Below are 109320 nucleotides of genomic sequence, written 5' to 3'. Positions count from 1 at the left end.
GGTGGAGAGAATCCCAAGCTGAGCATGGAGCCTGACACAGGGCTTGGCTCGATCCCACAACAGTGAGATCATAACTTGAGCCTAAATGAAGAGTTGGATGCTTAACCTGACTGAGCCATGCAACCGCCACTCTGCTTTCATTTCTTAAGAGATCCTCCATCTCCTTTAGGGTAGAGTGGTCTTTGTCTTTGTTAGTTGATATGTTTTTCCTTCTTTATCTCACATTGGTGTGCTTGGGAGTGGGATGAGATAAATTCATGTATTTCTTCTACCATATTTAAGCTCAATTTTTCACTCTTTGTTTTCCCTTCTGCTCACAGTACATATGTATTCCTTATCCAGTCATGCTAAGTAGGCTCTTCCAGTTTTATGTTCCAGCTCTCTGATCCAATTTTAACCTGCCCTTTTTTTTCTCACTTTATTACTGCAGTATTCAGAACAACTTTATTTACTTTTTAAAATACATAATATGTGCTTATAGTACAAAAGGACACATTGAAAAGTAGTTATTCTCTTATACATTTCCTAAGGTGACAACCGCTATCTTCATTTTCCTTTGAGCTGTTACTTACCTGTATTTTCAAACATTTTTATTGAAATTAGGTTAGCTTGTGAGTAAGTGTTATTTTCGGTATTGAATGTTCTTTTCCAGCAATGTGATAATGCCTTTATTCTTAGCTTCCTAGAGCTGCCATAACAAAGTACAACAAATTGGGTGGCTTAGAATAACAGGAATTTAGGGGCATCTTGGTGACTCAGGTTAAGCATCTGACTTCTGCTCAGGTCAGGATCTTGTGGTTCACGAGTTCGAGCCCCACATTGGGCTCTGTGTTGACAGCTCAGACCCTGGAGACTGCTTCAGATTCTGTGTCTCTCTCTCTGCCCCTCTCCCACTCACACTGTCTCTCAAGAATGAATAAACATTAAAAAAAATAATTAAAAAAAAAGAATAAGAGGAATTTATTCTCACAGTTCTGGAGGCTTAAAAATACTAAATCGAGGTGTTGGCAGGCCATGCACCATCTGAAGCCTGTAGTGGAAGGACCCTTCCTTCGTGTCTTTCAGCTTCTAGTAGCCCCAGACATTCCTTGGCTTGTGATACCATAACTCCAGTCTGTGTCTTTATTTTCACATGGTGTTCTGTGTTTCTGTCTCTTCACATTGAATCCTTTTTTGCAAGAACACCAGTCATAGTAGATTGAGTCACCCTAACTCCAGAATGACCTCATTTTAACTAATTGCATCTGCAGTGATCCTCTTTCCAAATAACTTCACATTCTGAGGTATGGCCATTAGGAGTTCAACATATCTTTTTTGTGGTACATTCAGTTCAGCCCATAACACCTTTCCATTTGGTCACATCTGTGTGTGCATTTTAGTTTTCTGTAATTTTGCAACATTTCTTATTAAATTTGTTCACATATTTTTCATATTTTTTGTTGTGATTATGATTCTTATGTTTCTAAATAGTTGTGTATATATGAATGTTATTGAAACTAAATATTAATTTCCTATATATAGTGAATATAATGAAGTTTTTATATTTTATAATGATTTTTCACTCTTGATTTTGTAGGTAAATTGTTTTGTTGTTGACCAAAATGTTAATCTTATACTTTCCAAGTTTTTATACCTCTGATTTCTTCTTCTGTTAATGCACTATCCAGTACTGTAGTAGTGGTAGTACTAACTTTAATGTACCACCCCCCCCCCCCCCCCCCCCCCCCCCCCCCCCCACTTTTCTTATTAAAAATTGTGATTTAAGTGTACTGTGTTTAAGCTGTACTGTACTTTTTCTGAAGTTAAATAAGTAGTCCCATTTTTTGAAGGTTTCTTTATGGAAAATAGATATTTAGTTTTATAACTTTTAAATATACCTGTGGAAATGATTACTTGATTTTTTACTTTTGACCTATTAATGTATTTGCTGATTAGAAACAGATTTTTCTAGTAGCAAAACATATATATGTACTTGGAAAAAAACCTACTCAGTTATGATGTATCTTATATTTAATGTGCTCTAGGTCACTTTTTTTTCCTTCTGGGTCATTTTGATATTTTAGGTAGAATTTTTACATTGATATTCATAAGTAAAATTGGTATATAGTTTGCTTTTTTGGTTGTCATCTTTGTCAGATTTTGGTGTTAATGTTATGTTTGTTTCACATGCACAAAAATGGGAATTCTCATTTTTTTTTCTTTTACAACATTCTGCAGAGCATGAAAGCAAATGTCCCCTAAATGTTTGTTCAAATGCCCATGTGAACCTCTCTGGACCTTTTGATTTGTTTTGTTTTTGAGGGATTGCTTTTTTGTATTTTTCTGTTCATTTTGTGGAAGTTGGTTTATATAGGTTTCTACCTCTTACAGGTACAGTTTTGGTAATTTGCATTTTCCAGAAAATTACTTATGTCAAGCAGTTTATAAAGTTATCTTTTTAATAGAGTCCTGCAAAATAGTTTTATGATTTTTAACTTCCTATTTTTGTTTTTTCCTGTGTCATTTCTAACTTTATTTGTACATCTGCATTCTTCCTTTTATTTATGCAACGGTTTATCTGTTTTGTTTCAGATCCCATTTTTAAACACAATCAAAGCTATTTGTATTCCTAACTATCTTCCTCCACTCGTATTTTTCCTGGAATTTCCTAAAGCTAAGGAAATAGGAGATACATGCACTTGGAATTTGCTTTATAATGGGAAACTACGTCTTAAACCAAGAATCAATCCCATAATAGCATATTTTCTGAAATTTTCTTCACGTTACAATACTGGAAAATATTTCAAGTGATATTTATTTGCAATCTGTTTTAGGAGAAGTATGGGGAATTGATGAGCGTCAGAAAATCCAGGACAGACTTTTGACACAATTTGAAGATAAATTCACAAAAACACTGACTGAAGAAAAAGTCATTGAATGTCATAAGAAATTTGCCAGTGCATTTCCTCTTAACTTGGACTTTTTTCCTTCCAGTCACAATCTCTATGAATATGACTTATTTGGAAAGTGTTTAGAACATAATAATTTTGACTGTCATAATAGTGATAGAATCTTTATAAGAAAGGAACATTCTGAATATAATGAACCTATGAAATCATTTGTCATTAATCCATCCCATCTTGTAGTAACCCCCTTTAAATGTAATCACTGTGGGAAAGGATTCAGTCAAACTTTGGACCTCATCAGACACCTCAGAATTCATACTGGAGAGAAACCCTATGAATGTAAAAACTGTAGAAAAGCCTTCAGCCACAAGGAAAAACTCATTAAACATCATAAAACTCATAGTAGGGAGCAGTCTTATGAATGTAATGAATGTGGGAAAGCTTTCATTAAAATGTCAAATCTCATTAGGCATCAAAGAATTCATACTGGGGAGAAACCCTATGCATGTAAGGAATGTGGGAAATCCTTCAGCCAGAAATCCAATCTCATTGATCATGAAAAAATTCATACTGGAGAGAAACCTTATGAATGTAATGAGTGTGGGAAAGCATTCAGTCAGAAGCAAAGCCTCACTGCACATCAGAAAGTTCATACTGGGGAGAAACCTTATGCATGTAATGAATGTGGTAAAGCCTTCCCTCGAATTGCATCCCTTGCTCTTCACATGAGAAGTCATACAGGAGAAAAACCTTATAAATGTGATAAATGTGGAAAAGCTTTCTCTCAATTTTCCATGCTTATTATACATGTAAGAATTCATACGGGTGAGAAACCCTATGAATGTAATGAATGTGGAAAATCCTTCTCTCAAAGTTCAGCCCTTACTGTACATATGAGAAGTCATACTGGTGAAAAACCTTATGAGTGTAAGGAATGTAGAAAAGCCTTCAGCCACAAGAAAAACTTCATTACACACCAGAAGATTCATACTAGAGAGAAACCTTATGAATGTAATGAATGTGGGAAAGCTTTCATTCAAATGTCAAATCTCGTTAGACACCAGAGAATTCACACTGGAGAAAAACCGTATATATGTAAGGAATGTGGCAAAGCCTTTAGCCAGAAATCAAATCTCATTGCACATGAAAAAATTCATTCTGGAGAGAAACCCTATGAATGTAATGAATGTGGTAAAGCCTTCAGCCAAAAGCAAAACTTTATTACACATCAGAAAGTTCACACTGGAGAGAAACCTTATGATTGTAATGAATGTGGTAAAGCCTTTTCTCAAATTGCATCCCTTACTCTTCATCTGAGAAGTCACACAGGAGAAAAGCCTTATGAATGTGATAAGTGTGGGAAAGCCTTCTCTCAGTGCTCATTGCTCAACTTACATATGAGGAGTCATACTGGTGAGAAGCCCTATGTATGTAATGAATGTGGAAAAGCTTTCTCTCAAAGAACTTCTCTTATTGTGCACATGAGAGGCCATACAGGTGAGAAACCCTATGAATGTAATAAATGTGGAAAAGCCTTCTCCCAAAGCTCATCCCTTACTATACATATACGAGGTCATACAGGTGAGAAGCCCTTTGACTGTAGTAAATGTGGAAAAGCCTTCTCTCAAATCTCATCTCTTACACTTCATATGAGAAAACATACAGGTGAGAAGCCTTATCATTGTTATGAGTGTGGTAAGGCTTTCAGCCAAAAGTCACACCTTGTTAGACACCAGAGAATTCATACTCAGTAGAACACTATGAATATTGTGAATATGGAAAAGCCTTTAGAAAGAATTAGCATCTCCTTTCACATAATCAGTTCTAGAACAGAAAACTATGACTGTGGAAAGCCTTTTTGAAGAAGTCACACATTTATGAAACGAGTATTTTTACCAAGGTGACAAATTGTGAAACAAAAAAGCTGAACATCAAAAACCTTCACAGATATCTGAAGATATTTATTATTCAGCATTCTTATTAAAATGTGAAACAAGATATCTACTATCAGCATATCAATATTACAATTGAGCTCCTAGCCAACGTGTTAAGTAAGAAGATTGGCGGAAAAGAGAAGCTATAAAAATAACCTCTTACACAAGAAATATTTGATTCAAAAATATGTTGATATAAAATGTCTAAGGATAAACACAACAGTGAATTACCAGGCACACATATATACATATAAAGTTATAAAACATTTTCAAGGGCACAAAATAACACCTGAAATTTTGAGAAAAATAACATTGTCTGAAAAAGGTGACATTTTTAAAAACAAAAATTCTCTCATCTCTAAGGTATTTCCACTCAAAGTTTTCGCTAATTATGTTTTAAGAATTTCGCAAACTGATTTAAAGTTTTACATAGGAATACGAAGGACCACAAATAGCAGAGACAACAGTGAAAAAAGAGAAGGCACAGTCTACTAGATAGCATCACGTACTTTTATTTAAAGCTGGTGTCTAAATGTGTTGTTAAGTAAATTAGCAGATACAAGGATTGGAGAAAGGAGATATGGAAATTTTGTGTATGATAGTGCTACTGAAGTCACTGGAGAAAGAATGGCCTATTCAATAAATGGAAGATTCATATGAACAAAAAATGATAGCTCTCTATACCATATACAAAAATAAACTCCAGATAGATTGAAGACCAGAATATAAAAAGCAAAATTCTAAAACTATGATGAAAGTAAAATAGATTTATTATTTTAGAGTAGAAGGATTACTCTAAGAACACATAAATATGAAGCTGTCATTTCTCTTTTGGTGTATTGGCTTCAGAGGCACACATACAGAGGCACGAGATACACATCTCTGTTCACTGCATTGTGGTTTGTATTACACTAAATTGGACATAAATTCTCAGTAGAATGATAAATTAATACCACGTAATTATTGCTATGATAGAATACAATATTTAGAAGGTATAAATGTGACATATAGTTACGTAGATCACAATATATAATATTGAGAGGAAAAAGCAAAATGTACAATGAGAAGATGTAACATTTGTATAAGTTTAATAAAATAATGCAAAGAACAGTACTGTGTATTGGTCATAAATCCACATATGACATTGGTTGCCTTTCAGGAAATGGGAGGGGTTTAGATGGAATTGTTATATTTACCTGTAACGTTTCTTTAATAAAAAGGAAAGCAAATATAATGGTGGTAACAAATCAGGTTGTCAAGATTATGTTGCTATTTTTGTATTCTTTTTTGCCTTTCCTTATTTTCCTAATTTCTCTAAAATAAGAACCAAAATGGCACACGACCTATAGAAACAACTTGAAAATGGATTCTTTATGGTCAAAACTAAAATTTGTAGGAAATTCTCTTTACTGATACACAAACAAAACCTGGATTAAGATGACACTTTGCTTACCCTCTCCTCACAATGTTGATTCAATGTGTGTGTGTGTGTGTGTGTGTGTGTGTGTGTGTGTGTGTGTGTATTGATGCCAATTTTAAAATTGTTTATTTCAAACACAAATTCTTCCTTAGCTGAAGGCAGTGAAGAAACTAAAGAAATAGTTAATTGTTGGAATAACTAGCTTTCCACTTGGGGAAAAAAAACCAAAACCTATATTTGGCTTGGTTTCAGATTGAGTAGGGGCCATTCATACCTACTGTAAAATGTGAATAATGTTCTGACATGTCAAGCAAGCCAAGGATAGATGCCTGCATCAGACCAGAGGGAATTTTCGCATATCTCAACAAAGCTTTATTTGGTTTCTGAATCCTTAAATGGTCATGCACATGCTGGTGATTTTATACGTGTGACGTACGTGCCCAGTGGGTGTGAAAGCTCTTCTTGTACCACATCTAAAATGTTATATATTCAGACCTTTCAAATATATGTGGAACTCAAATTAACTTTTCTGTGAATAGCTCATTCATATATTTTGTCTATTTGTTTTCTACTGGGACTTTCAAAAGATGTTTTTATTTAGAAATACAGGTTTATAGGAAGTTGCAGAAACAATACCCTATAGTACTGTTTAGCTTGTGTGCCCTATGTCCGATTTTCCCTAGTGTTAAATCTTGCATAACTACAGTGCAATATCAAATTTAACAGTGGCACAATCTGTACGTTAGTAGATTTCACTAGTTTTGCATGCGCTTGTGTGTGTTAATGTAGTTCTATACAATTTTATCTCCTAATTACCACTCCAATTTTTTCTCTGCCACCACAATCAACATACAGAACTTCTGACACCACAAATATTCCTTGTTCTGTCCCTTTGTAGTCACACCCATAACCCTTTTCCCCTCTGTGCTTCCCACTCCTTACCTTTGGCAAGCACTAATATATAATCTCAAGATTATTATATTCTATAATATACTGTTTAATATCAAGAGTGTTTTATAAATGGAACCTACACTATATAACCTTTTGAGATTGGTGTTTTTTATTCAACCTGATGCCCTGAGATAAATCCCAGTTATTACAGGTAAAATTTTTCTGGTTTTAAAATTTCTCAAGTAGTTTTCCATGGTATCAATATACCATGGTTTCTCTAACCATCGAGCCTTTGAAAGACATTTGCATTTCCAGCTTTGGGTAATTACAAAAACCTGCTATGAACATTCATCTGTCATTTGGTTGTTTTGTTCTATTTTGTTCCTCTGTCACTTTTCATGCCTTACTGTGGGTTACTTCAGCATATTTTTTTAGAATTCTACTTTAGAGTTCTTGAGTGTATCTCTATGGATTTTTTAGTAGTTGTTCTAGGTATTAACATCATACATATATAACTTCCACAATCTACTGTCATTCAACCAGTTCAAAACCTTAACTAAGATTCTTTGTTTTCCCCCTTTATTATTATATAATTGTACCAGGTATTTCCGCTATATACCATAAGAACTATATGAGACAGTGTTAACCATTTTTTGCTTTAACCATCTAGCATAATTTAGGAAACCACAGGAGAAAGGTATTCTATTAAATGTACCCATATCTTTACTGTTTCTGTTCTATCCTCATTCCAGATGTTCTATACTCCTTCATCATTTCTGCTGAAAGAATTTCCGTCAGCCACTCTTTTAGTATAGGTCTCCTGGCAACAAAAAGACTATCTTAGTTATCCTTTGTCTGAGTATGTTTTCATTTCACCTTCATTCCTAAAGGATGTTTTTTTGCTGGTAGAGAATTCTGGTTGACAGATGTTTCAGTACTTGAAAAAGGGGCCACTTCACTTTGACCTTTTTTTTTCTGATAAGAAATCTCTTATCTGAACCATTCCTCTATAGGAGGAATGTGTCATTTCTATCTGCTTTCAAAAATTGTTTCTAGTCTTCAGTATTCTTAAGTTTGATTATCATGTATCTCAGCATGAATTTCTTTGGGTTTATACTGTTTAGGGTTTGCTCAGTTTCTTGAATCTGAAGACTTAGGTTTGTTGCCACAGTTGAGGAATTTTCTGCTGTTACTTCTTTTACTGCTTTTCCAGCCTCATACTTTTTATCCTTCCCTTGTAAGACAACATGTTTTTCCTCTTGTTGTTCATATTAGGTAATTTATTTTGTTCTATCTTCAAGTTCAGTGATACTTTCCTCTGTACTCTCCATTCTACTCCTGAACACATCCATTGAGTCTTTTGGTTACTGTGATTTTCATTTCAAATTATTTCATGTTCTTTATATTTTTCTTTGTTGAGCTTTTTTTTCATTTGTTTCAAGTGTGTACATGATTTGTTCACCTGAAGCACTTTTATGATGGTTGCTTTAAATTCCTTGCCAAATAACTCTAGTTACCTTAGTATTGATGTCTCTTGATTGTCTTCTCATTAAGCTTGAGATTTTCCTATTCCTTGATATGATGTATGAATGATTTTCATTTTTATCCTGGACATTTTGTGTGTTGTGTTCTGAGACTCTAGCTCCTACTTAACCTCCTTTCTGCAGGTAAGTTTAGGCATAGCTTTAGTGTACAGGTGGGTGTGGATGTTCCTGCTGAGCCCCACTGACTCAACCCAAGCAAAAGTGGAGCACTGATACCCACTTCATTTTCAGTGGGTAGGGATAGAAGTTCACCTCCCCATTCAGCCCAGCTAAAACAGAGGTGTGGAGGATGGAGAGGAAACAGTGATAACACCACACCTTGTTGCTAGAGCTTGTTGGGTAGGAATAGAAACTGAATTCTGCACTGGGCTCTGATAAAGGGGAGGGTGAAACGCTGATTGCATTTTTTTTTTTTTTTCTTAATTGAAATGGCCAGAGCTACAACCGAGCTGAGTTGTTAGGATTTGAATCCCTTGTGCAGAAGATACATGAATGTCCCAACAGGTACATGAAAAGATGCTCAACATCACTAGTAATTAAGGAAATGGAAATCAAAACCACAATGAGATAATACTTCACTCCTGTTAGAATGGCTATCATCAAAAAGACGAGATAAATGCTGGCAAGGATGTGGAGAAAGGGGAACACTTGTGTGCTGTTGGTGGTATCATAATTGGTATGGCCACTATGCAAAACACTATGCAGTTTTTTAAAAAACAACAACTGTATAATCCAGCAATTCTATTTCTGGGAATATATCCAACGGAAACAAAAACCCTATGTTGAAGAGGTATGTGCACTACCATGTTCATACCAAGATAAGGGAACAAGCTAAGTGTATGGATTGGATGGATGAACTGGATAATGAACTTGTGGTGCGTGCACACATACGCACAGTGGAATACTGAACTATAAGAAAGGAAATCCAAAAGAAGGAAATCCTGCCATTTGTGACAACATGGATGGACCTTGAGAGCATTTTGCTAAGTGAAGTCAAATGAGAAAGACAAATACCATACGATCACACTTATCTGTGGGATCTAAAAAATAAAAACAAAAAAACTCCTAGAAAAGGAGGTCAGTTTTGTGGTTACCAGAGGCGAACAGGGCAAAGAGGAATTGAATAAAGGTGGCCAAAAAATACAAACTTCCAGTTGTAAGATAAGTACTAGGGATGTAATATACATGAAGACTACAGTTAACACTGCTATATGGTTTTATTTTTAAGTCTGAGAGAGTGGCAGAGGGGCAGAAAGAGATGGGGTGAGAGAGAATCCCAAGCAAGCTCTGCACTGTCAGTGCAGAGCCTGATGTGAGGCTCAAATTCATGAACTGTGAGATGAGATGAGGACCTGAGCTGAAGTCAGACAGTTAACCAACAGAGCCACCCAGGCTCTCCTGCTATATATTTTAAAGTTAAGAGAGTAGATCCTAAGAGTTCTCATCGCAGTTTTTTTTTTTTTCTTACCTATAGAAGTGTTGTTTCACAACATAGGTAAGTTCATTATGCTTTATATCTTAAACTTATACGTGCAGTGTGCTGACTGTATCGCAATAAAATGGAGGGGGAAGAATTTCCATTTTCTAGTTAATAATCTGGGTAAGTAGATATTTTCAGTAGATACTTTTAATTCAGCTTCATTTCCCTGTTCTTTATCAAAATCAAATAAAAAGCCAACCAGAAGACAAACAAAATGTATGATTTGCAAACATTTTCTCCTATTCTGTATGTTTTCATTTTGACAAAGTCCTTTCATAGACAAAAGTTTGTAGTTTTTATGAACTCCAATTTGTCTTTTTTTGCTTTTGGTGTCAGATCTAAAAATCAATGGACAGATCCAACATAAGGAAGATTTACTTCTGTTTTCTAAGAGTTTTATACTTTCATTCTTTTTTCCCCTTCTGATTAAATTGAAGAATAATTGACATACAATGTTAGTTTCAGATGTACAACATAGTGATTCAATATTTATATACATGACAAAATGGTCACCCCTGTAATCTAGTTATTATCTGTCACAATACAAAATTCTTATGCTATTATTGACTATGTTCCCTATGCTGTACATTACATCCCATCTTATTTTATAACTGAAAGATTGTACTTAAGACCCTTCACTATTTTGTCCAAACTACATTCTGCCCACTAACCATCAGTTCTCCATATCTATGAGTGTTTATTTCTATTTTTTGTTTTTTTTATATTTCACCTAGAAGTGAAATAATACAGTATTTTTTTCTGTCTGACTTATCTCTCTTAGCATGATATCATCTAGGTTTGTCCATGTTGTCACAGTTGGCAATTTTGTTCTTTTTTATGGCCAAGTAACATTCTGTTGTATACAAACCATGATCTTTATCCATTCCTCCATCAATAGACATTTAGGTTATTTCCATATTATGGCTATTATAAATAATTCTGTGATGAGCGTAAGGGTACAAATATCTTTTTGGGTTGATACATTCATTTTCTTCAAGTACTTACCTACTACTAGATTTTATGGTAGTTCTATTTTTAAATTTTAGAGGACCTACACAGTATTTCCCATAGTGACTACGCCAATTTACATTCCCACCAACAGTGCATAAGGGCCCCCTTTTCTCCATATCTTTACCAACACTTGTCTTTATATATATATACACACATGTGTATATACACACACACACACACACACACATATATGTGTGTATATATATGTGTGTGTGTGTATATATATATATATATATATATATATATATATATGCGCCATTCTGATAGGTAGATACAAAGTAATATCACATTGTGGTTTTTATTTGCATTTCCCTGATGGTTAAGTGATGTTGAGCATGTTTTCATGTGTCATCTTCTTTGGGAAAATGCCTATTCAGATTTTCTGCCCTCTTTTAATTAGATTATTTTTATACTGAGTTGTATGAGATTTTTAGATATTTTGAATGTTAACTGTTTAATGGATATAATACTGACAAATAACTTCTTCCATTCAGTAGGTTGCTTTTTCTTTTTATTGATGGTTTCCTATGCTATGCAATAGCTTTTTGGGTTGATGTAGTCCATTTTTATATTTTTGTTGTCCTTGCCTAAAGAGATCCAGAAAGGGATTGCTAAGACTGGTGTCAGAGTTTACTGCCTGTGTTTTCTTCTAGGAATTTTATGGTATCAGGTCTCAAATTTAAGTCTTTAATCCATTTTGATTTTATTTCTGTATATGGTATAAGAAAACTGGTGCAGTTTTCCCCACATCATTTATAAAATAGACTTTTTGCCATTGTATATTCTTGCCTCCTGTATCATAGATTAATCGACAGTATTAACCTGGGTATATTTCTATCTATCTGTATTGTTCCACTGATATATATGTCTGTTTTTGTGCCAGTATCATTCTATTTTGATTACTATAGCTTGGTAGTATAGCTAGAAATCAGTATACCTCCAGCTTTCTCAAGATTGCTTTGGATGTTTTGGGGTGTTTTGTGGTTCTTCTCAAATGTTAGAATCATTTGTTCTAGTTTTGTGCAAACCACCATTGACATTTGGGTATAGATTCTTCCAATCCACAAGCATAGTATTTTCCCCTTGTTTGTGTCATCTTCAGTTTCTTTTATTTTTTTAATGTTTTTTATTTATTTTTGAGAGAGAGAGGGAGACAGTGTGCAAGCAGGGGAGGGGCAGAGAGAGAGTGAGACAGAGAATCTGAAGCAGGCTCCAGGCTCTGAACTGTCAGCACAGAGCTTGACACTCAGGAGCCGTGAGATCGTGACCTGGGCCGAAGTCAGACGTTTAATTGACTGAGCCACCCAGGCGCCCCATCTTCAGTTTCTTTCATCAGTGTCTTACAGTTTTCAGAGTACAGGTCTTTCATCTCCTTGGATAAATTTATTCCTAGGTACTTTATTCTTTTTCATGCAATTGTAAATGAGACTGTTAATTTTTTTCTGATAATTAGCATATAGATAGCCAACAGATTTTTGTATACTCATCTTTTTTTTTTTTTTAGATTTTTGTATATTCATTTGTATCCTGTAACTTCACTGAATTCATTTATTAGTTTTTTGGTGGAGTTTTAGGATTTTCCATATATAGCATAATGTCATCTGCAAGTAGTGATGGTTTAACTTCTTCCTTTCTGATTTAGATGCCTTTTAGTTTTCTTGCCTAATTACTGTGGCTAGGATTTCCAATATTATCATGAATAAAAGTGGTGAGAGTGGGCATCCTTGTCTTCTTCCTGATCTCAGAGGAAAGCTTTTAGCTTTTCACCACTGAATATGATGTTAGTTGTGGTCTGTCATATATAGCCTTTATTATGTTGATGTCCATTCCCTGTATAATGAACACTTCGTTGAGAGTTTGTATCATAAATGTATAATGAATTTTGTCAGATGCTTTTTCTGGATCTGTTGACAATCTCATGATTTTTATCCTTTGTTTTCTTAATATGGTATATCACATTGATTTGCACATATGGAACCATCTACTTGATCATGGTGTATGAGTCTTTTAATGTATTTTTGAATTCAGTTTGCCAGTATTTTATTGAGGATTTTAGCATCCTTGCTCATCAGGGATAATTGCTGCTAACTTCCATCCTTTCTTACTTCCTTCCTTCCCCCCACCCCTTTCCCTCCTGACTGGTTTAGGTATCAGTATAATGCTGGTTTCATAGAATGAGTTTGGAATCTTTCCTTCCTTTTGTTTCTTGAGGTGGGCCTGTATTGATATAAACTTTTCTTACAACAGTTTTTGCTGCATTCCACAGATTTTGAGTACTGTGTTTTCATTTCTATTTGCCTTAACGTATTTTTAAATTTCCTCTTTGATTTCTTTGTTGATCCATTTGTTTAATAGCCATGTTGTTTTGTCTCCACATATTGTTTCTTCAGTTTTCCTCTTCTACTTAATTTCTAGTTTCATACCATTGTGGTTGGTAAAGATGCTTCATTTGTCTTCAATCTTTTAAATGTACTGAGCCTTGTTTTCTGCCCTAAAATGTGATTTATCCTGGAGAATGTTCCATGTGCACTTGAGAAGAATGTGTATTCTGGAGTGGCATATCCTGTATGTATCTGTTAAATCCATCTGTTCTAATGTGTTTAAGGCTAATGCTTGTTTTTTTGTTTGTTTGTTGTGTTTTTTTTTTGTAATATGTGAAATTTATTGTGAAACTGCTTTCCATACAACACCCAGTGCTCATCCCAAAAGATGCCCTCTTCAATACCCATCACCCACCCCCCACCCACCCCCCATCAACCCTCAGTTTGTTCTCAGTTTTTAAGAGTCTCTTATGCTTTGGATCTCTCCCACTCTAACCTCTTTTTTTTTTTTTTTCCTTCCCCTCCCCCATGGGTTCCTGTTAAGTTTCTCAGGATCCACATAAGAGTGAACACATATGGTATCTGTCTTTCTCTGTATGGCTTATTTCACTTAGCATCACATTCTCCAGTTCCATCCACGTTGCTACAAAGGGCCATATTTCATTCTTTCTCATTGCCACGTAGTACTCCATCGTGTATATAAACCACAATTTCTTTATCCATTCATCAGTTGATGGACATTTAGGCTTTTTCCACAATTTGGCTATTGTTGAGAGTGCTGCTATAAACATTGGGGTACAAGTGCCCCTATGCATCAGTACTCCTGTATCCCTTGGGTAAATTCCTAGCAGTGCTACTGCTGGGTCATAGGGTAGGTCTATTTTTAATTTTTTGAGGAACCTCCACACTGTTTCCCAGAGTGGCTGCACCAGTTTGCATTCCCACCAACACTGCGAGAGGATTCCCGTTACTCCACATCCTCTCCTGCATCTATAGCCTCCTGATTTGTTCATTTTGGCCACTCTGACTGGCGTGAAGTGATATCTGAGTGTGGTTTTGATTTGTATTTCCCTGATGAGGAGCGACGTTGAGCATCTTCTCATGTGCCTGTTGGCCATCTGGCTGTCTTCTTTAGAGAAGTGTCTATTCATGTTTTCTGCCCATTTCTTCACTGGATTATTTGTTTTTCGGGTGTGGAGTTTGGTGAGCTCTTTATAGATTTTGGATACTAGCCCTTTGTCCGATATGTCATTTGCAAATATCTTTTCCCATTCCGTTGGTTGCCTTTTAGTTTTGTTGATTTTTTCCTTTGCTGCGTAGAAGCTTTTTATCTTCATGAGGTCCCAATAGTTCATTTTTGCTTTTGATTCCCTTGCCTTTGGAGATGTGTCAAGTAAGAAATTGCTACGGCTGAGGTCAGAGAGGTCTTTTCCTGCTTTCTCCTAGAGGGTTTTGATGGTTTCCTGTCTCACATTCAGGTCCTTTATCCATTTTGAGTTTATTTTTGTGAATGGTGTGAGAAAGTGGTCTAGTTCCAACCTTCTGCATGTTGCTGTCCAGTTCTCCCAGCACCATTTGTTAAGGAGACTGTCTTTTTTCCATTGGATATTCTTTCCTGCTTTGTCAAAGATGAGTTGGCCATACGTTTGTGGGTCTAGTTCTGGGGTTTCTATTCTATTCCATTGGTCTATGTGTCTGTTTTTGTGCCAATACCATGCTGTCTTGATGATGACAGCTTTGTAGTAGAGGCTAAAGTCTGGGATTGTGATGCCTCCAGCTTTGGTCTTCTTCAAAATTACTCTGGCTATTCGGGGCCTTTTGTGGTTCCATATGAATTTTAGGATTGCTTGTTCTAGCTTCGAGAAGAATGCTGGTGCAATTTTGATTGGGATTGCATTGAATGTGTAGACAGCTTTGGGTAGTATTGACATTTTGACAATATTTATTCTTCCAACCCATGAGCACGGAATGTTTTTCCATTTCTTTATATCTTCTTCAGTTTCCTTCATAAGCTTTCTATAGTTTTCAGCATACAGATCTTGTACATCTTTGGTTAGATTTATTCCCAGGTATTTTATGCTTCTTGGTGCAATTGTGAATGGGATCCATTTCTTTATTTGTCTTTTTGTTGCTTCATTATTAGTGTATAAGAATGCAGCTGATTTTTGTACATTGATTTTGTATCCTGCAACTTTGCTGAATTCATGTATCAGTTCTAGCAGACTTTTGGTGGAGTCTATTGGATTTCCCATGTATAATATCATGTCATCTGCAAAAAGTGAAAGCTTGACTTCATCTTTGCCAATTTTGATGCCTTTGGTTACCTTTTGTTGTCTGATTGCTGATGCTAGAACTTCCAACACTATGTTAAACAACAGTGGTAAGAGTGGACATCCCTGTTGTGTTCCTGATCTCAGGGGGAAAGCTTTTAGTTTTTCCCCATTGTAGATGATGTTAGCTGTGGGCTTTTCATAAATGGCTTTTATGATGTTTAAGTATGTTCCTTCTCTCACGACTTTTTTGAGGGTTTTTATTAAGATGCTGAATTTTGTCAAATGCTATTTCTGCATTGATTGACAGGTTCATATGGTTCTTATATTTTCTTTTATTAATGTGATGTATCACGTTGATTGATTTGTGAATGTTGAACTAGCCGTGCATCCCAGGAATGAATCCCACTTGATCATGGTGAATAATTCTTTTTATATGCCGTTGAATTCGATTTGCTAGTATCATATTGAGAATGTTTGCATCCATATTCATCAGGGATATTGGCCTGTAGTTCTCTTTTTTTTACTGGGTCTCTGTCTGGTTTAGGAATCAAAGTAATACTGACTTCATAGAATGAGTCTGGAAGTTTTCCTTCCCTTTCTATTTTTTCGAATAGCTTGAGAAGGATAGGTATTATCTCTGCTTTAAATGTCTGGTAGAATTCCCCAGGGAAGCCATCTGGTCCTGGACTCTTATTTGTTGGGAGATTTTTGATAACTGATTCAATTTCTTCGCTGGTTATGGGTCCGTTCAAGCTTTCTATTTCCTCCTGTTTGAGTTTTGGAAGTGTGTGGGTGTTTAGGAATTTGTCCATTTCTTCCAGGTTGTCCAGTTTGTTGGCATATAATTTTTCATAGTATTCCCTGATAACTGCTTGTATTTCTGAGGGATTGGTTGTAATAATTCCATTTTCATTCATGACTTTATCTATTTGGGTCATCTCCCTTTTCTTTTTGAGAAGCCTGGCTAGAGGTTTATCAATTTTGTTTATTTTTTCAAAAAACCAACTCTTGGTTTCATTGATCTGCTCTACAGTTTTTTTAGATTCTATATTGTTTATTTCTGCTCTGATCTTTATTATTTCTCTTATTCTGCTGGGTTTAGGGTGTCTTTGCTGCTCTGCTTCTATTTCCTTTAGGTGTGCTATTAGATTTTGTATTTGGGATTTTTCTTGTTTCTTGAGATAGGCCTGGGTTGCAGTGTATTCTCCTCTCAGGACTGCCTTCGCTGCATCCCAAAGCATTTGGATTATTGTATTTTCATTTTCGTTTGTTTCCATATATTTTTTAATTTCTTCTCTAATGCCTGGTTGACCCATTCATTCTTTAGTAGGGTATTCTTTAACCTCCATGCTTTTGGAGGTTTTCCAGACTTTTTCCTGTGGTTGATTTCAAGCCTCATAGCATTGTGGTCTGAAAGTATGCATGGTATCTCAATTCTTGTATACTTATGAAAGGCCGTTTTGTGACCCAGCATGTGATCTATCTTGGAGAATGCTCCATGTGCACTCGAGAAGAAAGTATATTCTATTGTTTTGGGATGTAGAGTTCTCAATATATCTGTCAAGTCCATCTGATCCAATGTATCATTCAGGGTCCTTGTTTCTTTATTGACCATGTGTCTAGATGATCTATCCATTGCTGTGAGTGGGGTATTAAAGTCCCCTGCAATTACCACATTCTTGTCAATAAGGTTGCTTATGTTTGTGAGTAATTGTTTTATATATTTGGGGGTTCCCGTATTCGGCACATAGACATTTATAATTGTTAGTTCTTCTTAATGGATAGACCCTGTAATTATTATATAATGCCCTTCTTCATCTCTTGTTACAACCTTTAATTTAAGGTCTAGTTTGTCTGATATAAGTATGGCTACTCCAGCTTTCTTTTGACTTCCAGTAGCATGATAAATAGTTCTCCATCCCCTCACTTTCAGTCTGAAAGTGTCCTCAGGTCTAAAATGAGTCTCTTGTAGACAGCAAATAGATGGGTCTTGTTTTTTTATCCATTCTGATACCCTATGCCTTTTGGTTGGCACATTTAGTCCATTTACATTCAATGTTGTTATAGAAAGATATGGGTTTAGAGTCATTGTGATGTCTGTAGGTTTCATGCTTGTAGCAATGTCTCTGGTACTTTGTCTCACAGGATCCCCCTTAGGATCTCTTGTAGGGCTGGTTTGGTGGTGACGAATTCCTTCAGTTTTTGTTTGTTTGGGAAGACCTTTATCTCTCCTTCTATTCTAAATGACAGATTTGCTGGATAGAGGATTCTCGGCTGCATATTTTTTCTGTTCATCACATTTAAGATTTCCTGCCATTCCTTTCTGGCCTGCCAGGTTTTAGTAGACAGATCCATCACGAGTCTTATCGGTTTCCCTTTATATGTTAGAGCACGTTTATCCCTAGCTGCTTTCAGAATTTTCTCTTTATCCTTGTATTTTGCCAGTTTCACTATGATATGTCGTGCAGATGATCGATTCAAGTTACGTCTGAAGGGAGTTCTCTGTGCCTCTTGGATTTCAATGCCTTTTTCCTTCCCCAGATCAGGGACGTTCTCAGCTATTATTTCTTCAAGTACACCTTCAGCACCTTTCCCTCTCTCTTCCTCCTCTGGAATACCAATTATGCGTAGATTATTTCTCTTTAGTGCATCACTTCTCTAATTTTCCCCTCATTCTCCTGGATTTTTTTATCTTTTTCTCAGCTTCTTCTTTTTCCATAATTTTATCTTCTAGTTCATCTATTCTCTCGTCTGCGTCTTCAATCCGAGCTGTGGTCGACTCCATTTTATTTGCAGCTCATTGATAGCATTTTTTAGCTCCTCCTGGCTGTTCCTTAGTCCCTTGATCTCTGTAGCAATAGATTCTCTGCTGTCCTTTATACTGTTTTCAAGCCCAGCAATTAATTTTATGACTATTGTTCTAAATTCACTTTCTGTTATGTTGTTTAAATCGTTTTTGATCAGTTTGTTAGCTGTCATTTCCTGGAGGTTTTTTTGAGGGGAATTCTTCCGTTTGGTCATTTTGGATAGTCCCTGGAATGGTGCCGAACTGCGGGGCACTTCCCCTGTGCTGTCTTGAATAACTTGCGTTGGTGGGCGGGGCCACAATCAGACCTGTCCCCTGCCCCCAGCCCACCACCGGGGCCACAGTCAGACTGGTGTGTACCTTCTCTTCCCCTCTCCTAGGTGCCGGATTCACTGTGGGGTGGCATGGCCCATCTGGGCAACTTGCACATTGCCAGGCTTGTGGTGCTGGGGATCTGGCATGTTAGCTGGGGTGGATCAGCAAGGTGCATAGGGGCGGGAGGGGCAGGCCCAGCTCGCTTTTCCTTCAGAGGTCCGCTTCGGGAGGGGCCCTGCGGCACCAGGAGGATGTCAGACCTGCCACCGGAGGGATGGATCCGCAGAAGCACAGCGTTGGGTGTTTGCACGGTGCAAGCAAGTTCCCTGACAGGAACTGGTTCCCTTTGGGATTTTGGCTGGGGGATGGGCGAGGGAGATGGCGCTGGTGAGCGTCTTTGTTTCCACCAAGCTGCACTCTGTCATCCGGGGCTCAACAACCCTCCCTCCCATTGTCCTCCAGCCCTCCCACTCTCCAAGTAGAGCTGTTAGCTTATAACCTTCCAGATGTTAAGTCCTGCTTGCTGTCAGAACATACTCCATCCGGCCCCTCCACTTTTGCAAGCCAGACTTGGGGGCTCTGCTTTGCCAGTGGGCTGTCCCTCCACCCCAGCTCCCTCCCGCCAGTCCGTGTAGTGCGCACCGCCTCTCTGCCCTTCCTACCCTCTTCGCTGGGCCTCTCGTCTACGCTTGGCTCCAGAGAATCAGTTCTGCTAGTCTTCTGGAGGTTTTCTGGGTTATTTAGGCAGGTGTGGGTGGAATCTAAGTGATTTGCAGGACCGCGGTGAGCCCAGCGTCCTACTACGCCGCCATCTTCAAGCCATTTGAGACCTTGCTTGTTTTTTTTTAATTATTTTCTATATGGATGATCTATTCACTGATGTAAGTAGGGTGTTAAAGACCCCTACTATTAGTGTATGGCTGTCCGTTTCTCTCATTGTGTCTGTTTAATATTAGCTTTATAGATTTACATACTCCAATGCCGAACACATAAATATATACAAGTGTAATACCTTGTTGGATTGATCCATTTGTTACATGATGCCCTTCTTTGTGTCTTGTCACACCTTGGTTTTAAAGACTATTTTGTTCAATGAATATTGCTACCCCAGTATTATTTTCATTTCCATTTGGTAGAATCTTTTCCCAACCATTTTGCTTTAGTCTGTAACTTTTATAACTGAAGTAAGTCTCTTGTAGGCAGAATGTAGGTTGGTCTTGATTTTTAATCCATTCAGCCACCTTATCTCTTGATTGGAGCATTTATTCCATTTACATTTCAAGTAATTATTGACAAGTATATATTTATTGCCATTTTGTTGGGGGTTTTTTGTCGTTGTTTTAGTAGTTCATTTCTTCTTCTCTCCCTTCCCTTCTGATTTAATGACTTTATTTTTTGTTGTTTGCTTATTTATTTATTTTGAGAGAGAGAGAGAGAGCGAGCACGAGTAGGGAAGAGGGGCAGAGGGAGAGGGAGAGAGAGAATCCCAAGCAGACTCCAGTGTGTAACCCAATGTGGGGCTCACTCCCATGACTGTGAGATCATGACCTGAGCCGAAATCAAGAGTCAGATGCTTAGCCGACTAAGCCACCCAGGCACCTCTTTTAATGCCTTTAGTGTTATGTTTGAATTCCTTTCTCTTTAGTTTTGTATACCTTTAGTTTTGGTTTGTGATTACCATGAGGTTCATATATAACAACCTATTATATTTTAGGTTGGTGGTCACTTAAGTTCAAAAACATTCTAAAAGTACTACATTTTTTCACACACAACCCCATATATTGTTTATGTCATATTTGTTTGTGTGTGTGTATACATTAAATACTTTTGCCAATGAGATTTTCTCTTTCATATATTTTATTTCTAGATATGGCCTTTCCTTTCCTGATTAAAGAAGTCCCTTTAATATTTCTTAAGCTCATTTAGTGGTAAATAATTCCTTTAGGTTTTGCATAGCTAGGAAACTCATTATTGCTTCTACAATTGTTTTTATACTTTTCTTATTTAACTGTAGTTGACACACAATGTTACATTGTGTTCAGGTGTACAACATAGTGATTCAACTTCTCTGTTAGGCTATACTCACCAGAAATGGAGCTACCATCTGTCACCATAAAATAGTATTACATGATCACTGACTATATTCCCTGTACTATGCTTTTTATTCCCATGGCTTATTCATTCCATAACTGAAAGCCTGTATCTCCCACCACTCCCTTTCACCTATTTTTTCCCATACCCCCAACCCACCTCCCCTCTGGCAACCATCACTATGTTCTCTGTATTCATGCGTATGATTCTATTTTTGTTTCTTTATTTGTTTTTTAGATTCCACATATAAGTGAAATCTTATGGTACTTCTGTTTCTCAGTGTGACTTACTTCACAGCATAATATCTTCTAGTTCCACCCATGTTGTTGCAAATGGTGAGGTCTCATCTTTTTGTGGCTACATAATATTCCATTGTATATATGTACCACATCTCCCATATTTTAGCAGTTGTAAATAATGCTGCCATAACATAGGATACATATATCTTTTTGAATTACTGTTTTTATTTTCTTTCAGTAAATAATAGTGGAAATATTGGATCATATGGTATTTCTATTTTTAATTTTTTTTAATTTTTTTTTTCCAACAATTATTTATTTTGGGGACAGAGACAGAACATGAACGGGGGAGGGGCAGAGAGAGAGGGAGACACAGAATCGGAAACAGGCTCCAGGCTCTGAGCCATCAGCCCAGAGCCCGACGCGGGGCTCGAACTCACGGACCGCGAGATCGTGACCTGGCTGAAGTCGGACGCTTAACCGACTGCGCCACCCAGGCGCCCCAACTATTTTTAATTTTTTTATGAACCACCATACTCTTTTCCACAGTGGCTGTACAAATTTACATTCCCAACAGCAGTGCATGAGGGTTCCCTTTTCTCTACATCCTTACCAACACTTGTTTTTGTCTTTTATTTCAGCCATTCTGACAGGTGTAAGATGATTGCTTATTGTGGTTTTGATTTGCATTTCCCTGATTGTGTATTCTTTTGAAAACTATTCAGGTCATCTGCCTATTTTTTCATATTATTTGTTTTTAGGTTTTTGAGTTGTATAAGTCCTTTATATATTTTGGATATAAACCCCTTATCAGATATATCATTTGTAAGTATCATCTCCAATTCATTAGGCTGCCTTTTTGTTTTGTTAATGGTTTCCTTCACTGCACAAAACTTTTATTTGGTACTCCCAGTTGTTTATTTGTGCTTTTGTTTCCCTTGCCTTAACAGATATATATAGAAAAATGTTACAATGCCTGATGTCAGAGAAATTACTGTCTGTGTGCTTTTCTATAATTTTTATGGTTATAAGTCTTACATCTATTTTAACTTTCTTTTTGAGAGATACTGAGACAACGCAAGTGGAGGATAACCAGAGACAGAGAGAAAGAGAGAGAATCCCAAGCAGGCTCGACACCATCAGCACAGAGCCCAACACAGGTTCAAACCCACAAAGCCGTGAGATCATGACCTGAGCCAAGACCAAGAGTTGGACACTTTTAACCAACTGAGCTATCCAGGTGCCCCAAGTCTTACATTTAAGTCTTTAACTCATTTTCAGTTTATTTTTATGTATGGTTTTAGAAAATGGTCCAAGTACAATTCTTTTGCAGGCAGCTGTCCAGTTTTCTTAGCACCATTTATTGAAGAGATTGTCTTCCCCCCCCCCCCCCCCATTCATCATAGATTAATTGACCATATAAGTGTGGGTTTATTTCTGGGCTCTCTGTTCCATTGATCTATTTTTGTGCCAATTTCATATGGTTTTGACTATCATTGCTTTGTAGTATATCGTGAAATCCAGGATTGGAATACCTTCAGCTTTGTTCTTTTTCAAGATTGCTTTGGCTTTTCTCAGTCTTTTGTGGCCCCATATAAATTTTTCTAATTCTGTGAAAAATGCTGTTGGTATTTTGATAGGGAATACATTCAATCTGTAGTTTGCTTTGTGTAGTATGGACATTTTAACAATATTCTTTCAATCCTTGAGCCTGGGATAGCTTTCCATTTGTTTGTGTCATCTTCAATTTCTTTCATCAGTGTTTTAGGGTTTTCAGAGTACAGGTCTTTCATCTTTCTAGTTATTTGTTTTACTCTTTTTGGTGCAACTATAAATGGGATTGTTTTCTTAATTTTTCATTCTGCTACTTTGTTATGAGCATTATAGACACACAACCAATTTCCAGGTATTAACGTTGTATCCTGCAACTTTACTGAATTCACTTATTCTCGTAATTTTTTTGTGGCATCTTTGGGGTTTTCATGTATACTATCATGTCATGTGCAAGTAGTGACAGTTTAATTTCTTTTATTTATTCTCTAACTGCTATGACTAGAAATTCCAGTACTATGTTGAATAAAGGTGGTGAGAGTGGGCATCCTTCTCTTGTACCTGATCCTAGAAGAAAAGCCTATTTTCACTATTGAGTATGATGTTAGCTGTGGATTTTTCATATATAGCCTTCATTATGTTGAGGCTATATATTATGTTCATTATATTCCCTCTAAATCTGGTTGTTTTTATTATGAATGCATGTTCAATTTTGTAAATTTTTTTCAGTATCTCCTGAGATGATCATATGATTTTCATACCCCATTTTCTTAAGGTGGTGCATAGCCTCTCAACTCTACCCCATTGGTCTCTATGTCTGTCCTTATAATAGTACCACACTGTTTTGATTACTGTAGTGTAGAAGTAAATACTGAAGTTGGGAAGTGTGTCTTCCAACTTGTCTTTCCTTTTCAATGTTGTTTTGGCTGTTTGGGGGCTCTTGAAATTCCATTTGATTTTGAGGATCAGCTTTTCCAATTTGCAAAAAAAAAAAAGACTGTGAATTGTGATAGGAACTGCACTGAATCTCTACATTACTTTGGGGAATGTTTCCATCTTACCAGTTGTTATAAACTGAATTGTATCCCCAAAATTCATATGTTGAAGCCTGAACCCATAGTGTGACTGTATTTGGAGATAGGGCCTTTAAGGAGTCAAAGTTAGATGAAGGCATAAGGATGGGGCCTTAATCCAATAGGAATAATGTTCTTATAAGAAGAGGAAAACACACATAAAGAGAAAAGGCCATTTGCCTTTGGTCAAGGAGAGAGACCCCAGGAAAAATCTGCCAATACCTTGATCTTGGATATCCAGCCTCTAGAACTGTTAGAAATAAATTTTTTAAGCCATCCAGTCTGTGGTATTTTGCTATGGTAGCCCTAGAACATTAATACAAGATTATGTCTTCCAATCCATGAAAATGAAATGTCTTTACATTTAATTATGTTTTCAATTGTGTTCAGAAATATTTTGAAGTTTTCATTTCTTTAAATTCATTCCTAGGTATTTTCTTTTGGACACTATTATAAATAGAATCATATTCTTAATTTCCTTTGGGGTTGTTGGTGAATAGAAACACAATTGACTTAAAAAGTTTTTTTTTAATGTTTATTATTTTTGAGAGAGAGAAGGGAGAGAGACAAGCAGGAGAGGGGCAGAGAGAGGGAGACACAGAATCTGAAGCAGGCTCCAGGGTCTGCACGGTCAGCTCAAAGCCCAATGCGAGGCTCAAACTCACAGAATGCAGATGACCTGAGCTGAAGTTGGATGCTTAACTAACTGAGCCACCCAGGCGCCCAACACAAGTGATTTTTATGCGCTGATCCCTGTACCTTATAATTTTGCTCAATTTGTTTATTAGCTCTAATAGTTTTTGTGTGTGGATATTTTAGGGTTTTCTATAATGAGAATCAGGTCATCTGTAAGTAGAGTTAGTTTTCCTTCATCCTATCCAATTGGGATAACTTTTATTTATTTTTCTTGACTAATTTCTTGGGCTAGGATTTCCAGTACCAAATTGAGTATTGGTGGTGAAAGCTAATATTCTCATTTTTATCCTCATGTTAAGGAGAAAGATTTCAATCTTTTACTATTGGGGAAGATGTTAGCTGTGCGTTTTTCATAAATACCCTTAATCATAGTAAGGAAATTCCCTTCTATTCCTAGTTTGCTGAGTGGTGCTACCTGAAAAGGTGCTGAATTTTTCAAATTCAATTGGGAGGATGATATGGGGTTTTTTTGCCCTTTATTCTATTTAGTGTATTATATAGATTTATTTTCATATATTGAACCACTTTGCATTCCTAGCAAAAATCCCACTTGATCATGTGTAGAATCCTTTTAATGTGCTATTGGATATGATTTGCTAATATTTTGTTCAGTATTTTTTTATCTATGGCCATGAGAGATATTCATCTATAGTTTTCATTTCTAGTGGTACTTTTGTCTGGCTTTGTTATTAGCATAATTCTAGCCTCATGGTTAGGAAGCATTCCTTCCTCTTCTTTTGAAAGAGTTTGAGTAGGATTGGTGTTAAATTTTCTTTAAATGTTTAATTTCACTGATGATGTCATGTAGTTCTTGACTTTTCTTTTTTGGAGCTCTTGAACTACCAACTCAGTCTTTTGTTATAGGTTTCTTTAGATTTTGTTTGTTTTGAGTCAACTTTGATAATTTCTGTGTATGTAAGAATTTTACATATTTAATCTACATTATTTAATTTGATGGTGTACAATTGTTTATATTCACCTATAATCCTTTTTAATTCTTGTAAGGATGGTAATGTTCTCATTTCTGATTTTAATTATTTGCATTATCTTTTATTTCTTAAACAGTTTATGTAAAGTTTGTCAGTTTTGTTGATCATGTCAAAGAACCAACTTTTGGTTTCATTGATTCTATTTTCTTATTCTACATATTGTTTATCAGTTTTCATCTATTTTCTTCCTTCTTCCAGCTTTGGGTTTTGTTTGCTCCTCATTTTCTTTTTTCTTTTTTTTTTTTTAACATTCAAACAATGATGCCTTTATTTTTTTTTTATTTTACTTTATTTTTTTATTTATATATGAAATTTATTGTCAAATTGGTTTCCATACAACACCCAGTGCTCATCCCAAAAGGTGCCCTCTTCAATACCCATCACCTACCCTCCCCTCCCTCCCACCCCCATCAACCCTTAATTTGTTCTCAGTTCTCAACAGGCTCTTATGCTTTGGCTCTCTCCCACTCTAACCTCTTTTTTTTTTTTTTTCCTTCCCCTCCCCATGGGTTCCTGTTAAGTTTCTCAGGATCCACATAAGAGTGAAACCATATGGTATCTGTCTTTCTCTGTATGGCTTATTTCACTTAGCATCACACTCTCCAGTTCCATCCACGTTGCTACAAAATGCCATATTTCATTTTTTCTCATTGCCACGTAGTATTCCATAGTGTATATAAACCACAATTTCTTTATCCATTCATCAGTTGATGGACATTTAGGCTCTTTCCATAATTTGGCTATTGTTGAGAGTGCTGCTATGAACACTCAACACTCAACATTTAGGCTCTTTCCATAATTTGGCTATTGTTGAGAGTGCTATGAACATTGGGATACAAGTGCCCCTATGCATCAGTACTCCTGTGTCCCTTGGATAAATTCCTAGCAGTGCTATTGCTGGGTCATAGGGTAGGTCTATTTTTAATTTTCTGAGGAACCTCCACACTGCTTTCCAGAGCGGCTGCACCAATTTGCATTCCCACCAACAGTGCAAGAGGGTTCCCGTTTCTCCACATCCTCTCCAGCATCTATAGTCTCCTGATTTGTTCATTTTGGCCACTCTGACTGGCGTGAGGTGATACCTGAGTGTGGTTTTGATTTGTATTTCCCTGATAAGGAGCGACGCTGAACATCTTTTCATGTGCCTGTTGGCCATCCGGATGTCTTCTTTAGAGAAGTGTCTATTCATGTTTTCTGCCCATTTCTTCACTGGGTTATTTGCTTTTCGGGTGTGGAGTTTGGTGAGCTCTTTATAGATTTTGGATACTAGCCCTTTGTCCGATATGTCATTTGCAAATATCTTTTCCCATTCCGTTGGTTGCCTTTTCGTTTTGTTGGTTGTTTCCTTTGCTGTGCAGAAGCTTTTTATCTTCATAAGGTCCCAGTAATTCACTTTTGCTTTTAATTCCCTTGCCTTTGGGGATGTGTCGAGTAAGAGATTGCTACGGCTGAGGTCAGAGAGGTCTTTTCCTGCTTTCTCCTAGAGGGTTTTGATGGTTTCCTGTCTCACATTCAGGTCCTTTATCCATTTTGAGTTTATTTTTGTGAATGGTGTGAGAAAGTGGTCTAGTTTCAACCTTCTGCATGTTGCTGTCCAGTTCTCCCAGCACCATTTGTTAAGGAGACTGTCTTTTTTCCATTGGATGTTCTTTCCTGCTTTGTCAAAGATTAGTTGGCCATACGTTTGTGGGTCTAGTTCTGGGGTTTCTATTCTATTCCATTGGTCTATGTGTCTGTTTTTTTGCCAATACCATGCTGTCTTGATGATGACAGCTTTGTAGTAGAGGCTAAAGTCTGGGATTGTGATGCCTCCTGCTTTGGTCTTCTTCTTCAAAATTACTTTGGCTATTCGGGGCCTTTTGTGGTTCCATATGAATTTTAGGATTGCTTGTTCTAGTTTCAAGAAGAATGCTGGTGCAATTTTGATTGGGATTGCATTGAATGTGTAGATAGCTTTGGGTAGTATTGACATTTTGACAATATTTATTCTTCCAATCCATGAGCAGGGAATGTCTTTCCATTTCTTTAAATCTTCTTCAATTACCTTCATAAGCTTTCTATAGTTTTCAGCATACAGATCCTTTACATCTTTGGTTAGATTTATTCCTAGGTATTTTATGCTTCTTGGTGCAATTGTGAATGGGATCAGTTTCTTTATTTGTCTTTCTGTTGCTTCATTGTTAGTGTATAAGAATGCAACTGATTTCTGTACATTGATTTTGTATCCTGCAACTTTGCTGAATTCATGTATCAGTTCTAGCAGACTTTTGGTGGAGTCTGTCGGATTTTCCATGTATAATATCATGTCATCTGCAAAAAGCGAAAGCTTGACTTCATCTTTGCCAATTTTGTTGCCTTTGATTTCCTTTTGTCGTCTGATTGCTGATGCTAGAACTTCCAACACTATGTTAAACAACAGCGGTGAGAGTGGGCATCCCTGTCATGTTCCTGATCTCAGGGAAAAAGCTCTCAGTTTTTCCCCGTTGAGGATGATGTTAGCTGTGGGCTTTTCATAAATGGCTTTTATGATCTTTAAGTATGTTCCTTCTATCCCGACTTTCTCAAGCGTTTTTTTAAGAAAGGGTGCTGGATTTTGTCAAAGGCCTTTTCTGCATCGATTGACAGGATCATATGGTTCTTCTCTTTTTTGTTGTTAATGTGATGTATCACGTTGATTGATTTGCGAATGTTGAACCAGCCCTGCATCCCAGGAATGAATCCCACTTGATCATGGTGAATAATTCTTTTTATATGCCATTGAATTTGATTTGCTAGTATCTTATTGAGAATTTTGGCATCCATATTCATCAGGGATATTGGCCTGTAGTTCTCTTTTTTTACTGGGTCTCTGTCTGGTTTAGGAATCAAAGTAATACTGGCTTCATAGAATGAGTCTGGAAGTTTTCCTTCCCTTTCTATTTCTTGGAATAGCTTGAGAAGGATAGGTATTATCTCTGCTTTAAACGTCTGGTAGAACTCCCCTGGGAAGCCATCTGGTCCTGGACTCTTATTTGTTGGGAGATTTTTGATAACTGGTTCAATTTCTTCGCTGGTTATGGGTCTGTTCAAGCTTTCTATTTCCTCCTGATTGAGTTTTGGAAGAGTGTGGGTGTTCAGGAATCTGTCCATTTCTTCCAGGTTGTCCAATTTGTTGGCATATAATTTTTCATAGTATTCCCTGATAATTGTTTGTATCTCTGAGGGATTGGTTGTCATAATTCCATTTTCATTCATGATTTTATCTATTTGGGTCATCTCCCTTTTCTTTTTGAGAAGCCTGGCTAGAGGTTTATCAATTTTGTTTATTTTTTTCAAAAAACCAGCTCTTGGTTTCGTTGATCTGCTCTACAGTTTTTTTAGATTCTATATTGTTTATTTCTGCTCTGATCTTTATTATTTCTCTTCTTCTGCTGGGTTTAGGCTGCCTTTGCTGTTCTGCTTCTATTTCCTTTAGGTGTGCTGTTAGATTTTGTATTTGGGATTTTTCTTGTTTCTTGAGATAGGCCTGGATTGCAATGTATTTTCCTCTCAGGACTGCCTTCGCTGCGTCCCAAAGCGTTTGGATTGTTGTATTTTCATTTTCGTTTGTTTCCATATATTTTTTAATTTCTTCTCTAATTGCCTGGTTGACCCACTCATTCGTTAGTAGGGTGTTCTTTAACCTCCATGCTTTTGGAGGTTTTCCAGACTTTTTTCTGTGGTTGATTTCCAGCTTCATAGCATTGTGGTCTGAAAGTATGCATGGTATGATTTCAATTCTTGTAAACTTATGAAGGGCTGTTTTGTGACCCAGTATATGATCTCTCTTGGAGAATGTTCCATGTGCACTCGAGAAGAAAGTATATTCTGTTGCTTTGGGATGCAGAGTTCTAAATGTATCTGTCAAGTCCATCTGATCCAATGTCTCATTCAGGGCCCTTGTTTCTTTATTGACCGTGTGTCTAGATGATCTATCCATTTCTGTAAGTGGGGTGTTAAAGTCCCCTGCAATTACCACATTCTTATCAATAAGGTTGCTTATGTTTATGAGTAATTGTTTTATATATTTGGGCGCTCCGGTATTCGGCGCATAGACATTTATAATTGTTAGCTCTTCCTGATGGATAGACCCTGTCACTATTATATAATGTCCTTCTTCATCTCTTGTTACAGCCTTTAATTTAAAGTCTAGTTTGTCTGATAGAAGTATGGCTACTCCAGCTTTCTTTTGGCTTCCAGTAGCATGATAAATAGTTCTCCATCCCCTCACTCTCAATCTAAAGGTGTCCTCAGGTCTAAAATGAGTCTCTTGTAGACAGCAAATAGATGGGTCTTGTTTTTTTATCCATTCTGATACCCTATGTCTTTTGGTTGGCGCATTTAATCCATTTACATTCAGTGTTATTATAGAAAGATATGGGTTTAGAGTCATTGTGATGTCTGTATGTTTTAGGCTTGTAGTGATGTCTCTGGTACTTTGTCTCACAGGGTCCCCCTTAGGATCTCTTGTAGGGCTGGTTTAGTGGTGACAAATTCCTTCAGTTTTTGTTTGTTTGGGAAGACCTTTATCTCTCCTTCTATTCTAAATGACAGGCTTGCTGGATAAAGGATTCTCGGCTGCATATTTTTTCTGTCTAGCACACTGAAAATCTCGTGCCAATTCTTTCTGGCCTGCCAAGTTTCAAAAGAGAGATCAGTCACGAGTCTTATAGGTATCCCTTTATATGTGAGGGCACGTTTACCCCTTGCTGCTTTCAGAATTTTCTCTTTATCCTTGTATTTTGCCAGTTTCACTATGATATGTCGTGCAGAAGGTCGATTCAAGTTACGTCTGAAGGGAGTTCTCTGTGCCTCTTGGATTTCAATGCCTTTTTCCTTCCCCAGTTCAGGGAAGTTCTCAGCTATTATTTCTTCAAGTACCCCTTCAGCACCTTTCCCTCTCTCTTCCTCCTCTGGGATACCAATGATGCGTATATTATTTCTTTTTAGTGTATCACTTAGTTCTCTAATTTTCCCCTCATACTCCTGGATTTTTTTATCTCTCTTTTTCTCAGCCCTCTCTTTTTCCATAACTTTATCTTCTAGTTCACCTATTCTCTCCTCTGCCTCTTCAATCCGAGCCGTGGTGGTTTCCATTTTGTTATGCATTTCGTTTAAAGCGTTTTTCAGCTCCTCGTGACTGTTCCTTAGTCCCTTGATCTCTGTAGCAAGAGATTCTCTGCTGTCAGCTATACTGTTTTCAAGCCCAGCGATTAATTTTATGACTATTATTCTAAATTCACTTTGTGTTAGATTATTTAAATCCTTTTTGATCAGCTCATTAGCTGTTGTTATTTCCTGGAGATTCTTCTGAGGGGAATTCTTCCGCTTGGTCATTTTGGATAGTCCCTGGCGTGGTGAGGACCTGCAGGGCACTTCCCCTGTGCTGTGGTGTATAACTGGAGTTGGTGGGCGGAGCCGCAGTCAGACCTGATGTCTGCCCCCAGCCCACCGCCGTGTCCACAGTCAGACTGGTGTGTGCCTTCTCTTCCCCTCTCCTAGGGGCGGGATTCACTGTGGGGTGGGGTGGCCTGTCTGGGCTACTTGCACACTGCCAGGCTTGTGATGCTGGGGATCTGGCGTCTTAGCTGGGGTGGGTAGGCAAGGTGCACAAGGGCAGGAGGGTCAGGCTTAGCTTGCTTCTCCTTAGGTGATCCACTTCAGGAGGGGCCCTGTGGCAGCAGGAGGGAGTCAGATCCGCTGCCGGAGGTTTGGCTCCGCAGAAGCGCAGAGTTGGGTGTTTGCGCGGAGCGAGCAAGTTCCCTGGCAGGAACTGGTTCTCTTTGGGATTTTGGCTGGGGGATGGGCGGGGGAGATGGCGCTGGCGAGCGCCTTTGTTCCCCACCAAACTGAGCTCTGTCGTCCGGGGGCTCAGCAGCTCTCCTTCCCTTTGTCCTCCAGCCTTCCCGCTTTCTGAGCAGAGCTGCCAACTTATGACCTCCCAGACGCCAAGTCGCGTTTGCTGTCGGAACACAGTCCGTCAGGCCCCTCCGCTTTTTGCAAGCCAGACTCGGGGGCTCTGCTTGGCCGGCGAGCCGCCCCTCCGCCCCGGCTCCCTCCCGCCGGTCCGTGGAACGCACACCGCCTCGCCGCCCCTCCTACCCTCTTCCGTGGGCCTCTCGTCTGCGCTTGGCTCCGGCGACTCCGTTCTGCTAATCCTCTGGTGGTTTTCTGGGTTATTTAGGCAGGTGTAGGTGGAATGTAAGTGATCAGCAGGTCGCGCGGTGAGCCCAGCGTCCTCCTACGCCACCATCTTCCCTCTGCTCCTCATTTTCTAGTTCATTAAGATGTAAAGTCAGGTTGAGACTTTCTTTTTTAAGTAGGCATTTACAGCTGTAAATTCCCTTCTGAGCACTGCCTTCATTGCCTCTCATAAATTTTGATGTTTTTGTTGTACTTCATTTCAAAGTATTTTCCAGTTTACACAGTGATTTCTTTGACTAACTGGTTAAGACTATAAGTCCCATACGTCTGTGAATTTTACAGTTTTGCTTCTATTGATGCCTACCCTCATTCTTTTTTTTTTTTTTTTTAAATAAACGTTTATTTATTTGTGAGACAGAGACAGAGCATGAATGGGGGAGGGTCAGAGAGAGGGATACACAGAATCCGAAACAGGCTCCAGGCTCTGAGCCGTCAGCACAGAGCCCGACGTGGGGCTCGAACTCACAGACCGCGAGATCATGACCTGAGCCAAAGTCAGCCGCTTAACCGACTGAGCCACCCAGGCGCCCCAACCTACCCTCATTCTATTGTTCAGAGAAGATACTTTGTATTCTTTTAGTTGTTTTAAATGAGAATTGCTTTATGGCCTAACACACAGGCTATACTGGATAATGTTCATGTGCATATGAGAAGAATGTATAGCTGCTGTTGATGGAGTGTCCAAATGTGTCTGTTGGGGCTAGCTGGGTTTTAGTGTTCAAGTCCTCCAGTTACTTACTGATCTGCTGTCTATATGTTTTATCCATTATTGAAAGCGAAGTGTTTAAGTCTCCACCTGTTGTTGTTGTGGAACTACTTCTCCCTTCAATTCTGTCCAGGTTTACTTCATATATTTTGAGTGTCTGGTGCATATATCTTCTTGATGAATTGACCCTTATATAATTTTCTTTGTTTCGTGTAAAAATTTAAGCCTAAAACCCATTTGTATACTAATAGAGCTACCCCAGATCTCTTTTGGTTGTTATTTGCATGGAGTTTCTTTTTCCATAACTTAATGTTGTATCTACTAGTGTCTTTGGGTCTAAAATGAGTCTCTTGTGTGCAGCATACAGTTGCATTGTTGGGTTTTTTTTTTTTTTGTTGTTGTTTTTTTAACCCACTATGATTCCTGTTTTTTAATTCGTAAGTTTAGTTCATTTACATTTAAAGTGATTACTGATAATGCAGGATTCATTCTGCTGTTTGTTCCTCAACTCTCCTAATACTTTTTTTTTTCTAGTGTACCATTTTTATTCCTCTTTATTTCTTTTTAGTATATTCTTTATTTTCTTAGGGGTTACTATGGGTATTACAGTTAACACTCTTAACTTATACCAATCTACATTGAATTGATACCAAATTAGTTCAATAACACAGTACCTCTGTTCCTGTCCAACTCCATCCCAAATTTTTGTTGAACTTTCACAAATTACATCGTTATATATTATGTGCCCATTGACACAGGTTTCAAATTATTGTTTTATGCATTTGTCTTCTTAATCATGTAGGAAACAAAATGAGATAAATTAGAAATACAGTAACACTAGCTTTCATATATACACCTGTGCAGTTACCTTTGTTGGTAATCTGTTTCTTTGTATGACTTGGAATTACTGTCTCATGTCCTTTTATTTCAGCCTTTAGAACTCCCTTTAGCATTTCTTGCAGGGAGGTCTAGTAGAGGCCAATTCTTGCCTTTTGTTTATCTTAGTTTTTCCTTCATTTTTGAAGGGCAGTTTTGCCAACAGAGACTTGGTTGAAAGTGCTTTTTCCCCCCAGCACTTTAATTTTTTATCCCATTGCCTTCTGGGCCAGATGGGTTTCTCATGAGAAATCAGCTATTAATTTTATTGGCGATCCTTTGTCTGTGACAAGTCTCTCCTCTCGCTGCTTTCAAGATATTCTCTTTGTATTCCAACAATTATACTGTGTCTCAGCATGGACCTCTGAGATTATCTACCTTAGAAGTTCATTGAGCTTCTTCAATGTGTAGTTTCATATAATCTGGGACACTCACTATGGCTCACTTATATGGATGGCAGTTAATGCCAGTGGTTGATTACCTCAACTGGTGCATTTGACAACACTCACATACGACCCCAGGGGGGTTTTGGCTTTTTTTTTTTTAATGGTGGTTCGGTTCCCATGTGGAGCATCCCAAGATTGAGTGTTCCAAGACAACTAGGCAGAAGCTATAGGCTTCTTATAACCTAGCTTCAGAAATCACAGAGTATTACTTTTGCCATAATCTACTGGTCAAGCAAACCATTAAGAACATCCCAGATTCAAGAGGCAGAATTGGAGATCTCTTCACAATGAGAAAAATGTCAAATGATTCCTGGCTCATTTTTAATCCATCATTATACCTTGTTGATTCTAAGAGAGTTGCTTCCAGAGCAAGCAAATGACAAAGAAATGTCAAGGGTAGGTTTGACATTTTGTGTGTGGGAAGGGCAGGATGTGGAGTGTCCTATATCTGTACCAGTGGAAGGACAAGCCCTGTATTAAAGACAGAGATACAGGAAAGTTAGGGGTGAAAAAAATAATATCCTGTCTCCCCAGGATAAGAGAAAAAAGTGCTACCTCAGTGATGCTCCTTGGAGTGTGAAGGGGAAAGGAAAAGTAAGGATAGCCTCTAGGAAGTCAGAATATTTGAGCCTCTGATATGGCTAAAGCCTCCATCATCAAGGCTTACCTTCACCTTCCAGGTACCCTGTAAGCAACCATGTGTTGAAGGCTCAGGGGAGAGAACACTGCCTGCCACTCTTGTAGGTCAGTAAGTCTGAAAATGTTCTGGATGAGGCAATTGAGGCTGCATGCCATCTGGAATACACATAACCACATTATTAAATATAACTTATTAAATAACCTCCTAATTTAGTCAAATGATTTTACTCTGAAGAATAACTCACTTTTCACCAAGAATCCCTACTCACCCCCTATACTCAAATACTGTGCATCCTGTCTTTAATAATAATTGCTACCAATTCTTGGTACAGTTTGCTTAGGTCTTTTTCCAGTTTGATTCTCACAGCTACCCCATTTTACAGATAAGGAAATTGAGGCTTAGAGATATAAGTTTTTCCCAAGGACATGGAGAAAATGGCATAGCAAGGAATCAATTTCATATCTAGTTGGCACCACAGTATAGTTACTATACAATGTTTTGTCCTTAAGACTCAATAAAACTCCTATTTGTCATAAGGATGGTCTATATGATTAATTCGGCAATTTTTTGGTAATTATCCCTGCCTGGGAATATATCTTCTGCCACTGTTGATGTAAATAGGTACTTAAACATATTTAATGCATGAAACTCCAATCCAAGATGGTGATGTAGGAAGACATTGAACTCACTCCCCAGACAGACCAGAATCAATACCTATTTAGAGATCATTTCCTCCTGAAAAACTGATGGATAACTGAATAGCTTCTGCAAAACAAAAGCTAAAACAACAGAGAATAGCATGAGAGATTGCGACATGGTAATGTCCAAACAAGTAAACTGCAGTGCGGAGGGATAGTACAGGGGGCCAGAAGCAAATTCATCTGCCCTGGGGCACAAATAAAAAGCCATGGCTTAAAAGAGCAATTAATACATAAAAGATCCAGCCCTAGAACCCAATGAACAGTAGAAGAGTGACTTTAACTCTCTCCAGGTTAGAGGGGTTGGTGAGCACTATGGTTTATACTACTCTTCCACCTTGAGAATGCAGACTGCAGCAGGGTCCAGATATGTAGCTGGCCTGTCACCTCACTGAGCCCCACGTTCCTAGCTTACACCAACCCCAGATACGCTGGGGCATGGGAAAAAAGCCAAAATTTATTTTTATTTTTTTAAAGTTTAATTAATTGAGAGAGAGAAGAGAGAATCCCAAGCAGACTCCACACTGTTAATGTGCATAGCATGATGCAGGGTTCAAACTCACAAACTGTGAGATCATGACCCTGAGTTGAAATCAAGAGTTGGATTCTTAACTGACTGAGCCACCCAGGTGCCCCAAGAAAGCCACAATTTAAAAGAGCAACTAAGGGGAGCATCTGGATGGCTCACTCTCTAAATAAACAAACAAACTTAAAAAATTAAAAAAGAACTGATACAACTCAACACCCAAAACACAGATAATCCACTAAAAAATGGGCAGAAAACATGAACAGACATTTCTCCAAATAAGATATACAGATGGCCAACAGACACACGAAAAAATAACATCACTTACCATCAGGGCAATGCAAATCAAAACTACAATAAAATATCCCCCTCGAACCTGTCAGAATGACTAAAATCAATAATACAAGAAACAACAAGGTGTTGGAGAGGATGTAGAGAAAAAGGAACATTCATACATTATTGATGGGAATGCAAATTGGTGGAGCCACTGTGGAAGACAGTATGGAGGTTCCTCAAAAAATTAAATATAGAACTACCCTACAATCCAGTAATCACACTACTGGGTATTTACCCAAAAAAAAGTACAAAAACACTAATTCAATGAGATACATGCACCCATGTTTAGAGCAGTATTTACAATAGCCAAATTATGAAAGCAGCCCAAGTGTCCATCAATAGGTGAATGGATAAAGAAAATGTGATATATCTACAATAGAATACCATTAAGCCATAAAAAAGAATGAAATCTTGCCATTTGCAATAACACAGATGGAGCTAGAGAATATAATGCTAAGTGAAATAAAGACAAATACCGTATGATTTCACTCATGTGGAATTTAAGAAACGAAGCAATGAAAAAAAAGACAAACCAATAAATAGACTCAACTATAGAGAACAAACTGATGGTTACCAGAGAGGGGGTGGGTGGGATGATGGGTGAAATAGTTGATGGGGATTAAAGAGTTCACTTATAATGATGAAAAAAATTTTTTTAATGTGCTGGGAAAACTAGACAGCTACCTGCAAAAAAATCAGACAAGTTTTATATACCATACATAAACGGATCAAAATGGATTAAAGACCTAAATACGAGAACTGAAACCACAAAACTCCTGGAAGAGAACACAGGCAATAATTTCTCTGACATCGACCATAGCAACATTTTTCTAGATATGTCTCGTAAGGCAAGGTAAACAGAAAAACTATTGGGAGCATATCAAAATAAAAAGCTTTTGCACAGTGAAGAAAACCAACAAAACAAAAAGGCAACTTACTGAATGGGAGAAGATATTTGTAATGATATATATGATATGGGGTTAATATCCAAAATATATAAAGAACTTAATCCAAACTGAAAATACAAATAATCCAATTACAATGGGCAGAGGACCTGAATAGACATTTTTCCAAAGAAGGTAATACAGATGGCCAACAGACACATGAAAAGATGTTCAGTATTACTAATCATCAGGGAAATGCAAATCAAAACCACAATAAGATATCACCTTACACCTTTCAGAATGGCTAAAATAAAAAGGACAAGAACTAACAATTGTTGGCAAGCATTTGAAGAACAAGGAACCCTTGGGCCCTGTTGGTGGGAATGTAAATTAGTACAGCCACTCTGGAAAACAGTATGGAGAGTCCTCAAAAAATTGAAAATAGAAATGCCTTACAATCCTGTAATTCCACTACTGGGTATTTACCCAACAAAAACAAAACACTAATTCAAGAAAATATATGTACCCTTATGTTTACTGCAGCATTATTTATAATAGCCAAGATATGGAAGCAACCCAAGTATCCATCAAAGATAAATGGATAAAGATACATACACCTGCACACATGGAATATTCCCCAGCCATAAAAAGAATGAAATCATGCCATCTGCAATAACATGCACAGAACTAAGTGATATTATTCTAAGTAAAATCAGTCAGACAAGGGAAAGACAAATAGCATATTATTTCACTCATACATAGAATCTAAAAAACAAATGGGGTGCCTGGGTGGCTCAGTTGGTTAAGTGTCCAACTTTGGCTCAGATCATGATCTCACTGATCATGAATTTGAGCCTCACAAGGGGATCTCTGCTGTCAGCACCAAGCCCACTTCAGATCCTGTGTCTCCCTTTCTTTCTGTCCCTCCCTCACTCACACATGTACTCTCTCAAAAATAAACATTAAAAATTTTCAAACAAAACAAACAAAAAGCAGGATCAGATCTATAAATACTGAGGACAAAATGATGGTTGCCAGAAGGGAAAAGGGAGGGAGGATGGGCAAAATGTTGAGAGGAGGAGATAACAGGCTTCCAATTATGGAATCAATCAGTCATGGGAATAAAAGAGCATTGGGAAGGAATACAGTCAATGGTATTGTAATATCGTTGGGTGGTGGCAGATGGTAGCTACACTCGTAGTAAGCATAACATAACATATAGTTGTTGAAGCACTATATTGTACACCTTAAACTAATATACCATGTGTCAACTACACTTAAATTAAAAATTTTTTAATTTATTTATTTTGAGAGAGAGAGAGGAAGCATCCAAGTGGGAAAGGGGGTGAGAGAGAGTGAGACAATCCCAAGCAGAGCCTGGCACAGGGTTCGATCCCATGAACTGTGAGATCATGAGCTGAAATCAAAAGTCAGACAGTGAGCCACTGAGGTGCCCCTATACTTAAAATTTTTTAATGTATATACAAAAAAAGGCAAAACATTTAGATATGATCAAAGAATATATACAGATTTCAAATAGACATCAACATGTTCAACATTCTAACATCATCAGTTATTAGGGAAATGCAAATTAAAACCACATGAGATACTTTATGTACCTATTATAATGTGTATAAAAAGACTGACCATACCATGTGTTGGCAAGGATGTGGAGGAACTAGTTCTCATATAATACTTTTGGGAATATAAAATGGTAAACCACCTTGGAAAACAGTTTAGAAAACTTTTTAAATATTTTTAAAGTTAATAAACTCCTAATTGTGAAATATAAAATTAATGGGAGAAAGTCTTATAGAATATTTTTGTGACCTAATTTGGGGAGACCTTAAACAAGAGCCAAGAACAGCAGAAATTGTAAGTAAAAAAAAAAAAAAAAAAAAAAAGGAATTAATGGCTTTTACTACATAATTAATAGTTAATAACAAAAAATAATTAATAATTAATTTACTAATAAATTAATGTTTATTAAGCAAAGCACCCCAAAGTTACCAGGAAAAAAATGACAGTCTAAGAGAAGATATTTGTAACATCTAACACTAACATAAATATCAACTAGTCTATGAAGTAGAATACACAGCTAAGCTATACAAACCAAAAAGAAAAAGATAAATATCCCAGTTAAAAAAAAAAAAAAAAGATATGAGAAGTCGATTTATAGAATGGGAAAACCAAATAGTTAACAAGTCAAATAAACAATATTTGAACTTTTCAATAGTCAGATAAATAAAACTTAAACAAGATACCAATTATACTTAACTGATTGTGAAGAATTAGAAAGCTAGATAAATGCCAGATGTTGATTAGTAGTGTGGTAAAGAAGAACTCCTGTATGCTACTGGCAGGAATTGCCAGCCCTTCTCTTCTGGAAAGTGGCCTGGCAGTTTTTAGTCAAACGAAGCACAAGTGAGCCCTATGATACAGCAATTCCATTCCCAGGTATATAACCCAAAGAAATTTTTACATTTCCGTAAGAGAGATATAGAAGAATTTTAATCAGTCTTGTTTGTTGTGTTGTTGAAGGGGTGGTGTTTGATGGTGGGAGAGAAGCAATCTAGTATCCATCACTCAGGCAGTGGGCAAATAAAGTTGCAATGTTATGGAGCAGTTAAATAAAGAACTAGACATAGTTTTGCTGGGTAAAAGAAGTTTAACACCAAAAAAAAAAATCTGATTAAAAAATGGGCAAAAGACTTAAATAGACATTTTTCCAAAAAATGACATACAGATGGCCAACAAACACATGAAAACATGCTCAGCATCATTAGTCATCATGAAAATGCAAATCAAAACCACAATTAGATATCAACTCATACCAGTCAGAGTGGCTAATATCAAAAAGACAAGAAATTTAACAAGTGCTGGTGAGAATGTAGAGACAAAGGAGCCATTGTACACTGCTGGTAGGAATGGAAACTGGTGTAGTCACTATGGAAAACAGTTCTTCAAAAAACTTGAAAAGAAAAATACCATACAACCTAGTAATTCCATTTCTGGATATTTACTGAAGAAAACAAAAACACTAATTTGAAAAGATATATGCACCACTATGTATATTGCAGCATTATTTACAATAGCCAGGATATGGAGGCAACCTAGATGTCCATAGATAAATGGATGAATAAAGAAGATGTGATATACAAAGAATACAAAAATACTAGTTCAAAGGGATACATGCACCCCAATGTTTATAGCAATGTTATCAACAACAGCCAAATAATGGAAAGAGCCTGAATGTCCATCGACTGATGAATGGATAAAGAAGATGTGGTGTGTGTGTGTATATATATAATGGGATACTACTCTGCCATAAAAAAAGAATGAAATCTTGCCATTTGCAACAACATAGATGGAGCTATAGAGTATCACGCTAAGTGAAATACATCAGAGAAAGACAAATACCATACGATTTCACTCATATATGGAATTTAAGAAATAAAACAAATGAGCAAAGGGGGGGGTGAAAAGAAGCAAAACAGGAAACAGACTATAGAGAACTGATGTTTACCAGAATGGAGGTGGGTGGGGGGGATGGGTTTAAATAGGTGATGGGGATTAACGAGGGAAATTGTTGTATGAAAGTGTTGAATCAGTAAATTGTACACCTGAAACTAATATTACACCATATGTTAACTAACTGGAATTTAAATAAAAACTTAAAAAAAAAAAGATGTGGTATATATACACAAAGGAATGTTAGCCATAAAAAAAGAAACCATTTGCAACAACATGGATGGACCTTGGCAACATCATGCTAAGTGAAATAAGTCAGAGACAAATACCATATTATTTCACTGATCTGTGGAATCTAAAAAACAAAACAAAAAATAGAAGCAGACTCATAAATACAGAGAACAACTGGTGGTTGCCAGAGGAGAAAGGGAAAAGGGCTAGGCAAAATAGGTGAAGGAGATTAAGAGATACAAAAACTTCCAGGGTGCCTGTCTGGCTCAGTTGGAAGAGCATATAACTCTTGATCTTGGGGTCATGAGTTCAAGTCCCACATTGGGGGTAGAGATTACTTGGATAAATAAATAAAACTTAAAAAATATTTTTAAAAAAGAGGTATAAACTTCCAGTTATAAGTCACAAAAATGAAAAGTATAGAGAATATAGTCAATAATACTGTAATAGCTTTGTATGGTGACAGATGGTAACCACTTATTGTGGTATTTCATAATGCACATTATTGCCAAATCGCTATGTTGTACACCTGAAACTAATATGTCAGCTACACTTCAATTTAAAATAATAATAATAATAAGGGAGGCTGGGTGTCTCAGTCGGTTAAGCATCCGACTTTGGCTCAGGTCATTATCTCATGGCTCATGGGTTCAAGTCCCTCATTGGGCTCTGTGCTGACAGCTTGGAGCCTGGAGCCTACTTCATATTGTGTCTCCCTTGCTCTCTCTACCCCTCCCCTGCTCATTCTCTGTCTCTCTCTGTCTCTCAAAAATAAATAAACATTAAAAATTTTTTAAAATTTTTTTTACTACAAATATTATTTAAATACAATTTAATTTCTGGAGTATTCTGGTTCATTGTGGTGAGTATTAGCTAATATTTTTCCTAGTGACATTTTTTGTTTAATTTTTCTGTGATTTATTTCAAAAAGTAGGAATTTTTTAAATATCTACCTACGTCGGGGCGCCTGGGTGGCGCAGTCGGTTAAGCGTCCGACTTCAGCCGGGTCACGATCTCGCGGTCCGTGAGTTCGAGCCCCGCGTCAGGCTCTGGGCTGATGGCTCAGAGCCTGGAGCCTGTTTCCGATTCTGTGTCTCCCTCTCTCTCTGCCCCTCCCCCGTTCATGCTCTGTCTCTCTCTGTCCCAAAAATAAATAAACGTTGAAAAAAAAAAAATATCTACCTACGTCAAGAGAATGAGAAAAAAAGCAACAGATTGCAAGAAAATTTTTGCAGAAGATATATCTGATAAAGGAGTTAAACAAAATATATAAAGACCTCTTAAAACACAACAATAAGAAAACAAATAACCTGATTTAAAAATGGGCAAAAGACCGGGACACCTCACCAAAAAAGACATACAGATGATAAATAAGCATATGAAAAGATGCTCCATATCATGTCATCAGGGAAATGAAATTAAAACAAGATACCACCACACACCTATTAAAATGGCCAAAATCCAGAACACTGACAACAAATGCTAAAAGGATGTGGAATAGGAACTCTCATACATTAATGGTGGGAATGCAAAATGGTACAGCCATTTGGAAGTTTGGCAGTTTCTTACAAAACAAAACATACTCTTTTTTCATTTCTTAATGTTTATATATTTAAGAGAGAGAGAAAGAGTGTGAACATGGAAGAGGCAGATAGAGAAGGAGACACAGAATCCAAAGCAGGCTCCAGGCTCTGAGTGGTCAGCACAGAGCCTGATGCGGGGCTCGAACTCATGAACCATGAGGTCATGACCTGAGCTGAAGTCAAATGCTTAACCAACTGAGCCACCCAGGTGCCCTAAAACTAAACTTACTCTTAACGATCTGATCAAGCAGTCACACTCCTTGGTATTTACCCAATGAGCTAAAAACTTATGTCCACCCAAAAATCTGTACACAGATGTTTATAGCAGCTTCATTCACAACTGCCAAAACTTGGAAATAACCAGGATATCCTTGAGTAGGTAAATGGATAAATAAATTGTGGTACATGCAGACAACAGAATATCATTCAGCACTAAAAAAACGTATTAAGAAGCCATGAAAAGACATGCAAGAAGCTTAAATGCATATTACTAACTGAAAGAAGTCAATCTTAAAAGTTTATATACAATATGATTCCAACCATATGATATTATGGAGAAAACAAAACTACAGTAAAAAGATCAGTAGTTGCCAGAGATTGGGGGGGGGGGGGGGGGGGGTGAGGGATGCACAGAGTATTTTTAGGGCTGTGAAAATACTCTGTATGATACTATAATAATGGATACATGTCACTATACACTTGTCCAAACCCAACGACTGTACAACACAAAGAGTGAACCCTAATGTAAACCAGGGACTTGGGTGACATGATGTGGTAGTGTAAGTTCATCAACTGTGTACCACTCTGGTGGGTGATGTTAGTAATAGGGAAAGCTATGCACGTGTTGGGACAAGATAAATATGGGAAATCTCTGTACCTTCTTCTTAACTTTGGATTGTACCTAAAACCATTCTAAAAAATAAAGTCTTGGAGAAGCCAAGATGGTGGAACAGCACAGAAGGTTTTGTTGCATCTTGCATCCATGAAATACAGTCAGATCAACACTAAACCATCCTGCACACCTAGAAAATTGATTTGAGGATTAACACAACAATTTGCACAACCTGAGCCACAGATCTCAGCAGGTACGTGGCATGGAGAGGTAAACTGGGGGAGAGAGTAGCCGCAGAGGGCAGAGAGTTGTTTTTGCTTGCAGCGAGAGGACAGAGACTGGAGGAGTGTATGGGAAAAGCACTCCCCCAAAAAGCAGCTGGAGAGAAAGTGGAAAAGTGGAAACAGCCACAGGGACTTAACTAAAAAGGGAGAAAGGAGAAAGGAGAGGGTTTAAATTCCACTAAGACTCTATAAACAGGGGGAGCAGAGAGTCTGAAACTCCGCAGCTCAATACCTGGAGGTGTGCTGGTAGGAAGGGTGAATCCCCAAGAGCAGAGTGAAGTCCAGGCAGTCCTCAGGCAACATGGGGAGAGGCGGTTTCCCTGCTGGGAGGACATTTGGTAGAAACTGTGTGGCCCCCCTACAGGCAAAGGTGCCAGCAGACCCCAGAGGAAAACCACATTAGCTGGTGCTGGAACAAGGTCACTAAGGGTGAAGCCTGGTGCCAGATGTGTGTTATGATTTTCCATAATCCTGAAATGCTGCTGCTACACAGTTGCGTGAATGTTTTCTGGGGCGGGCTGGCACCCAGCTGCAGTCTCTGGGCATTGGCAGCAGCACAGTCCCTCAAACGTTCCTGGGTGTGGTCGGCACCCAGCCATTGCTCAGTGAGACCCTCCCCCAGAAGGTCTGAGTGGGACAAAGCCGCAGTCTCTCAGAAGTGAGGGGTTGGGAAACACAGCCACATCTGAGATAAAACTCAGGAGGGAGGTGCCGCCTGGCAACCTGATGGCTCAGTGACAGTGTAAAAGCAGGGAGTGACAGAAGCCGGAGACCAAGGACGGGTGCGCAATTGCTGATCAGGGAGAACAGAGTTCTGATACTAAAGACTGGGTAGCTGGGTGATGCCATTTTCACCCCTCCCACGCATACACATACACACCTACAAGCAACACAACCATCCACCCCAGTAAGCTCAGCAGTGCTATCTAGTGGAGAATGGAGCCATTACACTAAGCCCCGCCCAACTGGGCCAACCTCACTCTTCAGGAACACTGCACGTTTCTCTGCCTGCTTAGTTTACGGACTATAAGTTGCTTCATAGTTTGACTTGTAGGGGAAAATGATATAATTTCAATTGTATTTCAGTCTGTTTGCTGGTCCACCTATTCAATATTCTTTTTTTGTTTTTTTTCTCTTTTTCATTTCTTTTTTATTGAATACAGAAAGAAAAAATTTATTTTTATGTTCAATTTTTATTAAAAATGTTTTCCCTTAATTCTACTATATATTTTTTATTTTTTTGTAAATTTTTCAAATTCTATTTTACTTCCATCATTTCATTTTATTCTATTTCATTGTGTTCATTTTTTCAAATTTTCAAACTTTTTTTTTCTTTTTTCCCCTTTTTCTCTAATCTGTCAAGCTCCTTTCAACAACCAGACCAAAACACACCTAGGATCTAGCATCATTTATTTTATTTGTGTGTGTGTGTGTGTGTGTGTGTGTGTGTGTGTGTGTGTTGTTTTTAATTTTTTAATTTTAATTTTTTTACCTTATTAACTTCTTTCTCCCTTCAAAATGACAAAATGAAGGAATTCACCCCAAAAGAAAGAGTAGGAAGAAACTACAGCCAGGGACTTAATGAACACAGATACAAGCAAGGTGTCTGAACCAGAATTTGGAATCATGATAATAAGAATACTAGCTGGGATTGAAAACAGATTAGAATCCCTCTCTGTGGAGATAAAAAGTAAAAGCTAGTCAAGATGAAATAAAAATGTTGTAGCTGAGCTGCCATCTCAGATGGATGCCACAGCGGCAAGGATGGATGAGACAGAACAGCAAATCAGCGATATAGAGGACAAATTTATGGAGAATAATGAAGCAGAAAAAAAGAGGGAGACTAAGGCAAAAAAGCACGATTTAAGAATTAGAGAAATCAGTGACTCATTAAAAAGTTACAACATCAGAATCATAGGGGTCCCAGAAGATGAAGAGAGAGAAAAAGGGGTAGAAGGGTTATGTGAGCAAATCAGAGCGGAAAACTTTCCTAACCTGGGGAAAGACACAGACATCAAAATCCAGGAAACACAGAAGACTCCCATTAGATTCAACAAAAACCGGCCATCAACAAGGCATATCATAGTCAAATTCCCAAAATACTCAGGCAAGGAGAGAATCATGAAAGCAGCAAGGGAAAAACAGTCCTTAATCTACAAGGGAAGACAGATCGGGTTTGCAGCAGACCTATCCACAAAAACTTGGCAGGCCAGAAAGGAGTGGCAGGATATATTCAATGTGCTAAATAGGAAAAATATGCAGCCAAGAATTCTTTATCCAGCAAGGCGATCATTCAAAACAGAAGGAGAGATAAAAAGTTTCCCAAACAAAAATTAAAGGAGTTTGTGACCACTGACCCAGCCCTGCAAGAAATTTTAAGGGGGGATTCTCTGAGGGGAGAAAAGATGGTGGGGGGGGGGGAGACCAAAAGCAACAAAGACTAGAAAGGACCAGAGAACACCACCAGAAACTCCAACTCTACAAGAAACACAATGGCAATAAACTCATACCTTTCAGTACTCACTCTAAACGTCAATGGACTAAATGCCCCAATCAAAAGACATAGCATAACAGAATGGGTAAGAAACCAAGATCCATCTATATGCTGTTTACAAGAAACCCACTTTAGACCTAAAGACACCTTCAGATTGAAAGTAAGGGGATGGAGAACCATCTATCATGCTAATGGTCGACATAAGAAAGCTGGAGTAGCCATACTTACATCAATCTAGAGTTTAAAATAAAGACTGTAACAAGAGATGAAGAAGGGCATTATATCATAATTAAGGGCTCTATCCACCAAGAGGACCTAACAATTGTAAACATTTATGCTCCAAATGTGAAACACCCAAATATATAAATCAATTAATTACAAAAATAAAGAAACTCATTGATAATACCATAATATTAAGGGATTTTAACACCCCACTTACAGCAATGGACAGATAATCTAAACAGAAAAATCAATAAGGAAACAACAGCTTTGAATGACACACTGGACCAGATGGACTTATCAGATATATTCAGATCATTTCATCCTAAAGCAGCAGAATATATATTCTTCTCCAGTGCACATGGAACATTCTCCAGAATACATCACATACTGGGATACAAATCAGCCCTCAACAAGTACAAAAAGATCGAGATCATACCTTGCATACTTTCAGACCACAGTGCTGTGAAACTCGAAATCAACCACAAGAAAAAATTTAGAAGGATAACAAATACTTGGAGACTGAAGAACATCCTACTAAAGAATGAATGGGCTAACCAAGAAGTTAAAGAAGAAATTTAAAAATACATGGAAGCCAATGAAAATGATAACACCACAGCCCACAACCTCTGGGATGCAGCAAAGGCAGTCATAAGAGGGAAGTATATAGCAATCCAGGCCTTCCTAAAGAAGGAAAAAAGGTTTCAGATACACAACCTAAGCTTACACCTTAAAGAGCTGGGAAAAGAACAGCAAATAAAACCCCAAACTAGCAGAACAGGAAATAATGAAGATTAAAGCAGAAATCAATGCTATCGAAGTCAAGAAAACAGTAAAACACATCAATGAAACCAGAAGCTGGTTCTTTGAAAAAGTTAACAAAATTGGTAAACTGCTAGCCAGTTTGATCAAAAAGAAAAAAGGAAAGGACCCAAATGAATAAAATCAAGAACGAGAGACGATCACAACAACACTGAAGAAATAAAAACACCAATAAAATGGGCAATCTGGAAGAAATGAACAAATTCCTAGAAACATATAAACTACCAAAACTGAAACAGGAAGAAATAGAACTTTTGAACAGACACATAACCAGTAAAGAAATCGAATTAGTCATCAAAAATCTCCCAAAAAACAAGAGTCAAGGGCCAGATGGCTTTCCAGGGGAATTCTACCAAACATTTAAGGAAGAGTTAACACCTATTCTCTTGAAGCTGTTCCAAAAAATAGAAATGGAAGGAAAACTTCCAAACTCTTTCTATGAAGCCAGCATTACCTTGATTCCAAAACCAGACAAAGACCCCACTAAAAAGGAAAACCAGTTTCCCTGATGAACATGGATGCAAAAATCCTCAACAAGACATTAGTGAACCGGATCCAACAATACATTAAAAAAATTATTCACCACAACCAAGTGGGATTTATACCTGGGATGCAGGGCTGGTTCAATATCCACAAAACAATCAATGTGATTCATCACATCAATAAAAGAAAAGAAAAGAACCACATGATCGTCTCAATAGATGCAGAGAAAGCATTTGACAAAATACGGCATCCTTTCTTGATAAAAACCCTCAAGAAAGTAGGGATAGAGGGATCACACCTCAAGAGCATAAAAGCCATATATGAAAGACCCAACGCTAATATCATCCTCAATGGAGAAAAACTGAGAGCTTTCCCCCTAAGGTCAGGAACAAGACAGCAATGTTCACTGTTGCCACAGTTATTCAACATAGTATTGGAAGTCTTAGCCTCAGCAATTAGACAACACAAAGAAATAAAAGGCATCCAAATCAGCCAGGAGGAGGTCAAACTTTCACTCTTTGCAGATGACATGATACTCTATATGGGAAACCCAAAAGATTCCACAAAAAACCTGCTAGAACTGATCCATGAATTCAGCAAAGTGGCAGGATATAAAATCAATGCACAGAAATCAGTTGCATTCCTATACACCAATAATGAAGCAACAGAAAGAGAAATCAATGAATTTATCCCATTTGCAATTGCACCAAAACCATAAAATACCTAGGAATAAATCTAACCAAAGAGGTGAAAAATCTATATGCTGAAAACTGTAGAAAGCTTATGAAAGAAATTGAAAAAGATACCAAAAAATGGAAAAATATTCTATGCTCCAGGATAGAAAGAACAAATATTGTCAATACTACCCAAGGCAATCTACATATTCAATATAATACCTAGCAAAATAACACCACATTCTTCAAAGAACTAGAACAAACAATCCTAAAATTTGTATGGAGCCAGAAAAGACCCTGAATAGCCAAAGCAATCTTGAAAAATAAAACCAAAGCTGGAGGCATCACAATCCCAGACTTCAAGCTGTACTACAAAGCTGTCATCATCAAGACAGTATGGTACTGGCACAAGAACAGACACTCAGATCAATGGAACAGAATAAAAAACCCAGAAATGGACCCATAAACATATGGCCAACTAATCTTTGACAAAGCAGGAAAGAATATCCAATGGAATAAAGACTATCTTTTCAGCAAGTGGTGCTAAGAAAACTGGACAGAAACACGCAGAAAAATGAACCTGGACTATTTTCTTACACCATACACAAAAATAAACTCAAAATGGATGAAAGACCTAAATGTAAAACAGGAAGCCATCAAAATCCTCGAGAAGAAAGCAGGCAAAAACCTCTTTGACCTTGGCCGCAGCAACTTCTTACTCAACACGTTTCCAGAGGCAAGGGAAACAAAAGCAAAAATGAACCATTGGGACCTCATCAAAATAAAAGACTTATGCACAGTGAAGGAAACAATCAGCAAAACTAAAAGGCAACCAATGGAATGGGAGAAGATATTCGCAAACAACATATCAGATAAAGGGTTAGTATCCAAAATCTATAAAGAACTTATCAACTCAATACCCAAGAAACAAATAATCCAGTGAAGAAATGGGCAAAAGACATGAATAGATACTTCTCCAAAGAAGACATCCAGATGGTCAACCAACACATGAAAAAATGCTCAACATCACTCATCATCAGGGAAATACAAATCAAAACTACAATGAGATACACACAGGTCAGAATGGCTAACATTAACAACTCTGACAACAACAGATGTTGGTGAGGATGCAGAAAGAGAGAATCTCTTTTGCACTGCTGGTAGGAAGGCAAACTGGTGCAGCCACTCTGGAAAACAGTATGGAGGCTCCTCAAAAAAGCTAAACATAGAACTACCCTAAGACCCAGCAATTACACTATTAGGTATTTATCCAAGGAATACAGGTATGCTGTTTCTTTTTTCAACGTTTTTTTTTTTTTGTTTTGTTTTGTTTTGTTTTGTTATTTTTGGGACAGAGAGAGACAGAGCATGAGCGGGGGAGGGGCAGAGAGAGAGGGAGACACAGAATCGGAAACAGGCTCCAGGCTCTGAGCCATCAGCCCAGAGCCTGACGCGGGGCTCGAACTCACGGACCGCGAGATCGTGACCTGGCTGAAGTCGGACGCTTAACCGACTGCGCCACCCAGGCGCCCCAGGTATGCTGTTTCAAAGGGGCATATGCACTCCAGTGTTTATAGTAGCACTATCAACAATAGCCAAAGTATGGAAAGAGCCCAAATGTCCATCGATGGATGAATGGATAAAGAAGATGTCGGGGCGCCTGGGTGGCTCAGTCGGTTAAGCGTCCGACTTCAGCTCAGGTCATGATCTCACAGCCTGTGAGTTCGAGCCCAGCGTCAGGCTCTGCGCTGACAGCTCAGAGCCTGGAGCCTGCTTCTGATTCTGTGTCTCCCCCTCTCTCTGCCCCTCCTCTGCTCATGCTCTGTCTCTGTCTCAAAAATAAATTTAAAAAAAACATTAAAAAAAAGATGTGGTATATATATACAATGGAGTATTACTCAGCAATCAAAAAGAATGAAATCTTGCCATTTGCAACTACGTGGGTGGGACTAGAGGGTATTATGCTAAGCGAAATTAGTCAGAGAAAGACAAATATATGACTTCACTCATATGAGGACTTTAAGATACAAAAGAGACGAATATAAGGGAAGGGAAGCAAAAATAATATAAAAACAGGGAGAGAGACAAAACATAGGAGACTCTTGAATGTGAAGAACAACCAGAGGGTTGCTGGAGGGGTTGTGGGAGGGTGGATGGGCTAAATGGGTGAGGGGCATTAGGGAATCTATTCCTAAAGTCATTGCTGCACTGTATGATAACTGACTTGAATGTAAATTTAATAATAAATAAATGAAACAAAATTTTAAAAAATAAAATCTTTTTAAAATAATTTTTAAAAATGGTTTTATTGTGAAATTTTTCTAATATACAAGGAAAGCAATGAACAGGCTCATAATCATCACTTATATTTAACGATTGTTCACATAGTGCCATATTTTATTTATGTATATTGCTAAACTACTTTAAATTAGATATGACTACATTTCAGCTCTAAATAGTTTAAGGTTACATCTCTAAAAAATAGCATCTCACAAAATGGCACCACACTAACAAAATTAACAATAAGTCTTCACATCACCTAATATCCAGTCTATATTCAGCTGTAATTGTGAACAATCAAATATGATTTATGGCTGTACAAAGTTCTATGGTATGTACAAATTACTTAGCTACATGTTTATGGTATGTATAAATTACTTAGCTATACATTCACTGTTATATACCAATTTAGGGCAAGATTATTGCAAACACCCTTGCCAGTTCTTACAGTATAGTCTAGGGGTACTTAACACTTTGGGGGTTGTTATGGACTGAACACATCTTCCCAAAATTCACATGTTGAAATCTAATACCCAATATGATGGTATTTGGAGGTGGGGCTTTTCGGAGGCAATTAGGCCTTGGGGATAAAGCCCTCATGAATGGGGGGGGGGGGGGGGGCTGCTTTATATAAGACAAAAAAGGGACCAGAGCGCCCAAAGGGATTCTTTGGGCGATGTGAGGATATAAGAAGTTGCCAGTCTGCAGCCTGGAATAGGGTCCCTACCAGAACCCAACCATGCTTTAACACTCTGAATCTGGCTTCTAGACTCCAGAACTGTGAGAAATGAATGTTATGTAAGTCACCCAGTTTATGGTATTCTGTTATAGGAGCCTGAACTAAGACAGGAATTATATATCTCTTTAGGAATCTAAGCCAAATTTCAGACCTGGTGCCTAGAAAAATACAGCTAGGCCCCAACATGCAATATATACAACTCACTGTGCATACATCGAGAGTTCATGGGCCTCCAGGAACTTGTCTAGGGAGTCCCCAAACTTCAGGTTAAGGAGATCATCTCCTTACTTGTGACTTGTAACTGTCCACTGGACACCACCACACCCTGACGAACTGGGGAGGCTGACCCAGAGTTGCACATACATGTTCACTGCCCAAACCTTCAACTTTAACCGGACCCTTCAGAAATAATAATGAACTCTGTGCTTCATCTCCCATCAATTCTCTGCCCAAACTTACCTGTTGACCCACATCTGTGCTAAAGGCCTCAATCACAAACCTTTTATTTTTTTTTATTTTTTTTCAACGTTTTTTATTTATTTTTGGGACAGAGAGAGACAGAGCATGAACGGGGGAGGGGCAGAGAGAGAGAGAGAGAGACACACACACACACAGAATCGGAAACAGGCTCCAGGCTCCGAGCCATCAGCCCAGAGCCTGACGCGGGGCTCGAACTCACGGACCGCGAGATCATGACCTGGCTGAAGTCGGACGCTTAACCGACTGCGCCACCCAGGCGCCCCGAATCACAAACCTTTTAAATCCCTCCTAAAGCAGGTGGTCCCTATCAGGTGTCAGGACTATCTCCTTTGTGGCTTTAAAAACTGCAATGCATGATGCTGGCAAGGTTCCTGTTATTTCATTAAACTGAATTGACTGAAAAACAAGCATCCCAACTTCAGAAATGTTAAAATGCAATGAGAATGTGTCAGTCTTAGAGCCTTACAGATTGATAAAATGGTTGGTAAACAGCTGCTGCACCAACCACCCTCCAAACTGAGCTATTCAAATCCCCTTCCCCAATGTCCCCAATCTTGAAACTAAAGGTTAACATCAGATCTAGCAGCCGGCTTCCAAGGCCTTGCTTCATCCGGGACCTGTGTCTTTCTGGCTGGGTAGTGCCTGTGCTTCATAGGCTGGTAAATACTCCAGATGACCCCACAAGTTGCAAAGCTAATTCTCTCCAGGGTATGTATTTCTGCACCATCAGAGCTGTGCAGAGCACCGAGTTCCCTGGATGTGTGGAATAATTTCCGAGTTACATGAAGACAGGGTGGGGAGGGAAGGAACAATCAGAGTGGGGAGTGGGCTCATTGCGAGCATATCTTTAGCCCTCTCACCCACTGTAGTGAGAGGACTGAGGACCAACTGCCCAGAGAAGCCTGTCAGGATAGCAACCTTTAGACAAAATATGGAGCATAAGTCATGAAAAATAAGACGGTGTTTGAAGAAAGAGGGAAGATACAACTCACCTGGCCAAAACTTTAAGGCTTTAAGTAGTGCAAACTTCTTCCCTCAGGCTCCTCTTGTTAGGACTAGAGTTCTAGAAGTCTGGAGGAAGAAAAAGGAGACAGAAGACTCCACACCTGTCTCGCTGCTTCCAAACATGCATGATTTCAAACTCATTCCGCTTCCTTCTCTGGCCCCTGATACACATTAAGATTCTTCCCGCCCCCCCCCCCCCCGCAAAAAAAAAAACCCAAAAGTCTGGTTTTGAGTCACTCCAACACCAAAGAGGGCCTGCATCCGGGTCAAAACGGCTGCATTCTTCCACAGAACTTGCCCTAGGCTCTGGGAGTTTGAGTTCACAGCTTTTTTTCCTGACGGGGAGTGGGACGGAGGAAGAGGGGCAGGAGGCCGCACCACCTTACGTGCAGCAGGAGACAAGCAGCGCCCAACGCCTTTGCGAAAATCATACGGAAACACACACACCCCGCCCCCTCCTCTCACCTTAAAGAAAGGCCAGGCACGCAGGCTGCCACGCGCTTCAGAGGGCCCAAAAGGGCCCCGGTGGACTCTGGGAAATGTAGTTGGGGGAAGGCTGGAAACGATCCGTCTCGAAGGACGTTGGGGCTCGTAGTTCAGGAGGGAGAAGCAGGTGCTCCGAGTGATCTAACCCGCACAACTGGCGGGCACTGGTGCGCCCCAGAGCCAAATCCCCTCGGCTTCCGGTTCCAGCCAGCCAAGCTAGGGCTAGGGCCTCAAGTGGGGTTCTTGCCCAAGAGAAGGGGTACTGGCGGGGGGCAGATGAAGGGCACCGAAGTCAGAGGTGGAAAGGAATCAACTCTGAAGGGTGGAGGAAGGACAGTTCTATGGACCCCTGCCCACCAGCGCAGCCCCCAGGTGCTGTTGTCAAGAAGCCCTGGAAGTATGAGCCTCCTCCTGGGAGAGGAGCGCTCTAGTGGGGCTCGTCCAAAGGTACCAGTAAGCCAAGGAGCCCGAAGTTCATATTAATTTTGGCAGCTTCTTGCCTTATGACCTAGCTCAGAAGCATGGAGATCAACTTTGGGAGGCTTGGTTTTCCTGGTGTCACTGTTCGACTCAGACCGGGCAGAGCAGAAGAAAGACTTGTGAGAGCTGCGGAAACAACAAGGAAAGTGTCTTTCTTGGAGGAGGCAGAACTACTGTCTCCCAGATAGGAAAGGAACCCATGACGAAACACTATGCCAGGGCAACTCATGATGCAGGTACAGTCTTTCACGGGTGCTGGGCTCCGGGGGGGGGGGGGGGGGGGGGATTGTGGATGGGGACATCCTGGGGGCTTCCAGCATTGAGGCTCGCCAAGCTTTACTCCAGGTGCTACCCAAAGCAAGGTAATTGCCAACACCCCCATATGCCCAATTTTTCTGCAAGAATTGGGGGTATCCAATCTCTATCTTGGGACCAGAATAAGCTACATACCTGAATGGGTAGGAGGGAAAGGATTTCCCCCTTGATGACACTGGGGAGGAGGAGTTAGCAAAAGGGACAAAGAAGAAATGGTCCAGGTCATGGTGATTCCCAACCTTCATCACGGCACAAACAGAAACAAAATGAATATTTGTATGGCACACTGAGGCAGTATAAGCTAGGGTCTAGATTAAGCTGACATAACAAAGACTCCAAAACACAGTGATCTAACAAATATATATCATATAATACATATGATATTTTTTTAAGTTTATTTTTTTAATGTTTACTTTTGAAAGAGAGAGAGAGAGAACCCGTACGAGTGGGGGAGGGGCAGAGAGAGAGGGAGACACAGAATCCAAAGCAGGCTCCAGGCTCTGAACTGTCAGCACAGAGCCCATCGCACGGCTCGAACTCACAAACCGTGAGATCATGACCTAAGCCGAAGTCTGATGCCCAACCGACTGAGCCACGCAGGTGCCCCCAAAGTTTATTTATTTTTGAGAAAGAGAAAACACAACCAGGCGAGGGGCAGAGAGAGAGGGAGAGGGAAAGAATCCCAGGCAGGCTCCGCACCATCATAACTCACAAACCATAAGATCATGACCTGAGCAGAAATCAAGAGTTGGATGCTTAAATATATATTTTCTTCCTCCCTCATATGAGAGTCTAGGTAAGAGCAGTCCACGACTGGTGGAATTGCTCTGCTTTTCCTAACCAAGTAATTTCCATCTTTGGGGCAAAAGGGAATGTTAAAATTCTCAGTATCTCCCAGCCAGTAGGGCAGAGGAAGGTCAGAGAAAGCAGGCACAGAAATGACAATCATCCCCTTTGCTTACATCTCATTGTTCAAGTAAATTTGGCTTGATAAAAATTTAAAACTACTGTGCACTAATGGACATCATCAAGAAAATGAAAAGATAACGTACAGAATGGGAGAAAATCTTTGCAAATCTTTTACAGACGATAGGATCTAGAATCCAATATATATAAAGAACTCTTTATGACCCAACAACAAAAAAGATAAATGACCCAGTTAAAATTTGGGCAAAGGACTTGAAAAGACATTTCTCCAAAAAAGATATACAGGAAAAGTTGTTTAACATCATCAGTCATTAGGGAAATGCAAATCAAAACCACATGAGGTACCACTTCACATCCATTACTATGGCTATAATTTTAAAAAGGAAAATAAGTGTTAGGGTATGGAGAAGATGGAAACCTTGTACAGTGCTGCTGGGAATGCAAAATGCTTCAGCCACTGTAGAAAAACAGTTAGCAGGTCCTCCAAAAAATTAAGCACAGAATAACCATATGAGCCAACAGTTCTCCTAGGTATATATCCCAAAGAACTGAACATGTACATGCATGTTCATAGCAGCACTACACTATTCACAATAGCCTAAAGGTGTAACTATCCCAAATCTCTACCAAAATATTAACAGATAAACAAAATGTGGCATATACATACAGTGGAGTATTATTCAACCATAAAAAAGGAGTACAGAAGTAACAGATAAGGCTTACATGAACGAACCTGCAAGCCATTATGCTAAAAAAGTCAGATACAGAAGGTCACATATTATATGATTCCATCTATATGGAATATCCCAAATAGATCACACTTTATGTGTTCCTTTTTTTTTTTTTAACCTCCATGTATCTGTGCTCCTTCCACATTTTTTCTCGTAGTTGATTTTTAGTTTCATAGCGCTGTGGTTAGAAAAGATGCATGGTTTGACTTCAATGCTTTAAATTTTTTGAGAATGTTTTGTGCATAATATGTGATATATTCTGGAGAATATTCCATGTGCATTTGACAAGAATGTGTATTCTGCTGTTTTAGGATGGAATGTTCTGAATATATATGTAGATCCATCTGGTCTAGTGTATCATTCAAAGCCATGGTTTCCTTTTTGATTTTCTGTTTAGATGATATGTCCATTGATGTAAGTGGGATGTCAAAGTCCCCTACCATTATTGTATTACTATCAATTATTTCCTTTATGTTTGTTATTATTTGTCTTATGTATTTGGGTACGCTCATATTGGGTGCATAATTATTTACAATTTTTGTATCTTCTTATTGGATCGTCCCCTTTATGATTATATAGTGTCCTTCTTTGTCTCTTGTTACATATAGTCTTTGTTTTAAATTCTATTTTGTCCAATATAAATAATGCTATCCTGGCTTTCTTTTGACATCCATTTACTCAGCACTGTTTTTAGATATATCATGTTCCTCTATGGACAGTCACCTAATGCCATTCATCACTTCTAACACTTGCATAGTAGTTAATAGTATATATCTATTACGTTTTATTTATTCTTTTCTGGCTGAAGTGAAGGATACAACTCCTGGCTGCAACAAAGAACGTTCCAGAGTGTATCCCCTTGCAGATCTGAACTAGTTTAGAATATTTACCCAGGAGTATTGCATCTGCTTTTTTGTTTTTTTGTTTTTGTTTTTTTTTTTTTTTCAACACAATTTTTGTAGGTACAACCAGCTTACTTTCTATAGTGGCTGCATCTGTTTACATTCTCACCAGCAACACCTTTTTCTATGTCCTGGTAAAACTTGATAATATCTTCCTTGGTTGTTTTTGTTTGTTTGTTTAGTTTGCATTATTATTGACTACTGGTGAGTTGGAGCATATCTTCATATACTTCTAAGTCATTTGGACTCTATCAAATGTTGTTTCTTACCTTGTTTGTCTCCTATCAAATATGTAAACAACTGCATTCATAAAAGTTTGGTTAAAATTTACTTGTAAATCTATCTGGGCTTAAGGTGTTTTCCTTTGAGGAACTGTTTGTATACCATTTCAACTTATCAGGTTTATTCAAATTTTCTGTTTCTTATGCCAATTTTGGTATTTTTTTAGAAATATATTCATTTGTCTAAGGTATAAAATTTGTAAATAGTCATTCATAAGATTCTTTTTTTTTTTAATTTTTTTTTTCAACGTTTATTTATTTTTGGGACAGAGAGAGACAGAGCATGAATGGGGGAGGGGCAGAGAGAGAGGGAGACACAGAATCGGAAACAGGCTCCAGGCTCCGAGCCATCAGCCCAGAGCCTGACGCGGGGCTCGAACTCACGGACCGCGAGATCGTGACTTGGCTGAAGTCGGACGCTTAACCGACTGCGCCACCCAGGCGCCCTATAAGATTCTTTTATTATTCTTCTAACTTCATTTGGTTTCTTATTAATTTTCTTTTTTTAATTATTTATTTTTAAATTTATATCCAAGTTAGTTAGCATATAGTGCAACAATTACATCAGGGTAGATTCTTTAATGTCTCTTACCCATTTAGCCCGGGGGGGGGGGGGGGGGCGACCCCCCCAGCAACCCTCTGTTTGTTCTCCATATTTAAGAGTCTCTTATGTTTTGTCCCCCTTCCTGTTTTTATATTATTTTTGCTTCCCTTCCCTTATGTTCATCTGTTTTGTATCTTAAAGTCCTCATATGAGTGAAGTCATATGATATTTGTCTTTCCCTAATTTCGCTTAGCATAATACCCTCTAGTCCCATCCACATAGTTGCAAATGGCAAGATTTCATTCTTTTTGATTGCCGAGTAATGCTCCATTTTATATATATACCACATCTTCTTTATCCATTCATCCATCAATGGACATTTGTGCTCTTTCCATACTTTGGCTATTGTTGATAGTGCTACTATAAACATTGGGGTGCATGTGCCCCTTTGAAACAGCATACTTATATCCCTTGGATAAATACCTAGTAGTGCAATTGCTGGGTCATAGGGTAGTTCTATTTTTAATTTTTTAAGGAATTTCCATACTTTTTTCCAGAGTGGCTGCACCAGTTTGCATTCCCATCTTACTCATTTTCTTATTTGCATCTTTGTACTTTTTATCATCGTTGACAGAGGTTTATATAACTTATTGATCATTGATTTTTAAAAACCTATCTCTTGGTTTGCTATTCCTTTCTCTTATTTCTTCTAATTCTCTATTGATTTCTGCCCTTTATGTTTATAACTTAATTCTTTGTTTGAGTGTGCTCTGTCCCTACATTTTTGAGTTGTGGATTTAGATTTTTTTGTTTTTCTTAAAAAAAATTTTTTTTAATGTTTATTTTTGAGAGAGACAGAGACAGAGACAGAACACAAGCAGGAGGGGCAGAGAGAGAGGGAAACACAAAATCTGAAACAGGCTTCAGGCTCTGAGCTGTCAGCACAGAGCCCAACACAGGGCTCGAACAGCTTGGGAACAGTGAGATCATGACCAGAGCCAAAGTCAATCCCTTAACTGATTGAGCCACCCAGGTGCCCCTGCTGCATTTCCCTCTACTATATAAGTTGTGTCCTACAATTTAGCATTTAGTGTTTTCACTGCTACTCATTTCCACATTTTGGAACTTGAAAATGAAAATACAATGGTCCAAAATATTTGGGCTTCAGCAAAAAGCAGTTCTAAGTGCAAATTTTATAGCAATATAGGTCTCCCTCAAGAAGCAAGAAAAAATCTCAAATAAACAATCTAACCTTACACCTCAAGGAGCTAGAAAAGATCAAAACCCAAAACTAGCAGAAGGAAGAAAATAATAAAGATTAAAGCAGAAATAAATGATTTAGAAATTTAAAAAACAATAGAACAGATCAATGAAACCAGGAGCTAGTTCTTTGAAAAGATCAACAAAATTAATAAACCTTTGGCCAGACACATTAAAAAAAAGAGAGAGGGGGAATGAAAATAAATAAAATCACTAATGAAAAAGGAGGAATAACAACCAACACTATAGAAATACAAACAATTACAAGAGAATATTATGAACAATTATATGCCAACAAATTGGACAATCTAGAAGAAATGGATAAGGTCCTAGAAACATATAACCTCCCAAAATTGGAGCAGAAAGAAATTGAAAATTTGAACAGACCAATTACCAGCAAAGAAATTGACTCAGTAATCAAAAAACTCCAACAAACAGATGTCCAGGACCAGCCAGCTTCACAGGGGAATTTTACCAAACATTTAAAGAAGAGTTAATACCTATTCTTCTCAAAATATTCCAAAAAACAACAAACAAACAAAAACAAAAAATAGAAGAGAAAGGAAAACTTCCAAATTCATTATATGAGGCTAGCTTTACTCTGATACCAAAACCAGATGAAGACAACACCAAAAAAAGAGAACTACAGGCCAATATCTCAATAAATATAGATGAAAAAATTCTCAACATTATACTAGCAAACCGAATCCAACAATATGTTAAAAAATCATTCACCACAAGTAAGTGAGATTTATTCCCAGGATTCAAGGGTGGTTTAATACTCAGAAATCAATCAACATGATACCTCACATCAGTAAACTAGAATAAAAACCATATGATCATTTCAATAGACACAGAAAAAGCATTGACAAAGTACAACATCCATTAATGACTAAAAAAAAAAAAAAAAAAAAAAACTAAAAAAAAAATTTATTAACAAAAAAAAAAAAAAAAAAAAAAACCTCTAAAAAGGAGGTTTAGAGAGAACATACCTCAACATAATAAAGGCCTTATATGAAAAACCCACAGCAAACATCATATTCAACAGGGAAAAACTGCGCTTTTCCCGTAAGGTCAGGAACAAGACAAGGATATACTCTCTCACCACTTTTATTCAACATAGTACTGGAAGTCCTAGCCACAGCAATCAGACAACAAAAAGGAATTAAAGACATCCAGATTGGCAAGGAAGAAGTAAAAGTTTCACTATTTGCAGATGACATGATACTACATATAGAAAAACCTAAAGAGCCTCCCCCCCACACACACACTACTAGAATTGATAAATTCAGTAATGTCACAGGATACAAAACCAATGTATAGAAAACTGTTGCATTTCTATACACTAACAATGAAGTAGCAGAAAAAGAAATTAAGAAAACAATCTCATTTACAATTGTATCAAAAATAATAAAATATCTAGGTGAAAGACCTATATTCTGAAAACTATATATAAAAAACATTGATGAAAGAAATTCAGGATGACACAAAGAAATGGAAAGACAATCCACACTCATGGACTGGAAAAACAAATATTGTTAAAATGTCCACATTACCCAAGGCAATCTACAGATTTAATGCAATCCCTATCAAAATACCAACAGCATTTTTCATAGAACTAGAACAAACAATCCTAAAATGTGCATGGAACCACAGAAGACCCAAATATCCAAAGCAATCCTGAAAAAGAACAAAGCTGGTAGTACCACAATTCCAGACTCTAAGTTCTATTACAAAGCTGTAGTAATCAAAATACTATGGTACTGGCATTAAAAAAAAACTACATAGGTCAATTTCTATTGACCAGAATAGAAGTCCCAGAAATAAACTCACAATTATTGGTTAATTAATCTTCAACAAAGGAGGCAAAAGTATGCAATGGGAAAAAGACAGTCTCTTCAACAAATGGTGTTGGGAAAACTGGACAGCTACATGCAAAAGAACGAAACTGGACCACTTTCTTACACTATGCACAAAAATAAACTCAAAATGGATTAAAGACTTAAATGTGACACCTGAAACCAAAACCATAAAAATCGTACAAGAGAGCGTAGTCAGTAACCTTTGATATCAGCCATAGCATTTTTCTAGATATGTTACCTGAGGCAAGGGAAATAAAAGCAAAAATAAACTCCTGGGACTATGTCAAAATAAAACACTTCTGCACAACAACAAAAATCACAAAAACTAAAAGGCAACCTACTGAATAGGAGAAGATAAGGGACGCCTGGCTGCCTCAGTCAGCAGAGTATGTGACTCTTGACCTTAGGGTGTGAGTTCGAGCCCCACGTTGGGCATGAAGCCTCCTTAAAATTAAAAAAGAAAAACCTGGGAGAACACATTTGCAAATGACTATCCAATAAGGGGTTAGTATCCAAAATATATAAAGAACTGATACAACTCAACACCCAAAAAGCAAATAATACAATTAAAAATGCACAAAAGACATGAACAGACATTTCTCCAAAGAAGACATACAGATGGCCAACAGACCCATGAGGATCATCAGATACTCAGGAAAATGCACATCAAAACTACAATAAGATGTCACTTCACCCCTGTCAGAATGGCTAAAATCAACAACACGAAAAACAACAGGTATTGGCAATGATGTAGAGAAAAAGGAATCTTTGTACACTGTTTCTAGGAATGCAAACCAATGCAGCCACTGTGGAAAACATTATGGAGTTTCATGAAAAAATTAAAAATAGAACTACCCTATGATCTAATAATCACACTACTAGGTATTTACCTCCAAAATACAAAAACACTAATTCAAAGGGATACATGCACCCCTATGTTTATCACAGCACTATTTACAATAACCAAAATATGGAAGCAGTTCAAGTATCCATTGATAGATGAATGGGTAAAGAATATGTGATATATATATATAAAACAATATTATTCAGCCATAAAAAGAATGAAATCTTGCCATTTGCAACAATAGGAATAGAGCTAGAGAGTATAATGCGAAGCAAAACAAGTCAATCAGAGAAAAAAATACTATATGATTTCACTCATTTGTGGAAATTAAGAAACAAATGAGCAAAGGGGAAAAAAAGGAGAGGAGAGCAAAGGGAGAAACCAAGAAAAAGACTCTTCACTATAGAGAACAAACTGATGATTACCAGAGGGGAGAAGGGGGTAGGGGAATGGGTGAAATAGGTGATGGGAATTAAAGAGTACATTTATCATGATGAACACTGAGTAATGTATAAAATTGCTGAATCACTGTATTGTACACCTAAAACTAATATAATATTACATGTTAACTATACTGAAATTAAAATGAAAACTTTAAACACACACACATACACACACACACACACACACACACCACAAACAAACAAAAACAGTGAATAGGAAAAAATGACACTTTTATAGCATAATACCATTGGTATAAATTTCAAGCATACATGTGACTGATTTTATAAGCGATTTATACACACTTAAGGATGCATGCCTGGGTGCATGCCTATGGAGGAGAATAGGAATTGGGGATTATGAGGGAAAAAATAAACCAAGAAATGAGTGTTGGACTAAACAATTTTGATAATGTACTATGAAGTCCAAAAATATAAATGGAAATTTAAATAACCAAGAGCCATACCTTCTTGGTCTCTATCTTAATAGAAGGCAGAGTCCTAACAGCCTCAAATATCCAAACAGAGGGAACTCCGAGACTCTGGAGCTGCAAATTCACAGGGGCTGAATTTACAGTTCTGTCTCACATGAGCAGTTGGCTCTCAGGCATGCAATTCAACTTTCTGCTTGATTTCATGATTAATAAATCCCATCTTAACTGTTTACACATATTACATTCTTTCAAGTAATCCTTACAAAAACTTGAAAGGCTAGAATTATCACTTCAGTTTTATAGTTAACTAAATTGAGCTTGAAAGAAGTAGTCAGGGACATGTGGGTGGCTCAGTTGATTAAGCGTCTGATTTTTTTTTTTTAATTAAAATTTTTTTAACGTTTATTTATTTTTGAGACAATATGAGAGACAGAGTGCAAGCAGCAGAGGGGCAGACAGAGGAAGACACAGAATCCAAAGCAGGCTCCAGGCTCTGAGCTATCAGCCCAGAGCCCGACACGGGGCTTGAACTCACAAACCATGAGATCATGACCTGAGCCAAAGTTGGACACTTAACCGACAGAGCCACTCAGGAGCCCCATGTGTCTGATTCTTGGTTTCATGGCTGAAGCCATGATCTCACGGTCATGGGGCTCTGCACTGAACATGGAGTCTGCTTGGGATCCTCTCTCCCTCTCCCTCTCCCTCTCTCTCTCTCTGACCCTCCCCCTGTGCTTGCTTGCTCTGTTTCTCTCTCTCTCTCTCTCTCTCTCTCTCTCTCTGAAAATAAACATTAAAAAAAAAAAAAAAGAAAGAAAGAAGTATAATCACTTTTCAGTTTTTCCTAAAAGAGTTGACATCCATATGAAGGTCTAACTCCAACACCTCTACTTGTGCCAATAAACAAAAGAGCAGATCTTTTCTGGAAGAATATGTGATGAATGATCATGCAAATGCCTTTAAGAAAGCTGACCAGTCAGTTCTCTGTCACTAATATATCCTCACCTCATGGCCTCAAGGAATCGCTTTTCTCCACCATATAACCCATTGTCTCTCTTTTGAGCTTTATGGACAAAGTAGAAAGTCTTAGTAGGATACAGCAAATTAACATGCTAGGTAGGAACTCAAAATCAATATGAAATTATATTCAAAAAAGGAAACATTTTTCCAGCTGTCTCTAAAAGAGGCCCTATCATAATGACAGTAATTTTGCCCTAAATTCACGCAAAGTCCTAGCACACAAATATAGTAACTACAAAAAGGTACAGGACTCTGTGGGAAATTTACTTATATATCAAAGTTTTGTATTGTGTTTGCTCAGGAAGAGAGATCTGGAAAACTTTAGAAAAGAATGGAAAACGTCTGTGTGCAGAAGAGAACAAGTGGAATCATAGCACACCTGAAGAAGCTTAGCCACATTTCCTTTTGACTCACTTACAACAGTTGAGGTAATTTTAAATTATCATTAATTTTAAATTGGTAATTTTTAACTTAAAACAGTGTTTCAAAAATTCTGAAACAACTTCAAGTTTTATAAAAGGTAATTAATACATAGTTCTTATTAGTGTGAGCTTAGTATATACTTATTTAAAGTAAGTTCTACCATGAAATTGGGATTTTTCTTGTTGGGCAACAGGAATGATAGAAAATACAGTACATATGGCAAATGCAATCTTACTTTACACTCTTTCTTAGGTCCCCAAGTCTAGCTACCAATACCTTTAACTGAAGAACATTATTTCCTTTCATAAGGGGGGAAACGACATCCAGATGGCTAACAGACACATGAATAGATGCTCAACATCACTCATCATTAGGGAAATACAAATCAAAACCACGAGATATCACTTCACACCTGTCAGAATGACTAAAATTAACAACTCAGGCAACAACAGATGTTGGTGAGGATGCAGAGAAAGAGGAACCCTTTTGCGCTGCTGGTGGGAATGCAAACTGGTGCAGCCACTCTGGAAAACAGTACGGAGGTTCCTCAAAAAATTAAAAACAGAATGACCCAGCAATTGCACTACTAGATATTTATCCAAAGGATACAGGAGTGCTGATTCAAAAGGGGCACACATGCATCCCATTGTTTATAGCAGCGCTATCGACAATAGCCAAAATTTAGAAAGAGCCAAATATCCACTGACATGTGAATGGATAAAGAAGATGTGGTGTGTAAATATATATATAATGGAGTATCACTCCGCAATCAAGAATGAAATCTTGCCATTTGCAACAACGTGGATGGAACTAGAGTGTATTATGTTGAGAGAAATAAGTCAGTCCAGAGAAAGACAAATATCCTATGATTTCACTCATATGAGGACTTTAAAATACAAAACAGATGAACATAAGGGAAGAGAAGCAAAAATAAGATAAAAATAGAGAGGGAGACAAACCATGAGACTCTTAAATACAGGGAACAAACTAAGGGTTGCTAGTGGGGTGTTGGGTGGGGGGGATTGGCTGAATGGGCGAAGGGTATTAAGGACACTTGTTGGGATGAGCACTGGGTGTTAAATGTAAGTGATGAATCACTAAATTCTATTCCCAAAATCATTATTACACTATATGTTAACTTGGATTTAAATTTTTAAAAAAGAGGGAAATTTATTTCTGATTTCATATCCCCTTTTGAATGCATACTTGTTTTCTCCCTCCCTAAATTCCTTGCAAGGTAGCTAACTTCATGACTTTAGGCAGGAAACAATGATGATGGGCCTGGAACATCCTATTATTGCCAGAAAGTAAGGATGCTTGCAACAATGTCAGAGCAGTGCTGAAGGGAGCAAGAGTTAGCCTAAAGCGGCCCCCAATGGCTCATTCTGACAATGAGCATCAAAAAATATACATACTCAATTGAAACATATTAGGATTTTAAAAGACCATGAATGCATGAAACTAAAAAGAAAAATGTTAAAATGCAATATGCAAATACAGAGGCATAATAAAATATGAGAATGAATTTGGTAAGTATAAAGTGTAATATTTACATACATGGATTACATATATATATCTATATGGATTATCTTTCCAACAGGCATATAACTGTGTGTGTGTGTGTGTGTGTGTGTGTGTGTACACAGTGTAGGTAGACAGATCTCTTACCTTTCCCAGGTCTTTAATCAAAAGTCAACTTCAAAGGTGGCTTCCTTCCCTGGCCATACAATCTAAAATATCAACCCAGTCCCCTACCTCTTCTTTCATCTTCTTCTCCTTGGAATTTTCTCTCTTCCATATTATATTTTTTCATATATATATATATATATATATATATATATATATATATATATATATTTATTGTTGGTCTTCCTCACTAGAAATTAGCTCTATAAAAAAAGCAGTGATTTTTGTCTGTGTAGTTCACTACTGTATCTCCAATGCCTAGGTTAGAACAAAGCCTGGCACACAGTAGGTACTCTATACAAAGTTTTTCAATAAAACACACACACAGGCACACACCCCTCCTGTTTAATCAAGAGTAAATAAAAGAAAAATTTTAAATATGAGAAGCAAAAATTGCATAAACTGACAAGGCAGAAAGATATGTTCAGCATAATAACCAGATTAAAAAAGGAATCCAATAGTTCCATCACCATTGATCATATCGAATAACCAAGTGGAAAGGGTTTTGCCATTGTGTTTAAATCAACTAGTCCATGTTCTAAAGAGAATTAACTGAACAAACTCAAACCACATCTCTTTGGACAAGAAATCTCTAGATGATCCTAATAACTCTAAGATACTAATAATGCATAATTTTTTTTATTTTTTTCAACGTTTATTTATTTTTGAGAGACAGAGAGAGACAGAGCATGAGGAAGGAAGGGGCAGAGAGAGAGGGAGACACAGAATCTGAAGCAGGCTCCAGGCTCCAAGCTGTCAGCACAGAGCCCAGCACAGGGCTTGAACCCATAAACCATGAGATCATGACCCAGGCCGAAGTCAGACACTTAACTGAGCCACCCAGGCATCCCAATAATGCATAAGTTTTTAATAATGCTAAAAGATCAAGTCACTATATCACAATAAGACAGTGGGTTGTATAGTTGCAGATAAATAAAATTTAATACCTCACTGTGAGGTAAAACACCAGATATAAGTACAAACACCTATGCTAAAGGCATGGGTGTAAAAGATTTTACAACATTACAAGTGAAGTTTAATTGAAAAAACAATCAATCAATCAGAGGAAGAAATCAGGTGCCATACTTAGATCATAATCAATTAGTGAATAACTCAAACTCTTCTTTGATCTGAGTCATTATTCTTTTTCCTTTAGGCCTGTTAAGTTTACTGTAACCTTGGGGAGTGTTCCAAAATAAGTTATTACTCAACTCTTAGAAAGTATTAAAATAAGTATTTCTATACACCTAGGAAATATAAGAAAGAATAAAGAAGTGACATGAATTTTTAGCATATAATATTGACATTTTAGGTTAGATGTGGTATGTTTTTGGCAGCATTTTATAATCATTTTTTTCTGTTCAAGGTTTGAAGTATTAAATCATACTAAATCTATGGTTTAAGTTGTTTCAAGGCCATTTGTCTTAATATTTGGGAAATTTTCAGATTTGTATTAGATATAAGAATAAGTTGACTAATAAAGAACTTTTAAGAGTAGTAGTCATTGTTTCACTCCATGCACATATATAAATCCTTTATTCTTTCATAATTCCTTTGTTCTGTTCTTTTCATAGATGCTGTCCAGACAATGTCCAAAATTCTAATGGTTCTAACTGTTCAAGGTGGCCCCATTACCATATCATCAAAGTTTACTTCCCTACATCCACTCAAATAAAATAGGAATATAATTCCCTATACCCTCATATTCCTTATTACTCTGAAGAATGGTAATAATTTATGCCCTCAAAATTTTACGCTCCAACTGTTTTACCTTCGTCATGAGTTGAAAATGTCGCATCCTTTCTGCCAGTAATGTCTGTCTGAATCTCTAGTTCCAAACAAGATAAAAATTTCTTAAACCAAAATTATAATCTACCCACAAAAGAAGACCTCATTTACAATTCTATTATATTCTATTACACAGTATATTTAAATCCCTACTGTAAACAGAAAATCAAATAATTCCTTTAAGATGAAGAGCCATTCATGAACTTTTCTCTCAGCTTGTCATTCTTTCTTTAAAGGCCTATGGTGAGTCATTACCAGAGATGATTTTAATTCCTTATGGGAAAGCCTGTTAAGGAGTTTTACTAAGTGAATTTTTTAAAAAAATTATCCTTATTATGAAGCAGTCTAATAAATACTAACTTTTATCAACAAATAACATGTAAAAATTCTCTCAACTTTGTGAAGGCTGTATATTGAACTTCCATAAACTTGTTTCAGCAAAAGGTTTCTCAGGATAATTACACCATATAAAATATTAAGGCTTTCTCACATGTAGCAAATACAGGGTGCATGAATCAGTACTATAATTCCAAGAGGCAAAAATCCAATTCAAATTAACTTAAGCAAAAAAAGGAAATTTATTGTATCACAAAAATGAAAAAGTAAAAGATGGTATAGACTTCAGGCATGATTGAATTGAGAAGATAAAACAATGTCATCAGATTTCTGTCTCTCTGTGTTGGACTGATCCTGGGAAGGCTTTCCTCATGTAGTGGCAAAAAGGCTACTGGTGAGTTTTTAACCTTGAAAAAAAGTCCTTGCAGCTTGCAATTCCAGGAAAAACATTATCTTCTCTGACTATCCATAACAATACCCTGTTATAGGGTTCTAGTGGTCCAGACAAGGCCATCTGCCAATCCCTTATTAACTAGCTTGTGGCCAGCCCATGACCAATCCACTGCTTTCCCTGATTAATAGTTTCATCAGAATGATACGCAATGAGGGTGAGGTAAATTTCAAACGGGGCATAGAACAGATCCAAAAGTAACAGATGTCTACTATTCAGGCTATTTCAAATAAGGGATGCTCATAAACTGAAGGCTTTTTCCATATTTACTACATTCATAGAATCATTAACCAAAGAATTAATTGACTGATATTTATTTAATAAGGACTGAGTGGTGACTGTTTTCTTCCTTATACTTGTTATAATCAGAGAGTTTCTTTATTATGAATTTTCTGATGTCGTCTAAGGGCTGAGGCACAGCTAAAATTAGTCCCACATTCACTGCAGTTATAGGGTTTGTCTCCAGCATGAATTCTCTGGTGTAGCCTAAGGGACAAGATCTGATGGAAAGCCTTCCCACATTCATTACATTCATAGGGTTTCTCTCCAGTATGAATTCTCTGATGCTGATTAAGGTATGAGCCACAACTGAAGGCCTTCCCACATTTGTTACATTCATAGGGTTTCTCTCCGGCATGACTTCTCTTATGATGAATTAGAACTAAAGCATCACTGAAGGCTTTCCCACATTTACTGCACTCAAAAGGTCTCTCTCCAGTATGTATTCTATGATGTCGATTAAGTTGTGAGTCAGTCCTAAAAAACTTCCCACATTTGATGCATTCATAGGGCTTTTCACCTGTATGAATTCTCTGATGTTGATTAAGGTGTGAGCGATAGCCAAAAGTCTTCCCACATTCATTACATTTAAAGGGTTTCTCTCCTGTATGAATCCTTTGATGCAGAGTAAGGGCAATGCGTCTGCTGAAGGCTTTTCCACATTGATTACATTCATAGGGTTTCTCTCCAGTGTGAATTCTCTGATGTTGATTGAGGTGTGCGCTCTGTCTGAAGGCTTTGTTACATTCCTTACATTCATATGGTTTCTCCCCTGTGTGAATTCTCTGATGTTCAACAAGGAAGGCATAACGGCTAAAGGCCTTCCCACATTCATTGCATGCAAAGGGTTTCTCTCCGGTGTGGATTCTCTGATGTTGAGCAAGGTGTGCACTCTGTCTGAAAGCTTTGTTACATTCCTTACACTCATAAGGTTTCTCTCCAATATGACTTCTTTGATGTTCACTGAGAAAGAAGTCATGGCTAAAGGCTTTTCCACAGTCATTGCATGCATATGGTTTCTCTCCACTGTGAATTCTCTGAGGTTGAGTAAAGAATGAGTAACAGCTAAAGGCATCATCACATTCATTGAATCCATGTGGTAATTTTCCAAAATGAGTTGTCTGATGTTGAGTAAGTAATGAATGGAAACTTAAGAGATTTGAAAAATCATTACTTTCATAAGGTTTCTCCCCAGGAGGACTTCCTATATCTTTACTAAGGTATGTATTCTGGTTGAATTCTTCACATTCATTATCTATCAAAGATTCTTTCTCAGCAGGTAATCTTTTATGTTCAATTAGGATGGAATTTGGGGGAAACATTTTATCATAAATATCAAATTTATGCATTTGCTCTACTGTGGGAACTCTCTCTTGTGTCGAAAGTACTGACTTCAAGAGAACACTTCTCTCAGAATTGTTATATTTATTGTCTCTTTTCACAGCAGGGATTTCCCTAAGAGTTGTCACTTGCCGGAAATGCCTCTCCTGATTTTGTTGATGCCGCTCAAATTCACCCTCGTATTTCCAGGCTTCTCTGAAACTGGAATGTTCAAGGTTATAACTTGTAAGTCTTTCCATTACCATGCCCTGGGATATTTCCTCTTCATCAATGTACCATTTTGGAGGTAATTCCTTGATTTCATACCAAGACTCCCAGTCTGAAAAATATCAAGAAAGCAAATGTGTCCTTTTTTTTCCTTTGCAAGGAGAAAACTGTTATAGAAGAAATAAGAATTTATTTGGGGGGGATGGAGGGGAGAAAGTACATGGTTTTGACACCTTTCAAATATGGCCATGCAATATGAACAAAACACAAAGAAAGAAGAACGAAGAGAGCTGATAAAGGAAGATATATGTGTTGGTGATGGTGACGAGGTGATAGAGGAAACGTAGGGCACAAAGCACATTTATATACAGATAAAATGTAGGGTACTTAGATGCAGACAAAGGTAAAGGCTGAGAAAATAAGAAATTGAAAACAACTGATTAGATCATAATCAGTTTCCCTGCCTTGAAGTCTCAAGTCCTATTCACTATCTAGTCCTATTCATAAGACTAAAAGCTCCATGAGTCAGTGACTAATGTTTACTTCTTTTTCTTCTTACTGCTGCATTTAGTGCCTAGGACAATGGTAGCATTTTGTTGAATGAATGAATGCTAACAAAAAGCTCAACAACTTCTAAGATTTTATCAAGGACCAGAAAAAAATTATCATGGTTTTGGGTTTTTTTTTTTAGGTGTCTAGAATAAATCTGGAGGTCAGCTTTTCTCATCATTGAGAGAAAAATGCTACCTACAGAACAGACACTTGATATTTTCAGGAGAGGATGTTGGGTGAGACAAGATGGAAAGAAAACTGTTTTTAAAAGATGACCTCAACAAAAAAAGGAAAATGAGGGGAGCCTGGCTGGCTAAGTTGGTGGAGCATGGAGCATGCTCTTGATCTTGAACTCTTGATCTCGGTGTTGTATGTCTGAGCCCTATGTTGGGTGTGGAGATTACTCAAAAATAAAATCTTAAAAAAAAAGGAGGGGTGCCTGGGTGACTTAGCGTCTGACTTCGGCTCAGGTCATGATCTCACAGTTCTTGAGTTCAAATCCCATGTCAGGGCTCTGTGTTGACAGCTCAGAGCCTGGAGCCTGCTTCATATTCTGTATCTCCCTCTCTCTCTGCCCCTCCCCTGCTTGTTCTCTGTCTCTCTCTCTCTATCAAAAATAAATAAACATTAAAAAAAGGAAAATAAAAAAGTCCTTTTCTTTTTTTTTTTTTTAAAGTTTATCCATTTTTGAGAGAGAGAGAGACAGAGCATGAGCATGGGAGAGGCAGAGAGAGAGAGGGAGACACAGAATCCAAAGCAGGCTCCAGACTCTGAGCTGCCAGCACAGAGCCCAACGCAGGGCTCGAACTTATGAACCGTGAGATCATGGCCTGAGCTGAAGTTGGATGTTCAATCAACTGAGTCACCCAGGCGCCCTGAGAAAGTCCTTTCCATGTCACACACAATAATCAGCCAATATATTCAACTGTACAGAATCTACTACTATGTGCCCAGCATCCAGTAGAGGAAAAAAAGTCTGAGACACACACAGGTGCTTCTCCCTTTTTTAAACTCTAAGGAGGTGAAACTTGTGCATACAAAAATTCAACATGACACATAATGAAGGACTAGCTAATATGATACAGATTATTAGTAGTATAAGTGTCAGAAAAGAGAGATCAAAACTCACTAGTTTAGTTAAGGAGTAATTCCTGGAGAATCTGAGCTTTATGTTCAAGGCTATGACCAAGCTTCCAAAATGCAGTGATTATTTTATTAACAGTCACTTTCATGTTTTGATATTCACAGGGATTATTCTAGAACTGTACATGTTAGCATTTTTTTTTTTTTAGTTAATTATAGTCTTTTCCAGAACAGCATCCCATCTATTGAAAGAAAAGCTGCTTCCAGGCCAGGTCAGCACAAATTAAAAAGCAAAGAACACATTATGCATCTGTATCTTTCTTCTTTCCAATACAGCCTCCACTCAAGGAAAGCCCCATCCCTACCTATCCCTCCTATGCACAGCCACAGATTTTCTCATACTTGGGGCTCTATCTCAACCAAGGCCTGAGAGGAATTTGTTCACTTATCCTCTGTTAGGTCTACACTGTTGTTCTTTTCTTTCTTTCTCTTTCTTTCTTATTTCTTTCTTTCTTTCTTTTTTTTTTTTTTTTTTTTTTTTTTTTGGCAGAAACTCATTCTGTTCCCTCACCAACTCTCCTAGAACCTCCTTTCCTATATTCATCACCTAGGGTCACTACATTTCCTCTTACCAAGAATAAACCTTTTCTCTATTCCAGAAGCTTTATACAATACCTACTGTAATGCTGAGTAAAAGAAGACTGATGGGAGAAGACTACAAACATTTTCCAACATCAGATGCCTAGAGCTCCAACCAGATGCCTAGAGCTCCAAGCTTTTTTGTGGAAAAAAAAAAAAAAGATATTCTGTACTTAGGCAAATGAATACTATAGGGGAAGAAACTCCATATAGGGCATTCCAGGGGAAAGTATAGAGTATAGCCTAGGGAAAGTATACAGCAAGAAGTAAGTACAAAGGAAGACATATTCATTATGCTTGGAGTAGAGAAATACTTAGAAATCAGTGGTATTAAGATATTATGGTGACATTCAGCAAAAGAGAGAAGACAACTCACTCATATCAGTGATTGAGGGGGAAAGGGAAGTTATGGATTCAGGTAAATTGGGAGAGAGCCAAATGGGCATCCATGTGTCACAATGGAAACAACATAGGGTTTGGGGTCATAGGCGAGTTTAATCCTACTTCTGCATCTAGCTAGCTAGTTATTCTACCCTTAAATTGATTAACCCACCTCTTAAGCCTCAGTTTCACAGCAGGCAAAATGAGGTGACCTTACTAGTATGGTATAAGAATAAAGGATAATAAATTTAGAAAATATCTAGGAGTATCTGGTTCATTATAGGTATTCAGTGACACTTATCATACAATGAAACAAATTAATATGTATTCATTCAGTTATTCTTATATGTACACCATTATGTCTGAAAAGGGATTATGAAATAGACTGATGGTCAAGTGGCAAGACACAGAATGGGAGAAGTAAACCCTTTCGGGTTAAAATATATCCAGGCAATTAGAGATGTGTGATTTCCAACTAATTATAATCTATGAATGAAATTAAAAATCAAAGAATGATCAACTTTGGAATCCAATCAGAACTGCACAAGAAGTATTAAGCATAGTTATTTATTGTTGGAAGAGGAAAAGTTCTTTCTTACTATACTGTAGAGTCTCCCACATGCTGAACTGATGAGCAGTAGACAAACTGGTAGATATCCAGTAGATGAAGTAAGTAATCTCCTGGCATGAAACCCAGAAGATTCTAGTAGGAAATCTGGGGAAAAAAGGACAGGACCTAAGGAGAAGTCTGAAGAAGGAGAAAGTTTACTGCTAAAGCCCAGAATTCATGTTCCAATGAATAGCCTGACCAATGACCCATAGACTTAGAGATTGGATCTTCACCTTTAAAAAGCCATATAGAGGGGAACCTAGGTGGCTCAGTCAGTTGAGCATCTGACTCTTGATTTCAGCTCAGGTCATGATCCCAGGGTAATAAGATTGAGCTCCGCATCAGGCTCCACACTGAGCATGGAGCCTACCTGGGATTCTCTCTCTCTGTCCCTCTCTCCTACTTGTGCTCTGTCTCTCTCCAAAAATAAAACCAAAAAGCAAAAACAAAACCTGTATGGAGCTATGCTGTCCAATATGGTAGCCACTAGCCACATATGGCAATTCAACACATATTTAAATTCATTAAAATAAAAAAAAATTTAATTCAGTTTTTCAGTGATGCCTCATCATATTTCAAGTGCTCAACAGCCAAATATGGCTAGTGGCTACAATACTGGAAAGCACAAACACAGATCATAACCATCCTTACAGAATGTTCTACTAGACAGCACTGGATAGAGATCCAAAGTAACATGACAAAGATCTTATGTTTGAATGAGGAAAAGACAAAAAAATAGGGACAGGAGTAGGTTAAAGGGAGAGAGAAACAGAACAGAACTTTGGACAGAGAAAAAGGATAGCAGAACTATCTTATACATCTCAGTATGCTGACAAGTAGAAAAATAAAGATACCTGGATTTAGCAAAATTAGAGGGGTAGAAGCCAGACTGCAAGTGGTAAGACAATGCAAGAGAATTTGAAGTAAAGGAAATGAGATTACAATTGGTACAGAAGTGACTGGAAGAGAGAAGGGAATATGGTATATAGAAACACCAAAAAGGTCCCATAAAATGGTATGAAATTATTTCAAAGATTTTTTCAAAGAAGATTTAAGTAAATAAAAATGTACGACATAACTGTACCAAAAGAAAAAAAATGGATACACATGCTTGTTTACCCCAACTTAATTTGTATCAGGTCAGTTTCAATCAGAATTTTATTTTTATAAAATCAAGGATTTTATTTCTGAACTTATGAAATTATTTTAAAGGATTCATGGCAAAAAAATGAGCAATAATATAAAAAAAAATTCTGAAGAAAAAAGTTTCCGGAGCAATAATATGACCTAAGCATTGCATTTTATACCTTCATTTCATTAAAATCCCTAGGAAAGGACTCAACCAGGGTGACTTGTAAAATTCTCTAATATTATAGGGAAATGTCAAGAGAAACACCTGAAGCATGCAAGCTTATGGGATGTAGAGAACAGAGCAAAGAGCTCTGTAGTTCATCCCCTTCCCCACTTCTCTCTCACAACCATAAGTTTGTTCTCTATATTTATAGGTCTGATTCTGCTTTTTGTTTTAGTTTCTTTAGATTCCACTTCTGAGTAAAATCATATGGTATTTGTCTTTCTCAGTCTTATTTCGCTTAGCATAATGCCCCGTAGAGGTCCCTCAGTGTTGTCACAAATGGCAAGATTGTGTCTTTTTATGGTTTCGTAATATTCCATTGTGCATATATACACCATATCTTACTTCTCCATTTGTCTATTGATGGACACTTAGGTTACTTCTATATCTTGACTATTACAAATGATGCTGCAATAAATATATGGGTGCATATATCTTTTTGAATTAGTGTTTTCATTTTCTTCAGGTAAATACTCACTGGTGGAATTATTGTAACATATCGTATTTCTACTTTTAATTTGGGGGGGAACTTCTATACTGTTTTCCACAGTGGCTGTACCAGTTTACATTCCCACTGGCAGTACACTAGGGTTGCTTTTTCTCCACATCCTCATCAATACAATGTTTTAAGTTAAAAAAGTTTTTTTTAAGCAAGTTGAAAATAGATGCATATAAAAATTGTGTGTGTATCTATGCAAGAGACATTGTAGAAAAATACAGACCCAACCATGAATAGGAGTGGTCTTTGGATGATATCTTGAGAGAGTATACTTTCTACTTTATACATTTGTTAATTGCTTGAGTATTTTCTAATAAATATTATTTCTATTTAAAAGAAAAAAGGAGGGGCACCTGGGTGGCTCAATCAGTTAAGCATCCAATTTCAGCTCAGGTCATGATCTTACGGTCCTTGGGTTTGAGCCCTGCATCAGGCTCTGTGCTGACAGCTCTAAGCCTGGAACCTACTTCAGATTCTGTGTCTCCTTCTCCCTCTGCCACTCCCCCACTCACATTCTGTCTCTGTCTCTCTCTCTCTCAAAAATAAACATTAAAAAAATTTTTTTAATAAAAGAAAAAAGGAAAAGGGTGCCTGGTTGGCTCAGTCAGTAAAGCATGTGACTCTTGATCTTGGGATTGTAAATTCAAACCCCACACGGGGTGTAGAGATTACTTAAAAAAAAAAAAAAAAGGGAAAATGTTAGCTGGTCCTTAGCTGCACCTCTCATACATATTCAGATAGATATGGAATCCTTCCATGTGTTTTTTCCAAAAGATTCCCTTCAAATAAGTGTGTTCAGGATGATGGAGTTTACTCAAATAAAAAAATATATATATTTAAAAAAACTTAAAATACTGTTGGGGTGGATGGGTGGCTCAGTTGGTTGGGTGTCCAACTTCAGCTAAAGTCATGATCTCACGGTTTGTGAGTTTGAGCCCTGCATTGGGCTCTGTGCTGACAGCTCCAAGCCTGGAGCCTGCTAAGGATTCTGTGTCTTCCCCTGTCTCTGCCCCTTCCCTGCTCATGCTCTGTCTCTCTGTCTCAAAAATAAACATCTTCTTATTGTTACTTTATTTTTTAAATTTACATCCAGATTAGTTAGCATATAGTGCAACAATGATTTCAGGAGTAGATTCCTTAATGCCCCTTACCTATTTAACCCATCCCCCCTCCCATAATCCCTCCAGCAACCCTCTGTTTGTTCTCCATATTTAGGAATCTCTTATGTTTTGTCCCCATCCCTGTTTTTATATCATTTTTGCTTCCCTTCCCTTATGTTCATCTGTTCTATGTCTTAAAGTCCTCATATGAGTGAAGTCATATGATATTTGTCTTTCTCTAATTTTGCTGAGCATAATACCCTCTAGTTCCATCCATGTAGTTGCAATAAATAAACATTTTTCAAAAAAAATTTTAACGAGTGTTGAAAGAGATTTAAAAAAAATGTTTTTGAGTATAGCTGACACATAATGTTACATAGTTTCAGGTACATAACCACAGCTAGTTAAAACTCACTACATTCTGGCCAAGGACCAAACACTGCCCACTGCAGGCAAGGAGAGCCTCTGCAGATGACTGGCCTGAAAGAGCAGCCAAAAAACATAACAACAGAGGGCACATAGTACACACCAGAGACATTCCTTGAAGCGCCATGCCCTGGACACTATATGAGCTCTTCATAAAGCCATTACTCTCAGGAGCAGGAAACATAACAGGCTTTTCTAACATACAGAAGAAGTCAGAGACAGAATGTCAAGGTGTAGGAATTCATCCCAAAAGAAAGAACAAGGTCAGAGCCAGAGATCTAATGGAAACAGACATAAGTAATATGCCTGATGGAAAATTTAAAGAAACAATCATAAGAATACTTACTGGGCTTGAGAAAAAAAAAATGGAAGACTTCAGGGAGGCCCTTACCACAGAGATAAAAGAGTTAAAAAACAATCAGTGGGAAATGAAAAATACAATAACTGAGATTCAAACAGAACGGATGTAATGACCACAAGGATGGAAAAAGCAGAGGAACAAATAAGTGATATTAAAGATAGAATAATGGAAAATAATGAAGCTGAACAAAAGAGAGAAAGAATTATGGATCAAAGAATAGACTTCAAAAACTCAGTGACTCCATCAAAAGTAGTAACATTCATATTACAGGAGCCACAGAAGAATAACAAATGTTGTTAAAATGTCTATTATTGGGGCGCCTGGGTGGCACAGTCGGTTAAGCGTCCGACTTCAGCCAGGTCACGATCTCGCGGTCCGGGAGTTCGAGCCCCGCGTCGGGCTCTGGGCTGATGGCTCAGAGCCTGGAGCCTGTTTCCGATTCTGTGTCTCCCTCTCTCTCTGCCCCTGCCCCGTTCATGCTCTGTCTCTGTCTGTCCCAGAAATGAATAAACGTTGAAAAAAAAAATTAAAAAAAAAAAAGAAAGAAAATGTCTATTATTACCCAAAGCAATCTACACATTTAATGCAATCCATATCAAAACACCAACAGCATTTTTCACAGAGCTAGAAAAAACAATCCTAAAATGTGTATGGAACCACAAAAGACCCCGAACAGCCAAAGTAATCTTGAAAAAGAAAAGCAAAGCTAGAGGCATCACAATTCCAGACTTCGAGTTATATTATAAAGCTGTGATCATCAAGACAGTATGGTTACTGGCACAAAAACAGATACATAGATCAATGAAACAGAATAGAAAACCCAGAAATGAACTCACAAGTATATGGTCAATTCATCTTCAACAAAGCAGGAAAGAATATTAATGGAAAAAGACAGTCTCTTCAACAAATGGTGTTGGGGAAACTGGACAGCAACATGCAAAAGAATGAAACTGGACTAGTTTCTCTACCATACACAAAAATAAATTCAATATTGGTTAAATGTGAAACCTGAAACCATCAAAATCCTAGAGGAGAATATAGGCAGTAACCTCTCAGACATCGACCACAGCCACTTCTTACTAGATATGTCTCCTGAGGCAAGGAAAACAAAAGCAAAAATAAACTATTGGGCTTAATCAAAATAAAAAACTTCTGCACAGAGAAGGAAACAATCAACAAAACTAACTAAAAGGCAACCTACAAAATGGGAGAAGATATTTGCAAATGATGTATCTAATAAAGGGTTAGTATCCAAAATATATAAAGAACTTATCAAACTCAACACCCAGAAATCAAATAATCCAGTGAAGAGATGGGCAGAAGACATAAATAGACATTTTCCCAAAGAAGACATACAGATGGCCAACTAACACATGAAAAGATGCTTATCATCACTCATCATCAAGGAAATACAAATCAAAACTGCAATATCACCTCACACTAGTCAGAATGGCTAAAATGAACAACTCAGGAAACAAGTATTAACAAAGATGGGGAGAAAGGGGAATGCTCTTACACTATTGGTGGTAATATAAACTGTTGCAGCCACTATGGAAAACAGTATGAAGGTTTCTCAAAAAGTTAAAAATAGAACTACCCTACAAATCAGCAACTGCACTACTAGGAATTTACCCAAAGGATACAAAAATACTGATGTGAAGGGATACATGCACCCTGATGTTTACAGCAGAGGTACCAACAATAGCCAAATTATGAAAACATCCCAAATGTCCATTGACTGATGAATGGATAAAGATGTGGTACATATATACAATGGATTATTACTCAGCCATAAAAAATGAATGAAATGTTGCCATTTGCAATGCTGTGGATGGAGCTGTAAAGTATTATGCTAAGCAAAATAAGTCAGTCAGAGAAAGACACAGACCATATGATTTCACTCATGTGGAATTTAAGAAACAAAAACAAATGAATATAGCAGGGGCAAAAAAGAGAGAAGCAAACTAAGAAACAGACTCTTAACAATACAGAACAAACTGATGGTTACTGGAGGGAGATGGGCAGAGGGATGGATTAAATAGGTGATAGGTATTAAGGAGGGTACTTGTAATGAGCACTGGGTTTGTATGTATGTGATTAATCACTAAATTCTACACTTGACACTAATATTACACTGTTTGTTAACTAACTGGAATTTAAATAAAAATTTGGAGAAAAATAATTTTTAAATACAATGTTACATTAGTTTCACGTATACAACACAGTGATCCAAATTCTGTATACCTTATGCTATGCTCCCCACAAGTGTACTTACTATCTGTTGCCATACAATGCTATTATAATATCACTGACTGGATTCCCTATGCTGTGTGTTTTATTCCCTCCCATGACTTACTCATTCCATAACTGGAAGCCTGTATCTCCCACTCCCCTTCACCCATTTTGCCCATCCTTCCACTTCATTCCCTCTGGCAAATGTCAGTTTGTTCTCCATTCTACTTAAGTTCTCTGATTCTACTTTGAGTTTGTTTCATTTGTTTTGTTTTTTTTAGATTCTAGATATGAGTGAAAACATATGGACCTAAAGGGAATTATGCTAAGTGAAATAACTCAGACTGAGAAAGACTAAGAAAGTTGTTTTGTTGTTTTTTTTTTAATTTTTTTTTCAACGTTTATTTATTTTTGGGACAGAGAGAGACAGAGCATGAACGGGGGAGGGGCAGAGAGAGAGGGAGACACAGAACTGGAAACAGGCTCCAGGCTCTGAGCCATCAGCCCAGAGCCCGACGCGGGGCTCGAACTCACGGACCGCGAGATCGTGACCTGGCTGAAGTCGGACGCCTAACCGACTGCGCCACCCAGGCGCCCCAAGAAAGTTGTTTTTTAATGAAAACTAAGTTGAAAGTTTTTAGAAAAATAGGCTAAAAACTTGCTTTTGTATTCCATGTGGAAAAGAATTGTGAAAGCCTATTAAAAACGTTAAAATCTCTACAAAGATTGTTTACTCACATTGGTTTCAATTGTTATGCTTTGCTTAAAAAAAATGAGCAATAGATATTGTAGATAGTGCATCATGAGTGTGGCTTATATAAGGAGGACAGTGCTAAACTCCAAAAGATCATATTCAAATAAAGGCTTTATAACTGTATCAGAAAATTAATGAATATTTATATATATGTTATACAGTTAAAATAAAATGTCTCACATGTGTATTTTTCATGATTCTTCATAACCAACTTTTTAAAAAAGTAATCACTTACAAATCAAATAAACAGCAGTCTGTTTTGCACAATTTTATATTTCTATAGATTTATAAAAGAAGAATTAAATAACACTATATAGATACATATTTTAACTATTAATATCCATTGTCAAACTGCTCTCCAAAATAATTCTTATCAATTTGCATTACTACCAGAACATAAAGTACATGTCATCAAACTCATCTATCCTAACATCATTCTAAAATCTTTGCCCCTGTAAGGAAAGAGTACCTCATTATTTTATAATTTCCAAATTTCTGATTATAAAAAAGAGGATTTTTATATATTGATATAAAATACATGTACTATGTATTTTGTGGTTTCATCTTTGGTGAATTCTTTATTCATATCCTTTACACGTATTTTAATTGCACTAGCATTTTCTTTTAAGTGGATTAAAGAAGTCATTTATACATTCATGGCATTAAGGCTTTATAGTATTTTTTTCCCTCAAATTGCCACTTTTTTCAAATCATCATTTTTTATTGTCACATGTCATCTTCATTTATAGTGCTTTCGATAAAATTTTTGAAAACATGTTATGAAGTCAAATCTCCCAGTTTTCCATTATAGAGTCTTGCCTTGATGTCATTTTAAGAAAGACTTTCCAAAATCCAGTATTATAAAAATACCATCCTTAACTTTAAAAAAAATCTCTCCATGCTGCTGATTTGAAAAGCTACCTTTATCAAATACCAAGTTCTCATGTGTACATGGGTATATTTCTGTACTTTCTCTGTTGTTCCACTGATCTATTTCACTGCCTTTATACCAGACTATTCTCCTCCATAGATAACAGGCAAAACTTTAAATATTAAAAATTGAATCAAGCACTATATTGAATGAATAATACACAGAAGCAAGTATGCAATCCAGAAATATAAAAATAGTTCAGCAAGAGGAAATCTTTACTATAAATTCTTTTTTTGTTTGTTTTTTAAATTCTTTTTTTAATGTTTATTTATTTATTTTGAGAGAGAGACAGAGAGACAGAGAGAGAGCATGAGTGGGGGAGACAGAGAATCTTAAGCAGGATCCATGCTCAGCATGGAGCCCAACGCAGGGCTTGATCTCATGCTCATGAGATCATGACCTCAGCCAAAATCAAGAGTTGGACGCTTAACCAACTGAGCCACCCAAGTGCCCCTATTATAAATTCTTATAGAATTTTTCTTCTATAACTTTTATAGACGAAAAAATAGTAAAAGAGAAAAAAATAATTGCCTTGATGAAAGATGCTGAAAATATATAAAATTCAAAAGCCTCTCATGCTTAAAATATATACATCCGTACATACAATACATAGTGCTAGGGATAGAAAAAAATAGGCACATTTAGTTTGAAACCCCTAAAAATGTCCCATCATATCAGAAAGAAAAAAATTATAGCAATTGTTCAACACAAATATGGAAACTGTGGTTGATAAAGTAGAATTAAAATAAGAAAAGGGAAAAGGGAACATATACACTGGAAAGGTATTATTACATCCAGCAAATAGTTTGCCTTTTCCTCTTAAGTCCATAGAAACATCTCCCAGACTCCCTTGCAACCAAATGACTGAATTCTGGCTAATCAGAAGTGATAGATGCCACAAATGGTACTTCCAGACCAGTCCATTAAAAACATCCTGAGAGATCCTTCATCCATTTGTGTGTGTGTGCGTGTGTTTCTATCTCCCCCTTTCTTTCTCAGTGGCTGGCTTCAGAGGATTCAGCAGAGGACTTCCAGGCAATGGTGAGTCCTAAGAGATGACACAGCCAACAGATGAAATAGAGCTGTATAGCTGAATGACAGCATGCAGCAGAGGCCCAGGATAACCTCACACTGGACTGTGACATGTGCAAGAAACAATCCCTATTGTTTTTTTCACTGAGGCTTTGTTAAAATAATTAGATTTATGTTGACTAATACACTCAGAGAATTGTTGAAAACCTACTACAAAAAAGAGTATATTGAACTGGCTAGATAGATGATACAATAATGCAAATTAATACTTTTTCTATATACCAACAATAACCAAACATCTAAAGGTATATAATGCTACATAGTAAGGAAAATAGTATAGCATTGGCTTAGGAATAAGTAAATAGATCAATGTAACAAAATGTAACAAAATGTAACAAAAAGTAACAAAATGTAAAAAGGTAAATAGATCAATGTAACAAAAAACAAAAAAACAATGTAACAAAAAAACAATGTAACAAAAAAACATAAGGACTTAGCATATTTCAGAGGTGACATTATAATTAATAGAGAAGAAATGGACAAATAAACAGTACTGGGAAAACTCCATGTGGAAAAAAGGCCTAATACATCATATTTTAAAATTAAAGCTCAGATGGATTATAGGAGAAGACCGTAAAAGTATGGAAAGAGCCCAAATGTCCAATGATGGATGAATGGATAAAGAAGATGTGGTATATATATACAATGGAGTATTACTCGGCAATCAAAAAGAATGAAATCTTTCAACTATGTGGGACTAGAGGGTATTATGCTAAGTGAAATTGGTCAGAGAAAGACAAAAATCATATGACTTCACTCATAGGAGGACTTTAAGAGACAAAACAGATGAAAATAAGGGAAAGGAAACAGAAATAATATAAAAACAGGGAGGGGGACAAAACAGAAGAGACTCATAAATATGGAGAACAAACTGAGGGTTGCTGGAGGGGTTGTGGGAGGGGGGATGGGCTAAATGGGTAAGGGGCACTAAGGAATCTACTCCTGAAATCATTGTCGCACTATATGCTAACTGATTTGGATGTAAATTTTAAAAAATAAAAAAGAAAATTAAAAAAAAAACACACACAAAAAAAACCTCTGGGTGAGTCGGGGCACCTGGGTGACTCAGTAGGTTAAGGGTCCAATCCTCTGTCTCCCTTTCTCTCTGCCTCTCCCCATTTTGTGCTGTCTCTCTCTCTCAAAAATAAATAAACATTAAAAAAAAACAACTGGGTGAGAGAAGGCACCACAATGGTAAAAGGCAAGGGAGAGTCTGGAAAAGACGACAAAAACACGTATCATAGAAAAATGATTAATACTCAGAATATGTTTAAAAAAAGTTCTAGGGGTACCTGGGTGGCTCAGTCAGTTGACTGAGGTCATTTTGACTCAGGTCATGATCCCAGGATTGCAGGATCGAGCCCCAGGTCAGGCTCCACATTCAGCATGGAGCCTGCTTAAGATTCTCTCTCTCTCCCTTTCCCCACCCCACTCCACTCACATGCACTTTCTCTCTCTCTAAAATAAAAAAAAAATTTTTTTTAACAAAAAGAAATTCTAAAAGTCAGTAAGAAAAAGTCAAATAACCTTACCTCAAAGAATGGGTTAAAAATATGAGAAGGTAATTCACAGAACAGAAATTCTGAATGGACAGTGCATTTCCGGGAAAATGCTCAGTCTTACTAAGCAAATTAAAACAACTTCAAGAGCATTTCTCTTTCATCATACTGGTAAAAATTTATCAAGGGCAATATCACAAACTTAAGTTGGAGAATATCAAGGGAATAAGGAAACTAGAACTCTCAGATATTGTTAGTAGAGGTATAAATAATACCATCATGTTCAAGAGCAGTTTGAGTATCAAGTAAAACAAAGTGTGCACTCCTATGCTCCAGCAATTTTACTACTATGTACAAACCCTTGACAAACTCTTATGTGCATGTGCATAGAAACATACCCTGCTACTATGTGAGTTAGCAAAAAATAGAAACAACCTAAATGGCCATCTATAGGGAAAGAGTTACATAAAATGTGGCAAATTCAAAACATGCAACAGTATACAACAGTTTAAAAAATGGAAATATAGGGGCGCCTGGGTGGCGCAGTCGGTTGAGCGTCCGACTTCAGCCAGGTCACGATCTCACGGTCCGTGAGTTCTAGCCCCGCGTCAGGCTCTGGGCTGATGGCTCAGAGCCTGGAGCCTGTTTCCGATTCTGTGTCTCCCTCTCTCTCTGCCCCTCCCCCGTTCATGCTCTGTCTCTCTCTGTCCCAAAAATAAATAAACATTGAAAAAAAAAATTTTTTTTAAAAATGGAAATATATTACACATAGATTTACCAAGGATAAATCTCAGAAAAATGTTGAGTAATACAAGCAAGTTGTTAAAGAAAATGTAAAGAATACTACCTATGAAAATAAAACACTTTTGGAGTGCCTGGGTGGCTCAGTCAGTTAAGCAACTGACTCTTGGTTTCGGCGCATGTCATGATCTCACAGTTGTGGGATTGAGCCCCACGTCAGTGCAGAGCCTGCTTGGGATTCCCTCTCGCCCTCTCTTTCTGCCTCTCCCTGGCTTGTGTGTGCATGCACACATTTTTTCTCTCTCAAAATAAATAAACATTAAAGAAAAGAAAATAACTTTTTTCAACAAATGCATAGATATTTACAAAATATGTTTACAAAATGAATTAGAAGGACATATGATGAACTCATGACTGTTGTTGCTTCTCAGAGCAAGAAGCAGATGAGGAAAAATGAACTGAGAATGAGAAACAAAGAGAACTTGTACGTAAGACAGTTTATCTCTTCATCAAAAAATGAAAATATGTCAAAACATTAACAATGATCAATTCCGGGTGGTAGCCATTTATTGTATTAGTCACTGTACTTTCCTGTATTCTTCACTTTGTCTATAAAAAGAAATAAAAATATGTCCTGAAATAAAAACTCGATTCTACATCCTGAAAGACAACACACATTTCAGGAAAAAGTGGTCCAAAATGGTCAGACTGAGACGTATCTAATTAAATAACTTTAAAATTAAAGAACCATCGGGGTGCCTGGGTGGCTCAGTCAGTGGGCGTCTGACTTCGGCTCAGGTCATGATCTCATGGTTTGTGAGTTCAAAACCCGTGTCAGGCTCTGTGCTGACAGCTCAGAGCCTGAAGCCTGCTTTGGATTCTGTGTCTCTCTCTCTCTCTGCCCCTCCCCTGCTCATGCTCTGTCTCTATCTTTCAATAATGAATAAATGACAAAAAAAAATTTTTTTTAATTAAAGAACCATCTAGGAGACCAGAACAAAATATAAAGCCAATTATATACTTAAAGGGAAAATATCAAGTTGGCATCAGACTTCTTCATAAACAATATTCAACATTAATACTATGCTATAATAAATTTAAGGAAAGACTGGCCAATTATGAACAATATAGAACTTGGGGGAGGGGACACTATTTTCATGAGCTCTTTTTGAGGAAACTGCTAGAGGACAATCTAGAGAAATTTCCAGAAAAATTTTAGCAAAAGGATCTAGTGAAAAACACTGAATATATTTAGCCATAAAAGACAAAATTAAAGGCTGGAATAAATGTGACAGAACAGCATGTAAATATAATATGCTGTGACAATATAAAAAACATACAACTAACAAAATTTGGGAAGAGAAGGTGTGACATAAACCTACTTATTGACTCATCTGTAATAGATTAAAAAATCAAGGGCTAGTTTATTTAAAGCCAACTTATTAAGTAATAGAAAGAATAAATATTGTATATAAAAACAGAGCACAATAACACTAGAACAAAAGGGGATGCCTGAGTGGCTCAGTCAGTTAAACATCCAACTCTTGATTTTGGCTCAGGTCATGATCTCAGGGTCAAGAGATGAAGCCCCACTGAGACAGGCTCTGCACTGGGCATGGGGCCTGCTTAGGATTCTCTACCTCTGCCCCTTCTGCTGTCTCTCTTTCCCCGCCAAAACAACAAAAACAAAACAAAACAAAACAAAAAAAATTCAAAGACAACACTAGAACAACAACAACAAAAAAATCTTCCTCATTATTATAAAAGCTATAGTATTAGATGACCAAAATAAAGGCTAGGAAAAAAGACAAGTGAAAGTCTTTTTTAAAAACTGTAAATACCAGAAAACATCACATAAAACAATATACAGAGTTAAGCCCAAACATATCAAAAATGTACCTGGATTTTCACCTATTAAATTGAAATGATACTTAGATTGGTTCACAAAGCAAGACTCAATTCTATACTGTATGTAAATGCCACATGTAAAATAAAGTGTTGTGTTTTTTTTTAATGTTTATTTATTTTCCAGAGAGAAAGAGAAACAGAGTGTGAGCAGGGGATGGGCAGAGAGAGAAAGACACAGAATTCAAAGCAGGTTCCAGGCTCTGTCAGCACAGAGCCCGACACGGCTCGAACTCACCAACTACAAGATCATGACCTGAGAAGTCAGATGCTTAACTGACTGAACCACCCAGGAGCCCCTAAAATAAAGTGATTTTTAAAAATTAAAAATAAAAGTCTGAGTAAAGGTCCTAAAAAAAGCATAAAAAGGCAAGAAACAGATTCTTCCCTAGGGCATTCACAAAAAAGGCAGGCTGCTGACATCTTTTTTTTTTTTTGGCTGACTTCTTGATTTTAGTCCTGTAAGACCCATTTTCTACTTCTAACCTCTAGAGCTATAAGATAATAAATTCCTGTTGTTTTCAGCCACTAAATTTGTGGTACTTTGTTACAGCAGCAATACAAAATTAATACAGAAGTAGTCTGGCACAACCTTTCTGGAGGGGAATGTGGCAACTCCTAACAAAACTACATATGCACTTACTCAGGAATCCCATTTCCAATAATCTCTCCTGAAAACATAGCCTTGACATTATGAAAATACGTATGAACATGGTTATTTACTGAAGCACTGGTTATAACTGTAAAATAGTGCAAACAGCTAAAAGTCCACACATCAGAAAGTAGTTAAATAAATTACCATAACACCCACATAATGAAGTATTTTGCAGCTGTTAAAAAAATGAGGAAGATCTCCATGAATAATATGGAGTGATTGCCTGTGTATATAGTTAAGTGAGAAAAGTAAAATGCAAAGTGTATCTACAGTATGCTACCCTTCATGTAACGTACAAAGACTTACAAGAAACTACACATATGTTGGCTCATTTGTACAAATGAAACATAAAAAGGACAAACCTGAAAATACAGAGATTGGTATCTACAAGAAGCAGATAAGAAAGAGATAGGAAGAAGTTAAGGAGATAAAAATAGGATAGTGGGGATGAGAAGAGAGTTACACACTTCTGAGGACATATTTTTGTATAGCTCTGATTCTTAAAAGCATAATAATGTTTCAGATACCAAAAAAATAAGTAATTAAAATCAACCAGGATGTGGTAAGAACCCAAACAGAATACAAACAGTAACAAATGAACCTAAAAGAACTAACCTAACTTTTTTTTTAAATGTTTATTTATTTCTGAGACAGAGAGAGACAGAGCATAAGTGGGGGAGGGGCAGAGAGAGAGGGAGACACAGAATCCGAAGCAGGCTCCAGGCTCTGAGCTGCCAGCACAGAGCTCAACGCAGGGCTCGAACTCACAAACCGTGAGACCATGACTTCAGCCGAAGTTGGTTGCTCAACAGACTGAGTCACCCAGGCGCCCCTAACCTAAGTAACTTTGAAAAATAGTATTTTGGCTGAATACTATAAGACTAAAGACAAAAGGAACCATATATGAATAATGTAATCTAGTTAGTAAATTTGTTTCTCACATAGGAGTATCTTGGAAATTCTGAAATTTTGTGTATACTAAAATTGAGTAAATAAGTAAATACATTGTTTCTTATTGTTAGAACAACAAATTACAGATAAGGAAGAAGGCTACAATAAGCCCTATGGAGTAAAACTAGAATCAAGATATCAAAATAAACTGGTAATTTTAATATATAAAAAAAAACTGAGACAGAAATAAATATAGAAGTGTCTGTGTACCTGTGTGTGCTGGTATATATACATATATTTTCCAGCTCAATCTGCTGTGAGGGTCTAGGAGCAAAGACACCCCAGCAGCAATGAGCACTCATAGCACCTACACCTTGGTTTCTAAACATCATTTCCCAATAAAAGGAACCAGAGCTCCTAGGAGCAGGACCTGATTCAAGGCTGGGGCAAGGAAAACAAGATGAACCGGGAACACCCAGAGCTGGGGAGGAAGGAAGTGCTCAAAAATGGATAGGAGCATGTTAAAAGGTCAAAAAAACCAACCGGAATGAAATCCCAATGGTCAAAGCTAGGGCAATTTGAGCAACAAAATAATGATTTATTGGATTTATTTCCCTCAGAAAAAAAAAAATCCATGATTCCATAAAGAAATAATTGAATAAATAAACAAATGGGAGAAAAGAAACAGTTTTTCTCTCTAAGACAATCCTAATTAATATATGTAAAGGAGGAAAATGGAAAAATCAACATTAGGTCAATATCACAGTAATAACTATTGCAGACAAGATCCAATGGGGCAATGGATGCTAAAATTAGTGGGCAAAAGTTTCAAAGAAAATGAATAGCCTCAAAGTATCTCCCCTAAGATACTTATTAATTACAAATAGAAAAATAGTAACTTTACATTGGAGAAACCAGACAGACACTACCTTACCAAGTGATCAAAGACATATCAATATTATGAATCCAGTATGTTGCACTGAGTGGAACTTAACATTATTTCTGTTGCACTTTTTCCAAAAATGCGTTACCTCAATCTAATCACGAGAAAACATCAGATAAACCCAAACTAAGCACAAGCAGATGTAATGAGCAATTTGTCCAGACTGAAGTATATCTGAAGAGTCTGGGAGAGATTTCTCCAAGATGATAAAATCAATAGATTACCTAATGTGTCTGACTGTCTTAAGAGATTTAGATAGTTGATGGAGAGTTGGGAATTGAGTGAGGAATAGGTATACAGAAAATCAAGAGGAAAAAAACAAACAAACAAATAGACAACCCCACCCCCACCCCAGAAATTATTAACTCCAGGAAAAATAAAAAGTTGTATGGAGGGGCACCTGGGTGGCTCAGTTGGTTAAGCGTCTGACTTCGGCTCAGGTCATGATCTCACAGTTCTGAGATCAAGCCCTACATCAGGCTCTGTGCTGACAGCTCATAGCCTGGAGCCTGTTTCAGATTCTCTGTCTCCCTCTCTCTCTGCCCCTTCCCCACTCATGCTGTGTCTCTCTCTCTCAAAAATAAATAAACATTAAAAAAAAAGTTGTGTAGGAAAAGTAATCTTGGTATATACACAGAATGACTATGACTAGCACTTAATAGCCACAATAATATAAACCCTGAACAGTGATTCAATCAAAATTATGATACTGAGGAGATGGGGTGTGTGTGTGTGTGTGTGTGTGTGTGTGTGTGTGTGTGTGCGTGTGCACGTGTGTATGTGTGTGAGCACATACATGTATTTGATTTAGGATAAGAAAGTATTAAATTCTTATTTTCAAAAACAAAATTCTTATTTTCTTAGAAGATATTGGTTGAGGACTAAACCTGAAAAAGTAATTAAGAAATAGCAACATATACGTATTTGTTAAAGAAACGAAGAAAACATCAAAAAAGTTGCAAAAGTAAAGAAAGTTGGTCCATTTAAGGAGAGGGAAACTAGGGAGGTGGACAAAAGACTGCCTTTTTAAAGGGAATATGCCTTGTAAACCTACTTGACTCGTTAAGAAATGTGCATGTATAACTTTTATAATAACTTGGATAAAAATAAAAACTCTAAAATGAAATCTGGAAATGTACACATTTCCAATCCTAAAAGGAAAAGAGCTGGCAAGGACTGAGATTTGGGTTATTTCTAGACGAATCATAGAGCATATACTTTGATAGAAATAGAGAGAAACCCACCCCCACCAAGCCCAGGGTAGCCTCCTCAAGTGCAGGGAAGCATTCTCATGACCAGTTGGGCTGGCACCTTACAACAACACTCCTTGTCCAGTTCCCTGTCACTCACCAGCATATTGACCATCTGACATCTCTTTCTCCACCATCCAAGGTTCCTTCCCTTGCTCCAATAAGGAGATCATGTTGGGCTTAGAAATGGAGAGTCCTGTTTACAGGAGAAGAAAAATGAGAGCAAGAAAGAGACAAACAGAGACAATCAACTTGCTTTAGCCTTTCTAGGACTCAAACGCAATCTTTTGGTCACTAAGCAAGAAAGGCAATTAGAGGAAGGGCCAGAGAAGGGAATGATGTTGGTATGAAGGATGAAGATGAAACTCTTCCCGTAGCAGTGGTTCTCAAAGTGCTAGAGGAGAAGCACCACCACCTAGGAACTTATTAGAAATGCAAATTCTCAGGGCGCCTTAGTGGCTCAGTCAGTTAAGAGTCCTACTCTCGGTTTCAGCTCGGGTCATGATCTTAGGGTTTGTGAGTTCAAGCCCCAAGCTGGGCTTCACCCTGACAGATAGGAGCCTGCTTAGGAGTCTCTCTCTCTGCCCCTTTCCTGCTTGCTCAGCACACATGTGTTCTCTCTCTCTCTCAAAATAAATAAACATTAAAAAAAAAAAAAAAAGCAAATTCTCAGCCCTCAACCCAGACCTACTGAATCAGAAACCACAGTGGTTCTCAAACTTTAATGGGCATCAGAATCATTAGGAGGGCTCATTAAAACCCAAATTACTAGGCCTATTCCCAGAGTTTCTGATTTTGTAGGTCTATAGTGGGATTCTATAATTTTCAGTTTAACAAATTCCTACGCCATACTGATGCTGCTATTCCAAACCATCCTTCTCCAACAATGGGAACTATTCATTTCTAACTCTTTGAAACTACTTCAAATTATTTCCTGGGAACAGGAAGAAGAAATTCAGCTAAGCACTTAAGATGACCTAAATATTCCTAATGGAGGAAGCAAAAACACCCGAGGGAAGATTCTGAATTATGGGGGAGACATCCTTACCAAGCCATACCAAGTTCCTGTAGTTCTCCAACATGACATCTCTGTATAAATCCTTCTGAGATGGGTCCAGCCATTCCCATTCCTCTTGGGAAAAATCTAGAGCCACATCTCGGAAGGTCACCAAACCCTGAAATTATAAAAAAAGAAAAAAGAAAAAAAAATCTCATTTGCCAAGTGCTCCCATATGGTCCTGGCAGAAAAGATGACTTCTGCCAGAGTTCTCTAAGTGGTCCAAGGAAACTGGTTACTGGGGAGCAAGTACATGTCCAGGTTTGTCGAATATTTTGAGAGAAAAGTATTTCACATTTTTGTAAATAAAAAAAGACCCATACACAGGAAAAAAGTAGCTTATGGCATGAAACATGAGTTTATAACATGAAAGTATGTGAACAAGGCTGTTTCATGTTACATACACTATGTATCAGGAAATTCTTATAGGGATGATTCCTTTATATTCCCCAAACTGGGATATCCCATGGGTCAGAGAAGTGAAGAAAGGCCTTAAATTGGGCTTTAACTAAAGGGTATGGTCTGAAACTTAGACTCTATATGTAAGGAAAAACTTCCAAAAATGTGTCCTGAAGACATAATAAAGTATATATGAAGATATTTAGATAGAATTTTCATTGGAAGGTTACATCTGGAAAAAAACTTACATATCAAAAAATAAGAGTTTAGCCTACACCACTGAACTATAACCTGTATGAGGGAAGGATATCTGTTTTACAATCTCTTGATTATCCAGTGTCTATTATAAAACCGGTCACATTGTAAACAGTAAATATTTGCCACTCAGTGAATAAATGGTAGTTTCCTATAGTATATCCATAGGAAGGAAGAGTACTCAATGCTTAAAATGACATTTTAAGTTCTGTTTTGCAGAGTATGATCTCATTTTTTATTAAAAATAATAAAATCTCTGTCAGTGCCGAGAATGAATCTAGTGCCAAGATCTCAGACGCCAGCCAAATCCAACCTGCAAGTGGGTTCTTCTAAACACAGCAGCTTCGGGCCTGCTATGTTAACTCTTTCTTGCACATTGCTCTATTTAGTTTTCTGTTTTTTGAGCTGGTTTTTATATTTTAAATTTATGGAGAAAATAATCTCTTTTGCTAGTGCTTTCAAATTAAATGTTCTATTGCTGTCCATCAGATGGCAAAAATAAATAAATATTAAATATGGTTATTCTACATAGTAGAAATGTGGGTGAATGTGGCCAGAGAAAAAACATCAGACAAACACATACTGTTGTATAATTTCCGTGTGTCCCTCTACAGTTCTCTATGTCCTGTGAGGTTGACCTGTATTAATTGCATTAATAGACTCCCTTTCCCGACCCCATCTTCGGTTGGGTTCAGCCACAGACAAGAGATGAGAGAGAGGCAAGCGAAGCACAATTTTTACTCTGCTGGCACCCTCCTTGCAGCTCCGCCCTGTGTGGTCCCTGTCCTTCACTCCTAGGTCACAATGTCTGTCAGTGGCCCTCTGCGCTCAGATCTCTCTGTCTCTGGGTTCAGGCCCAAGTTTTATTGTTATGAGTCCCAGGGTATAGCACTATCCTCTGTGGTTTCTTTATATACTGATCATAGCTTATAAAGAGTCCCCTTTTGAGTTTCTTGCTGGAACCCTGACTGATATAATGTTAACCCAATGTACTTCTAGGATATGACCAGAGATTCCACAAAAGCACCACTACACTTCCCTAATAAATTCACTTTCCAACTCTCATAGTTTCTGTCTCTCTCTCTTTCTCAAACTACCACCAACTCTGTTCTCACTTTGAACTTCCTCATCTTCTTGTTCATTACAAGTCCTTGCTGCCCTGTATCCATACTCACATATTCTGTCTTCCCTCTGTTTCAATGCATAAAACTCTAGGCTCCTATCGATGACCAATCCCTTCACTTGTCCATACAAAGACACTGTCACCTCTCTCCCTTGTAATTATCAGGAAGATATAAGATATCTCCCTTATCGGTATTTTCTCACTTTACTAGATTATTTCTATCAGTATACAAACTGATGCAATACCTTTCATCTTATAAATAGATAAAGTCCCTTCCATAATCTCACTGTAGTTATTGTCCCATTTCCTTACTCCTCTTAACAAAACTCTTCCAGGGGTGCCTGACTGGCTCAGTCAGAGAAACATTCAACTCTTGATCTTGGGATCGTGAGTTCGAGCTCCATGTTGGGTGTGCAGATTACTTAAATGAAACTTTTAAAAAAATAAGAAAACTCTTCCAAAGAGTTGTTTGCACCAGCAATATCCAATAGAAATACAATGTAAGCCACATAATAAATTTTTTTAGGGGGCGTCTGGGTGGCTCAGTTAAATGTCCCACTTCTGCTCAGGTCATGATCTCACAGTTCATGGGTTCAAGCCCTGCGTCAGGCTCTGTGCTGACCACTTGGAGCCTGGAAGCTGCTTCAGATTCTGTGTCTCCCTCTCTCTTTGTTTCTCCCTCACTCACACTCTGTCTCTCTCTCTCAAAAATGAATAAATGTTAAAAATTTTTTAGTAGCTACATCAACAAAGCAAATAGATTTAATAATGGAAAAAATAAGCATAACTGCTATTTATATTCTGCTATTTATTGACCAATTACTACATTTCAGACACCCTAATAAGCATTTTACAGTTATTATCTTATTTAATCTCACTGTAAAACTTATTTTAAAAAAGCAAGAAAAAAGTATAAAACACATTTTATAGATGTTTAAGACCAAATGTCATGCTGAATCACTAGGTTATATTGCAAAAAAGGAAAAAAAGGTAAACAGAAATAGGTAAATTTAATAATATACTTAATTTAACCCATTATATCTAAAATATTATTTCAACATATACCCAATCTAAAAATTATTAATGAGATGTTTTACATTCTTTTTTTGTACTAAATCTTCAAAATCTGGTATATATTTGGTGCACTTGGGTGGTTCAGTCGGTTGAATGTCTGACTCTTGATTTCACCTCAAGTCATTATCCCTGGGTCCTGGGATCAAGCCCCACATCAGGCTCCTTGGAGCATGCTTAAAATTCTCTCTCTCTCTCCCTTGGTCCCTCTCCCTGACTTGTACTCTCTCTGTCTCTCTTTCTCTTTCTAAAATAAAAAAATAACAATACTAATAAAAATTAAAAATCTGGTATATATGTTATAGCACATCTTAATTCAGAGCAGTCTTATGTGGCTACGGGGTACATTACTGGGCAGTGTAGGTCTAGACTCATCTCTATTCTCACCTTTTAGGCCAGTATTCCCTCATGAACCCACTGTAATGATGCTTTCATCTCAACCCCTCTATGAAGTAGCTCTTGTCAAGAATATCAGTAGTTTCCATGTTACCAAATCCAATGGTCAGTTCTCAGTCTGCATCTTCCTCAGAAGAATTTAATTCTGTTGGTCACATCCTCTATAAAATACTCTGTACTTTTGACTTCCCCACTCTTCTGGTTTTCCTTCTACATCAGTCCTTCTCAGTCTCTCTTGCTGGTTCCTCTTCTTCTTGTCAGCCTCTAGATACTGAATACCCAAATTGAGTCCTTGGGCATCTTTCCTATAGACACTCACAATCAGATAATCCTATCCTGTCCTACAGCTTTAAATACACTAATCATTCTCAAATTCACACCCCCAATCATGATTCCAGTGTATAATCAATATTGCACTTGGATACCCAATCTCACAAACTTAATATATCTAGAACTCAATTTTTGTTCCCATCTCATTCTGCCCTGTCTTTCCATCTCAGTAAATGGCACAACCATTCGTACAGTTGCCCAGGTCAAAAATCTTTGTAGTTATCCTTGACTTCTCTCTTCCTCTCACATTCCACAACCAACCCCTGACCAAATCCCACATTTTCTATCTCCAACATATACCCCAATCCCAGCAGCTCTAATGATAACACCACGATCCAGGCAGCTATCACCTTCCACCTAGATTACTGTGGTAGTTTCCTAACTGATCGCCCACTCCACCCTTAATTCCTTTCTATTTTCCTTTTAAAATATAAATCAAATTGGGGTGCCTGGGTGGCTCAGTTCGTTAAGCATCTGACTTTGGCTCAGGTCATGATCTCATGGCTCGTGGGTTGGAACCCTGCATGGGGCTCTATGCTACCAGCTCAGAGCCTGGAGCCTGCTTCAGATTCTGTGTCTCCCTCTCTCTCTGCCCCTCCCCTGCTTATGCTCTGTGTCTCTCTCTCTCTCAAAAATAAACATTAAAAAGTTTTTTTTAATATAAATCAAATTACATTACAAACACTCCTATGACTCTCCTTCACCCTTAGAACAAACCTCAAAGTTCTGGTCATGAGTTTCAAGGGCCTATATAACTTGTTCCCCAGCTACTCCTCTGATCTCATAGTGCTCATTTCCCTCTGAGGATACTGGCTCAATGATATTCCTAGAGCTCATCAAACATGTTCCCACCATAATAACTTCATATTTGCTATTCCTTCTACTTTTTTTTTTTTCAACGTTTATTTATTTTTGGGACAGAGAGAGACAGAGCATGAACAGGGGAGGGGCAGAGAGAGAGGGAGACACAGAATCGGAAGCAGGCTCCAGGCTCCGAGCCATCAGCCCAGAGCCCGACGCGGGGCTCGAACTCGCGGACCGCGAGATCGTGACCTGGCTGAAGTCGGACGCTTAACCGACTGCGCCACCCAGGCGCCCCTATTCCTTTTACTTTTAAAGCTCTTCTCCAAATCTCCACGAAACCTAATCCCTACTTTCACTGAGGTTTTTCTTTGCTTAAATGTCACTTCCTCAGAGAGGCCATCCTTGACTTCCCTATTTAATTGGGTGCTCAATAATCACACCTCTGTCCTTTATTCCACTTGCAGTAATCTCCAGCATAACAAATCATGAGCTATCTAAAAAGGATAGTTCGGGGCGCCTGGGTGGCGCAGTCGGTTAAGCGTCCGACTTCAGCCAGGTCACGATCTCGCGGTCCGTGAGTTCGAGCCCCGCGTCAGGCTCTGGGCTGATGGCTCAGAGCGTGGAGCCTGTTTCCGATTCTGTGTCTCCCTCTCTCTCTGCCCCTCCCCCGTTCATGCTCTGTCTCTCTCTGTCCCAAAAATAAATAAACGTTGAAAAAAAAATTTTTTTTAAAGGATGGTTCTCTTCCATCACATATTTGAGCACAGCACTGAGTAAAAAGATACTAAATGATTTATAGAGAGATTATATGAAGTAGTTGAGAGAGACAAGTGTGAGAGTGCTCACTGGGCTATTTGTGACTTTCTGAAGTCACAAAGTCCTAAAAAAAGAAGTAGAATTTCTGGAAACAAAGTGAAAACACCAACTTACTTGAGACATGGCTTTACAAAGTCCAACAGCCATTCTTCCTTTCTTCTTTAATCTTCTCTTTTGGAGAACAATGTCCTGAGAAACGAGAATTAAAGGGGGAAAAAATGGCAAACCAGCCCCAGATTGCTGATCTCAGATTCACAAAGATAGAACTCTTGTCCCTTTATGGTCTCCATAGCCTCCTTACATAGGCCAGCCCTAAGCCTTCTAAGATCTGAGAAAAGGCCACAGATTAATTTAACCCCTGAAGTCCTCACTGGTATTAAGAACATATAGCTTGAACTCAACAAAATCTAAATGGCCAACAAGGTGGTTTATGATCTGGCCCTTGGATGCCCCTTAGACTTCATTTCCTACCCTCATTCTGCTTGCTCACCCCACTCCAGGCACACAGGTTTTCTTACAGTTCCTCAAACACTGTGCACAGTCCATATTCAGGGCTGTTACCTTTGATTTTCCTTCTGCCTGGACATGGCTCACTCCCTCTCTTCATTCCTGTTTGTGCTCAGTTGTTACCACATGAGAGGCACTTTCCTGAAAATTCTATCTAAAGATAACTTCCCTGGGGCGCCTGGGTGGCGCAGTCAGTTAAGCGTCTGACTTCAGCCAGGTCACGATCTCGCGGTCCGTGAGTTCGAGCCCCGTGTCGGGCTCTGGGCTGATGGCTCAGAGCCTGGAGCCTGTTTCCGATTCTGTGTCTCCCTCTCTCTCTGCCCCTCCCCTGTTCATGCTCTGTCTCTCTCTGTCCCAAAAATAAATAAACGTTGAAAAAAAAAATTTTTTTAAATAAATAAATAAATAAAGATAACTTCCCTTCCAGTCTCTTTTTCCTTACTGTGATTTTTCTTCGTAGCTTTTGACACCATTGGACATGTTACTTTTTTTCTCTGTTTATTGTTGTCTCCCCAAACAACAGTGTGGGATCTAATAGAACTAGGATTTCTTTGGTTCACTGATTGTATCTCTAGTGTTAGAATAATGCCAGAACCTTTGCAGGCACTCAAAAATTATTTGTTAAACGGAGGCGCCTGAGTGGCTCAGTAGGGTTAAGCATCCAACTCTTGATTTTGGTTCAGGTCATGATTTCACGGTTCGTGGGATCAAGCCCTGCATTGGGCTCCCAGCTGACAGCATGGAGCTTGCTTGTGATTCTCTCTCTCCATCTCTTTCCACCCCTCCCTCCCTCACTCATTCTCTCTCTCTCTCTCAAAATAAAAGCTTAAAAAATATTTATTAAATGAATAAATCAATCTTACTGGGCCTCCTGTAATATAAATAGCGATGTTACACATGTTGTACATGTCATTATCTTTTTTTTTAACATTTATTTGTTTTGAGAGAGAGAGAGACAGCACGCATGCACACGAGCAGAGAAGGGGCAGAGGGAGAAGGAAAGAGAGAATCCCAAGCAGGCTCTGTGCTGTCAGCGACCCCTGAGATCATGACCTGAGCTGAAACCAAGAGTCAGATGCTCAACTGATTGAGCCACCCAGGCACCCCTACATATGTCATTATTTTCTTTATTCTTCACAAAACGCAAAGGTAAATATTATTATCCTTATCTTGCCAACAAGTAAAACTGAGGTTCAAAAAGCTAAAGCAACTAACTCAAAGTCATAAGAATCAACTGCAACGAGACTCAAAACTGGTCCTCTTTCAAGAGCCTACAATGTCTGAATGGGAATTATTTAACATAACCTGGGGAATCAAAGCCATATATCTACTAGAGAGGCATTTTCAGAGATGCAGATATTACCTTTATTACTTCACAGAAATAGAGCTTGAGGCAGGCATCGCTAAATTTTAATACAAACCAATAACAAATTGCACAGCCTGAAATATTCGTTGTTCTCTCAGAGCCAACATTTCTTCAATCTGAAAATGAGGATAGTCATGTTTGACCTAGAATTCAGGATATACGACCTCCTAAATCTGGGCTACTCTGCACTGGCCAATCAGTCTCTGAGAAAGTTATTTCCTTAGTGCAACACAGCTTGAAACTGTCCATAAAAGCCTTTGCAACCTGAAAGGAGAATCAATGAAGCCTTCTCTGCATCTGGGAGCCCTACATAGCATCTGCATAAAAGAAATGTCTTTTACTTTTTTATTATTGTTTTAGAGAGAGAGAGAGAGAAAGAAAGTGTAAGCAGGGGAGAGGGGCAGAGGGGGAGAGAGAGAGAGAGAGAGAGAGAGAGAGAGAGAGAGAGAGGGAATCTTAAGCAGGCTCCACACTCAGCACAGAGCCCAACATGAGGCTTGATCCGGGGACCCTGGGATCATTACCTGTGCTGAAATCAAGAGTCAGAAGCTCAAGTGATTGAGCCACTCAGGCGCCCCCCAAAAATGTCTTTTATATTTGTCTGCAAAGAGTGGTGCATCACTTGGGGTAATATTTCCAAAGTTTGAGATAAGCCATCAGTCTCCGAAAGAAGGTGATGTTAAAGCCTTGGGCTTCATATAGTCCCCAGGCGCATGGTGACTCTCCACTCCTTCATTCATTGGCTGCATGACCTTGGGCAAGTTACTCCATCTCTCAGAACCTTTCTTTCCTCACTGTCTCACTGCCAACTGCTGGTGTAAAGAGATGCTACCTTTGTTTGGAAAGGAAATGAGACCATTTTTCTTTATTAACTAAGAAAGTCAGAAGCAAAATTTAGCTAACTTGGTATATCAGAAAAAGAGCCATGGATTGGCCTCTCTCAGCACCAAACGTGGAAGAGTTTTGACAAAGACAAAGCTAAAATCTGAAACTGCATGGCCTAAGGTGAGGAAGACCCGGCTTTCAGACTGAGCTTTCCATCCCCAGAGCAGTCAGTTTGAGGATGGTCTCACTACAATGTCTTTAGACTGGGTTCTGTGACTCACAAGGAGACTGAAGGACGAGACCCACATTAAGTTCCCATATCCTGACAGTTCCTCGTCCAAGACCAGGGACAATCCTCTCCAACACCCTCAGAATCCAAGGCCCCCAGTTTTCACTCTCACGGTATGGGAAAGACCAAGAGAGTTTAGTAATTAAAAGCAAGGACTCTGCCTAGGTTCAAGACCCTGTTCTGTCACTTATTAACTGTCTGAACTTGGGCAAGTAATTTTAATCTTTCTGCTCCCACAATCACACACTAGGTCCCACACAATCAAGCCTTCAGTCTCACGTACACATACAAATTCTCACGCAGTCACACACATACACTATACATGGTCACACAAGCTCACCTGTAATGTCAAACACATACACAGTGGCACTAACCCAAAGACAGAGATGATGACACACAATTACTCCAACAGACAGTCCCACGCAATCTCGCAGTGACTTAGGACACAAGGTCACACATCCGGTCACCATTACTCATACAAATTTATACCTGCAGAGAAAGATGGTCATGGGTTCGCAATCACACCTGCTGTCACACACATTCAAACCCTGTTACATGTGTCATATAGAGACAAGAGCCTATATCACACCTCTGATAAGTAGTCAAACATAATCACACATATTCATACAGCGACACAATGTCACACCCGCTGTTTCTCACACACCCATATACAGTAACACATAGTTACACCTGCAGAAACAGACACACACACAGACACACACACAGTTTTATACCTGAGACATATAATCTTTCATAATCACACACACGGTGCCACACAAGATCACATTCTGTCACATCGCGACCTCTCACACAGTTATACAGGAACCCCTGAGGGCACCCCCCTGGCCCCATCCCGGTCCCTGACGGTCCACCTCAAGCCCGGCCCTGACCTCTGGCTCCCGCGCTCAGCCAGGCCCAACTCACCTCCCGGCGCCGCGGGCTCTGGAAACCCGCCCAGCGACCCGAGACTCACGACGTCCCCTCCCAGAATGCCCCGCGGAGCAGGGACTGAGCCGTGCGGGACCCCGAGCTCCTCTGGGGAAACATCCAGCTGGACTGGACGTAGCTCAGCTTTTCCTTAGGACCCTTCGAACCACCAGCCCCAGAGAGCTTTGCGCCGCGGCCTTCATTTGCTGAACTACATTTCCCAGAGGGCCCCAAGGCCCGCCTCTACTCCGCGCCTGCGCAGGTGGCCGCAGCCGTGGGAGTCTTGACCCGAGAACTGCGTGCCACCCTGGCGGATCTTGGGCACGCAAGTGACTGTGGGCGGCTGTGCGTGAGGAAACCGTGAATTTGCGCACGTCCGTGGTTGTTACTGAATTCTCAGATGTGGCGATTTCTGTGTGACCGTCGCTGCACACTTTTGTGCTTGTGCACCACGGGGCGAAGCCTTCTGTCAGTGCAGTCAGCTTCTGTATTTAAAATCACGTCCCGTGATTGTGGGTCGATGTGTGACGTCGAGAATGTGCGGGTGCCTGTGGGTTTGTGAGAGGGACTGTGCCTGAAATGGACGAGCATTTCTTTGTGTTCTTACCCCAGAGGTCGAAGGAGTTTACCTGTGACCAGAGGTGGAGCTTTATTCGTTTCTGGGCTGGCTTTTAGTGTCGAGCCTGTGGAAGAGGTTTCTTTGTGTGCCTTTGTGTGTGACTGTCTCCAGATCTAACTGTTCTCCCAGCCCCCCACGCCACCCCTCATCCCCGGCCATGGGCCGGGTCACTGCTCCCTTCATGTTTATATCCCTTTTCTACTAGGACCTAATGTGATACCACAGAAGGGTGATTACATTCCGTTTGTTAGGGAGACGCTCATTTGCACCAGAGCCCTTTATAATGTGATAGCCAGTAGCTCTGGGGGTTCTCCTGATGCTGCTTCCACCTTTTTACCTTGCAACTTCAATTAGGGTCCAGCTTCAAGAAAACCATCCACAGTCAGGAAGACAAGAAAGCGAGGCCCTGAGTGATGATAAAGAAAACCAAAACTGAACAGTAGTTAAAGAAGTTCAAAAATAGATTTTATTCAGGAACACTGCAATAGGGGAGAAGAAACTTCAGCATAGAACCAGGCTCAGTTCCAAATACAGAAAGAACAAATAGGGTTTATATGTAATAGCAAGTTGGTGGGAGTGGGGGGAAGTCAGTGGAGGGAAAATTAAGAGGAGACATCAAAGGTAAGGGGAAATTCTTGCTGGACTGACCAAGAGAGTTCTTGATATCAGATATCGCCTGGGTGGATGAAGACTTTAATTAGATATTAAGAGTAATGAGATATCAAGAGCTCTGGCTAAACTGAGTTGACAGAATTCTTGCTAAAACTGGGTAATGCAAAGACAAACACTGAAGCCAAAAGTTGAATCCTAGTTGAGAAGAGAGTCCAGAGGAGCCTAACTAAAATTTGGTCAAGGAGGGAGTATTTGACAGTCAATATATTTTTTTCTTTTCTTTTCTTTTTTCTTTTTTTCTTTTTTTACATTTACTTATTTTTTTTTAATTTTTTTTCAACGTTTATTTATTTTTGGGACAGAGAGAGACAGAGCATGAACGGGGGAGGGGCAGAGAGAGAGGGAGACACAGAATCGGAAGCAGGCTCCAGGCTCTGAGCTGTCAGCACAGAGCCCCACGCGGGGCTTGAACTCACAAACCCTGAGATCACGACCTGAGCCGAAGTCAGACGCTTCAGCAACTGAGCCACCCAGGTGCTCCAACAGTCAAAATTCTGAACAAAGCAGCATTCTTCCCCACCCCCAGACCCTGGAAGATCTGGAAGGTGCACCCAAGTCAAGATCTTGGTAAATAGAGGTATGTGGAAACAAGGGGGGAACTTCTTGAAATGAGAACCAATCTTTGGAGAATAAATCCTCCAATCCCCATCCCATCAAGAAACCTCTAATAGCTAAGGCTGGAGAGTTGGACAAAAGGAGTGTGGCTAGTAGGGTTGAGCGATTTGCTGTTTATAATGTGAAATTGGGCACTGTTACTTTCAGAAGAAGTCAAGCACCTTTTTTTTTTTTTTTTTTAAGGCTCTAGAACATTTAATAATTGGGTTGCTTCGGTGGGGAAATGTACTAGGTAAGTGTTCTTTGGATAACTGTGATTGGCTACTTGACCAATACATCAAACAGCTCTTCCCTGGATCTGATTATCAGTGCAGGATAGAGATCATCTTGGACATTTCATACTAAATGCTAGAAATTTAAGATACTCCATTCTTGACTGGCATCATATACCTTCAAGAGAAACTTTGAGGGCACCTGGGTGGCTCAGTCAGTTAAACATGAGACTTTGGCCTAGGTCATGATCTCGCGGTTCTTTAGTTCAAGCCCCATGTCGGCCTCTGTGCTGACATCTCAGAGCCTGGAGCCTACTTTGGATTCTGTGTCTCCCAGTCTCTCTCAGCCCCTCCCCCACTCGCACTGTGTGTGTGTGTGTGTGTCTCAAAAAATAAGCATTAAAAAAAATTTTTTTAAAAGAGGAAGTTTGTGTACGACTATCTCTTCAAATGTCAGTAATTGATCATAGGAAGACTTTTTGTCCCTTATTTACTTTTCTTATGTCACACCACCAAGTCCAACACTGGTTTGAGTCTAGTCATCTCCAGTAGAGTAGGACAGTGGTCCTCAAAGTATTCCCACAAGTAAGCGGTTGTACTGCTAAAACAAATTGTGGTGAGGACTATGTCCATCAGGATATAGTAAAAAAAAGCAGAACTATACTGGTAATTTCAAACAATATTTAATTACAGGAAATTGATTATACAATGTTGGATGACTGAAAGAGCAAAAAGGGGACAGATTTGTAACTTCAAGAAACAGCTAACACCATAGAGCTTAGGGAACAAAGGAGAGAGGAAGGATTTACCAGAACCTAAGAGTCTGGAAGAGGAGTCTGTTAACATGGCTGTTAACTGGGTTTAGCAGTCTGGTGCTGAGAAAGCACAAAGAATTTGCAGGCAAGCTATAGCTCTCCTCTACTGCTAGAGATACTGAAAGAACTGGAAAACAGAAGTGAATTCCTTCTCGCTTTCCCCTTTTCTTCTCCCTACTGAGCCTTCCAGTCTCCCTTTAATGCCTCCATTGGCAAACTATAACAGTAGCAAGGGAGACTGGGACATCTTTGTCAAAGTCCCAGCTCCAGCATCTCAGAATAGAGAAAGGCATGCTTGAAGCCAAAACTATGACAGGGAAATGATCAGTCTATGATCCTTTTTAAATTTTCTGGAAAATAAATTAATTCATATAATTTTTCATGTTACTTTTTCTTCTTAGAAACTTTTCTTAACATTGTCACTACTTCCTTATAAAGGAATCCTATTAAATAACAAAAAATGGTGCATATTTAGTAATAGTATCTTAATAACAAAGCAATTCAAATTCTGAAATAGCTATCAGTATATAACATGTAGCTATTTGGATGAACTCATGTTTTTACCTATTTTGTTGTAATTTTGATAATATTGATTTATACATTTTCTAACTTTGTGTCATCTAATATAAATATTTCATGGTGAACCACTAATTGCCCCCATGACTTAACAGTTCACAATATCCTAGTAAGTGTGAAATTCATGGTATGTGATTTTTTAAAATAAACTTAGATTATATTAGTTATTTCTTTTTTAAGTTGAGATATAATTGATATATAATATCATTTTCAGGTGTACAACATAATGATTCAATATTTGTATATATTGTGAAATGATCACCACAATAAGTCTAGTCAACATCCATCACTGTACATAGTTACAAAAGTTTTTTTTTCTTGTGATAAGAACTTTTTAACTCTTAGCAACTTTCAAATATGCAATACAGTATTAACTGTAGTCACCATGCGGTACATTACATCCCCATGATTTATTTATTTTATAATTGGAAGTTTGTACATTTTGACCCCCTTCACCTATTTCTTTTTAAGTTTTACTTAAGTAATATCTAAACCACATGGGGTCTAACTTACGACCCGGAATCAAGATCTGCATGCTTCTCCAACTGAGCCAGCCAGGTGCCCCTTCACCCATTTCACCTAGATTGCATACCCCACCTCTGGCAACCACCAATTTGTTCTGTATCATTCATGTGGTTTTTTTTTTTAATTAAAAAAAATTTTTTAAACCCCAGTGTGAGGCTTGAACTCATGACCCCAAGATCAAGAGTTGCATGCTCTACCTACTGAGCCAGCCAGCTGCCCCTCTTTGATGTGTTTAGGTTTTTTTCTTTTTTTAGCTTTTTCTTATTTGAAGGCAGTCATTCTGAATTGAGAATAAAATCAAATTTAGAATGAAGAAGCCAAGAAAGATTTCTTGTGTTAGTTATTTTGATTGACCACCCATATTCTTTTTTTTTTAATATATGAAATTTATTGTCAAATTGGTTTCCATACAACACCCAGTGCTCATCCCAAAAGATGCCCTCTTCAATGCCCATCACCCACCCTCCCCTCCCTCCCACCCCCCATCAACCCTCAGTTTGTTCTCAGTTTTTAAGAGTCTCTTATGCTTTGGCTCTCTCCCACTCTAACCTCTTTTTTTTTTTTTTCCTTCCCCTCCCCCATGGGTTCCTGTTAAGTTTCTCAGGATCCACATAAGAGTGAACACATATGGTATCTGTCTTTCTCTGTATGGCTTATTTCACTTAGCATCACACTCCAGTTCCATCCACGTTGCTACAAAGGGCCATATTTCATCCTTTCTCATTGCCACGTAGTACTCCATTGTGTATATAAACCACAGTTTCTTTATCCATTCATCAGTTGATGGACATTTAGGCTCTTTCCATAATTTGGCTATTGTTGAGAGTGCTGCTATAAACATTGGGGTACAAGTGCCCCTATGCATCGGTACTCCTGTATCCCTTGGGTAAATTCCTAGCAGTGCTACAGCTGGGTCATAGGGTAGGTCTATTTTTAATTTTTTGAGGAACCTCCACACTGTTTTCCAGAGTGGCTGCACCAGTTTGCATTCCCACCAACAGTGCAAGAGGGTTCCCGTTTCTCCACATCCTCGCCAGCATCTGTAGTCTCCTGATTTGTTCATTTTGGCCACTCTGACTGGCGTGAGGGACCACCCATATTCTTTACACTAGAATTTTTTTCTCTAATCCTGCCTAGGGACGGATAAAGCACAATTTTACCAGGGCTTACTTAGTACTGCTTATTGGGGCATTTGTAAAGAATCCAGACACTACTATTAATGCTAGTGAAGAATCTTCTCACACCATAATTCATGAATGTCAAATCCAGATAAATAAAAAACCCATGGCTGACTTCTGGGGAATGTCTAAGATCCAAACACTGTGCAATTTCCTTTATAAATGTTATTTCATTTGTTCTTCACAATAGTACAAATAAATATTCCTATCCAATTTTTCAGTTGGGGGACTCAGGAGTGTGACAACTTGTAAAAGTTGAGATAGCTGGTATGAGATAGGAGTCAACCTCATTTACTTCTCTTTAGCATCACGTGTCTGTGATGGTACACCTTGATACATCATTTACTAAACCTGATCTTCTTTTATCAGAGTAGTGGTCTTTCAAATGTTTTGCTACATTCCCCTTACAACAGTTTCAAAAACTAATGTATCCCCTTTTACATTATTGACATCTACAGTATTTTCTTTATAAGTTTAAATGATTCAAAGATACCATTGTAGCATATTTTCTATACCAATATCAATTAAACATACATAAGCTTTTTTAACGTTTGGAAAGTGTGCACTGTGCCTTTTTCTTGAAATAATTTCCATTCGACTTTCATCACTGAATTTTGTCTTAATGCAATAATTGCCTATCCTTAAAAATCTTTTACTAATCATCTTGATTTACTTCTCTGCAGCAAAAATGAAATTTTAATTTTTCCCTGTGACCAAAACACTCTATAAGTGTCAAAAAGACTTTTAAAGATTCGGTTAATACAATTATCAGTATCTAGTAACAAATATATTTTACATTTTAATAATTATTAAACATACAAAGGGTCACAGTTTGGCCCTCATTTGGCCAAGCCCCTTTCCTTCCTGGTGAGAAATCGAGAAGCAAAGACACATTCGTGTCCAGAGCGTGAAACCTCCTTTAGACCATGCTCAGGGTATCTGCGAATTTTCCACTCAAGTAGCTTCAAGGCTGCTACCAGAGTCTGTGCCTCTTCTGTGTCCAAAGCTCCGTCCCTCCATCTGTCCTCTGGAAGGTCAATGTGCTGCCTATGTGCACAAGGTGGCCAAGTGGTAGCTACATGGTGAGACTAGACAGCTTAGACATACAATCTGGAGTGCCCACAAATGTGAACATGAGGCCCCTTTTTGGTGTGGGACAAAAGTGGAGATGGTTAAGAGAAGGGAGCTGGCTGGCGACTTCTACTTGTATGTTGACCCAGGTGTCTAAATGTCAGTGGCAGGTTTGCTTCCTCTACAATCTGTTTGGACACCACTGATTTTGTTAAGATAGGGTGCTTTGAATTAGGGAAGTAAATGTTGGAGGCAATGAAAAATGGTCAAAATGATACATTTTGAATGTAGAAGTAACAGGAGTGGCTGGCTGATGCTTGGATGTGAATAGGAAGGAAAGAAGTTAAATACAATGCTTAAATTTTCATCCTGAACATCTACATGAATGGTAGTTTCATTTACTAAGATGGTAAACAGTGACTATGTAGGGTGAGGTCATGTTAAGTTTGAGATACTTGTTGAATGTTAAAGAGGTGATATCAAGTAGGCATTTAGACGTGGATGTAGCTCAGTGGAAAGGTTGGCAGTTGGAGTAAGAATGTGGGAATTTCAATTAAGATGCTTTTAGCTGGAAGTTATATAATGCCCAAGTGGAAGTGACTTTTACAATAAAAGTATTTATTTCTCCACTTGGCAAAACGTTCAGTTGGCTTAGCAGCTGAATGATTATATCAAAAGTATTTTATGTCATTTATTTTCATAGTAGATACCTTTTATCAAATGCAGTTGGTTGAGTAATTGCAAAAATTTGGCTTTAGTGTGAAATCATGAAAAAATGATACATGCCAAAACCATTTGAGTTTTATCCTAAAATATTTAAATTTTTTTTCAACGTTTATTTATTTTGGGGACAGAGAGAGACAGAGCATGAACGGGGGAGGGGCAGAGAGAGAGGGAGACACAGAATCGGAAACAGGCTCCAGGCTCTGAGCCATCAGCCCAGAGCCTGATGCGGGGCTCGAACTCCCGGACCGCGAGATCGTGACCTGGCCGAAGTTGGACGCTTATCCGACTGCGCCACCCAGGCGCCCCTATCCTAAAATATTTAAATGCATATTCATTTACCTGTATTTTGATGTATCACAAGGAATTTATATGACTTTCTTCTTCTCTCAAGAGCCTTCCAGCTTTTTTTAACCTAATTTTCATTGCAGCTTCTGCATGTTGGCTGAGAGAACCTAATTCTTGCAGTATCTATTTCTTGTTGGCTTTGGCACATCAGCCCACAGCCAGACATTCTGATGCCTTGAGTCCAAATCCAGAAGGGGAAGAGCATATGGGGAGGGGAGGGAATAGAAGTGATTGAGGGAGTTATACTTCCCTGAGTGAACTGTTTTGTGTAGTTTAGACTTTTAGAAATGTTAGTGTTTCACATATTAAAAGAGTAGATAAAATTAACAAATATTAGTTTTCTGTTCTTATACAACCAATTACTACAGACCCATTTATTATCTCAATTTCTGTGGGTCAGGAATCTGGGCTTAGCTGGCTCTTCTACTCAGGGTCTTACAAAGCTGAAGTTAAGCTGTCAGGTGGGCTGCAGTCTCATCAGTAGGCTTGACAAGTAAAGGGTTAGCTTCCAAGCTCTTTTAGGTAGTTGGCAGAAATAGTTTCTTTGTGACTATAGAATTCAGGGCAGTCTGTTTGGAGTGCCTGTGTGGCTCAGTCGGTTAAGCATCTGACTCGATCTCAGCTCAGGTGTTGATCTCAGGGTTGTGAGTTCAAGCCCCACATTGGGCTCTGTGCTGGATGTGAAACCTACTTTTAAAAAGAATAGAAAGAAAAAATAATTTCTGGCAGTTTGTTTCTTCAGAGCTAGCAATAAAGAGAAAATCTTTGATTCTCAGAGTCTCTCTTTTTTTAAAAATTTTAAATGGTTATTTATTTTGAGAGAGTGGGGGAATGGACAGAAAGAAGGGAGAGGGAGAATCCCAAGCAGGCTCCACACTGTTAGCACAGAGCCCAACTCAGGGCTCTTTTTTTAAAGTTTTTATTTATTAAGAAAGAGAGAAAGAGTGAGTGGGGAAGGGGTAGAGAGAGGGGGAGAATCCCAAGCAGGCTCTGCATTGTCAGCAAAGTGGGGCTTGAACTCATGTACAATGAGATTATGACCTGAGCCAGAAGTTGGATGATTAACTGATTGAGACACCCAGGTGCCCTGACTGAGGCCCTCTTAAAGTGTTTACCAGATTAGGTGAGCCACCTAGTATAATTTCCCTTTCCCCTACATAGTCAACTGATTAGGAACCTTAATTACACTTGCAAAATCCCTTCACTTTTGCCATACAATTTAACATAAAAACAAGAGTGATATCCCATAATCTTTACCATATTCTGTTGGTTAGAAGCTGCTCCTAGTCCCACCCACACTCAAGGGGAGGGGATTACTCAACAGTGTGGTTATTAGGAGTGAGAATCATGGGAGACACCCTAAATGTGTTCACAACAGCAAAGATGAAGAGAACCCTAAAACTAAACACAAACAGAAATCAAATGAATAACATAACCACAGTGAAGGGTGGAAAAAGAACTAACCCAAGTAATTCAAATGTAGTAAGTAATTTGTCCTCAGGCCAAAGACAAAAAGATCTACAAAAATAATGAACTCCAATGAGTAGGTATGCTTATCACAATTGTATGCATTAGCAATTCTGAAACTACTTAATATGTATTCCAAGAATGAGCAAATAAGTAAATATATGATGGATAATGAGAACCAGGTTTTTCACTATAAGAAAATGGAGTTACAGGGGCACCTGGGTGGCTCAGTCGGTTAAGCATCCAACTTCGGTTCAGGTCATGATCTCATGGTTTGTGGGTTTGAGTCCCGCATTGGGCTCTGTGTTGACAGCTAGGACCCTGGAACCTGCTTCAGATTCTGTGTCTCCCCCTCTCCCTACCCCTCCCCCGCTCATGCTGTCTCTCTGTCTCTCTCAAAAATAAACAAACGTTAAAAAAGAAAGAAAAGGGAGTTACAGATGTGGAAAGGAAGGTTAGAATAAACATTGTGATGTTGGATTGAAATTGGAAGTATCCATATGAACTGATTTTTTTTTTCAGATATAAACAGGTATTTGTGTACACACACACACACACACACACACACGTAAATTTCCTAGCTCTGTCAGCAGAGATGGTCTAAGACCAATAAGCACACCTTATTACCTAGGTCTTGGTTCCTAAATATCGTTCTCCACTGAAAGCAACTATAATTTCTTAGAGAAATGGTGAATTCCAGGGCCGGGGCTGAGAAAGTACAAAATGAGCCTTTACTATCTGTCAGAAATTAAGGAGATGCTTAATGAATGATGGAGACATGTCAGAAAGACACAAGAGGCCAGCTTGAAGGGGCTCCCATTGGCCAAATCTAAGAAACTTTGAGTTAAAGGGTATATAGTACTCATACCCTCATGGTCACCCAATTCATTACTCAGTGGCAACCCATCAGCCAAGATCCCTCAAGAAAACAGAATTCTCAGGGGCGCCT

At 38.1% G+C, this 109320-nt stretch overlaps 2 protein-coding genes and 2 long non-coding RNA genes across 6 annotated transcripts in view; 1 reads left to right on the top strand and 3 right to left on the bottom strand.

The window, feature by feature from the left end:
* Positions 1-5932, top strand: part of ZNF569 (zinc finger protein 569) — a 9160-nt gene extending 3228 nt beyond the window's left edge. Inside the window, exon 3 of the mRNA XM_040445665.1 lies at positions 2814-5932. Coding sequence (XP_040301599.1) covers positions 2814-4639 — 1826 coding nt within the window. The 3' untranslated portion in view covers positions 4640-5932. The remainder of the gene's footprint in view (positions 1-2813) is intronic.
* Positions 5933-32819: 26887 nt separating this feature from the next.
* LOC121011390 (uncharacterized) lies at positions 32820-52909 on the bottom strand. The gene is made up of 2 exons (XR_005781595.1): positions 52438-52909; positions 32820-34564 (listed from the first exon to the last, which is right to left on the bottom strand). It is a non-coding gene; the product is annotated as an uncharacterized LOC121011390 (long non-coding RNA).
* LOC121011391 (uncharacterized) lies at positions 50234-52073 on the bottom strand. Its single transcript, XR_005781596.1, has 2 exons — positions 51720-52073; positions 50234-51464 (listed from the first exon to the last, which is right to left on the bottom strand). It is a non-coding gene; the product is annotated as an uncharacterized LOC121011391 (long non-coding RNA).
* Positions 52910-66008: 13099 nt separating the features above from the next.
* On the bottom strand, positions 66009-99755 carry ZNF527 (zinc finger protein 527). Of its 3 annotated transcripts, XM_040445702.1 has the most exons (5): positions 99548-99755; positions 95751-95825; positions 90434-90560; positions 89486-89581; positions 66009-69599 (listed from the first exon to the last, which is right to left on the bottom strand). In XM_040445702.1, exons 2-5 carry the CDS (start codon positions 95781-95783, stop codon positions 68026-68028), a joined length of 1830 nt encoding a protein of 609 aa, XP_040301636.1. In that variant the 5' UTR covers positions 95784-95825; positions 99548-99755; the 3' UTR covers positions 66009-68025. The 3 variants fall into 3 exon arrangements, with proteins under 3 accessions (XP_040301636.1, XP_040301637.1, XP_040301638.1); XM_040445703.1 differs by lacking the exon at positions 99548-99755 and having other exon boundaries at positions 90444-90560; positions 95751-95821; XM_040445704.1 differs by lacking the exons at positions 90434-90560; positions 95751-95825; positions 99548-99755 and adding an exon at positions 72742-72857.
* Between the last annotated feature and the right edge of the window lie 9565 nt (positions 99756-109320).

The sequence above is a fragment of the Herpailurus yagouaroundi genome, unplaced genomic scaffold, assembly GCF_014898765.1.
Source record: "Herpailurus yagouaroundi ecotype Mexico unplaced genomic scaffold, PumYag 194, whole genome shotgun sequence".
Taxonomy (NCBI): domain Eukaryota; kingdom Metazoa; phylum Chordata; class Mammalia; order Carnivora; family Felidae; genus Herpailurus; species Herpailurus yagouaroundi.
The sequence above is the reverse complement of the archived record's forward strand: the minus strand, read 5'-3'. Positions and strand labels throughout refer to the sequence as shown.

What these genes read in the sequence shown, in the direction of transcription:
- ZNF527 (XM_040445702.1), bottom strand. Translation starts at nt 95,783, where the DNA reads ATGGCTGTTGGACTTTGTAAAGCCATGTCTCAA. An exon ending in TTTGTAAAGCCATGTCTCAA is followed by an intron (nt 90,561 to 95,750) that starts GTAAGTTGGTGT and finishes TTATAATTTCAG; the next exon opens with GGTTTGGTGACCTTCCGAGA. An exon ending in CAGGAACTTGGTATGGCTTG is followed by an intron (nt 89,582 to 90,433) that starts GTAAGGATGTCT and finishes TCCTGTAAACAG; the next exon opens with GACTCTCCATTTCTAAGCCC.